Source organism: Electrophorus electricus, chromosome 15 (genome assembly GCF_041902795.1).
Source record: "Electrophorus electricus isolate QZ-2024a chromosome 15, ASM4190279v1, whole genome shotgun sequence".
In the NCBI taxonomy this organism is placed as follows: Eukaryota; Metazoa; Chordata; class Actinopteri; order Gymnotiformes; family Gymnotidae; genus Electrophorus; species Electrophorus electricus.
In genome coordinates, this window is record NC_137511.1 from 12,913,639 (window position 1) to 13,057,817 (window position 144,179).

A 144,179-nucleotide genomic window follows, 5' to 3' on the forward strand; every position below is an offset into this window, starting at 1 on the left:
CGGCGTGATTGCGTCCGTCCGCGACCCTCTCCCCACTCTCCAAACAGCCCATTAACGGGGAAGTCAGGCCGAGGGAGAAATACACACACGCGTGGGGAGTGATGAAGTGCCGAGGCCTACTGGAGTTACACTCACGGACAGGGGCGCGGGACTTGCGGCCGTTGCGGCTCGGCCTGGGCCTTCAACTCTCAGCGCAGAAACTCAATATTTTGTGGAAAGCAGTAGCCAGGAGCAGTTCCGCAGCAGGGAGGGCAGTTGTATAGTGTGGTTACACAGAGAATGCTGGCGCCAGTACAGTTGCACAGAGCACACCCAAGCCGTTACAGTTACAGTTACACCTCTGTGTAAGTCAGTAACACGAACAGTATGGTTACACAGAGAATGCTTGAAAAAGTGCAGCTACAGGGATTGGATGCTTGAACCAAGACAGTTAAAGGGAAAGAATTCTTGAATCAGTACAGCTACACATAGAGAACGCATGAACCAGGGTAGTTAGTGGGAGAACATGCATGAACCTGTGCAGTTACACTGAGAACTGCAGAACAAGTGCAGTTACCCTTGTACAGAGAATGCCTGATCCAGGTGCAGTTACACAGAGAAAGCCTTAACCAGTGTGGTTACAGAGACAGAATGTCTGAACAAGTGTAGTTATACAGAAAACGCCTGAACAGGTGTTGTTGCACAGAAAACATGTGGTGACACACACACACACACAACCCCCCCCCCCCCAAAAAAAAAACCCAACACCAACACCAAATGAACCAGAGCAGTTACACAGGAAACGCTTGAACCAGTGAACACCTCAACAAGTGCAGTTGCACAGAAAATGCCTGAACCAATGCGGTTACACAGAAAACGCCCGATCTAGTGCGATTACACAAAAAATTCCTGAATCAGTGTGCTTACATAAAAATAAACGAAAAACCCAAATGAACCAGAGCAGTTACATAGGAAACGTTTGATAACTTGGTTAAGAGAGGGACAGTGTAAGATCAGTGAACAAGCTGATGACCTCAATTCCTTTCAGAAGAACACTGCCCATCTAGTGACTCCTCTGATGGGTTTCTGGGCTATAACAAATTTTAAGGCTTTCACAATAATGATAATGGCTACAACATTTGAAGAAATCAAACAAATCTATTTTATGGAATATTTTTCTAGGCAGTTGTACAGGTAACGGTGAGTATGAGAAAGTGCTCAGGCCCTGGAAAAGGTTGGATGGGCTAGACGGGTGTATACACATATACACACATATACGGGTGCCAAAGAAAACCACACTTAATATTCCACAGCAGACAAAAGCAGTCCTCTGAGCATACGTGCGTTTATGAAGCATTATGTGATGGCTTTCACGGCTGCTGCATAAGCACATCAACTTCCTTTAACATGAATTGGCCTTTTTCCTCACCTGGAGCGCACTGTCAATACCTGAAGCAATGGCTATTTAAGCAGACTGTGTTTAATTTACGATATTGATTCATATTGCCATAGCCATAAATAAATAAATAAATAAATAAATAAACCAGCACTAAATAAAACAGCACTAAAAGCTGGTGAGTAATGATTCACTGCTTTTAATTCAGAGATGGCCAAGTTGATTTAGCACTTCTTGTTTTCATATAACCAAAACTATACACTTCTCTGCACATTCAAAAAAATATACACCCCTTGTTTGGTAGAAGTAACTGACATACAGTGCTGTAACCTGTGTGTCGAGTTGGTTACAGTCAGCTAGACTTTGTTCTGGCTTTTGCTGCATGGACCATGCTAGACCTTTCAAAGGGTCACAACTTTTATGTCTATGTGGTCAAAACATAAACAAGCCAATACTTCAGAAGTGCTTATCAAAAGCTAAGCATTCATCACTCTGCATAGTGCCTGTTTACTGTTCATGAGGGCCCTGTGCTATAAACCCAAGGCCATAAAGGCCATTTCTGTACTAACCCTTTCATCGGCGCTGTGAAAACATCATTAGATATGACTCAAAATGTTTGCTCTGTAACAAAGAGCATTACAGCACAGCCCTCTCGCAGAGGTAAACCTGCAATTGTGGTGTGTGCGTGTGTTTTAAGCTCCTTGGTGCATGTGCTTTCTTTGGAACACAAAACTGACTGTCAAATACAGATGTTAAAAGAAAGATTTATGAATATATGGATTTATGGAAAACCCAATAATGGTTCTTTCTGACAGTATATATTAGAGGGGTTTTCTCTGTTTGTTTGTTTAGGTGTATTCTTTTTTCCTTAAAATTACTCATTTTTTCTTGCTCAATTCATCTTGCTAAACCAACAGGAACGTTTACCCTATATGCTCGTAGATATGGAAACAGGCCGATGCTGCAGCCACAAGGTCAAGTCATGAATTTGAGAAAATCATATCATTATATTAAACATTTCCAACCATTCAAAGACTACAAAGTCCAAGATATCTACTGAGCTATTTTCACACATTTAACGTTGCCACTTAGCAGAAAAAAGCTATTTCACAGCATCCAAAATGTGATGTGATATGACCAAGTTTTCCAAAATACCAGCCAAATTTGACATCATAAAGACTTAAATAGTTTAGCCTCAAAAAACTGTGTACCCACTATATGTAAAACCACAAAGTGTATATACAAAAGATGTTTGGTGATAGACCAAAGAATGGACCATCACATAATATTAAACACTGTATAAAACAAATGATAATACACTCCTTTCTCTTTCAGTGTACACAGTCCACATCTCTGATTCTCCATGGCCTTAACCCACAATGCATCTGGCTGTATTACCCCAGTGACCAGGCCTCCACTCACGCACTCATCTTTCCTGGTGATAGCCACTGCTTCTAATATTTCAAAGCCATTCAACATGTTTGAGCTAAAACGCAGATCTTAACTCTCTTTCCTCTCCTGTTCCATGTAATTATTATTTTGATCGTATCGCGGGGGGGCCGGTTACAGTCCATGCCACTAACGTGTCAGGGGTTTTAATACAATTTGACTTTTGTTTTATAACCTTTGCAGGCAGATACCACAGGTTTGCTCTCTTGCTCCCTCCCTTTCTTACTGTGGATGAACACATGCAGATGCGTGCGTCTGACTCTATTGGACTTCCATGTGGTGTAGTACTTTTTACTATTACTGGCTTTTACTTTATTCTTGTTTAGAGCTGGTATTCATGACACAGGGCAAATCTAGCTAAAGACTAAACAATATGGGAGTGAAATGTCCCACTAATAGTGTAATTTAGCCTCAAACTAGGTCTAATCTGTGTTCGGAAAAGCTGTCCATTGGGATTGGACTGAACTAAACTAATGGACCACCACTGGCACAAACATGTCTCACAGGACAGAGACAGTTGTGTGTGTGTGTGTGTGTGTGTGTGCGTGCACGCACATTAAACAGAATGAGGAAGGCAGAAGAGGCAAGAGAACTGTGGGAGAAGGGAGAGGGAAGATCTGTAACGGTGATATCAGGCCGTGGCACCATGCAAAAGCACTTAGAGTTACACGAGACATTCCTGCAGTTTTCTGAGATCACAAACACTACAGCCTTCACTAAGAGAAGTGCTGTGTTTAAAGTGGCCCCGTGTCCACACACTCGGCAGCTACTAGCATAGGTTCCTGACCTCTCCACACTTCTGGCTGAAGCAGGGGAACAAGAGCTGGCTGCATGCTCCTCCATTAATGGCAGGACTCACAGGGTGGCCAGCTGAGTTCTCTGGGGCTTGTGGAAGCTCCATCAGCCTGCTGAAGACTGAAGGGAGCCAATGAATTCACAGGGCTTCCTGATAGGCTAGTGTTGAGAACCAAAGTGCAACTGATCCACACCGCACTGAAAGTGTACAGAGAGGCTTTGTTGTGGATTGTGGCTATTGGTATTTGAATTTGGGTCATCATGTACTGCATTTTCTAAGTAACCACAAATGGTTCTAGGGACCCAACTCTCGGCTTCTCAAATACAAGCACCTTTCTTCTAATCTTCTAGTTTGTTCTCTGTACATTCATTGTCCATCACTGAAAATGTCTGGCTAGCATTGGCCATCGTAGCACCTTCCACCCAGTTCTCAAATCTATGGAGCAAGAAGATCGATTCCAACAAAGGTCTCCAATGTCTTCTGCCAGAAGCAAGATCTGTTACACATCTAACCACCAGAATAACAGAACCAGGCCTTCATGTCTAAGAGAAATTCTGAGTAAGTATCTAAATACTGATGATGAGTTGTTTTTTTTTGGTGTGTGGATCCACACTTCTTTGGGACAAATTCCCAGTCATGCTAGGATCTGCATAACACATCTCTAGCTCAGAGTCACTACAGCAGAGGGTATGTTTAACTGTTCACTACGTTAGCTCATAAAGAGACGTGCCCTGCCAGCGTGTCAAACGCACACACTGACACACACACATACACTGTCCTCTTCTCCACCTTACCCACCCCCTCACTTGAGAAGTGTTGGAAAAGTAGACTCTTAAGATTGTGACAGAGCAGGACAAAGAAAAAAAACGGAGCAAAAAGGGAGACAGTGAGGGAAAGATCTGGTACTGCCAGAGGCTTGTATAGTAACAAACTGCCAGTATGTCATAATACACAATCAAGAGAAGGGTTTGTTTCATTATTCTGCGGTGAACCAGTCGGATTATTGCTCTCAGATCACTCTCAGTCTCTGTCTGTCTGTCTCTCACTCACTCTCACACGCCAGCAGAGCAGGCTGACCCGAACACCTCTGTAAAACATGGCACCACCGACTCCTATGAGGCCACAGTGGCCAATTTTGTACAAGTTGTGTGTTTTGTCAAAAATGTGGAAAGTACGAACCGCGTGTGTGCACAGGCTGCTAGCAAGTGCTCAGTGTGTGTGTAAGCTGTGTGAGACTGTTTGTCGGTTGATCATGGTTGACAGTGTGTCATTATTTCCTCTGGTCATGTCAAAGTCTGAGGATATCCAGTCACAGCTAACTAACAGTGTACCTTGTGTATGTGTGTATGTGGGTGTGCGTTACCTCAGTGACCAACTCTGGGAGTCAGCTTTGAGCCATGTCTAGTTTGGGCTGCTCACGTGTGTGTTGTGTGTGTTCGAATATAAAAGAAAGAAAAAAAAAACCCATACAGATGATGACATTATGCTATCCACATACATTTAAAATCAAAGCTGTAATATATTAGCTTACAGATTAGAGAGACAAGAGGCAACTCACTCTTTTTAGAGGACTTGAGAAAAACACTAGAAAAACACCTCATTGTAAAAGAGAACAGGCAAGAGAAAATTCTTCTAAATGCTAACAATGCGAATGCAATTCCCTCAGTGTGGGGGCCAAGTTGCATTAAACATGCTAAGGGCCAACAAATGGGGAAAGCACAACGAGCCACTGATATGCACCGAAACCCCCTAAGAACACCTACAGTCACACACACGAGCCGTTTCCTGACACAAGCACCCCACCGCACGCCCACCCTGCCCGTGTTAGCTGTGTGTGGACTTGTTCTGGCCAGGTAATCAGCATTGCTGATGTGGAGGGTGAAAGGGCTCCTTGGAGAGCAGTGAGGGAAAGTTTAAGAAAACAGGAGGTGGACAGATCTGCCTTCACTTAGACATCCGTAGGGCAGCCGGACATTCCCAAGTCCACCCCCCCCCCCCCCCATTCCTCAAGCTTTGCCAGTGCGTTCCCTAAACGACTTCCGTGATTTCCCTGAACTGTGTGTGCATAGGCAGCCTTGGTCAAGGTGTTCCTCCAACACTGTCAGTGGGCCTGTCTTTACATTTTCAATGCACTCCCCCGTTGCTGACTGTATATTGTCTAAATACTGTCAGTGTGCTGTCAGTGTGCTGTACAGAATTGCTAATCTGTTCTCCCAGGACTGTGCGCGTGTTTTCGTAGTGCGGCCCGTGAACCTGGGTTCAGCCGTATACACTGCATGTCAGAGGGGCCTCCAGATGACCACAGAGGTAAACAGTTGCCGCACAATGAACTTTTAACTTCGGTTGTTTTTCTACTGCTGAGAACTCGCATGCACGCATATGCACACGCAAACGCACACACTAACCACGACGACACATGCAAGGCAGATGTGCGTGAACAAGCCCAGGTCCCTGCCCACCATTTGGAGCGGTGAGGACAGAGGACCGTGCGGCATGCCATCCTCACTCCCCTGTTCCATGCCGGGTTTAATTGGCTGGAGCAGCTCAAGGCAACGCAGGTCTATAGGACTTCATATTACAGGAATGAGCTAATGTAGCGGCCTAATGAACATGAGACGGGTTCTGTTTTTCCACCCTCCTGCTTTCTACCACAGTTCCATTGTTCATTCTTCTCTCCTGTCCATCATTTCTCTCCCTCAGTTCCTTCTCACGTCGTCCTGTCTCCGTGACCTGTCTCTTCGCTTTCCCTCTGGTGCGATGAGAAAAGCAGGGCGAGTTTGTGAACCTAACGCAACCGGCTCTGTAGAGCAACCGTCTGGACGTTGTCGACTCACTTGCAGTCCGGTGCCTCAAGACTGCCTGAGATGACCCATGTTTTACCGTGCATATTAACATGGGATAAAAAGCAAGAAGAATATGGGAGAATCAGCGGCTGAGACAAATGGAGAAGTAAATGAATCTGACTGGGAGATGCAAAACGGACGGAGGGGGGAAAAAAAAAAAAGATCAAAGTTTGGAGAAAGAAAAGGATGTCTGAGCTTACAGTACAAAAGTCTCTTTCTCAGGGGGTCTCTTCTGGGGAAATATCAGAGCTCAGTAGTAAGGAGAACCCCGATGATCACCCACGCACCCACCTCCAGCTCTTCTCTGCAGAACACATCCGCTGCTTCGGACGACTGTGGGACTGATGGCGTCCACGGCAGGGGACACGGGGGTCAAGGGAAGATCACGCCATCCTTTAAATCAGAATGACTGGAGTATATATCAGGACAGAGGCCCAGTTAAGTCGACTCTAACGGCTTCCGATGGGCCGTGGAGGACAAGACACACGAACTCCAGAGAGCGGCTCTGGGCGGTCTCCTGCGCGTTTACCGTCTCGGCTCCGTCCCAGAGCTCAGATTCCGGGCTGCTCATATGCAACGGCGGTTTATCGGGAAGATTTACACAGAGGAAAGAAAACAGGAGCAAGGAGGCAGGGACAGATGTGTAGGCAGACAGAAGAAAGGTTGCGCCCCGTCGACCCATTCAGAGGACGGAAGAACATTAGAGGCGGGATAAAGGAAGCCAGCATCCTGCGGGCTGGCTTCCGAGGTTGCTAAAACCGACTGGAAAAACCTCGCTCTGGTTTCAGCCTGGGTCTCTCTGACCCAGCAGGTCGTTGCTTTAAACTGGGAAGCCGTGATTAGCATCAAGTACCTTGGTGGTGATGTCATACTGCGGACAAGGTACAGACAAAAAGAAACATATTGTATATTATCTTAAATCAGTAACACTGATTTGCAGAACACATTCTTACTCATGTAATCTAGGATGCAAATATAACTAGCTGCAAAAATATGAGAGAGAGAGGGAGAGAAAGAGAGAGAGAGGGAGATGGAACGAGTCTGCTTCAGTCCAAAGGCGGCTGCGTGTGCGGCCCGGGTGATTTGTCCGGGTCCTGTAGATTATTGGTGGCAGTGTGGGAGAAACTGGATCTGGAAACACGCATTCCCATTCTGCCCACTATGGACGAGCACTCCAGAGAGGCTGATGCAACATTCGCTTCTCAGAGTGACATGTCCTTCTGAGTTAACTGCTTAGCAGAACACACACACACACACAAACAAAAGGCTGCATATGAGCCATGCTTCCTTTCTACATTACATACACTGATCAAAACGTACCATCCATATGATCCCAGAATGCTCTCTTTTCTCCCTGCCTGGGTTGCGCTGCCTGCCCAACAGGTCAACCTGCTTAAGAATCCTGTGAATCCCATTAAAACAACAGTGCAAAACAAACAAGAGTAGCTGTGTAAAGGGTGATGGCGTGATCGACCCCTCCCACTCACTCGCAGCGATAAGTGGGCTGACTAAGTGAGAAGGGCGGAGCTTCACGGCCTCCAGCAGAGGGGCTCGGGGGGGGTGGGGCACCTGTATCAGCGCCATTCCATTTCTCTCTCTCACCAGGTCATCCTTCTTTTTTGGGCTTCATTTATGTCCTGTCCCCTGCAGGCTGAGTCCAACGCTGCTTGGAGGAAGAGAGGAAGCAAGACGTACCCAAACTCTCCCTCATTCCACCTGCTTAGCTGCCATCCCTTGTCCGTGGGCTAACAAGTACAAGATGAAAGCAAAGGGAGAAAATGTGACCAAAAGCAGCCCACTAGCTGGACGTGCTAGGTGAACTGCACGCCCCACCGAGCTGCTTTGTCTGGCTGTTGCTCTCTCTACTGCGTTATCCATTCTGATTCTTCTCATCTGCCTCTATCCATAGCAAGTGACTGAGGAACAAATGAATGCGGGATGAAGACACACAGCAGACAGGACAGCGTGGTTACCTCTTCGTGACCTGCGGAACCTCCCTGGAGCTTTTGGGCTGTGAAGGGCTGCCCAAGGGAGATGAAGGTCACGGCATTGGGTTCTGGCTGCTCATCAAACAGGAGTAACCCCCCCGAGTGAAGGAGCAGAGAGAGAATGCTGCCCCACTTTGCCTACTCTGTCAGGACAGCTGCCCCACATCTGAGTTAAAACACGGCAAACCTTTCTTCTGCGTTTGTTAATCGGAGTGGTCTGGATGGATGAGACGCGCGCATGCGCATGCACACGTGCACACCCCTGATTCTTTCTACTTAACCATTTTTCCCCATGCTCAGTGTGTTTTTGCAATGCGAAGCATCTCATAGATTGAGTATGTGTTTGAACACCAGATGAACAGGCACTAGAGGGTCATGATCAATAACGCACGGTCAACTGGCAAAATAACTACAAGAGTATAATCAAAATAGAATGAAACATGAATTACTGCCCGAGGACAACGCACAAGAGTGCAGACTTCCACAGAACGACCTTTGAAGAGATCCGTTTATTCCACACTTATTCGCCGTTGCACTGCACTTCACGGGTGGGAAAGTAAAGGCAGCATGCTCCCATCCACGATGAAGGTCACGGCACAGAGACAATTAAACAGCAAGGTTTCACCCAAAGCATTTATTGAAGACAGGTGCAGCAGACCGACAGAGACAAGACTGCAGCCCAGAGCCTAACCGGGAAATGGATTAAAACACGAGATGAAAAAACAAGTGAAAACAAATACTCCATCATCCACAACAGCGATCATTAAGGCGGAGCCGTTTTGAGACATCACAGGGTATGTTTATATGAGATGTCTCTGCTAATGTGACAAGGTCTCCAGCCATGTAATAAGAAGGGTAAAACCATGCCACCACCCCACCTGAAACCATCCTCACCCAGCGAGAGAGAAGACATCATCTCCTGAGAGCTGGCGATAATGCCTGGGTGATTCTCCAGAGACATTCAGCATTTCATTATGGGCGTCACTGGCCCTCCATTTGCTGCTCTAAGCTGCTTGTAACACACAGACAATTAGGGCATTGTATATGTGTATAAAAAAGTAGACAAACCCCTGAAAATATTAAAATATATTAATTTTCTAATTAAATACAACTACGTAGGAACCCCTGGAAATAATTCATCAAAATTCTGTTTTAAACATTTTGTCGGTGTCGTATCAATACTGATACTGACACTCACAATAACTCTGTAGTATACCAGTGACAGGGGCACTGTGTGTTTAAAAAGGCATCACCCAGTGAGAGCAATTTAAGATGTGAAAGGCAAAAACAATTCAACTTTTCCAAAGCTTCATTACAAAACATGTACACTGATCACAGAAAAATAATCATCACTTTGGTTTCTATAAACTAGCGTTAAAATTACACTGTGGAGTGGCTAGTGCCACCCAACCACTTGACTGGCAGCACACCCATACCCACAGCAGCTGCTAAACAACACCTGACGACATTTGAGTGTAATTAGATAGTCCAGTCCAGCTATGGTGACCAAGTACAAACATAAAACCATAATTCCTCCTTTTAGTTTTGCAGGCAGCCAGAAACCCCTATAGGAGACCCGTTAAAATAGCACAAGCCATCCCCACCAGCATATTTAGGCAGAGCAAAACACTGAGTCAGCAGCCTGAGTCCACAAGGTTCGTCCCCTTTTCCCCAGTTCCTCCTCTTATGTTGAAGCCCTGGGTTTTCCCTGGCCTTCTTGGGGGGCTTGCATCCTTCAGGAGTGGGTCCAGCCCACGGGGACCCACTGTGCCTCCAACTCCACCTTTCGCAGGGTGACCTTGAGTGCACTGAAGGCAGCAGACAGGTCATCGTTGACGATGACCTTGTCAAAGAGGTGGCCGTACTGGTTCTCCATCTGCTGAGCTGTGTTGATCATCTCCATGAAGTCCTCCTCCTGAGAAAAAACAAAAACAGCAAACAAACATTTATAAATGAGTTAAAGAACACAGGATTCTTCACACTAACTCGAGATACACGTAAACAAACAAATAATTAAATACCATTGCTACAGTCTGGAACGGACAGAACCAAGGAATTTTCATGGACTCCCTCAAATCCAGAGTCCATAAAGAGAGCTATACTTTTTCATTTTAAGTAAAACTTGCTTTAAAGGGAGAAATGCAGAAAATATCTACTAGAGATCTATAAAGGATAACAGTGATACTTTATGTTTTAGTGAAGTGGTAGGCAGTCCTGTTATAGTTTGAGGTCTGGATCTGAAGCAGCTCAAATAAGCGGTGCTGAGAAGTGACGGTGCTCACCACAGGTTTACAGAGCCACACATGTGAATGCCTGACAGCCTCAGAACCACATCAGACAAGCGACGACCCACACGCGCATAATATTCCATTCTCTTACACAAGTCAGTCAAAGCCAGAGAGAGAACGCTGGGGAATGCCACTTCACTTGGCGAGGACGAGCCCGATCTGTGCTACACCTACTACATCCGTGCTACACCTACTTTACACACGCGCACACAATACACAGCCCAGTGTGCTGGCTTACAGTGCAATGCGCTGAACATTCACCCAGCGTGTTCTGCGATGAGAAATACTAATGACCTATAGGCACCTTGTACAGGCTGGTCATGGCCATTCTCCCAGAGGCGTGAGAATCTCTGGACCCTCCCTGGGCCTGTGGGCACTGCGTCAGTGCTCATGCTGGAGAGGGCTGGCCGTATCGCTAATCTTAGAGAACGTGGCACGGTTAGTGTGGGTTTACTGATTTAGAACAGGTTTTTACTGGACGAAAACCCAGTAGCCACAGATGAGCAGGAGATACGGGGTGACATTCTGCCAAGCGACTAAAGCGCAGTGGGGAAGGCAGATGGAGGACATTCACACAGACAGTGGCTTGTTTGGACAACGGAGTAGCAAGAAAAAAGCCTGCTGGCTTAACAGGCTGCAAAAACGAAGCAATGGTCTACGCTTGGACTGCAGCTAGCCCTCACTGCTCAACACCACACGTGTAGCCCTCACTGCTCAACACCACACGTGTAGCCCTCACTGCTCAACACCACTCGTGTAGCCCTCACTGCTCAACACCACACGTGTAGCCCTCACTGCTCAACACCACACGTGTAGCCCTCACTGCTCAACACCACACGTGTAGCCCTCACTGCTCAACACCACACGTGTAGCCCTCACTGCTCAACACCACACGTGTAGCTCTCACTGCTCAACATCACACGTGTAGCCCTCACTGCTCAACATCACACGTGTAGCCCTCACTGCTCAACATCACACGTGTAGCCCTCACTCCTCAACACCACACGTGTAGCTCTCACTGCTCAACACCACACGTGTAGCCCTCACTGCTCAACACCACACGTGTAGCCCTCACTGCTCAACACCACACGTGTAGCCCTCACTGCTCAACACCACACGTGTAGCCCTCACTGCTCAACACCACACGTGTAGCCCTCACTGCTCAACACCACACGTGTAGCCCTCACTGCTCAACACCACACGTGTAGCTCTCACTGCTCAACACCACACGTGTAGCCCTCACTGCTCAACACCACACGTGTAGCCCTCACTGCTCAACATCACACGTGTAGCCCTCACTCCTCAACACCACACGTGTAGCCCTCACTGCTCAACACCACACGTGTAGCCCTCACTGCTCAACACCACACGTGTAGCCCTCACTGCTCAACACCACACGTGTAGCCCTCACTGCTCAACACCACACGTGTAGCCCTCACTGCTCAACACCACACGTGTAGCCCTCACTGCTCAACACCACACGTGTAGCCCTCACTGCTCAACACCACACGTGTAGCCCTCACTGCTCAACACCACACGTGTAGCCCTCACTGCTCAACACCACACGTGTAGCCCTCACTGCTCAACACCACACGTGTAGCCCTCACTGCTCAACACCACACGTGTAGCCCTCACTGCTCAACACCACACGTGTAGCCCTCACTGCTCAACACCACACGTGTAGCCCTCACTGCTCAACACCACACGTGTAGCCCTCACTGCTCAACACCACACGTGTAGCCCTCACTGCTCAACACCACACGTGTAGCCCTCACTGCTCAACATCACACGTGTAGCCCTCACTCCTCAACACCACACGTGTAGCCCTCACTGCTCAACACCACACGTGTAGCCCTCACTGCTCAACACCACACGTGTAGCCCTCACTGCTCAACACCACACGTGTAGCCCTCACTGCTCAACACCACACGTGTAGCCCTCACTGCTCAACACCACACGTGTAGCCCTCACTGCTCAACACCACACGTGTAGCCCTCACTGCTCAACACCACACGTGTAGCCCTCACTGCTCAACACCACACGTGTAGCCCTCACTGCTCAACACCACACGTGTAGCCCTCACTGCTCAACACCACACGTGTAGCCCTCACTGCTCAACACCACACGTATAGCCCTCACTGCTCAACACCACACGTGTAGCCCTCACTGCTCAACACCACACGTATAGCCCTCACTGCTCAACACCACACGTGTAGCCCTCACTGCTCAACACCACACGTGTAGCCCTCACTGCTCAACACCACACGTGTAGCCCTCACTGCTCAACACCACACGTGTAGCCCTCACTGCTCAACATCACACGTGTAGCCCTCACTCCTCAACACCACACGTGTAGCCCTCACTGCTCAACACCACACGTGTAGCCCTCACTGCTCAACACCACACGTGTAGCCCTCACTGCTCAACACCACACGTGTAGCCCTCACTGCTCAACACCACACGTGTAGCCCTCACTGCTCAACACCACACGTGTAGCCCTCACTGCTCAACACCACACGTATAGCCCTCACTGCTCAACACCACACGTGTAGCCCTCACTGCTCAACATCACACGTGTAGCCCTCACTGCTCAACATCACACGTGTAGCCCTCACTGCTCAACACCACACGTGTAGCCCTCACTGCTCAACATCACACGTGTAGCCCTCACTCCTCAACACCACACGTGTAGCCCTCACTGCTCAACACCACACGTATAGCCCTCACTGCTCAACACCACACGTGTAGCCCTCACTGCTCAACATCACACGTGTAGCCCTCACTGCTCAACATCACACGTGTAGCCCTCACTGCTCAACACCACACGTGTAGCCCTCACTGCTCAACACCACACGTGTAGCCCTCACTCCTCAACACCACACGTGTAGCTCTCACTGCTCAACACCACACGTGTAGCCCTCACTCCTCAACACCACACGTGTAGCCCTCACTGCTCAACACCACACGTGTAGCCCTCACTCCTCAACATCACACGTGTAGCCCTCACTGCTCAACATCACACGTGTAGCCCTCACTGCTCAACACCACACGTGTAGCCCTCACTGCTCAACACCACACGTGTAGCCCTCACTGCTCAACATCACACGTGTAGCCCTCACTGCTCAACATCACACGTGTAGCCCTCACTGCTCAACACCACACGTGTAGCTCTCACTGCTCAACACCACACGTGTAGCCCTCACTGCTCAACACCACACGTGTAGCCCTCACTGCTCAACACCACACGTGTAGCTCTCACTGCTCAACACCACACGTGTAGCTCTCACTGCTCAACACCACACGTGTAGCCCTCACTCCTCAACACCACACGTGTAGCTCTCACTGCTCAACATCACACGTGTAGCCCTCACTGCTCAACATCACACGTGTAGCTCTCACTGCTCAACACCACACGTGTAGCCCTCACTGCTCAACACCACACGTGTAGCCCTCACTCCTCAACACCACACGTGTAGCCCTCACTGCTCAACATCACACGTGTAGCTCTCACTGCTCAACATCACACGTGTAGCCCTCACTGCTCAACACCACACGTGTAGCCCTCACTGCTCAACATCACACGTGTAGCTCTCACTCCTCAACACCACACGTGTAGCCCTCACTCCTCAACACCACACGTGTAGCCCTCACTCCTCAACACCACACGTGTAGCCCTCACTGCTCAACACCACACGTGTAGCCCTCACTCCTCAACACCACACGTGTAGCTCTCACTCCTCAACACCACACGTGTAGCTCTCACTGCTCAACACCACACGTGTAGCCCTCACTGCTCAACACCACACGTGTAGCCCTCACTGCTCAACATCACACGTGTAGCCCTCACTCCTCAACACCACACGTGTAGCCCTCACTCCAACACTACATCTCTTCGCCTTTTCACTCTCGTCTTCTCTTGGTTCCACTCTCGGTGGAATAAAGGACATTTGTCTTCACTGTTTGGAGGATAAGTCCAGGTCTGGTCAAAGATATTTTCATACATCCTCCCACCCTTTCTTTATCTCTTTCCCTCTCTTTCTCGCTCGCCAGCAAGACTCCCGATTATCCAAGCCTTCTTCGGGCCCTTGACCGTAAATCATTTTTTACCGATTTAAATAAAGTGCACCTGCCCTTTGCATTAAATCCATTTTAAAAAGGACAGATCCTTTATGGCAAAAGGTCCCTGTTTTAATACTAACCAAGTAAAGTGCATGACTGGGGAGACGATAGACATCTCAGGAGAAGGAAACAAAGACTGCTGGTTTTCTGCTTTAAATGCTAAATGATGAAATGGGAGTTTCTGGCTGGCTTTGCCCATCCAAGTCTGGTGACACTTTTATGAAACCTGAGGAATTTTCACCTCTGGTAGTTTCTTATAGAAGAAAAAAAGGAGCAAAAAAAGACAAAGGGAGTGATGAAAAATGACATCAGTAGTACACAAGCGTGATTAAAGAGCCGAGCGAAGGGCCGTTGCAGCTGGAACAGCGCGAGGCCTGTTCTGTGCTCCAGCCGGTATTACTGCAGCACCGCAGCCCAGGACTCCTCGGAGCACGCCGGTGACATTTTCATCAGACAGGCTTCTCTTTCATTCCAGGAACAGAGGAAGCGTGTGCATTTGACGGCGTCAGCAGGATCGTGATGGCTCCGGAAGAGTAGGGAGCACGCCTACGGACAGGGCCTGCCTCTGAAGGCCAGGCGCTCGTCCTGCACAGATGCGCCACGCTAAGGCATCGCCTGTCTGGAAACATGGCGGCGCTTGAGCACCGAGGAGGGGCGCTTCGTATGACCGCAGCCAGTTTGAAGCTGGCTAATCCTGTTAGAAACGCTGCGGCATGGAAAAGCACATTTTTCTTGAGTGGTGCTTTTATCAGCACATTGTAATCCCTTTTGCGAAGTTTGGAATTATGCCTCGGGGGGTAAATGCAAGTGTGCATAAACAAGCCTTCTACTGCAACTGAGCTCTGCAGATGGAGAGATATGCCGGATCTCCACTCGCTGTGGATGGGTGGTAACGTCTGCAATCATTTCTGTTTTGGAAGCTGAAGGAGCAGAGCGAGAGCTAACAGTCAGACCACTAATCATCTTCGCACTGCCTCTTCATTCCAACCAAACATGGGAAAATGGCTGCAGAAAACACTTGGATACAAGTTAACTTGCAAATTTTCCAGAGGCTGAGTGAATGACAGCAGTGTGGGGGGGATGGAGACAGCGACAGCATGAGAGAGAAATGGGGAGACATGTGGAGCAGAAAGGCTGGGTCTTTGGGCTCAACACACAGACACACCTGGTTGATTTACAACACGTAGCAACATTTAACGGTGACCTTCAACACTGGCACGTGGAAGGTCTCCACAGGGACAGCCAGATGTGTGAAGGGGTCAGGCTGCTTGGCTCATGGTATCCCATGGTGACCAGAGCATCAGCCAGGCGTAGCTTTGCTGTAAGATCTACACAATAACTGCACTCTGTGAAAGCTATCAAACTCCCTGCTAATTCACACCTTTATGACTGCACAGACTCTCTCAGCCACACACACACACACACGCACGCACGCACACACACACACACACACGCATACGCACACACACGCACACACGCACAAAAGTAAGGTGTATGTGCTAATTGATTTCATGTGATCTTTCGAGAGGACACACACAGGTGAAGCATGACTTCAGTCACATATCACATTACTGCTCTGGGGAAAGCCAATACAAACAGACATGCTTGCTAGCACACACACACACGCACGCATGCACGAAATAGAAATCTGGCTGGTCCCAGACAAAAATGACAGAAATAAGATATAGAGAGGACCCTTTGGCTGAAAGACTGAACTGCTTGAAGCCTCAGGATGTGTAAGGCAGGCTTCGAAAGCAAAGCAGTGGAACGCATCTGCCGACGCCTCCTCACCGTGAAGGGCTTGGCCGAGCCCTTGTCGTCTTTGCCCGAGAGGAACTTCGCGTTCTTCCTGGTCTCCCGCAAATGCTCAACTGGTGGGGGCTTCAGAAACACCACGTAGGGCTTAAACTCAACTGTGCGGAGGTGCTTCAGTGTCTGCGGAGAGGGGAGGAAGAAAGAAAAAAAAAAAGAAGAAAGTCATCAAAACACCATCAATCACATCATCCTGAACTGGCGTGATACTGATACCGTCATACGCTATTGGAATTACTCACCATTACATTTTCAAACATAACAAAGCAGACCATTCACACTGAGCTGAACTGATGTGACACTGGGAACCGAGGCCTACACTACAGAAAGCCCTAATTACCTTCATGCTGTTTTATCAAACCCGAGTAGCCGAACTCAAAGAACTCAAAGCCGGAGAGAGAGAGAAAATGCAGTGAAGGAGAGAGCCCAGGAGATATAGGGATAAAGTGGAGAATACTGTCTGAAGCGGACGGTGAACAGTACGTTTTGGCACTGTTCCTTTCTTCTTCGGATAGAGACAAGAAGCAGTAATGGACCACCGGAGCGTGGCAGGCTGAGGAAGGGCAGGCCGGGCCGCGGGTCCAGCTACACAACCCCTGGCCTGGTGCACGCTGGCTGCGTGAGCAATTGGACGCCGTTGTGTGGTTTTTGAACGTAAAAACACTGCAGGACAACCCAGCACAGAACGGACTTCCTGCTTCACAGGGAGGTGGCGAGGTGCCACTTGATTCAGTGCTGCTGACTCGTTTTGCGAGCGTGTCTGTGGTACATGCCTGTGAGTGTGTGCCTGCCCAGTTTGAGAGATTATTAGGGCCTCTCCACTGTGAATGAGATCAGCTCCAAGCTGGCAGGAGAGATTTCTGGGAAGTTCTCTTTGATCATTAAATAGAGGCAGAGGTGCCTTCAAAAAGAGAACCTAATTACAGCTGCCTGAACCAGTTTCCTTAACTCTCTGGCCTTAACAGCCAAGCTCAAGTGAAATGGTGGTGAACAGAAACAAACTCTCGGTTAATATTTGGATAATTATGTACCAGACTATTAAATCTGACCCTCTCTGTAATTCTGGCCTGGAAGAGCATGTCCTAAGTCCATGAGGCTGACGGGTTCCGCTCCATGATGTCACGGTGGAACGGAAACCGTCTCCCTGGGGCCAGAAGGCACTCTGTCCAGCAGGCTGGAGGTATACATGTCCAGCAGGCTTGGTATATATGTTTTGTATTCAATTGCTGCACTCTGGCTTTTTGTTTATTGGTGAACAAGCCTATAATCCTGACTTTGAATCAAACATGTCAGGAAGACTCCTGCTCTCAGACACTCAGATGATTTGAGTCTTAGTCAGTGTTAGGTTTATTAGAGACATAGGAAACACTGATACAGGACACACCTGGTACTACTGACCTCAGATGATCTCAGTGATGCCAGTACGTGTGCACACATAAGCTGTGGAGAGTGAGCAACTTTTATATCAACATTATGAACTCAAATGAACACACCAAAGACGGCTACTGAAGATAAGTGCGTTTGTGGGTTAAAGTATGAATCTCTTCTGTTCGGTATGACACTTGACGAATGATATGATACTTAATGAAGGTGACCGAGTGGAGAGGGAGAGAGAAGGTTGGAGGAGAACTGTGAACTGTGAAAAAAATGAGTGAAAATGTGAGAACTCATATACATGCGTGTGAGTGCATGTGAGTTTTATATATATATATATATATATATATATATATATTATATATATTATATACACACACGTATGTGTATGTATGTGTGTATATATATATATATATATATATATATATATATATATATATATATATATATATATATATACACACACACACACACACACACACACACACACACACACACACACACACACACACACATATATATATATATATATACACACACATACACGTACATATATATGTGTGTGTGTGTGTGTGTGTGTGTGTGTGTGTGTGTGTGTGTGTGTGTGTGTGTGTGTGTGTGTTTGGGGGGGTGGGGGGTGTCACTCACATGGGGCTGCACATCCAGAAGGCACACTTTATTTTTGGCTAGAACTGACCGGATCGAGTCCAGGCTCGTCCCATAGTAATTCCCCTTAAACTCGCCATATTCAATAAACCTGAGACATACAGAGGAAAAAAAAAAAAAAAAAAAAAAAAAAAAATTAGAGAGAATTTGGAATTTGGTCCTAGTGCAAAAAGAATGCCCTTTAGACTACAGCCTGCCCTGATCCTGGAAAATAATGGAGATATATAGGACTGGCAGTCAGACCCAAAATTCACTACTCTAGCCCGGTCCTGCGCTGCCCCGTCCTGCGCTGCCCTACGTAACAGCACCGAGGAGAGCATGACAAAGGGGTGATGCACTCCCTGCTCAGAAACCCTCATCAAGCTCACCCTTGCCTGAATTCCTCTCTACCCCACTATTCCAGACGCTCTGGCACATCAGCCATTTATATAATCTTCCATGTTACACTTTAAATCAGTAACACCTGTCTGCCTGAAGCACAGGCAGCCCAAACACCAAGGCCTGTAGTACTACTCACTTCCTAAGAGGGCACAGGCAAACAAAGCCTCCTCCGCCACAGTGTCATTCCCTCTCCCTCGCCCATCAATGTCACCAAACACCGGTGAGTATTTTTAGCAGAAAGGTACAGAGGGGGAAATAGGCTCGGGACAACGAATGTGGAAAGAATTCCTGAATGACAAACCCTTCCGTGGTATGTGGTAGTGGAAGACCAGCAGGGAAATGTGCTAATGTTCAGTTACGCAACGAGAAAAATACCGTCTCTCTTGGCTTTTTTTTTTAAACTAAAATGTGAGCCACAGTTTCACACTGGGAATAGACTAAATGACACTGGGAGTATGCGCGAGCGGGGAGAGGAGTTGGGACCAGACTGCTCAGCCGTCACTGCAAGCTCAAAAACACAGTGCTCTATGGCAGTGGACTGTAACGGCCTGCAACCTGCACGTCTGACTGTTTACTCTGATTCAACTGACTGGACAATAGGCTTTGACCCCTACAAGCTTCTATTCCTGCATCAACCTCATTAGCGTTTTTAGATGATGCATTCCTTTAAATTAAAGATAAAAGAGTTAACATGCAAGTCTAACATTTAATATTTACTGTACATAGTTTTTAAAATATTACTTACAATTAACTGCTACTTCAGGACAAAGCAACATGCTGGTTCTCTGAGTGCTTTCAATCTAAAGCTAAATTTATCAATTCTTTCCAAAATCATGTTTCCTCAAAATCTTTCTTTTAAAATCTATGTATTCTCTTTGAGCCCACAGTAAAACCATGGCAAATGACTCCATTCTGCATTCCTTGCCAGACACCCTACGAGCTCGGTCTGCCGAGTGCTAAGTAGAGGTTCATTACCTTTAATTTGACATTTATGGTAACCGTGAATTTCGAAAGCATCTCTTTTCTTTTCTCTTTTCATTTAATACGATGCCTTCCATATGTTTTGGAGCGCTGTGGTATTTGTTGTCCTGCAGGGTGGCATATAGATAGGATGTCGAGGTGGAATCTGCCCTGCCTCCATCGTTAGGGTGTAATTTGGGGCAATCTGTTTTTAGTCTGGAGCAGGGTTTTCCTTGAGAATACTGATGTCATTTGCACTTCACATGATAAGGAGCATCTTCTACTGGCGCACACACACACGCGCGCGCGCGCGCGCACACACACACACACACACACACACACACACACACACACACACACACACACACTTTTCTGTGTGCCACCCCTCTTGCTCTTCATTTTAATGTTTACTACAAATGACTACAAACCATCGTATGTCATTTTCTACCACAGAACAGCCTAAAAACAGCCCTCAGGGACTTTCTTATGCTCTGATGAAAGGCTGAGGAAGAACATTCATCTGCATGCCATCCATACACACAGAGCTCAGATACCAGAAGACACTGGTAGATCCACGCATACAAATACGCGCTTGAGCACGCGAGCAAATAAACACGCATGCCACATTTCAACAGCCACACAGCAATGATGCAGAGCATGGACACACCCACCCACCCGCACGCACAATGTCTACGGCATATTGCCAAAAGGGTGTTTTATGTTCATTTAGATAAACCAGAGTAAATTATAAATCATTTGGAAACAATCTCCTAAGATACTCTGAAAAGTCCAGTGGTATAACTCACTTGTTGTTCTGAATATCTGCTTCAAACAGGTGTTTAGAGATGAAGTGATACTCCACACCATCACTCTCCTGGTTCCGTTTTTGTCGAGATGTGTCTGTGGAGAGTGTGAGAAAGACAAAATAAGAAACAAATCATGGCTGATGGGAAACACAATCAATTATTCAAAATATAGCCACCCCTCCAAGTTGGTCAGATGGTTCTGCCAGCTAAAACACCACACAGTCAGGTTAAACTGTTCAGCTCTATTAGCACTGCTATAGGGTCTCCAGTGTCAGGTGTTTATATACTGCGCTTCAATCCTGTGAGCACAACCAGTGGCTTTCTTAGCGTTTTAACAGGGCGGTAGGAACAGAGCGGCCAGCCTTGTGGAGCATCAGGGCAGCACAGCATCGGGAGCCTAACAGTTTTTCAGACCCTCTTCCTCCGTCTGCTTGGTGCACACCCCGGTCCCTTTAGTAGGGGTAAAAGGTCACCACACGGAGGCCCGCTGCAGTGTGATTAGTGAAAGCCTGGGGGTCAGGGGTCACGGTAGTACAGCCTTCAGACAAACCGTCTCAATATCGAAGCCAAAGCAAACTCTTAAAAGTTTTATCGCCGTTCCAACAAGGTCCCTGCCAGGATTCTCCTGACTTTCCACCTCCCCATTCCACTTCCTCTTATACTGCTCTGCCTGTCTCTGTGTACGCCACTCTCTCTCCATCCCTCTCTCCCTCTACTACTGTCTTACAGTGCTCCCTCCTGATTCAGTCTCTCCACCTCTCACTGTATCCCAGACCTCGCTACAGTCCTTTCTTTGTTCCCCTCAGTGTACCATCATCTAGTGATTTACGGCATGCTCTAACACGGCAGCTTTCACAGCGGCTGTTTTACTTAGAGAGAGAGAGCGAGCGCGAGAGAGAGCGCGATAGAGCGAGAGAGAGAGAGAGAGCGTGAGAGAGAGAGAGAGAGAGAGAGTGCGAGAGAGAGCACGAGAGAGAGAGAGAGAGCGCGAGAGAGAGCGCGAGAGAGAGAGAGAGAGAGAGAGAGAGAGAGAGAGAGCGCGAGAGAGAGAGCGCGCCAGAGAGAGCGCGAGAGAGAGAGAGAGAGAGAGAGAGAGACAGACAGACAGCATCCTGCTCAGCGACCAGGCCACTCGCTTCTTTATCTGCTCCACATCGTATCGCCTCCCCCTTTCCACGTGGGTCATGGATGAAGGCTCTTGATGGTGAGCGAGTCATTTTTACATATCGTGTTGTTTTTATGAGACATTGGTCAGCAGTGCTCATGGATAAAGAGCTAAATGATTTAATACATCACCAGCCCATTCTAGAAAAGAGACATATCAATAAAACAAAGAAAGAGAAAAAGACACACACACGCACACACGAAGAGAAACAGTCGGAAAAAAGCATTATATGAGATTTAGGTAAATAATCAGCCAAAGGAAAAAAGATGAGGAAAAACTCCATGTGTGATTAGAACAGCAGGGACGCTGTAATTAAGGCCATGGATGCAGCGGGTGGGGTCTTGGCTCACCAGCTCATGCCCATGTGCCCACTCACTATAGGCCATGTGCACCAGTCCAGTAAAAGAAGAAACCACTCCAGTACAAGTAAATGATCTGAAATTCCAGTCATGGAAAATAAGAGTAAGGCTGGAAAGACATTCAAATGTTCGAGCGCGCGACTCATTGATTTCTCGCAGTCTCACCAGTGTCCGTGCACTTGCGTGTTCTGGCACACGGAAGCCTTGATAGATGACAACTGCTTAAAGTAATGCTTTAAAAAAACCCCAAAACAACTTAACATTTAATGTTTCTACGCCAATCTGAGCAAAACAAGGGGTATTGCGTATTTGAACCTGCGCTTGTTGGCTTTTGAAGAAGAAAAAAAAAAAAAAAAAAAAAAGGGGGGGGGGGGGGTTTGCAAAAAAGGAAAAAAGTCACCTTTCCTAAAATCCATCTCCTTAATTAAAATCCATCTCTTTAATTAAAATCCATCTCCTTAATTAAAATCCTCTGTAATTTCTGAATGTGAGCTGGGCCATATAACACGCACATGCCGAGGTCACATTTGTGAACAATTAGGCAGCATTAAAGCAAAAAGCTTTGGATGGGATTTTAATACCAGTGGCATTTCAAAGTGTCAGAGTCAGAATCAGACACATCTATTACAGCCAAACTCAATGTAGCAAACATCCCCCAGTTCTATCAACAGACTTGGGGTTTTTTTGGCCACCTCTTAATACTCCTACCCCTGCCTCTCCCCATCCCAGCTCTCTCTCTTCTTGTCTGTTGCTCTCTCACCCATGTAGTCGCTCTCTCTTCCTGCCTCTAAATATGCAATGCTCCATGCAGGCAGCCTATTTAAACACATAAATCACAGTCCACTTCATTTGTCCCAACATGTCTGCTTTGCTGCGCTATCCTGAAGAATGTGTTCCTGGATGCTGAAACAGAAAAAAAAAAAAAAAGTGAGTGTGCCTAACAGAATGAGAAAGGGGAAAGAGAGAGAGACATACACACAGAAACACACAGCTAGTCAGAGAGAGAGAGGGGGGATTGGATATAATAAAATAAATAAATATTGTACTACTACTACTACTACTACTAATAAATTGGTGGTTGTTGTTGTTGTTGTTGTTATTATCATCATCATCACTAGCTTGCCTGTGTCACTTACATGCACAACACTTCTAAATGCCAATCTAATCAATGTCTACATCCTTGACCTGCATACACAAATCTAAAAGACTTTCAAATCTCCAACTTTTCTTCTACTGCTAGAACGTTTTCCAAAAACACTTTAAGCATTCTGTTTTAGAATATCAGCAGCTGTAAATAACCAGAATATGGTCAGACAGAAAGCCCAACCCTTTAAGAACCTGACCTAGGAGCTCAAAGAGGAGAATCAGCCTAGAACAACTAGAGAAATCATGACCCTGATGCTGTATTTCTTAAAAGAGAAAGCAGAGAGCAGAAACAGTTGGGTTAAACTTTGAACCAAAACCTTGGTATTGCACAGTGTAGGACCCTTCAGTGGAGATCCCCAGAGCATTTAGGATGACAGCTTTTGTATAGATGACTCCATGAAGGAAACAGATTCTTGGAAACAGGAATATAAGCTTTCCATCGGGAGTCACACCTTTCATTGTATGCATTGAAAAAGACAGATTAAAACAGCTCTGGCACAGAGCTCTTTCCCCACGACAGAGAAGGACGGCTCTTGCGGCTCCCTAAAGGACAGCAGCTGCCCTTCCCTGTACTCTGGTCCAGAGACCACTTGGGTAACATACACCTCTGGAAAAGAGACACACATCTGTCCACCAGTGAGTGCATGAGTCACAGACAACATAGCTGGTGGAAAGGAAGACTGTTCTCGTCGACTTAACCCCAATCTTCTCTGCCAAAAGCTGCCAATCTCATGCATTTGAACGAAGAGTCTGTGAGACCCAGACAGATCCAAAGAGTATTGTTTCTTTGAAAAAGCAATCTTTGCGCCATCTGTAATTGCATGGTCTCCACTCTGGCAGAAACCTGGATTAGCCCTGAAACTGCTTCACTAGACTTTCAGGATCATCCAAAACTGTCAGTTGATGGCACACCACATAGGCTGCAAAAGTTCTCAATTATAAGCATAGTATGACAACTGGGTCAGAATCTCTTTCCACCTCTGGCGTCTGCCCAAAAGCTGATCCTTAGTCCATCCCAGATCTTCTGTATATCCTAAATCCTAATCCTAAAGAACACACCCGGTATTCTGAGGCCTTCTAGGTTCAGGCAGATGATGGGGACTCTCCTCCAGTCGCTGCCCAGCAAAGAACACGGTGCTCCTGCTCCAGTTAAGCTACAGATGTAGCTTTGCGAAGGTTATCAAGACCATGGGTTAGACTCTTCATCCCGTCATGAGATCTAATGATAATCAGTAATATATGATTAGGACGTTGGTTGTTAGTTATCACCTCAGCCATTGGGTATCGAACTGACCTCCCCCCACCCCCACGTTGCTTCTGCAGGGCCATCACCAGCGGCTTGATTGCTCAAGTGTACAAAGGGTGGTTTTCCTGCCCATCTTCAGTAAGCCACACACCTCAGTGTACAAGAGTTTAATGAAGGAAACTATTTTTGGACCGAAGGCAATCCAGGTGTGCAGAAAAGAAAAGCATGGCCAAGTCCTTTTCCTGCTACAGTGAATCAAACCCCATATTAAATATTTGCCTTCCAGCACAGGAAAGAGATTTGGAATACAAAACAATTGTTTACCATGAATGATTGTTGTCAAACATTTTTTTTGGCCATTTTGTCAAAGCTTTGCATAACATTTTGTAGTATGTGCTAAGAAATGAAAATTAGATGACCACTGCTGTTTGACAGCTGAGTGAGAGGAGACTAGAGTCTATGCAGTTCAGAAATCCAGTGTAGCTCAAATCTAAGGGATAAAGCACCTACTGGAAGTCAAGAGACCTGGCCTCAGACTGCTTTCCAGTAGAAATTCATTAAAAGTCAGAGAACACTCTAATAAGTGAATTATGCATTTCCATAAGTGGAGTAAGTCCTGAAGAAAGCACTCATCCACTGCCTGATCACAAAGCTCTGCGGGGAGTGGTAGCTCAGTGGTTAAGGTATGTGACTTATAATCCAAAGGTTGCTGGTTGAAGCCTTGCCACTGTTGGACCCTTAACCCTTGATTGCTCAAGTTGTACTCAGTCTTAATTGTAAGTCGCTTTGGATAAAAGTCAGGTAAATGTAAATAAGGCCTTCATAGACCACATGAACTATAATTTCCTGCCATTAGGAAATTTTAAACTGTCTAGAAATTTAAAATTTTTTTTCACCAGCCTTTTCATCCAGTCCAAAGAAGAAAGTGGTAGGAGCATCCATATCATTAAAACAAGTGTACTGTGGCCCGTTTCCTCGAACAGCAGGGCATTCCTCTCAACATCTCCAGCAGTTACTCCCCCATCCATTTGGTTCCCCTTTAGCTCGACTTTAGCTCTCAAAACGTCATCTTGTTCTTTAGCTCTGTACCCGAGGAGAGGAAAGGGGCTCTGAGGTCAACCTGTGGAATCTGTCGTTGTCCTTTAAGGTTTTCAACTACAACGCGTTGATGGATTTGTGTGTGGCTCAGTTTAGAATATTCTATGGGTTGAATGATGTACGAGTATGATCGAATGACACGCTGAATGCCAGTCAATCGCTTATCCATCCTTCAGTTTGATTGTTCTGGGGGAGGGACTTTTAAAGTAGAATGTTTTAAATGAGGCGAGAATGTTCGAGTGAGTGGCAGCTGACAGAGGGAGAGAAAGATGTGTGTGAAAGTAAACAAGAAGCTAAGTAGCACCTTAGAATGTGAAGTTATTAAAAGAGTATTTTTTTAGATTTCACTCGAGTTACAACTTTAGGATAATATGATTATTATACTTCTGTATAGGTTTTTGTTTTGAGTGCGAGTTTCCTCATTTTAGTGATGAGGTTAACCAATTAGCCACACTGCACCGCAACTGACAGGCCTGCACTGGTTTGTGATCGTGTGCCTGTGCGCCCACGTTTTAGCTTTATGAAAATGTTTTGTACTTATTTGTACTTTAAATGTTCATATGTAACTGACATCTTGACAGATTTAAATAATTAAACTATGCTGACAATGTTTTAGTTTGGCGTGAGAATGCACCTCGGAGAGCATACAATGTCTTTGTTGCACTGAGAACATAATGGAAGGTTTTCCCTATTAGTCTGGAACAGGTCATGAGTGATTGAATGTAATTCCAATTTGAAGTTGATTGATTAGTCATTGTCTTTACTTCTCTTTTATGTGATTTTTTTTTTATGTTAAAGCGGCAATAATAAATGTTATACAAATAAATAGTTTATAGTTTATTTAAATGCCTGGGCTTAGTCATTTGAATATAGTTATTAGTAGTCATAATGTTAATCACAGTATCAGGCTACAATTTCTAATACCATGAACCGCATATCCCCATCCAAGCTGCCCTCAGCCCTGGGGAAAGGGTGTGGCTTTCTTTCTCCAAGCCTACCTCTCTCCAGTGGGGGAGGCTCAGAGTGGTGGACCTATACATGTTTACTATTAAAATGTCAGTATAATGGTCTTTCTACAACTGCAGAACAAGAATTAGCTACAGACAGTGTTACAGTGTTACTCTTCTGAACATTAAACCCATCGAGACGGGCTCCAGAGACCTTACAAAATTATTTTTCATCCATGTGTGGGAAAGGTTTCCCTCCGAAGATCAAACACTAAAGGTTTTAGATGACCGAGCCCCGAGCCCTGCAGCAGGAATCCTCTAGAGAACATTTATATGTCACAATACCTCATGCTTTTTCTCATAAAATTAAGCTGTTTCATCCTGGGACATAGACATTAACCACAAGTAAGACAGAGCCCGTGAATCTCCACATTCACTTGCATCATCTGCTACCCCTCAGGTGAGCTCAGCATAGCCACACCAGCAGGGCAGCTTGGACCGTGGCTGAGAAAGCCCCGTGCTTTCCATTCACACAGCCACTGTGCTTCATTTTGGAATTCACAATTTTCTTAATACAACAAACCTTCTTATACATACAATTCACACAGTTCTACCCGCATCCCCCTTCACACCACCACCATTCATCCACTTAATGACATCAAATCTCTACTTTAACACCACATTTGCTTTAATATAAATTAACTCAGTCATATTTCATTCTTTTTTTTTATAGTACATAGATTTTACAAATAATTAACAAATATAGCTAAACAAAGCTAATAATAAATATACATCTCCTAACCCAAACAATCTAGGGGAAAATCCATTTTGTTTATCCAGAATCTCACGTCGAACTTTGCAGATTTACACCTTCACCATTTTGAATGGCAACCAATACATTTGATGTAGAATCTTGAACTGAATAATACATACCTTAACATCCCTTGACCTCATTTCAATATTGTTAAAAATTCCACCCCACATTTGCTCGTCCATCGTCATCTTTAAATCTTCTTCCCATGTTATTTTAAGTGGCAATATAGCTGCATTCTCCAAATTCTGACTCATCATTAAATAATGTTAGATACTTCTCAGCCTTTCCACAATATCTTAATACCATATACAACAACTGTACTACAGCAGCTTGGAAACGGTAGAAGACCTTGACAACATTAAAGTAAGATACAAGGACCTGTTGCTTGAGGAGGTCTGGGACTCCCCAAGATGATGTTTTTATGTAAATAACTTTAAACCACTCAAGATCATGTGCTATTTTATGTCATATGGGTTTAAAATGAACTTTAACCAAATGTTTCAGCTGGAAATAAAAATGCCTAGATATCCAAATCCTTGCTTGGGGCATTAAAATGCCCCCAAATGGAACAGCACAGTAGGGCAAAGTGCTGTTATATGCAATAGGCTTCTGATTTCGACCAATTCACCGCATAACCAGAAAACTGACAGGGTCTAGTTTTATCAGCGTTAGTAGAAATAATAAGATATCATCTGCATAAAGCATAGGTTTATGATCCACTCCACCATGCATTACCCCTGAGAAGTCCTTCGCCAACCCCTTATAGTCTCCGCTAAAGGTTCTAAGGCTAAGCAGAGCAACAATGCAGAGAGGGGGAACCTTGCCTTCTACCCCTCCCAAGTGCAAAATCATCTGAAATCCCTCTCTTAGTTTGTACTGCTGCCTCTGGTTGTTTATATAATAACTTAATCCAATTTATAAACCCTTTGCCAAACCCATATATCTCCAGAACGCTAAATAAATAAATTATACTCAACCATGTCAAATGCTTTTTCAGCATCTAGTGAGATAGCAGTAACAGGGAATTGAGCCTCCTCTACTGACCACATAATATTTATAAAACAACTTTCTTATCTGCAGAGCTTCAACCCTTAATGAAGCCCACCTGGTCCTGTGTATTAGTGACTTCTTTACCTCACTTAACCTTTTTGCTAACAGTTTCAAAATTATTTAACTTCTCTTTGGATTAACAATATTGGACAATAGCTCTTACAATCACTAGGGTCTTTAGCCTGCTTTGGAAACAAAACTAATTAGCATTGGTGGTAATGCTCCCCTTTCTAGTGCCTCTTCATACTCTAAAGCAAAAATGTTTAAAAACTCTGCAATAAAGCCATCTGGCCATGGTGCTTTTCCTACTGGCAGATCCTTAATAACCTCTATAACCTCTATAGTCAAATCAGAATCAAGATATTCTCTCTGCCCCATCATTAATTTGGGAAGCCCTAATGGTTCCCAAAAAAGCATACATTTCCATAGATAAAGTACAAGTTCCATATAAATCCAAATCCATATACATTTTTTAAAAAGGTTTTATTAATAATCTCCTATTTTTGTTAATACCTCCCCCTTTGCACATTTGACTGCCGGAAAAGTAGTCATAACAGCTTTCTGTGTAATACTTCCCTACTTTATATCCTGATTCAAAGTATGTCTGCCTTTTTCTAAACAACTCAAATTCAGTCTCCTGAGATAATAACATTATATTGATATTTTAATTTTTCTCTGCTCTCTTAGACCTTCCTTATACATTAGGTGCCAACCCAGCATTCTTAATTCAATTTTCAAGGCTCAGTTTCTTTTGTATTTTCGCAAAAGAGTTAAATAAAGTATACTGAATAGTATGACCCCTAAATCGCAGCTTTAAGGGCCTCCCATGCCAGACCCCTGGTTGGCATAGAGGACCAGTTCATTTTAGCTGGGTCTGGTAATTCAGCGGAGTTAAAATGTCATCCACCCAAGCACTGTTCCTAGTCATGCAAAAGGTCCAATCCCAGACAAACATGATCAGAAATTAGAATATTAATCATTTCTTGATAATCTCCATGTTAAGCATCCTATAACTGTAGATGTAAATGTTTTAGAAGTTAAAAAGAAATCTATCTTGGAGTAAATCTTACGTACAGCCAAAAAGAATGTATAATCCCTCCCCGTAGGGTTAAGAATCCATCAAATATCCGCCAACCCTAACTTCTTGTGCACTGTTAAGGATGCCCTAGGAGTTCTACAAACCCCCGGATCCACTATGATCCAATAATGAATCCATCAACAAATTAAAATCCCCCCAAATATAATATCATAAATCCCAACGGATTGGAATTTCTTCTCAAGATTCACAAAAAAGTCTGATCATCCCCATTTGGGGCATATGTATTTACCAAAATAAATGTCCGTCCTATCAGTAAAATGAATATCCCTCCTAATTTAACATTATGTCGTTTAACACATTTCCAGTGCAGACATCTACTGAAGAACACAATCACTCGCTTACTCCTACTAGTCCCTCTATTATAAAACATACCTCCAACAAAGTTTCTCTGCTTCCTTAGCTGAAATATGTGCTTCTTAACCATCCATGTAGAGATGCATATAAAACTTAGATTCAATGATAAATCTATTTACTTAAACATAAATCCCCAAAACTATCCATGTACATAATAACAGTGGTGATTTTAAACCACTTATCCCCCCCCCCAACCCACTGTGCTTGATTTGAACATAAGTAGATGTTGCAGAAGGAGCACACCAAATTTTAATATTGCATAACCCAAAAGAGCAGATCTTTTTACAGCACCATGAAAACCAAGGATATTCAAGAGCTAAAGGCTCATGCTAAAGAATGTCATGACGACGAGAAAAAAAAAAAAGAACAATCTTGCTTGTGCTCCAAACCCTGCACAAGGGCATCATTTACGTACACGGTAAAGCAATGGTGCAATCTTCTTGTCACAACACGGCCTCCCAAACGTCTCTGTGCGTGTTTGTCTGTATGGCCTTGCCCTCCTCGCGTTTCACACCTGCTCCTCATTGTGCATCGTTAGTGTGCATGTATAAGTCTTTTTGTCTAAATGTGAAATGCTGTCGATGTTTGAATATGATGCTGTGTGAGCTATGCCTTCGTTGACTCGTGTCCAAATAAACTTGTGTTTCAGTTTTACGTGACTCGTCCCCGTGTCTTGCTCCAACTCCTCAACGTGACAAACATGGACCGCCGAAGGAAGCCTGGCACGTGAAGCAAAAAGAGGAAGAGGAAGAGGAAGGGGAAGGAAGGCCGTAGACGCCCTCCCACGGCCCTTGTAGGGAAACCCTCCACACTCTTGAACATGCTTGAAACAGGGGAGCGTGCCACTGGGAAATTTTGGGGGGCTCTGAGCGTAGTCCAGGGTCGCCCTCAGCGGAGTCCTACGGACCCACGTCGGACTACTGGGATTGGTACGATGTAGTTCCAGAACTCAGAGTCGGACTCCGCAGGGTTCTACTACCCCTCCATGGACTACCGCGAGGGCTATGCGGATAACGAGAGGAATGGGGAGTGCAGCAGCGACGTTAGTCTGCGGACGGACTCGGAGTTCGACCGTGGGGAGGATCCTGTAATGGAGGTGGAGGAAGTCCTCCATAGGGACCCTCCCTCCGTCAGTGACACCGTGACTGCGGACTACAGGAGCGACCAGCCTCTGGAAGATTCCACCCGAGGCTCTGCCCAGGGCACGCTGCTGGCTTTCAGAGAGGCGCCACCTTCATCCGATGAGGACACTCCCTCCCTTAGGGCATGCAGCCTCAGAATGCGTGCGCCCGTACCTAAGCCTCATAGGGCCAAGGACGAGGCGACACCAGTGCCCACCCCAGAGACAGGCAAACCGACACAGGTGCGCAGAAGTCACCGACCCCCCGCAGAGGGGTTGGACTTTAGCCCAGCCGACGAATGGGGGAAAGGCCGGGGCTCTTGCTGGTTTCCCTGGTCTCTTTAGCAAACTACTATGTAGTTTTATACCTGTCCCTGTCCCTATCTGTCTGTGCTTTATCTCCCTTTGTGTCAATGCATCTGTCCCTGTGTCAGTTGTCCTGGTCCCCCCCCCCGTCCTGCTCACTCTGGCCCGTGTTGGGTTGCTTGGTCCTCCGGCCTCGCCATTTGGTGTTGGTTTCGGGGCCGTAGCCCGATAGGCTGGCACGCCGGGAGTCGCACCGTTGGGGAGGGGCTCCGTCATGATACGGCCCCTCCGCCCAAAGGGAGGAGTAGCTCTGGGCCTGCTTTGTACGTCGTGTGCGTGCGTGTTCGTCTATATGGTCTATATGGGGTTTCACACCTGCTCCTAGGTGTGTACCGGTAATGTGCGTTTATAAGTCTTTTGTCCAAATGTGAATGTTGTCGATGTTAGACTATGATAGCATGCGAGCTACGGCTTCGTTGTTTCGTGTCAAAATAAACCCGTGCTTCAGTTTTACGTGACTCGTCCTTGCATCCTTCTGCGACTCCTCAACGTGACGCTTCTCCTTAACTTTTTACCCTTTTGGTTTATCCAGCTCATCAAAATGTCCCATTTGCAACTGAACAAGATGTTTTAGAGCAGGGAAAACAAGATTCATTATAGGGTCTGTTTCCGAGAGCGAACGTAACCCCATGTCCAGAACTGCCTGTGTTCCTGAGGGTTGGGAGCTGAACATAAACACTGGACTTTCCATGTCCCCGGTGTCATTTTCAGGATCATGAGCGAGCGATGTCTGCAGCAGGGCTTCTGCAGGGACATGGGAGCACCACTCCTCCGACAGGCTTGTTTAATATGGCCATGCATACCACATACAAAGCATTTCATGGTTTCGTAAATAAGGACAAATGGTGTAGTTTTTGTTCTCTTTCAATGCTAAACAAATAAATCTAACGAATCATGAAAATGCAGTATCAAATTACATACGTTTCATCTCTGAGTTTTTGAAAGGAATCATTTCGATCAGGCCAAGTCGTTTTCCATAATGTTTGAGGATTCTCTCTAAAAAGTTAGCTTAGTATTTGAGGAGGAATATTAGAGCATTAAGGACAAACTCATTATTGTGTGTAATATTCACAGCCATGTCTAGGAGACGGGCAGATTCCTTCCCCCTTGCATGCCATAAGGGCATGACTACTGACAAAGTCAGCATGGGCAAAACAAAATATGTACATTTAAATGAATAAACAACACACTTAACATGTTGCTAAGTGCAGGAAAAAGTATGCGCTCTCCCACACACACACACACAGAGGACTTACGAGGGACGGTAACACTGAAGTGCTGCGGGTCAGATATTAACAGCTTCTTTTTTAACTCATTCAAGCCCACCCCTGTGGGACCTGCAGAGAGAGAGAGATCACAAGAAATGTTATTAATCAGTTACGATACACAAACACACAACATACAAACACCTTACATCTACAAAAAAGAAAATGAAAATTGAACTTAAAAACAAAAACACTCCCTCACCTTTTACAGAGCACAAAACATCATTGTAACCAATACATTTTCAAAAGTAGTCAGATCATTCATAGCAGAATCAAATGTAAAAACTAGCACTAAGACTCTTCACCAATCTTTTAAATGCATTTAGAATACTGCCATCACTCAAGCAAACACTACCTACTGATCCATACTGCCATCTTAGATTGCCCTAAAATGAAATTCAAAAGTTGACATTGTGCTTTCTCCTTCTGTATGTAATTATACCCACAAATAAAAAGTGATGATGTAAAAACAACACCAAACCTTTAAAAAGAATTACTAAAAGGCTAAACAAAGATGTCAAACTGGGACATTACACTCAAGTGGGCAGCTACTCTGTCCACATCACCGAGCTCAGGATCCGCCAGGGTTATCAACTCCCATGGAGTCCGAAGCCCAATGCCGCACAGAATTCTATCCAATAAAGAGGCCAGCCCACTAGTGATGTCCAGGAGCGCTCTTCCGAACAAAGGTTCTTTCAGCAGCCAACACTTAAAAACTGTACTTTTCTGCTGCTGAATCTTGAAAAACATAAGAACATTAAAAAGTCCAGAATTTAAAAAAAAAGTGATTTTGTAAGGACAATCTTTTAGGTGTCCATTAGGAACAAAGACAGGTCCATGTCCCAGCCCACAAGTCTATGAAGCGCCACACAGGCCAAAAGGTCCACAGCAGGTTTGCTGGCCCAGTGAGAAGTCTCTGCAAAAATTGAAGAGGAAAGGCTGCAGTCATAATGGCAAGGTGTACAAGCCCCTGTGCTCCACCTTCTTTACTAAAAACAACACACTCTGACAGATCTAATGTAGCTTCTCCCAAAAAAAACACTCACTAGCACTGCCTGGATGCTGGACAGTAGACATGAAGGGGGCCAAACAAACCTGTGGCACAAGGAGGAGGCTGCCAGGCTGTTACAAATCAGAACCTTTCCTTTACACGACAGCTGAGGCCGTATTCTATTCCATCTGTCCAGTCAAACTAACTTTCCATCCCAGTTTTTCTGTCCGGCTTGTCTGTCCCCCAGAAAGACTCCCGAATATTTAAAACCCTTCCTAACCCAGCTCAGCCCCCGTGGTAAACACGGTGTCCCGTATGGCAAGCTTCCTACCAGCAACACTTCACTTTTGTTCCAGTTCACCTTACCGGAGGAAATTTGACTAAACTGTTGTGCTGAGTGGGTTATCAACATCAGCTTGGTTTTTAAGCATCCCGTTAACATCAGCATAGGCAGACAATAAAAGCTGTGAGTTAAGATCAGATTGTGGTAAAGCAAAACCAGAGAAAAGCCTCCTTAACCTATATAAGAAGGGTTGTATAGCCAAAGCATAGACACACACACACACACACACACACACACACACACACACACACACACACACGCGCGCGCGCACAAGGAAGGAGAGAAAGAGAAAGAGGGAGAGGAAGAGGCACAGGGAGAAATAAAAAGAGAACCACAGTGAGTGAGTATGAGAAACTGACTGGCCATCATCAAAACAGCATCACTCATGCTGTCATCACTTTATCTCTACATTAACAGTGGGCGTGAGGCCTGGAACTCAACCAGCCATGACATCCAGAGATCAAACAATTCACAAATACTTTTCTACTGGCAACCCCACACAAACATATTCACACACACACAAAAAATAAATATATTACACACATACATGTACAGGTGAAAGGAGACTGTATACACAGCCAACGTGGAGAGACAGACACCTACAGACAGACAGACAGACAGACACACACACACACAAGAACTAGAGAGAAAATGATCTTCCTGCAGCTCTGCTTTCTTGTAAGGTAAAATGCCTGACAAGCTTCCTAAGGCCTTCATGTCTGTCAGCCTCCACCTTCGCCCTGCGGCTCTGTACAGGCTAGAGAGGCGGACAGGCTGTGCTCCCAGCAGACAGCTGGCTTTCCAATCACAGCCCACAGATGGTGTGAGAGCCAGATGGGTGAGACAAGGGATGGATAGAGTGATCAAGTGAGGTTGGAGTGGGATGGAGTGAAGGAGTGAAAGAGTGAGGCAAGAGGGATGGAGTGATTGAGTGAGAAATGAAGGGCCCAGCTGACATTCTATGGTCCAAGTGAAAAATTTTAAATCTCTTGTTCAATTGCTGTTATGCAGAGTGCTGTTATACATTAAAAAGTCTCTAAACCTGAAAAGCCATTAATTCATGTATTTATCATTGAAATCCTTCTCTCTGTCTGAATCTCTCTCTCCCTCTCTCCTCTGCCCTTACTCCTTCTCTTGGTATCAGGATTATGAGTGGGTATCTAAACCCATTTGATGAAAATTAAAAGGCATCTCCAAAACCTTTCTTTAAAAAAAAAAAAAAAAAAAAAAAATTAAATTAATATATATATTTTTCTTTAAGTGCAGGCCAGAATCGGTTCTGGAAGATCAGTCCCGGTGTTCCGCGCCTCCTCTGCTCCCTGCCCGCTCCTCTCCTCCCCTCCCCCCTTTTACACGGCCTCCCTAGAGACGTGGCTCCTTACGTCTCACGTCCGTCTGATGGCACTGGACGTATCCTGCAACTGAGCGTGGTTTTGGGGCCACACCGTCCTGCTTGCGTTTGCCAGCCACCTGCGACACTTTCCGCTCTCTCTCACAAGGCTCCGAGCCTTACAACACAGCAGGCTAGGAAAGGTCACCGGGATTCTTGGAATAATCATATAAATCCAAAGTGTTTAACCCAGGAAAGGCATATTGACCAAACATTCCTCTGCCTCCACTAATCTGGCATCTGCCTTAATTCTAATAAGCGGAGGAAGATAAAAGTTTAGATAGAATATATCAGATAACACTAATGTATAGATGCATGATTAAAGTGAGTCCATTTCACAGTTTTTGAGGGTCATTGAGAAATATCTCAATTGAGACAGATGTTAGCTAATGGACCATGTGTGTATGTGTTTTAGAGAATTCCTGCGCGCGCGCACACACACACACACACACACACACACACACACACACACACACACACACACACACACACACACACACACACACACACACACGTGCTCAAGCCATGTGCGTGCATTCAGCTTCCAATAGCAATAATTGGGAACTGAAAGGGTAGTAAATTCACATCTATTAACCATATCTCAGAGCAACCAGAAGGAAACAGACATGCACATACACACACACCAGGTCTGTGGTTTCCACGAACGTTAATCTCCCACTCCCCACCTTCCAGACCCGGTCCCCCCCCTCCAGGCCCACATCGAGGCCTCGTCACTGGGATAATGGATGGACGCTCTGCGGGTCCTTCCACCCCCTCCCTCACTGGCGTATTAAAAGGGGCCTTGCAGGTTCTCCATCACTCCTCCGCAGAAGCAGAAGCTGACGCAGAAGCCCGCCCTGCCTCTGATCTAAGGCTCGCCGTGCTTCGCTCCCCACCGGGCCCCTGAGGAGATCTCCGAGCTGAAGGCGCATCAGAGGCGGGCGAGTGAGCAGCTGTCAGCTTGCCTAGTGTCCAAACAGCAGGCAGAGCGTCGAGAGAGGGAGCTGCTCTGGTGCACAGAGCTTCTGACAGGCTAATAGATCCCTCTTTGTTTATTGCACAGTTTTATATTGTACTTTTTTTGCTTGTTTTTACTAATAAAAATATATTGTATGCAATATGTTGCATGATGTTTAAAAGAACCCTAAACATTGGCTAGTGTTTATACCATAAAAGCAGGCCTGTGCTTTGCATAGGTAACTTTTATACCATTGTCTTATAACAAGGGTCTGAGGTCTTGCTTGTGTGTGTGTGTGTGTGTGTGTGTGTGTGTGTGCGCGCGCGCATTTTCTGTGTGTATATCTGCGTACACACCGTCTCCCTGGTGGAGGTTGTAGCTACAGTAAAAGTGTCAGTGTAGATTAGAGCCCTCATTAGGAGAGGCCTTTAATTAATAGCAGATGCTTAACTTCCAGGCTAAGCAGAGAGCAGCACACATGCAGGAGCGCGCGCGCGTGTGTGTGTGTGTGTGTGAATGTGTGCGTGTGTGAGAATGTGTGTGTGTGTATGTGTGAGTGTGAGAGAGAGAGAGAGAGAGAGATTCTGCACTGCTGTCAACAAACTTGACCCACGAGGAAGTGCACCACAAATCATCTCCCATCAGGGCAGAATCCTCCTCTCTAAGGTGTTTAAATGACTCCTTATTAATTTGACTGGCTATTCTCAACATCAGTTGAGAGGTAGGGGCTTAAATCCCCCCCCCCACCACTTCAGACCAAATGCACATTTCTATCCAAATATCTCATTCAGAGAGAGTGGCACAGTACGGTATGACAAGCACAGGACTCTTCTCATTTGGGCTATCGTTGCTGACCGAATGAAGCCTTGTACATTTCAACCCGTGTTACTACCACCACTAATAACCACATCAACCCAAATGTCCTCCACCTCAAATCAAACACGTAGAACAAAACAGATCATTTGCTACGTTAAATAATCAGGTTTCAGTTAAAACACTATGGTGGTCGGCCCAAGACTTGCATATGTAAAATTTATTTATATTGGCTCTTTGATTAATATGTGTCCAAACAGATAAGATCTTGATGTGTCTGGAAGGTTGTTTGAAATGGATCCTCTGACCACAGGTCACTCGTGTTCGGGAAAGCTGAGGGAATAAGGCCACTTTCTTCAGGGGTGATTTCATTTAACCCTGTTGTCCACGGCCAGCGCTAAACACCTATCGGGTCTGTGAGCTCTTAATGCAACAGGATATGGTTTAGATAAATGAGCTTCATTCAAACTTTAAAATGAAGCGGGGAAAAGAAACTCTCGGGCCAAGAAAAGCCCAGTCTACATCATGTTGGAAATATATGCCAGAACAAAGAAAGGAGAGAGAGAGAGAGAGAGAGAGAGAGAGAGAGAGAGAGAGAGACAGACACACACACACACACACACACACACACACACACACACACACACACACACACACACACACACACACACAGGGCAGGGGAAGTTGCTTAATTAATGGTTCTGAATTCAAAAATATTATCTTTCAGAGCATAGACAGTGTATGAGTGTGCAACAGAGAGATGTAGTCATAAAATAAAGGGATAGAATGAAATGCAAGTCAGAGGCAGAGAAAGATAGGAACTTACAAAAACAGCAATAAAAAGAGAAAATGAGGGGAAGACAGAAGAGAATACAGAAAAGAAAACGGAGCACAAACACCCGTAGCCTGGCTCTAGCTCTGCTTCAGCAGCGCTGAGACTGTCCATGACGCCCCTAAATTATGAAAGTTAATTGAAAATATTTGCATTAGTCTGACCAAAAAAAACAAAACAAAATCGAGAGGGTTAAGTCCATATGTGGGACATTCAGACTGCGTATCTGGGGTAAGCAGTCCTGAAAAAGACCACCACACACACACACACACACACACACACACACACACACACATACACACACACACACACACACTCTCTGTGATTGAAATGCAGAGCATGGATTCTTTCACCCAACCAAGGTTCAGTGTGTTATACTGAACCATGACCCAGCACCACCTCCCACCACTGAGCTAAATGAAGGCTGAAATGGTCCCATGGATATGGACGTTTTTTTTTTTTTTGGTCAGTGGTGAAAAGTATTTCATGATGTGCACAGTGATGATTTGGAACATTAGCCTGAGAAAAGAGCTTCCATAAACACTTTTCCCCACCTCTTTTCACTGAGTGATCTGATTGGAGGTTGATACAACAGCAGTGCCCAGGGCAGAGGTCTAATTAAACTTAACATTTTTACATCTTTAAAGCCACACACATCTGGTTGATTAACTTATGCATCTATTCTCGCTCAAGCTCATCTTATATGAAACATTTACATTTTAATCTTATATGAAACATTGAGTGTTTAAGTCTTTGTGCTGCATTATTTATTTCTTTATTTACTTACGTACTTATTTATGTGATTAAATTCAGCCCTTTTTTGTCCACTGAGAAACATTCCCCACCCGACTAATTCTTTTTCAAGATATTTGCACGTTGAAGAACTGGCTTCTCTCAGGAGTCTCACCTACGCCACTCCATTGGAATTGCACGTTAACAATTCTTCCGTGAGCCATAAAAACCATCTCTAGTGAGTAAGGATGATTGGGAAGAAGTGGCATCACCAGATCTCTCCAGGGCTCCTGGACGCAAATGCGCACAAAGTCACGACCAGGTGCAGTTCCCAGAGCGAGTCGGCACATTAGGGCCCCTGCATAGTGCCTAGCTAATGACACTGACACAAGATGATGGAAACCAGAGCACTAACTAACCACCTGCTAGACGGGGAGGGACAATTTACGCCTGCGGTTTGCAGGGAACGATGAGAGACCGAGATGCACGCAGGCGCAAGCACGTGTGCGCAGCAGCACTTACCGACTAGGAGGACGAGTCTGTGTTTCTCTGTGGGGGCTCTGCGGTAGGTGGTCACCTCTTCGTAAGTCGCTACGTCGGCCGTGTCGTACCGATCACTCTTCTTGCACTCGTACATCGACTTATTTGTCTTCCTGTCTCTTCTGCTGAGCCGAAAACTCCTCCGAAAAGAAGCTGGAGGGGAAAAGAGGAGAGAGACAATAAGGGAGAAGGAAAGCTGTAGAACGCTCTCTAACGGACCTGCGCGCGATTATTGGGAGCGTGCTGGCCTTCGCAGCTAGAGTGTTGCTCATTTGAGTTAAGCCAAGGTCTAGTTGCAGCAGTGCAAAAATGGTAAAACAAAACATGGAGGCCCTGTGTTTGTCTGGGGCAAAACCCTTCACTGCAAGTTCCTCTCTTTCCCACAGACCTGCAGCTTCGCGCACGTTTAGACTCTCGGTGTCCGAGCGGCGTTCCACATAAGAGCTCCCTTCTGGCCCCACGGCTCCCTCCTCCCCATCCCCCACCAGGAGGAGGTCAGGTCTACGTGACTGCACAGGCAGACGACGCCTGACTTTCCGCCTAGATCGTGCTGCCGGCATCCCTGACGCTAGGCCAGTTGACACCTCGACCTCCGTGTCTGCTTTTCCACCTGAGACCATCCCCCGTGTCTGGGGGTTTTCCCTGTGGGAGGGGCTCGACGGAGGGAGCGCCCTCCGGCCCGGACCCCGTAGGGGGCGGCTGGTCCAAGGCTGCGACGGGCTTTGTCGGCTGCGACGGGCTTTGTGCATTCTGGGAAGGGGAGCATCAGGAACGACGCCACAAAAACTTCCGACAGGATTTTTTTTTTTTTTAGGAAACAGCAGGGATGCATTAGTGACACCAGACAGCACGAAGACCCCAGAATTCACCCTTCATTTAAACGGGCCTGTTTCATATTCATGACAGATGCTAGTTAGACCAGTCCAGCACCAACCCAGAGACATCCAATATCCCGCATCTGCACAAGGCATTTTCCCCCAGCACAAACTCCACCTTTTGTTACCCCTCCGACCCGAGTGATTAATGGTCACATGGATATGATGCAAGATGCCCAAGATTAAGAGAATATGAAAATTATGGACTGAGGAGGGAATGGGGGAAGGGTGCAGAAAAGGATCCTGATCTAATCCCCTTTAATAGTTTCCACAGCACAGCACAGCGAGCCCACGGGCGCTGCGCAGATGTGTTGCCGTGGAGAGATCCGGCATTCTTTATGGCTTGTTCTTTTCCAAACAGTCACTTAATATGGGCTGGTGTGGACCTATGGCAGGATACAAATGAAACACGCCATAACTCAAAACGGTCCCTGTACCAGGACACAGAACAAGTGCGTGTGTGGCGGTGTGTGTGTGTGTGTGTGTGTGTGTGTATATTCAGTCACTCTAGGCAGGCAACACAGACTTCTATTTCACTGTGGGCAGGTTGCACCACAGAATGTGCCATTAGAAACAATTGTTTATTCCCAAATACAATTCTGGATATCCTCTGGAAAAAGAATAACAAATACAAATTTAATTTAATCAAACCTGATTTTTCCCTTATATATTTTCTCTTACATATTCTTTTTTCTTATACAGTTTCCCTTTTATGGATATAGAGCAACATTATGCACAATATGGGTCACCATATAACACAAAAGGTAATTGGTGGCCACAGTGAATGAAATCCATCAGAATTGGAGAATGCTTCAATGAGATCCAGTAAGCAGCAGAAAGATTCATTGGATCGGCGGTCCTGCTGCCTATAGAAGTCGGTGGCACGGGGAGGCGCTCCGTGCGTGCAGCTCGGGGCAGGTGCATAGGCTTTCATTACACAGCTTCGGTACAGCCAGTCAGTACGGACTGCAGCGCCCCAGTTGATGAGGCTTCGGAATTGGGACCTTTCCAAAATCACTCCAAGTCTTCCAGACAGTTCCATCCAAATAGCCAGGGCTCTGCCCTTTGCCTCAGTGTAGATAAATAAATCAAGGCTTGGATAGTGAGTATTCCGCGAGCCCCACCACTGACGAGGGCAAATTTGACGAAAGGGATGGAAATTAATTCATTCCAGAATCAGAGGGGGGAATGGGGAGAGGAATACCATTCAGTTTTTTGGACCCAATTCTGGTTATGGAACTTTAATTCTTTTTCTTTTTCCAAAGAATGTAGCTCTGTAAGACAAGTGTACACGTGGGGTGTAGCAGCTCACTACTATACCTGCTTACAGGGCCGGAGGGGGCAGCACCAGCCGTTACAGCCCACGCACCACTGCAGTTACCCCCTAGTCCCCCACAGCAGGAGTACCAACAGGAGTACATTTATTTCAATTTACTTAAGAATTATTTAAATACTGGGCCAATAAACTTGCATAATTGATCTATATTAACTTCCACCAATGGATATTTTATACATTTAAAACAAACAAAAGACATAAAAGCAGAAGCACTCAGTAGGATCTGTAGAACCTTCTGCTGCCTGAGTAGAAATCCTCCCACAGTGATGAGTGGGATTTCTTTGTTTAAAACACCAGACAGCCTGGAAATAAACCACTTCCTACCATCTCCTTTATTTGCTGCTTCTCACATACATTTATGATTTCCAGAAAGAAAGCAAACTGTCTGCTTGAGTTAATCTACTCATTTCCCTCGTGGGTTCTGCCACTTTCTATGGGTGAAGACGAAAGCGGCCACATTGCAGTTTTTTTTGGGCCAGGTTTAAGCCTTAAGGGCAGATACCTTGGCACATGTCCTTTACCCCACCAGGCACGTTCAGCTTCTGCCCTTCACACGGAGACGAGGCTAAGGGAGGACTCCCCGTCAGAGAGAGGCATGCGTGTCTGCGCAGAGTGCGGGGGTGTGTGGTTAATCTGAGCGGACAGGCAGGCAGCCTTCAGAAATCGCCCCAAAGTCCCCGGCATCTGCAGAATGCCTTAGGCCTAGTGTTCTGCCCCCTAGGGGGAGAGGCCAAGAGACCCCCAGCATCAAACAAAAAAACACCGAAAGCTTCCGGAGCGGATCATAAGCTAGAGTATGTACAGAGACCGCTGGCCCTTAAGTGCGCATGCTAAACGGATTCAGTATCACGTCTCTCTCTCATGAGGGGAAACGAACTTTTATATCTGCCCCTATTTTTTTATTTATTTATTTTTAAACCAACCCCGAAAGCCCCGGCTGGCCCTCAGTGGCTCGTGCACATTAAGCATTTATGGGCTTCCCTTCTTCCTGCTGCAGGACGAGGAAAACGAGAGAGAAAGATGGATCACAATCGCAGGAGACGACACACACACACACACACACACACACACACACACAACTATTTAGCAGTGCTATTTGAAGTATGTATCGAGCACGGCTGGAACCATGCTGTACTCGTTAGGGACCGACGTCTGGGGGAAACAGCCGGTAGGAGCCGTTTCCATCACGGTGCATGTGTGGGAAATGGTGTCGTGCCCAAATGTTACAGGTTCAGCGGCTCGCCACTCCCATGGGCCAGGCAGAGACAACTTGTGTCAAGGAGCGATATTTGTTTTTCCCCCTCGGTCCTATTCCAAAGCTTTTTACTCGAAGGAATGTCCGGCTAAGAACGTTGCCTAATGCATCGGGGGAAAAGACACACACACACAGACACACAAGCTCATCTCCAGCCCAGTATAGTACATTTAGTCTTTAAGGTGCACCGAGTGGAATCATTGATGATGAAGGCCAAAGGGAAGAGGGTGGATGCTCCACTACTGTTTGTTTCATCAATCACCTGCTCAATCCATCAAAACAGCCACTTCATCAGGGGGAGTGATAACACATGCACACTCATTCACATAGGCACACATGTACACCCACAGCCTAACATACTGCCACACCCACACAAACACATACCCAACACACCCACCCACACACCCTCCCTCACTCCCACACTATGCAACACCAGGCCTGTTCTGTGCACTGCTCTGAGGTGCGTAGGCAGCTCCCTTCATGGATTCTGCACATTTTGCCGGGCCCGTCTGACGGTTAGTGTTCAAAACTATCCGAAACCCTTCATCCCACATCCTCCGACACAGACCCCCAGAGCCTGGAGGGCCCCGTTACACGCATGGCCCAATGAGTTCAGGCTTGCCTAGTGCATCCACCTGAGGAGGGTGCGGGCAATAGGAAAATCCGCTCTGCTAAACTCCAGCTGTTTACAGCAGACAGGTCTCAGCCCCTCCCCCCAGCTCCAGGACAAAACCCGTGGACAGATGAGATAAACTCATTTTGGAAATGGAGCGTTTCGCAGTTCAGCCCCAACAAGGCGGGCTCCAGTTTTCCATAACTCCAGTCCTTAATTGGATCCTTGGGGCTGATGGCTTTCCCAGTCTTGCCTTCCTCTCCTCGGCCCGTCGCGTCCGCATCGCTTCCCTGTCTGCGTGGCTGAGGCTCCACGCGGGGTTGAGGTTGGAGCTGGGGGGTGTGTGGGGGTCCCTGGGACGGAGGGTGGGGCAGAGGAAATGCTGCAGCCACAGGGGAAGCCAGCGTGTGGAGGAGTTTGAGGGCTGTGCGTGCCCACTGTGCTGCTGGTTTGTCTCGCTCCACTGCTGTTTAGGGGCCGTCATGCTGATGGACTGCATGAAACGCCTGTCCTGTCAGCACTAGATGAGGGGTATGGCTGAGTTAGAGCAAAACAGAGATGCACACACACACACACACACACACACACACACACACACACACACACACACGATGAATGCATATATAGTCCTGGGAAGAGTGAATGGTTCTTTCCATCATGTCAGTGGTCCTCAATCTAAACTCAGGACTGCCATCAACCAAAGTACTGCCCCTCGTCTCTCACACGTGCACGCTGGCACACAAGCACACACACGGGAACACAGAGGTGCACGTGCACACTGGCCCATACACACGCAGGCTCACAGACTAGCAGCCATGTGCACAATGGCACACGCAATCTCTCAAACACACACACACACACACACCCACACACACACTGGACGCTGAACTAGACTGGTAAAGTGGGAGCTCCACACCCCTGCCAAAAGCAGCTCTCCCGTTACCTGCGGCTTGGGGAACATGGCAGGGAAAGAAAGGGAACATGTACAGGCTGCCTATGAGAGGCTGAGGTCAGGAGGTCAGTCAGGTTGAGGTCATGAGGTCAGAGGGTACATGGGTAAGAGAGGGGACAGTGCTGAAAGGGTTACTGGATGATGGCGTGACACTGAGCCTGGCAGGGTGGAGCCCACAGGTTTATTTAAAAACTGCAGCATGCACTGCATCTCCTGTGAAATCCAATGAGTCTGAATGTCTAAATGGTGTCCAGTGGCACGACCCAGGCATGACCTTCCAGAGGCCCCTCGCCTACACAAACACGCTGGTGTCTGGAAGAGAGGACTGATCGGGTGCAGCGGCACAAAAGAGGAAAAATGGAGAGAGAGAGAGAGAGAGAGAGAGAGAGAAGGGGGGAGGGCAGCAAAAAGACAAGATGATAGTACACATGCATGGTTGTCCTATAAACGGCTCCAAGGGTCTCTCAACAGCACCTGCACATGCCATGTGACTGGCGTGTGCGCAGTGACCAGTGTCATGAAGAAAAGGAAAAAATAAATAAATTCAAAAATCTCTGTGACTCTTGTTTTCCACGATGGAAAGCAGAACATTGCAGAGGCCCGAGGCTGGGCCCTCGACCATCTCAACCAGTCCGGTACCGCCACCACATCAAGAGCATGCCGGTCTGCCACCGCAACAGCACCGAACAGACCCGGTTACTTTAAGTGCAATATGTCTAACTTTTACAAAGGGCTATTTAAACTGAGAACACTGCCAGCATACAGGAAAACCATAAAGTACAGCCGTTTATGACTGGAATATGAGAAATGAGTGCAAAATTGCCAGCTTGGCTTTCACTCGGGCCGCTCTGTACTGAAGCTACATAGAACAGATTTCTCTCATTTCACCAATGTGCACATTTACGCTCAGGGCACAGCTTAGTGTCTTGAGTGAGCCTAAGGAGAGTGGGCTCCAAAACAGCTGTTTACAGTCAGAGAGCAAAAAACATTTACGTTCCAGTGATGGAAATGTTTGGACTTAGACAGAAGCAGCAGGAGGAGAATAAAACAAAGTCTCTGTGATGGGAGCTGCCAGGAGAGACAGACAGACAGAGAGAGACAGACAGACAGACAGAGAGACAGAGCGCTCGCTCGCCCGCGCTGATCTACCACAGCAGAGAGACAGAGATAGACCCATATACAAATATCACCCCAATAATTAGAGGCATTTGTGTTTGCAGTAAATGTCAGAATAAATGACCTTCCTTATGAAGCACTGTTTTAAGAAAATCTCAAATTGTTTTGGTACCAAAATATCACATCAGACTATATATATTCTTTACATTCTCTAACTGGCATAAAAATACCAAATCAAGGAACGTGTCACTTGAATTATTATTATTTTTTTTATTTGGCATGGCGGCTTCCTATTTAAACTTCTTCAAAATGGAATATGTGGGCAAACATTTGACATTATAAAGTCAATATATTCAAAAGAGCAAATGTGTGGTCATCAGAAAATACAGAACAGATTTCTTCTAGAGTCATGGAGTGATGCAGGGATGTAGCTTAAGTCCTACACTATTTAACATCTGCACGCATGACCTAGCAGCAGGACTGGACCAATCCCACATGCCAGGCCAAACTTTACATGACTCTGGAATCACGTGCTTGCTCTGTGCTGACGACCTCGTGCTAAAGTCACTCACTGAACAAGGTTTCCAGCAAAGCCTGTCACTCCTACAGCAGTACTGCCAGTGTCTCAGCAAGACAAGAATCACGACTTTCCAGAAGAGATCCAGATCTCAGGAAAAGAGATATCAGTTTACCTACAGAGGACAAATGTTAAAACTCAACACAAGCTATACTTACCTGGGTACTGAAATGAACTCTTTGGGGAGTTTCGGCTGGGTCTTTACCCCCACAAATGCACATACAACACAGAGCAGAACTGGGCCTTCATATCCTACACATGCACCATAACAGATCAGAACTGGGCCTTCATGTCCTACACACCCCCAGCTGCAGCAGAGAATCTGTTTCTGCCAAATATGCAGTCTCGCCTCCAGAAAGCAGTTTTGTACAACCATAACTGATAGTTTTACATTTCATAAATATGTTTTACATAATCTCTGGTAATATTCAGTTCTACTTTTGCTTGTTAAAAGTATAAACAGCTGCAAACTTTCTGGTCCCAGTGATTCCACTGCTCTGCTTAGGCTAATCAGGCTATTTCCATGGAATCAGGTGGCACATTTTCAAGAGTCACTGAGAATATATCTGAGACTGAACTACTGCTTCTTATTGCATTAAACACATAGTAGGTTGAAAAACAAAAAACAAACATGATATTGTTCATATACACTTTTTACAAAGTAGTGACAATTTTTACTAGTGCAATTGCTCATTTGCTGTTTTTTGTTTAATTAATGTATTTTTAAAAATATATTTATTTAACTGGGATTAAAGTTTGTACAGTGTATGCCTTATTCAGGTTCTATAGCCTGTATCTAGGCTCTCACATGTACCCATAAAATTAAAGGTTCCACTGCTGATCGTCATAAAAAAAAGAGCAATAGAATACTGGCAATCACGCAGTCAGTCAATAAAATACATGATATAGTTTTTCTGGCCAATCACCTCGGTTCAAAGTCCCACCCCCTCTGCCTATTGGACCAGCACCTCACTGGCAAAGATAAAGACTCTTGCACCTCCTCCAGGAACATAATAAAAGACTTTAGCAGGATTTTAACCCTCCAGTATGATGATAAATGGAAAAATGACATAAAACAGCAAGGCAAACTAAAATGCTACTGATCCTTAAAATATACCATCAGTCTGGCGCATTATCTAAATATGAAACATGCACATGAAAGGACCACAGCCTGGAAGTGGAAAGAGGCGGATCTATAACATACCGCATCTACAGCATAAAAAACAAGAGGACAGACTGTGTAGGCAGTGTGATTGAATGGAAATGGAAGATACAGCTGCATTGTTTTGCCTAAAATATAAATTAATAAGAGAAAAAAATCTGAACATTAACAATTTGTTCAGTTCACTTTGTGACTGAAACCTCCTGTTATTCTTGGAGAGGAACCCATTTTTATGGCTTTCTGTTTATTCTTTTATTAATGTAATTTAACATTTTTTCCCCCTTCTTTTTGACACGCCACTTTACTTTTTTTTTTTATGCGGTTTTGGCAAAATTATGTGTAATCTCAGACACGCCAATAAAGAGAGCTGATCTACCACTGCAGGGTGCGCAGGCTGATTTACCACAGTAGATAGATAGATAGATAGAGAGAGAGAGAGAGAGAGAGATAGATAGAGAGAGAGATAGAGAGAGAGAGAGAGAGAGAGAGAACACACACTGATCTACCACAGTAGTAGACAGAGGAGAAAAAGACTCAAAGACTCTGGACCATGTGAAACATTTAAAATGCCCATATGCCCACAGTGGTTGACGAACCCGTCTTCTACATCCACGGCCGTGGCTGAGGTCCAGTTAACACCATTCGGTATTGAGCTCTGGTACATCGCAACACAGAGGGGCCCTCAGCCAATGGGCTCGTGATAGCGTGCTGGCCCGGGGACCGATATGCTGCAGTTACAGGATCCAATAGGTTGACTGGGATGGAAAAAAAAGAAAGAAGGTAAAAAGAGATGGAATAAAAAAGCAGGAGAAAGAGGAGGATGAGAAAAGAGTGAGTTCTGCCACGGCACCATCCACAGGAGAAGCAAGAACAAGAGAAAACCTAAGACCTTCACTCATAAAGCAAAACGTGCAACTGACTTCATCCTGTTTGGGAAAAACGAAAGCTTAGGAGAAATTGCATGTGTTGACGAGCAGTGTGGGTCATAACACCAGGGAGGTGTGTGTGTGGACCTGAATTCTGCTAAGGACAGGGGAACATTTGGAGCCATTCTAAAAGCTTCCTCCCAATCATGTGTTCTCAATTTCACTAAACAGGGATAAATCAAAACACACAAGTACTGAAGAGTGTCTACATGCAAAACACCTCTCCTCTCCTCACACATGCACACGCACGCGCACGCACGCACGCGCACGCACGCACACCCCAACACCAACTGCATGGTACAGGTACAGTTCAGTCATAACAACTGTCTCAAAGAATGCCGCTTCTATACAAAACGGCGGACAATAACTACTGAACTCCCGACATTTTCTCCCAGCCTGCATGTGCGACAGAGCAACTCAAAACTGCAGTCCCCTTGACGGCCACCGCGCTGCGTCACGTGGGACCGCGTGTGGGTTCATAGCAGTGTTCCAACGGACACAGCCGGTGCACGAAAGTGACAGCTTAAAGTGAAACCAGCCTCTCAGACACTCGGGGAGAGAAAGATAATAAAGGAAAGGGGGGGGCTGTGGGGGAGTGCAGCGGAAGGGGAGACGGAAAGAAAACGGCCTGTGGAGCCGAAGCGAGTGGAATGGAGTTGACCCGGACAAAGGACTGAGAAAAAGACCCCACAAGCACCACTACTTGTAACTTTTGTTCCACTGCGTTTACCATAGTAAAGAAAGCACAGAGAAGTGGCACTGAAGGCGTGGAGCTGTGTTCCTCAGGTGCCGGAGGAGCGCACGGCGCATGCTAAGCCTGAAGACGAGCGGCAGAGCAGAGAGATGCCTCGAGTGGGAGAGACGGAGGAGAACGTCAGGAGCAGAGATGAGGGAGCACACCAGCGCGTCCTCCTCCAAACGTCTCTCTGAACTGGAGCACTGCGAAGAGCAAGTCCCCAATCATCACCCTCTTAAATACGGGCTGATGTCACCTCACTGCAAGCCAACAGACATATGGCCTTACTATCATACACACGCACGCACGCACACATGCACGCACACGCATGCGCGCACATCTCTGTGGAAGTTTCCAGAGGAGAGAGTCATGGCTGAATGTCCAGCCCTGGGCACTCTGGATTTGGGCTGGATCTGCCAGAGTTCTGCTCTGCTTCTGGTAACGGCTGACTCCATTAGCTGCTCCTCTCCCTGCAAATTTCACTCTGCTCGGAGTGACTGATATTCGGCATGAGTCGGGAAAATTTTATACACATGTTCTCGTTCTCTCTGTCTCACACACACACACCCCCACACACACACACACACACACACACACCCACCCACCCACCTCTATGCTGTTTGTGCATGTTCAACAGAATGGAGCTGTGATTAGTGTATTAGTTGTGCTTTGAATTGGATGATTGGATGCCAAAGGGCCTGTGAATGGAATGGCGCTCTCAAACACAGCTCATGCTGTTCCCGGAAAAACCACCAATGTGAGTGCAAATGCCTCCATGACATGCATGCCCTCCTGCTCTTTGATTGGATGTAAGGATGCAAATAAAGGACAAGGTGGAGCTGTGGAGGGTAGGCCGGAAGGGAAGAGTGAAGGGGAGCTGGGGTTTCATAGGGACTAGAGCATTTAAGACCATGAGTGTGGTTCAGGGTGACAGCTAGCTCGCTCTCTCTCTCTCTCTAGATAGATGGTCCATTTTATCTCTCTGTATGTGTGTGTGTTTGTGTGTGTGTGTGTGTGTGTATATAGTACTGAAGAAACAATTACAAATGTGTGGTTGAGAAAGAAAACACATGTATAAAGTTGTTCTGTTTACGTGTGTGTGTGTGTGTGTGTGTGTGGGTGTGTGCGCGCGAGTCAGTCACGGTGAGCGGTAAGTGCACCCATGTGTTTGGCAGCTCAAAATACACAAAGAAACAGAGTTCAGACACACGTACACACACACAGCAACAAAAAAGGTCAAATAGCCTAAGATCTGCAGACACGTATGAAAGCATGAGTATGCATGAGAGCAATCAGAGCAAGCACCCCTCCACACTCCCCCACTCCCACACTGGGAAATGCATTTCAGAAATTCTTTTTGCTGAAATACAAAATCAAATCACACAGAAGTGTGAACAGTGAAGAATACAAAGAGACGTTCACTCAGCTGCCCTTCTGTACATGTGACTGGAGTCTAAAATTCCTGAATGTCAGGATCAGGTTATTAATCAGAATGCGCTGCTTCTCAGTGGGCATGCGCATGTGTGCTTGTGTGTGCGCGCATGTGTGTGTGTGTTTATGTGCATGCAATTGTGTGCACTTCCATGTGCGCTCGTTTGTGCAAACATAAGCGTGTGCACACAAATGTGTGTACGTGCGCATGCAGCTCTGGCCACTTACATGGCCGTTTTCTGGGGATCTTCTGTGGGTTGGTTATCGGTTTCCAAAGTGCAAACCTCCTGAAACATAGAAAGAAAGAGGGTAAGAAAGACAGAGAGAGATAGTAAGAGAGTCAGAGAGACAGACAGATAGAAGGGTAGAATAAACCCATCAGGTTTCATAACTGCCTTGGGGTTACTAAACACCTTTAACTACATTTCAGAGTAACCTGCTTAAAAATCCATCAAAATGTAGCGGAGAAAGAGAGTGTTAGAGAGGAACAGACAGAGCAAGAGAGCAAGTGAGAGAGAAACAGCCCTTTCTTGCTACTGTATCTGAAGATCTTTCCATTTTTTTCTCCTTATGTGGATAAAGTTGCCAAAAATGCCCTGAAGCAATCCACACAAACACACACGCACACGTCAAGAGTCCACTTTGTGCAAAGCGTCACTGGTGTGTGATTTTCCATGCATGGAGCTTCCAAAGTGGATGCGGACCAGAGCCATCATTTAATGTCATTACTCATCCTAGGCCAGACAGCACGGAAATCCAAAGTATTTTGGCCGAGTGACCAGACCTTTACACACAAAAGAATGAGAGAGAGAGAGAGAGAGAGAGAGAAATATAAAACAAAAGAGGGGAAAAAAGGAAAGAGCAGTAAAATAATTCCTTTCATAGTCGCGGGTGAAACGGTGAGGTTGTGGAGCCCGCATCCTAACGGAGGAGAGAGCAGGTGTGTGTGTGTGTGTGCGCGTGAGCGCAGCGGTCAGTGCGGATGCCACTGGCTCACCTCTCCTGGAAGTGTTTGGAGGGGATGAGTCCCGCACGGCCACTGGTGTGGCCGTCATGTTTGGCCTGCCACCACGTGACATCATCCTGGCACATGACCTGCAGGATGTCTCCCTTCCTGAAAGCCAGGCCTGCCTCCTTACAGGGAATAGCCTTGTCCTCCTCTGGGTTATAGTCGAACAGAGCCCTCACGTACATCTGCAGAATAATTGTATCATTATACATTAATCCTCTCAATCTCTGTAACCCAACCTTTGGCAATACAAATGCACCATTACTTCTCATGCAAACAGAGCACCTTGAATTGAGCTGCACTGAAGACAGACAGACAGAGAGACAGACAGACAGAAAGCAGCAGGAGTGAGCCCAAAAGCATATAAGCCAGTGGCTTGCGCTGATATAAGGAAGTGTGTGTGTGTACCTGCCATGTAGAGGCATTATGACAGCAGAGTATGGTCTGTCTGGGTCTGATCTATAGCTACATACACACCATACACACATGAAGACATTGCAAACACACTCCTTGTCTCACGCTCTCCATTTAATTACATGCTAACCATGATGTACAAACCAACCACAATATACATAAAAAAGAGGTAAACTTTTGTCAAAGGAGGAGATGCACACACACTTTGGATCATACTCACACAGGGGTCTGTGTACATCAACAGCATTTGACATAAAAAGTCATGGGAAAAACTCAACTCCTAAAGAGCATCACTCTTTATACACTAAGCTCCACTCCATCCATCCTTCATACAGCTGAGACACTCTGCTGTGTCACCACGGCGCAGAGCTGGAGCGCCGACCGCCATGACGTGCGACAGGTCTAGCCGGTCGAGGCTGGGGCATGGTTACCTTGGGCTCTTTGGCTGGGCTTTCCTGCTGCATGCCTGGCACCACTTTAAACGTGATGGCACCCTGGGACTGAGCCTGTCAACCAGTCCCCCCCCCCACCCACACCCACACACACACGCACACACACACACACACACACAAAGACATGGGCATTAATTCACCACATACCTGCCCATAATCAAAACGCTACCAAATTCACACTCCAACCAACATGGTGCACCATTATATACAGAATTATAGAATGCATAGGGTTGAGTTCTCACAGACATACTGTCTATACACACACACACCCACACACACCAGAATGTGAATGATGTCCTCAGGTTGCTTGTCATCCACAGGGATGCCATTGACCTCTTTCAGCTCATCTCCCACGTGTATGAGCCCTGCAGGAATGCACAGGAGAGGAGCGCAAATGCATGTTTAGTTAGAGCAACTACACAACCACTCTAAAGGCTTAGACACACAAATTTTCATTAAGGATTAATTCTGAAAATCATACATGATTGCGAGACCTTTGACCTGATCAGTGCCACATCCAAGTCACAGTACTAACACTGACAGTCTTCTCTTCTCTTAAAAGCTGATTTTGTTCAAGAAATTACAACTCATTTTGTTATTCACTGTTTATGTGTAAGATGACAAACTACTATACTACAGGAATATGCTACACATACTGAAAACAGGCATTACCACTGAACTTACAAATCAATTACACTTCAAAAATATTTGGTCCCATGCTAAAAATACCTGCATGTATTTTTGCACACTGAATCCAAATATGTTTTCAGAATTTATCTATGGGTCACAGTGTTTTTTGTTCCAGTACACATCATTATGTATAGTATGGGAAAGTCCCTCTATGTCGGCAGACTCCCGCTGCACACTGGAGAGGAATGTTTGAGACCAAATATAGGCAATAATCCCAACCCTGTACATATGTTACACATAACAACAGCCTTATTTTAATTTTTAGCTTTTATTTTATCAAGTAATACATTTTAATTGTAAAATGTAATTGATCTCCCACTTGAAGAAATATGCCTGAGAGAAAAATTTAACAAAAATTGAATTCACCATAAAAGGCACTATATAGTCCACCTACTTTTGTTTGTGGGACAGGAAAAATTGTTGACAATACTCTGACAACAATATTCCATTTAATCTGAGATTAACAATAACAATAAAGTCTTGACTGACAGTGAAGCAGCTATATCCCTGCCCCTACACTGGCACCCAGGCTGACGGAGGGAGACCATTCTCACCGCTTCTGTCTGCTGCACCGCCTCTCAGGATGCGGGCTATAGTGACGGCTCCTGTGTGTTCATCCCTTTTGATTGTGGCCCCCTGTTCTCACACACACACACACACACACACACACACACACACACACAGACACACACAGACACACACAGACACACACAGACACACACAGACACACACAGACACACACACACACAGACTTCAGTGAGCAAGACAAATGAAATGAAAAACAAAACCATTGCTTTGCCCAAACCCTATACAAACTCAACCTAAACCTTACCCCAACCCTACACCATTAGCGCGCACACATGCACAGACACACAAGTCATCTGGAGAGGTTGGTATTTGTTATCTTTTTTTCCCCCCTTCATTCCTCTGTTCAGTGCATCAGTATTCTCTGAAGCTGTTTTTGTTTCTAGAGGATGAAGATGAAGAGCTAATGTCATATAAAGGGTGGGAGTGTGAGTATATGTATGTGTGTAATTATGTGTGGGTGAGTTGAAGAAGGATGGAATTATATTTCAGATTTCTGACCAGGACAATCTAGATGAAATGGTGAATTTCATAAACATCCCTCAATTGACCCACCCTTCTGGTGCTCTGAAAACACACACACACAGTTTTCTGTGCCTCTTCAATACCCATTAGCCAGCTGACATCACTATTATGGTGAACTGCTAACCTCTAATGATTTTGTAATGTCATTATTTTGAAGATAAGTGTATTTCTTCAAGGTCTTTTGCTGAGGAGTTAAACGCTGCCTCTCTAAACGAAAGCGCAGCCCCTTGACGCAGTGCACAAGCGAAGTCTTTGCATATTTCCTCCTAATCACACAGAGGATGCAGTTAAGTGGCCCGAGGTCTGCAGCAGGGGGCAGATGATTGGTAGGCAGCCTGAAGAGGTGACAGCTTCAGTGAGGTCAACAGTACGCAGCCAGGAGGAAAAGCAGCCGTATGGGCGGAGATTTGGGGGTGGGAGCACCAGGGAGAGAGGCAGATATTGCCGCTTTGTTAATGTACTGTGCGTGACTACGGTGACCTTTTTTTTTTTTAGAGTGCTCAAAAAAAAGAAATCTTTTCATAGACAGAAAGAAAGCCTATTCATGTAAACAATATGTAAACAAATGCATTCTAGTTCATCTGTAATGCTAGCTCAACATTTGCAGTACCTTTCTAGCCCAGTAGTGGTCGGTACTGTTTGGCAAGAGAGCCCTCCCTTTACCCGAGCCTTCAGTGGTCTTGCATAGGCCTTCAGCTCCAGTGAGCCAGAACCTCTAATAGCCTCCAACAGTCTGCTATACTAACATCCAAAAAGCAGTGCAAAGAGTCAAATAAACAGGGCTCTCCCAAACCCAAACGAACCCATAAGACCCGCCGGGAAAGCCAGAAAATAAACCATCAACAGTGACACCTGCTAATGGCCTCAGAACTACAGAGGGATGTAAGGAACCATGGGACAATGATTATGAGCACTGCATGGTAGCGGAGGGTCTGCCTGCCCATTCCACCACACACATGATGGATGGCCTCCAAACAAAGGCTGCAGCACACGACGCTAAACTAACCAACCAGACTCATCATGCAGGGCAGCATTTAACCACTAAATGGTCAATGTCCTTTATGTGCATGCAGGCACACACCCACACCCACACACACACACCTGCACGCACGCGCACACACCCCCACACACCCGCACCCGCACACACATCCCTTAACCATCAAAAGGTGTGCTCTCATTCTCCTGGAAATGGCGTTTGGGGAGAATGGAGAGAGGCCCTCCGATTTGGCACACAAAACTAGAGTCTTTCCGCTCTCATTATGAAGACATATTTAGCCACTGAGGCAGGCACACTATAAATGACAAGGAATGCACTTATATAAAAGAGACAAAGAGAGAGAACAAGAGGTTAACTAGTGACAAAAAGCAAAGCCAGCACGAGAGGCATGAAGAGAAAGCGCAGAGGCAGAGTGGGAGAATTAAGTGTATTCGGAGGCCAGCGAGGTCCAAATGACTCATCAGTAAGGTGATCCTCCGCGAGCAGTTACCCCGCTGATCAGGTCCACATGCAGACAGCTGCTGTCGCAAGGACGGGCCGAAGCGGAGGGCTTCAAGCGCCTGAGTGGGTGAGGGTCAGGGGAGGGGTCCCACAGCCACCAACCACATACGCGTCACACAACAAGTGGACGTTAATTAGCCATCTTAAGACAATGCGGGGGGATGGATGGAGTGTGCATTTTAAAATACATTCTGCCGTCTCAGACACTTCATATGAGTTATTTAACATGTGCGTGGGCAGATTTGGTTCTTGGTTTTGAGTGAACTGTCTCATCAACTGATCTTTCAATGTGACAATTCCACTCTACCTCTTGTCCCACTAATTTAGCTAAAAGTGGAACCTAACTGACACAAAAACCCTCAGCAATAACACCTCCAGTATTTACAGTGCTGCACACTACCTGCTATTAAATCGGCCATCAAACACAAGGCCAAGCACCATCAACACTATCTGCACGAATGTGCAAATCCATTAAAAAAAAAAAAAAAAAAAAAGCCTCAGAAAACGTAATAAGCCTCCAGTGACTGAGCCTGAGTTTGACATTAGGACTGCTTTTGACCTCCCAATGACCTCTGGCTCCCAGATGGCCCATCGCCATCATTAAACCATCGCTCATAATAAATGATACCACACACACACACACACACACACACACACACACACACACACGTCAGCACTCATTTGATGACTCCATTATTAACAGGTATTATGTTAAAAAAAGAAAATTGCATCTCATTACATGAATAATGGTTGAGGAATTCCTGCTGAAGTGCTGGAAATGGGTCTTAAACAGATGGGAATAAATAAGGATGACTGGAAGCAAATGGGAACGAGGAGGAAAGGGAAGTGGAGACCTGGGATAAAACGCTTCATTTCGGCTCTTATTTCATCCCTTACGTCTCCTGTAGTATAGCCTATAAGGCTAGACACTCATTATGCACTCATTGTGAAAACATAGTTAACTGAGTTTTCTCAGAGCCACAGACAGGCACACGAACGTGCGTGCGTGTGTGCCTGTGCCCCCTCTGGTAACACACACAATGGAACTGGTTATACTTTTTGCATGCAGAGGTCTATACTCTGATTCGACCAGCTTTCATGTTAACGGGTATGTGTATACAGGAATTATCAGTGACTACACCCAGCGGTCCAGTTGTCATATTGCCGCCTATGACTGTTTGTTAAGTCTGTTTTTATTGCAATTATCCCACCAAGAAAACAGCACGTTCACATGTCAGCTCCTGTTCCTGTAACGACATCAGGAAATGCCTTCCCCAGGACACCCCGAGACTTGGCTACACAAAGACCCCAGTGTGCGCGCGCGTCTGCATGCATCATTGCGTGTGTGTGCCCTTGCACATTTCCCAAATTGCCTGTAATTTTATACAGGAGAACATGCAGAAATGCCAAAACATGGGCGGTTAGGCTAGGCAGGGGAAGGACAGGCGTATTAGGACAGCAGGCAGAAGGACGTAGAGAGAGAGGACCTGAGCTCTCCTCTTGAGCAATGACACAAAAGACCAGTGAAACTAGTGACCGACATCCACATATCTGCATAGAAAAGGTCCAGAGCTACGCATTCAGAAATCTCTCCTGCCCAGTGATAATATGCACCATTATCCAGCAGGATACAGGCCTATATAGCCTATAATACAGCCTTTAAAAATAACTGATGGCAGGCTTATCAAAGCCTAGTGTCATCAACAAATGGGTTCAGCAGAAAAATTTGAACACGGTAACATATGCTCTTTCATTTCTGAACTCAGCTGGTGGTTTCCAAGACGCAACGCGAGACCTTTCACTGAAGTGCTCAAAAACAATTTTTTTTTTCTCTGAACTCGTAAGTCCCAAGTTCTGGCTGCAGTGTGTCTGTCGAAACTTGCTCTGTTACCAGAGTACAGAGCTTACTGCCAGAAAGGGCGAGGGACTGGTTGCAAAAGGAAACCGGCGTTCTAGGACGTCTTGCGTCCTTCTAGGACAAGCTTTTGTGATATGGTCTGAAGACGACATCTGCATCTTAAGCGTCTTAAGACGCTTAAGATTAGCTGAACCAGCAGACATGTTCTCTACAAGAATGAACTTTACCATGATCCCAAGGAAGGGCTCTGCTAGCAAAGCTCTCCATAATACAATATGACGTCATGGTAATGGCGACCCCCCCGGTACAAATCCATTACCATTATTTATTATATTTAACGTTATGAATTGCAGTGCCCCACCCGCACTGGAGTGAGCCAAGCGCTGTCCCTTGCCCAGTCACCCAAGCTCACTGCAGCTGCTTTCAACTTTCAGCCATTACGCAGAGCAATCATTCTACTTGACTATTTATTTTGACAACCACTTTCCAAATGGAAAAACAGGATTCCTGCCAGATGGATTCACACCGTCCCCAGATGCACACCGTCCCCAGATCTAAGCAGCAAACTGCTCCGATAAACCGCAGTGTGACGCAACTTTTTTACCAGACTGACAAGCGGAAGACACGGATGAGCATTCGGAGGCTGTCATGCAGAGACGGCCCGCTGGCAGGCTCTCCTCTGCTGGCAGAGCCCAAACAACTGCATCTGAGCTATGGCACAGTGGGTGGCAAAGAAGCCCAGTCACACACTGCATGGAGTAAGAGCCAGGCAGTCGCACACTCGCAGGACTGGCATCATGATAGAGAGCCACTAAAGGATGCTGAGAGATGGCGCAATGATGGAGGGCACAGGCGGTCATGGGTGTCAGTGCTGGTACTGCCAAGCAGTGAGGCACCCTGAGGAAAGCTGTCTACCCTGGCAGGAGAGATGTAAACAAATAACCAAAACTAGATGTTGAGAGAGAAATGGGATGGTGGAATTTCAGGAGGCACTAAACACACACACACACACACACACACACGTCCTGGTAGTGTGGACAGTGACAGGAACAGGGACTCTGCTGGTCAGTGGGTCCACAACATACAGAGATCTTGTAGATGGACACTTTTGTCTTGTTGATTTTTTCACCCTTTTGAGCAAAGGTAATGCTCAGAAGGCATGCAGTCTTACCTGAAGCACTTTCTTTTTCCAAGAGAAACACTAAATGAAGGCACAAAAACTACTGCACAGACGTGTAAATAAGGGATTAAATATGTCTTGGGTGAGATCCATGTGTGCAAAATGCCCAGCCAGAACTTAATGTGTTTGCCAAATGTAAATTTAGTCTAATTGTTTGCTGGCAAACATCTCTAATGTTTATAATTATCCTATAAGTCAGTTTGAAAATCTAGGTAGGACTCCGTATTTTAACTTTTAGCAGTAAACACACACAGACAGACAGACAGACAGACAGACAGACACACACACACACACACACGCACACACACAGACTTTACTTCCATCTAGATCACATTTTTTCACTAAAATCCTTGACTGGGTCCACTTCTGCTGCTGCCCATTGTGTGTGCACTCGTCCAAACTCATTTCTGCGATTCCTGCCATAACTGCTAATAAATCAGAAGACTTAAGTTACCAAGAGAAGTGTGTACATGTTTGTGTGTGTGTGCGTGTGTCTGTGTGTGTGTGTGTGTGTATTTGGGTTCATACCCAATATCCAAGAGCCCAAAACACACTCCCTCCCTTCATTACTCCAAAATACGCCGTGATGTCATGGTCTGAAAAATGATAGCAATTAATCAGCGCTACTGAATCTGATCCACCCGACTAATCACAATTACACAAAAGTCCCAGGCCTGGTAACTCCAGTCCCTTCTGCATTGAAGACTTAGAGAAGGCAATGCGCAGAGACCAGGGGAGGAATAGAAGGAACCTGGAGCAAGTTAAACTGTACAGGCCTCTAGTTATAATGGCTGTTTTTTTGGCTGTCTGAGTCTGATTGTATGAAATTATGAGTTAAAAGTTCACATCAAATTAAATTCAGCAGAGCGGAGACTGGGCGCAGGTTGCGCTAATGTTGCTAATGCTGTTAAGAGCGTCTCTGGCCAATGGTCCATGGTGGCCGGGGTCCACTGCAGGCCCACGGTGGAGACTGTAAATAACAGACAGGCAGACTACGGCAGCGCGGCTCGCGGCTCTAATGCCGGGAACGTCAAGGGGACCGAACTTTGACCTTCTCGGTCAAATTCCTCTCCCCCCCTTCATCTTATTTATGCCGTTGTCCAGAACACCATGAGGAGAAGCGAGCATAAGGAACAAACACACCCAAGACAGAAAAACAGCTCATTTTTGTCATTATGGTTCTGCGAAAACACAAGATAACAGAAGCTATGGGCTGAAAGTGGGGAAAAAGCAACTGAAAATGGGCCTTTCCAGAACAAACTTGGAAAAGTGCCCATTATAGTAATAGAAATCCAAGCCCTGTATTTCCCATAGGTGTTCGTACACCCCTTTAGCTGAGGCCCTGGGCCTGGAGCCTGGGCGCAGTAACCAGTCATAATGACAAGAAAATGGACACAGATCCAGACGGTTCACACAATATCCAGATCAAAGAAGGGCAGGGCCGAGGAACTTCCAAAGAGCAGGCCAACAATCAGAGAGAAGAGTGAATGACAAGCATGAATGCAGGCCAGGGAGGGAAGAAACACACTAATACACACGCAGGTTACATTAGGGGAACTGACCACATGCAAGACATGAGGTCACATGCAAATACGTGTGTGTGTGTGTGTGTGTGTAGTCCAGTGTGTGCTTTCCTACATGTCTGTGTTCAAAGATGGGCATGGAATGCTTTAGTGTTTGAGAGCTGAACTGATTTCAAAATACCTAATAAGTCAGGCCTAGTAAGTATGCTTATATGTGGGATCACGTATAAGTGTGTGAGTGCGGAAACAGGGTAAGGTGTGTAATAGTGCGTCTAATATAGTGTGTGCATACTGAACTATTAGTATTGGGATACATGTGCATACATCTCCGGTTCTTTGTGTGTGTGTCACATATGCACACAAGAATCAGGACTCTCACCAGAGGCTCTTTACTCTTGACGAGTCTGATGATCTTCACTGAATCTTCATCATCATCAATGTCGTCTGGCAGAGGAGGAAGCTGAGGCTCGTAAGTCTTCTGAGCCACAGTGTCATGGACTGACAGCAAACTCTGGAAATGGAGAAAAAGAATCAAACGTACACACACACACACACACACACACACACACACACACACACACACACACACACAGACACTCACAGTAGTGACAAAGTCATTATCTGATTTGGTATTCCTAATCAAAAGTGTCTTGCTACTGCAGGCATCTGTCTGAGTGCTACATGATGAATCCCCCTGCTCAGAAGCCTGCTTCACATTAGTCCCTCCTACTGACAAATAAAGCTCTTTTTAAATGGATTACTCTCACTATTTCATTACAATCTGCTCTGGCATGCTTCTCTGTTCAAAAATACAAGAGTTTAAATTTTCCTTTTGGAACAGAACACCGAGACAGCTATCCATGAGAGGTTTTGTAGTAATAGATCTCAAGGGTATGCCATGTGAATGGTGTGTGCGTGCGCACATATGCGTGCTTTCAAAAGATCCTTCTGTATACAGACAACAGATAATGTAGTTCATAGTCATCTTCAATGTTTCACAAAACCAATCCCAGAGAAATAAGACAAGGTACAAAAAGTGAAGGGATGATGACTTCTAGAGATTTATTAGTCAGACTCTTCAACAAGTCTGAATAACAATGGCCAGAAAGCTGAAACAGCATTCTCTTTCTCTCTCCTCCCCTGAGGTTTTGCCTCTCACTTCTACAATAACAACATCTCCCGGTCATGTGCCACAGATTAAATAAAAGAAAAACAAAAAACAAAAAACAAAACACGATGATGATGTGGGGGCAGGGGGGAGAGAGAGAGAGAGAGAGAGAGAGAGAGAGAGAGAGGGAGAGAGGGAGCGAGAGTCTATTTCATGACATGGGCTCAAGCTCTAGAACACCACTCAAGATGTGGCTAAAGACAAGCAGATGGGAAAGGAGTGGAAGACTCGGGCTCGAACAGAGTGAAAAAGGTGACGTGTTCAGAAAACCCAACACACTGTAGGTGAGTTTAAGAGCTCAAATGCACCGAGAACCTGCCACTGCTGAGCAAACATTAAAGAAAACAAAATCAATTTAGGCTTTAGGTATACCAAATTTAATCAGGTATTTCTATGTATAGGAATCATTTAAAATCTCCAGCTCTACCAATTCTGAACCAAAGCACAAGGGTCTAGCTGTTTTTCCATTAGACTTTTCTCCTTCACCTTAATGGCCTTTTCTTTACATTTTATATTCTATCTTTTTATATTTTTGTTCAACTATTTTAGGTGGCACAGAAAATATGAATAATAAATGGAAAACCAGCTTCATGAACATCATAAATGTTATAAAAGAAATTATAAAATAAACAGAAATTTGGTCCGGGTTTCCGATGGCAGGCCTCTCCTGACGCACATGCTCGAGTACGTGCCTTTGCAGTAGTGCTTTTCTGCGAGTATATCTGCTCCTGCTACAGACTACCTGCTCTGAACTCTACTTCTACAGATCTCTCCTGGATGAGTAGATACTAGCTTACTTTTGACTGGTCCACAGAATTAAAAAAAACGACTGAACCGCTGCTGCACTGCGTTTGAATTCGTGGAGCAAGTATTAACATAAAAAAAAACTTCACTGTTTTTAATTTTTAAAAGCAAAAGCTGGGTGACTGTTCAACACCAACTCAGTCTTCAGTGCATCAGATGTCATCTGCACTGTTAATACTCGGACTGTCTACAACAACCGACAACCTTACAGAATCATCAATCAAATCTTCCCATATTGGACAGTTCCCCAGGTCAAAATAATTTGCACATGATTAATCAGTCTCAGTGAACATGAATGACAATGACACAAATGTGTCTGAAATTGACGATTAAAGTTCTAAAAACATAGATAGTGCTGAAATTTCATGTCATATTTTTAGGAATCTTGGAAACGATTCTGTCCAATTGTGGCAAATGGCATCAGTTGCTAAAATCACACACATACAGAAACACACGAGCTTCCACGCACATTAACCTGTGCGCACGCACGCACGCACACACACACGCACACACACACACACACACACACACACACACACACACACACACACACACACACGATTCCTCCCCAGCACTATAACAGAGCTGCTCATGCAGCAAGTGCAAACACTCAGCAGTAACAGGACCACAGCACATTATACGGAGAAGTGAAGAAATGATCACGGAGCAAATATTCTGGAAGCATCCGGGCACTGAGCCTGTGCAGCCATGCTGCTTTATCTGCCCCACTTCCCTTCCATCTCTGTGGTGTGAAGGAAGAGGTGCCGCACTGGAGCTGGTGGGTAGCTGCAGCAGGCCATGTGTGCAGAAGGACAGGAGAGGGAGGAAGAAAGGTAGAGAAAGGCAGGGAGGGCGCATACACATGCACCGCACCGCCAAGAGATTTCCGGGAACGTTTTCCTATAAAAAATGTCCTATATGTGAGCCCGAGATGAATCTAATCTATACTCTGAAATTTCAGATAAGCAAAAGTGTATTATGATACTACTCTCACGCCAGTGAACAGAAGTGATGCAAAAAATGTTCCTTTGAAGCCTATATTAATTGACAGGATCTTGTGGTGTGAGAAATGGAGTGAGAGCACTCTACAAACCTCAGTCACTTGGTCATGCAGGTCACTGTTTTTGACAGAGAGGTGTGGGTTTTGTTTTTTTTGTTTTTTTTGACAGCAGTTGCTACTGCACTGAAATAAACACCTAAACTTAAAATGTCCATTTGTCTTAACAAAAAAGGCAGAATCTATCACCACCCACATCAAAACCCCCCAGCTTAAAGCCTCCCTCTCAAACAAGGCCATCCATCACTTGACCTCAGCACTTTAGCAAAGCAAAACACGACCATGTTCGGTCTACCTGCTCTGTCCAACCCCAGCTCAACTCTTATCAGTCAATCAATACAGTCCGCTCTCATTATCAACAGCATGGCTTATAAAATGCTTCTCTGTGAGGGCTCGTGTGGTTTTTTTTGTTGTTTTTTTCCTGTGTGTGCACGCGCGTGAGTGCGTGTGAGCATTAATGTGAGTATGCGTGTGCGAGCGTTCATTATCCTTGGTGGGCCTCTTGCAATAACAGATCATCAAGCCTTCTGAAATATAGTCCAAGGATACAGCTCTCATTAGTCAAAGGTTTGGGTGTAGGCAGGTTGTTTAAAAATGAGGGTTCCAACGACAAAGTCCCAAAGCACAGCACCACGTCCTTTAGAGAGGAACGCAGTTCTAAGCACACAAGCTAGAAAAGCATCTGCCTGCCTTGCGCCCCAGGGCATTCTAACATTTTGCACTTTCAGAACCAGGAAGCCATAATGGGTGCTTTCATCACTCTCAATATTGATCTTTACGAGGCTTTGAGTGAAATGTGTTTTTGCATGTGTGAATTATAAAAAGTCTCTTCAAGGGGAAGTGGGGGGTGGGGTTGTTTAAAAGGACTCTGATTTATGCCTGGTCTCAGGGAACAGATGATTTCCGACTTAATTGAAAGTGATACAGTTTAGTATCGCACAGAGATGGTATTCACGCTCACAGCTGCTTGTGTTTTACATACCCGACAAAACGGATCAGGAAGAGGAGAGAGGAAGATAAGCGAGACAGACAGAGACACAGTGAGGTAGAGAGACAGACAGACAGATCTACACGCAGCATGAAGAGGAGGGTTGCACATAGCAAAAGGAAGAGTGTGTTACAGTGAAGAGAGAGTGACTCAGCAAGAGCAAGAGAGTGCTACACACAGGGAAGCGAGAGAATGAGTTACAGTGAGAGAGGGGAGAGAATTAAACAGAGTGAGGTGGAGAGGCAGATTCACACATCAAAAGCAAGAGGGAGAAAGCCTTCTACACAGCAAGGACAGAGAGACAGACAAACAAGGAAAAGGCAACAGCAGCAAATTGTTACTTACCTCCATGTATGGATTTGACAGCAACTTGAGAAGTTCTTTGACCTCCGCATTAAGAGATGTAGCCTGAAGCTCCCGAGACACCTGCGAGGGGACAGAGACAGAAATGCATGGAAGCAGAGAGAGAGTCAGAGGCAGTCAAAAAGAGAGAGACAGAAGAAAAGAGGTAGAGACAGAAGAAAAGCCCACCGTTAGTCACGTCTATACATGAACACCCACACATTATGGCCCATGGGGTAGAAATGGCTCCCTTGTGGCAGGCTGCAGGTGGGAAGAGGCCAGAGGGTTAGTGTGTGTGAGAGATGCACGGCTCCAGTACGCATTGGAGAGGAGCTGAGGGATGAAGCTTTGCTCCTCAGCTGAAACTACGGGACGACCACTGGCCCACAACTGTACTCTACATCGAAGGTGTGGTGGGGGGGGAGTGAGTGTGTGCGTGAAAAAAAAAAAAAAAAAAAAGACACGGTCTAATAGATGTGTTAAAGAATAACCCCCATAGCCTCAGCAGCAGACGTTTTCCAGTGCTACTAAGCAACCCAATGGGAGGTGACAGTGCAGTGAGTAATAGCTACAGTGGCCCACAGAGACATATATAAACACACTCACTCATGCCGCCCCACACACAATGCGACTAAGGGAAAACAGCTTTGACTGCGGGGGCGATGAGCCAGGGCGAGGGGAGGCCACAGGTGCGGAGAGAGTAAACGGCCCCAGGGCCGCCGGCTTTGATAAACTGCTTTTACGCTGGCTGTGTGTGATGTGTGTGTAGTTGGTCTCAGGGTCAAAGTCATGACAGAGCAGCGTCCTTCAAGTATGCATCATGCTCCCAAACAGTTACCGCTCTGAAGACACTTGCTATATCTAACACACACACACACTCTCTCTCACACACACACACACTCTCACACTCACACACACTCTCACACTCACTCACACTCTCACACTCACTCACACTCTCACACTCACTCACACTCTCACACTCACTCACACACACACACATACCATGTGACCCTCTCAGAAATGACACAGGCATGGAGTCTCTGTAATCATAACAACCACTGACGAATGCTGCCATGTCGCAAGAGCCTTCCCATGAAACAGCATTCCTGCTTGATATATAGATGTGCATGTAATAAATATTTCTGAGCTTCTGTCTTCCAAGTGCAAAGATGTTTGCATCTCAACTCCCATGAACCACTACTGTCAACTCACCCCAGAGAATGATTTAGTTCTCAAAGGCTCTTATTCCATGCACAAAACCTTGCTTAAAATCAACAAGTCAAGCTCACCCAAAGACTAGGGTTTCCACTTTGTGTTGGCTTTCTCATCACAAACTCCCACCTGCTTGTGCAGACGTGAACAGGTGTCATACCCCCCAACACTTTCAGTTCTCACTCTGACACTCACACTCCTGTTCATCTTTCATTCACTTCACACAAGCGTGTCTCATTACAGCCACGTTCCAGCCGGAGTTTAGAGCTGTGTGTGAGAGGACACGCCCAAGCTCGCAGTGCCGGGGAACCGGGCACAGGTTATCGTTATCTTAAACTTATGAGCAGAGACTCCTAAATTCTTCAGTCGCTGACTGGCAAAGAGACTCTTTGCTGCCACTCTGTGGCCCAATCAGAAACTAAGCGCACATACCTCAATCGCATGGAAATGAAGACACACCTGAAGAGTGAAAGCGAGTAAATAATAAAGAGAAAAGAGACAGCGGTGAGAGGAAAGAATGTTCATACAAGTGAGTACCCTACCCTAGCAAGAGTGTGTGTGTGTGTGTGAGAGTGTGTGTGTGTGTGTGCGCGCGCGTGTGCGCGAGTGTGTGTGCACGCGCGTGTGCGTGCGAGAGAGAAAGTATAAAATGATCATAACTGAGGTCCCCCCCTGCAGGGGCAGTTCTAGACGGTGTCTCGGGCCAGACTGAGGTTTAAACGTAATTTTATGTTAAACTATAAATTAAGGGTCCATTAGCGAAACGTAACACCCCACTGAGCTGCAGTGGCTAACCAGCCGGAGCGTCCCGAGGAGCAGAGCGCGTCTTGCTACATGCAGGGCAGGACGAAAACGATACGCCTGCAAAAACACTGCCGCCGTTTTAAGTCATTTGGTAGCTTTGGCCATTTTCTTCTTTGATGGGCCGTGTTTGCGCACATGCCCACGCATGCACGCGCACACACATATCAGATTATCCTCTGACTGAGACGTTTAGGGACACGGAGATGAAGCGTAAATCTGAGGGTCGGATCTGAACTGAGAATTTTCCGGAGGGGGGCAGGATTTGCAGAAAACCAAGACGGCTGCCTGCCCCAGTGCTGTGGGATGGAAAACTTCAGGAAGCAGAAATGCGTCAAAGCTAATGGGCCCTCCTCGGCACGGCGCCGGGACCAGCCAGCGGAGGACAAACAGGCATCGGGGAACATGAAGGCCGACGCGCCTCTTCAACACATTATGGGAAAAAGGATCCAGAGGCTTCTGCAGTCAGTCACTAAACACCTGCAGAGCGTTTACCACACAGCAGCTGAGCAGGACGCACCAGCAGGGGAGGGTGGCAGAGACAGCCTCGAAGAGACCGGCGCCAGCCACACACCTCTGCCGACCCGTGCGTGGGCTTCCCCAGGGTGGCTTACTCCATGTTCTGGGTTCTTTACCGCGCTCTGATCAGATCCAGACTAAATTCCCATTATTTATAAAAGATGTGTGTGTGTGCGTGCGCGCGCGTGCGCTCGCACATGCGTGTGTGCATCAGTTGGCATGTTGATGTAGCACTCAGTTTACACTACGCAAAACACAGAGTATAAACGTTAAGTGTTTTATAATACAGATGACTAATGTTTTATACACACACACACACACACACACACACACACACACACACACGTGCTCATGCCTCATCTCGCTCTCTACTTGCTTTCCCTGACCCAGACATATATATCTATCCACTTTGTCCAAGTTCTCCACTGACACACTGATTACCAATGTCTCCCTCAACCTACACATACTGCAGAATGTGTGTTCATACTGGTTCATTTTTGGCTTTGTATACGAGCATCAAGGTTTTAAATCTTATGAGGGCAGCTACTGGAACCAAATGAAGGGAACACAGCAGCAGAGTGACATGTGAACTTCAGAAAACTAGACTAGTTGTGCTGCTGCATTCTGGACAAGTTGTAGAGGTCTGATGGCACAGAGCAAGACCAGCAAATAGTGAGTTGCAGTGGTCTAGCTTTGAAATGACAAGCACACTACACAAGCACCTGAGCAGCTTCCTTGCAGGCAGGCAGGCACGTACGCGCACACACTCTTGCATGCATGTTAGCATTTTCTACTTACACCTTGGGCGAGAGAGGTAGCTCTGTCCAGAACCGGAGTAGGGCAGCACTCCTCATACTGCTGCAACCTCTCGTGGATCTGAGAGAGAGATTCAGACAGAAAGGTGGAATGAGCACATGAATTAACATACATTCAGATTTATAAAAAAAAACAAAAAAATGTCCACGTGTTGCCGTGTTATCAAGAACCTTTCAAGGTATCTCTATAAACTTCTTCCTTTTAGTCCCATGAAACTGTTACCAGGACAACATTCCCTGTGGTATGACGCTACTACCAAATCTACTACTAATTTGTTATGTAAAATAATACGAGGCAGTATAGCAGTGAATCAGATCTGTTCTGCTACCAGGGGGACAAAATATTTACAAGGGGAGCAAGTATTTATTGGTCCTTAGGACAGGATCCACTGGACAACTCCAGAGTACAGGCATGTCAAACTGGACGCAACAGACGTCCATTCTGGGGGTAACAGAATGGAAAAGGATGATGGAGAGAACAAGTACACAGAGGGGGGTCTGCACACACACACACACACACACACACACACATACACACACACACCTCCCCCCCCCCCCCCCCGATCTCCATCTTCAGAAACAACTGTGATGAGGATCTTTTCTGCTAAAAAGCTTCACCTGCTTTTTGGGACTTGAGGACATGACCTCACTGTTTTTGCCTTTCACTATTCACTTTAGAGCTGCTTCCTAAGACAATCATGCTGTCTGCAAGACAGAGTGTGCAGAAGCTGAAACACACACACACACACACACAGCAGAGGAGGTCTGGAATGAGGTGTGCACCGCAGGATGGAACGTAACCGTTGAGTCCCGGTGCATTCCAAGGAGGGCCATCTGTTTAGGTGGTTGTAGCAGTGTTGGCCTACTTTAGGTCAGAATGAGATTAAACTCTTCTTTACAACTCGGGCTGGTCTCCAGCTACTTGCCTGAACCAGCCAACCAACACTTCAAATCTATTGCAAAAGCCTTATACAGGAGGAGGGCAGCGAGAAAGATAGCGTGAGAGGACGAGAGAGTGCGAGCATGAGAGAGCGCGCAAGAGAGAGACAGACAGACAAAGCAGAGACAAAATGAAGTTTATGAGAATTCCTGATGGTGAATAATCCCTTGTTCTTGGGATTCGCTAGGGTAAAAACTGTTGTAGAATACCATCTACATCCACCCAGACTAAAGTGGAGTCTTGGAATAGCCACTAATCCCTGAACCAACAGCCTAGTGGTGAACCCCAGTGAGAAAGGAAAACAGCACCCAGTCTGGCCTGTGCCACAGGGAGAAGAACTGGAATCTCATGGAGAAAGAAGAAGAAAAAAACCCAAGAAAGTAAAATGAGAAAGTACTCAACCAAGAATCTGGCAGGCTAAGAGAGCAACACGAGAAGAAAGATGAATGCAAACCAAAGAGGCCTGAAGAAACAAAAAAGCAAAACAAAGCTATGAAGCGAGAGAGATGAAGCAGAGGCTTGGAAAGGCAGTGGGGCGGACAGCCTTCGGCCCTGCTCCGTATCCATGGGCCGGCTCATAGCCCTGCCCCGTATCCATGCTCTTTTGAACGGCTTCAACCACCCTTCAACTGGGAGCGCCTGGCTGTATGCAGAGCAGCAGTATCGGGTAACTCTGCAGGCCTGAGCACAGAGGAGGCTACATCAGCATCCATCAACACCTCATCACCACAGCTAGAGAGGGCAGCCTCCACTGATCCTGGAACAGCCCTGAGTAAAGGGGCAGGAAGAGGCTGCACAGCTCGACTTTAAACTGACTGCCTGTATTCCTGTTTGCGTGTGGGGAGACACAAAGACAAAAACAAACAGACACACGTACGCATGCGTTTCTTCATTCCAGCTTTTTGATAAAAGAACACTGGTGGTCTGTCGTGGGCCACTTTAAAGAAGTAGTAGTGTTGGTGTGTGTGACAGTGCAACACTGTTAAATAACAGTTTTAGTGCGAGTGATAGTGAATAGTGTTAAGTAATAATATTTTAGAAAGGGCCAGAAACAAAAAAAAAAAAAAATCATCTTTGGTTATGCTGTTAGTTAACCTAAGCACACAATGTGAAATGAGTTTCCCCATCAGTCTCAGTAATATAAATATGAAATACAGTGAAAATGCAAAGACATATGTTGTGACAGAGGATTAGAGGCTGTCTGTTTTAACTGGTGATAAGAGAATGGGAAGGAGGGAAAAAAAAAAAAGTGTATAACCCCCCCCCCCACACACACAGACAGAAGGGGAACACCTTTACTATCAGACTCTGTTTACAACTTCACATTTCTAATATCCATTTTCACAGCTCATGAAGCTCAAGGCACGACAGCCAATTCCTGCACATGGCGCATTTATTAAGCACGCTCATTCACTAGATTTATGGAAGCTACTGGACTGTAAACAACAGCAGACAGAGCAGGGGAGCCAATCATAGCTGACAGGACTACTCTGGAGTCTGAACACTGGGCTGCAAGGATTTGGGGGGGGGTTGTTTGGGGTCTGGCTCGACGCTGTTACAGCTCTGTTCAGACAGCACATCTCCCCAAACAGGCGTAAAGCTGCAGAGGTCATGTGATCTGGAAATATGCTGCTCCTGTCGGGAATCCTAAACTTTTTCAGTACGCGAGAAGAATGTCCAAAACAAGAAGCATGGCCATAATGCTTACACTGCTATCTGCTTGAGGCAAAGCACGGACGGAAGAGAAAGTTTGGTACATCAGTCACACAGTTTGTATGGAGGTACAAATATATCCGTCTCTCATATGTACACTCGCACACAAAAGAAGGGGAGATGGGCAGAGAGCGAGCGAGCGCGTGCATCTGGAGTGCTACGCGCAGACAGGAGAAAGCGAGGAGTACGCCCCGGTGCACTCATGCATGCGTCTTCTAGTGTGCGTTACCTGCTATGACAGTGAATGCAGAGGTGTGGGGTTTCCCACATGACTCAGCATGGCCACAGCACCACTTTCAATAAATGCACAGCATTACACACCTAGCTGTGCTCACATGGGGCTTAGTCACTAATGCAGAGTGCTAAGATGAGACAGCCTAAAGGGGTGAACGCAGAGGAGAAATGTCGAACTGTGGACTGTGATACCACCGAGCTCTCTCTCTCTCTCTCGCTCTCTCTCACACACACACACACACACACACACACACACAGGCCAGCTACTTATACCAGGTCACATTCATTCATCGAACTCTCGTTGAGAAAGCACAATAACACATGCTCAGACATGAATGTAGAGTGGGAAAGAAGGCCTTCCCACTAATGTCAAGAAAATGATCGATCAACATGAAGAAAGTATAATAACTGTACATGACACAACGAGCTACTACATTTAGCCGGAGCACTATAGAAACTGCACAAGACATTGCACATAATAAAAAATAAATAAATCAGTAGCCTGAAACACACACAGGTGGACTGAGGACGACGCTCAGTGAGTGGGATCACACTGAACGATGCAAACTAAACTTGGCGTGCACGCATAAATCACGGGGCGTCCTTCAAGATGTTAATTAGGCTGATGACATAAGTGGCAGTGTTGCCGTCCCGCGCGGAATGCTAAACTAGCAGTGTGGGCACTTCCACACAGGCAGGGGAGCAGGCTGAACAGAATGGCGATCCAGATCCTCCTGATTGGCTCACTGCTGATACCACAATGGCACTGACCTCAGGCATGAGCAGTCGATCTCACAGATGCATCAGGCTTACGAGTAGAGTTTAGCACACAGCAGACATTAAAGGAGAACAGCTTCAGCATGCATAAACAAATGTGGGTACAAACACACTTACACACACAGGCATGTCTGAGTGTGCACCTGTGTTTGAACTCACAGCTCTGGTGAAAGAGCACAACAGTTCAGAGATGCTTCTTCTTTATGTTCCGGAATTAGACTGAAGAATAAGAGCAGAAATAACAGAGAGGACTAGTTGTTAAAATAAACAAAAACAAAACAAACCAAACAACCTCAACACTCGGTAATATGCACACATACACATAATGCATTGGCAACATAGCGTTACATACAGTGACGCCAGTGAAACCTTCTCAACTGTGTGGCGCAGGTAACAGGGGCCAAGAACAACTGCCCGAAACCAGATCACCTTAGATCCTGAAAACTGAGAAGAAATGTAATGAAATGGAAAGAAAAAAAATTGCAAAATAAGAAGCAAATAGAGTGAGAGGCAAAAGGAAGAGACTGCTAATTCCATCTGTGTGGAATGACAAAGTTCCTTTTTTGGGGTCGTTTCTGCATAGTTTCACGGTCAGGAAGACCTTGCCTTCCCCATCATTCCACTGGAACAGGGTCTGTATATTACGCTCGGCAGAGAGACACCAATTAGGCAGCTTGAACTCTATAAGGTGTCCAGATGTTCCAGGAGGGAATGTGCAGATGCTGGAGGGGAGGGCCTGAAAGCAGACCCGCCTGGAGAACCCGGAGAAACAACAGTCCAACAAAAGCAGACATTTTTGACCATTAACAATTAGTTTAAAAATGTATTTAAAATCTGAGATTAGAAGAAGGCAGAAGACCAGGCCTTCCAAACGCTCCCCTGTCCAGGGTGGCCTCTTTAGTGTGGGTACTGCTCCAGGACGGACTCCAAGTGCTCCCTCAGCTGTGTTCATAAACCACTTGGCCAGGCTTTTTATACAGAAAACACGTTAACTTCACAAGCGCCTTAACAGGTCTATTGCTTCTCATACAAGTGAAATATGAATATTTGCCAAAAGATCAGCACACATGTTTCAGCATTCCAAAATGATGCACTCATTTTTGGGACATCCAGGAACCAATCAACTTTTTTTTTTTTTTAAAGCCATAATTATGATAGAATCAATAAGCCTGGAAACTGGAAAACAGATATGATTCTACATGCATTCATTTTGGATGAAACAAGCAGAACCAAATTTCATGTGTGCAGAGAGGAGGTCGAGCTGGCGTTATTGAGCCTCTGTATTGATTGTTAAGCATCAGAATACGAGTGTACTCTGCAAATAAGCTCCATGCAGAACTAATGCAGTCCGACGTGCTGCATTTTGTGGCCTGATGTCAAAGTGATGGTTTTTATAGTGCCAACAGAGCTCTTCATGGCAACACAAGTCTTTACACACTCAGCCAACCCACGAAAACCTGGAACTCCGACACACACACACACACACACACACACACACACACACACACACACGGGAAAGTAAAGCAACCCTATATAATACATACAGCTCTGTCCTTCCAGCCTTATGCTTTACATTTTCCTACACTAGACCTAAAGTGAGCCTAACACAACTGCAGTGCGGTGAATGCAGATGCTATGTTAGTGAGATAGTAAACACTGAGGAACAACCTGAACCAACCTGCTCCAGTGCACCACAGAGCCATCATCATCATCATCACGCCGCTGTAACCGTCTCTCCCGTCCAAGAGGTCTTAGTGCCACACACCCCCCCAACCAACCACACACACAGACAAGCGAGACTCGCACATACTAACCTTGATGAGTGAGTGCAGACTCCTCTCCCTGAACATAGCGTGTAGGAAGGTGCGGTCATCCGCGCTATCCACATGTGTCTGCAGTTGTGACGGCAACACTGACAACAGCTCATATAGGCCTACAAAGGAAAGAGAGGAAGCGCATCACACACACACACACACACACGTGAGGGAAAACACTAGCTCTTACTACGGTTAAAGGTCAGACCCTCAAATGACCAACATCAACATTTACAAGTCATATAAAAATGGCAGTGATTGTAGTAATAATGATAATAAATTAAATTCCTACAGCAGCTCAGGCTAGACTCCGGGTGGGAGCTCAGAAAGTACTGACAGCTACCAGGCTATACCTCACTTCCTGCTTTTGTCTGGATCCTTCCTGTTATGCCAGGGACTCATGGCTGGAATTGTGCTACAATTCCCCGAAGTATCATTAGAGTGGTGTCTGCTGTTTGCAGATAAAAGCAAATGAGTGGTATTCATCAGTCTTCACAGATGGAACTCATCACGCCGAGGACCCGCTAAAGCAGTGCTCAACAAGCCCGTTTCCAAAGATCCTGGAGAGATGTGGTACCCGAGGAAGATACTTGTTTCAGCCAATCAGAGTCCATAGCCTGCACTGATTAGCAGGACAGAGAACTACAGAAAAGATGGCAGGATTGGAGATCTCCAGGATAAAGGCTGCAGTTTGACAAGCTGCAGAACATACAATACTATGATTAATGGCATCTGAAGCCTGATTGTAATCTGAGAAGCTCGACTAATTAGGTCACTATGATTGAGAAATCTGACGACAGCTACCTCATGCCGAAATCTGCAACGGTTTAAATAAAATATTATGACATTTGTTCTCAATATATTGGACCAATTTCAGAATGTTACTGGGATTTAAAAAAAAAATAAATAAATATGAATACCGCGTAGAAACAAGTCAGCATGTTAAAGGAGAAAAGCAAAACATTTTTGAAAGGCATACAATATAACTGATTTGCTGTGCCCTGAATAATGTACTTAAATAGTATTTTCCCAAACAAATTACAGCATGAAATTTCCCCAGTGCTCCCCGGTTCAGTGAGAAGGGCCCAGGACCAAGCAGAGCGAACGACGGCTACACGTTCAAACTTCTGTCAGCTTGATCAACACTACTCGACCTCGAAGCTTGATCCCACCATGTAGACAGAGGGAGTGCAAATGCTGCGTGCGTGCACGCCAACTCGCAGCAGACCGTGGCCGTCGGCAGGCCGCCGCAGACGGCGTGGTGCATTGGTAACCCCCGTGAAACGATCCAAGAAGCGTCAGCGTGGTTTCCAGCCAGGCATGCAAAAGCAGGCAGTGCCAGGGAGCGCATCCCCACCATGCACCCACACTTCCCAAAGGCCTCCAGAAAACAACAATGCTACGCATCACACAGCAGGCTGGGCAGAGGGACCAGGAGTTCACATCCACAGCAGCACGGGGTGGCGGGATGGGTAAGGAGGACGGCTTTAATTACAGGCCCTTCTGGAACCCGCTGGGAGGGCAGAGAGCATAGAAACCTCTGCGGCGTTTACGGAACAAACCAACAGCGCCAGCTGCAAAGACAGAAAGCTTGGCCACAGAGACGCATCCCCTGCGGGCCGGGGCAGGAGGTGGAGGCCGCCCCGTGGGTCGGCGGCGGCTTGCCCTGTTGGCCTAAGACCTCGCTCCCCATCAGCAAACGCGAGACAAGTAGTGAGCAAAGAACACGAGAAAGATTTACAACTCAGCCCACGTTCTTGATCTCTTAAGAACAGTAAAACGCTGCGTTCTAAGTCTCTTGTTTGGACGGCCTGACAGCCACCCCTCCTTCCCCAAAGGGGCAAAAATGAGCTTGTCGCACTGAGCGGTACGGCAGGAAACGAGCGTTCCCGTTCTGCAGGTGCCGAGAGGCTGCCTCTGCTATGCCGTATATCTGCATGACGCGCACACACTTAAGACCACCTCAGGGGTCAGGACTTCAGGTGCTATTCAGGGAGCATGTTTCATGGCTGTCTAAGGCAGAGCACAATATGTGTGTTTGAAGGGGGGGGGGGGGGACTCCACACATTTCCATCCATTTTCTCTTTGATTTACCTCCTGAAAAAACAGTGCAACACCCAGAGAGAGGGGCCACCACAGTCCTTACAAATTAGGCAAAGACCGTGTGAGCACGTGAGCGAGTGAGAGAGGGTGAACCGGACAGCCCTGTTTAGCAGTTTGGGAACCACGGACCCTGCGTCTGTTGTTGTCACGGCAATATTAGCATTCATGTTTTCTTCACCTGGCACATAGGCTAAGTGTACTGCGAAATCTCAGACCACGGCCAGTTAGTTGGAGCTGCATGAGGACAAAATATTATGTGCACGCCCGCACGCACACACACACACACACACACACACACACAGAGCCTGTCTGCCATTGCCATTTCATTGTGGGGTTTTACCCCAGGACCAACCCCACAATTCTCTGTCCTTAACTCCAGCTCGTGAACCACTACACCACATCAGAACGGCAGCTTGGAATATTCCAGAGATACTCATAGGACTTCAGTCTAACCACTCAAATAACACGTGTGTGTATAAATACACGCGCACACACACACACACACACGCACACGAGACCAAAGAGAAAGAAACCATGAGACATACATGGAGCCCGATATCAGATTTAAAAAGTAAAATCCATACCAGTCACTCAATATCTCAATTATTTCAGCTATTAATCTCCAGAGTGCGCTAAACAATAACTGAAGGAAGCAAAAGTGTGGTAAGCAGGGCTCCGGGGCGCTGTGTCAGTCTCTCGGTATGGCCACACCACGGCGTTCACAGAGGCCTGCTCCCACGCTGCACAATAGCCCGTCTGAGTAAACATTCACTCTGCTCCAAAAACACTACTCTGTTGGGGCAGAGATGTTAACATCAAGCAACTGATACAACACAGAGAGGAATATGATATGAAAATGCGACCATGGTCCCAGCGGTTCCTGTCTGAAGGCGCGTGTCTGCCAGGGCAGGCTATGGTGCAGAGGGAGGGCAAGCGGTCCCTGGAAGAGTGGAACTGGATCTCAAAATGGGATGCTGCTTCTGGGCCAGTGAAGCCCATCACAGAGCACTAGATCTGGATGGAGAAAGGGATACTGCTTGTGTTCACATGTAGCCTAGTAATCCATTAGGAATCAAACTTAACCTTCATACCAATAGCTAGTCATCTCTCTGAGCTCGAGCTGAATTAAATTTGTATCTGGTCAAAAAACGTAGTGCACCGTTTCAATAAAAAAAAATAAAATAAATAAAAAATTTAAAAAAATAAAATAATATAAGCCATTGCTAGCCATGTTGACCCTAAATCTGACTACTTTCACTTAGAATCTTTGTGGACTTTCAGTGAATGCCTGCATTGCGCTGAGTAACAGCAAGCGTACTGTTACGTGTGCGTACGGAAAACGGCTTAGAATTCTATGACACAAAAGTTGAAAGGTTTGAAAATGGCCGAATGGTTGGATTTCATTGGTTGGTGCTGACGGGACTTGGAAATTTTCATTGTTACGGTGACTCGGACACCGAGTAAAATTTGAAAGCAAAAAGTCTAAACAGTGTCTGTAAGGTCGTCAGGGGTCGGGGAGTTTAATGATCAGCAGGCTTGGAAGAGGAAAGGAATGTGCCCGTTTTGAAGACCTGTGACTGGAGCACCTCTCAAGGGCCAGTAACTGATACTGCAGCCACATCACCTACACTGAGAAGGTTCCTAACCTGATGGCACTAAACTGAAAGGAAGAAGAGGAGGAGCGGGGAGGGAACAGGCGAGAGGGGAGGGAACAGGCGAGAGGGGAGGGAACAGGCGAGCGGGGAGGGAACAGGCGAGAGGGGAGGGAACAGGCGAGAGGGGAGGGAACAGGCGAGAGGGGAGGGAACAGGCGAGCGGGGAGGGAACAGGCGAGCGGGGAGGGAACAGGCGAGAGGGGAGGGAACAGGCGAGCGGGGAGGGAACAGGCGAGCGGGGAGGGAACAGGCGAGAGGGGAGGGAACAGGTGCTTGACTAATAATTCTGGTGCAAAAGGATTCCAGGTCCAGGAAGCTGACTGCATTGTCTCCCTTACTTCATATTTCTTTCATACATGCCCCCCACACACACGGTATGCATGCTGGATCGTGGCACTGGCAGATATTAGTAGTCCTTTGACATATTAAAATTTATATATAACGCAACCTCTCTCTCGCTAAAACAAAGTGGAAATTTTCATTCTGATGTAACTGGAAACAGGGAGCTTTTCCAGTGGCAACAAATCCTTGTGTTACAGTTCTGTACCCTTGTGGCAGAAGCAGACATAGATACTTAAAGGGAGGACGAGAGAGACAGGCAGAAAGAGAGAGAGAGAGAGAGAGAGAGAGAGAGAGAGAGAGAGAGAGAGAGAGAGAGAGAGAGAGAGATATGCACGCTGCCACCACCAATCCTCCGTCTCTCCCCCCCATTCCATCCTCAGCTCCCAGATGCTCTGCATTCTTGACATCAGAACGGAAAAACTTACTGTTAGCCGAGAAGAAATTTAATATGGCCATTCCTGTCATATCCCTCATTGTAGCCATATTCAGATGGCAGTCTGCTGAATCCATAAGAGAGACAGACGGCACCTGAACGATAAACATTCTGGACCTCAATATGGATCTCATTACAGACAATATCATCATTAAAGCATGCACTTGTTTCATAGCAAAAAGGATGGAAATACAGTACACACACAGCACATCGCATGTCCCAAAGCACAGTTTACTTTTAATAACCACACAAGCACAGCTTTCCTTTCCCTTCCGCCCCTCACACTCATACACAAATTAGCACGTTTATCTGGTAAAGAACTTTTGCCCTGAAAGGTTTCCATGTGTCCACTCACTCACTCACTCACAAAAGCACTTGTGTTTTTAGTGATGCCATGAGGCTGGTTATTGTGATTGGACACACAGGCAAAGCCCAGAACAACACTAACACTTTGGCCAATAAAATCCCAAGAGGAGTTGGAGATGTTCCAATGAGAGGGCAGTTCCACCTGATCAGCCTAACAGACAGCACGGTGCAGGGGCCCAAAGGCTGGGTGGAGTCGCTGCAACCTGCTCAGAGCTTCTCATGTTCACTGCGGTCAGCACTGGATAGTGTGACCTTCAGTACAGCTGGACTTGAAGAGAAAGCAAAAGCCCTGAACAGCTCAAAGAGAGAGCTCCCAATATTCACTACGCAACATTTACATTTACAGGATTTAGCAGATGTAATTTACCCAACTGTCTAGAGCAACTTCCAGAAGGAAGAAATACACTTGAAAAACAACTATAAAAGAAAGAGAAGGCTTATCACACTACTTAAGGTAATAAGATTTATTCCACTAATTTTAATTATTTTTAAAATATACAACTGCTCTTTATCCACTGTCTTAGTCCTTGTGCGTACTAGATGGTTTTTGATTGCTAAAACCTCTCCGCAATCTTCACAAAGATATCTGGAAAATGTCAACACTCAAATACAATATAACAACGTGTACAGAAATGCAAAGCTCGGAACAAGATCAGCTCAAAACCACAGGGAGGAAACACAACTGACTTTACAGCTCACAGCAATCCATCACACAGCAGTAGCACCACACACACACACACACACACACACACACACACACACACACACACGTTAGTGGGTGGATCTGCTAAGGAACCAAAAGGTCTCCAAGGCAGTAAATTTAAATCCCACCAGGAAGCACAAACTCCCACTCACACAATGGGAGGCAGTGAACAAGAGCACCGTGTCTACAGTGCAACTCCAATCACGACCAAGCAGGAAGCCATGCACATCACACATTTCAGCCCCCGTCCTGCACCGTGGCCCCTGAGAGATGGAGGACTCAAAGGAGCACAAACGAAAAAGAAAGAAAAGGACTTAAGGACAGCACTATTTCATCCACCCTTTTAAGTGTGAGGGCACACACACACACACACACACACACACACACACACACACGCCTGCATTTGCTCAAGAGGAAGCCAATCGAAGAACAGCAGCCAACATAAATTAAGAGAAGTTAAATGCCTCAGCTTTCTGAGGGGCACATGCACAGACTCACAGACGCACGCCGAGACAAACCGAACCCCCGCTCACATGCGTGGAGTGCGCTGGGTGCAATCTGTCAGGCTCCTGGTGACGCACTGGGCTTCCAAACCGTTCATTTGAAGCATGTGGCATAAGGAAGGATGGAGCGGGGCGGATGTAACCCAACCAAACAGCATGTCTCCCAGCAACCTAACAGCCATTCGTCAGCCTTTTATACCCCTACGAGGTATTATTCTCTAATAGATCACCTTCACTTATTACATTCTACCAGCAAAAGCAAGGTGAAGCGGGAGAGAGATGGAGTGCGGACCCTGGAAACAAACATCTAGTTTAGTCTCAAAAGACACACACAACATTAAAAGATCAGTGGACAGTCAATCAACAACTTAGTCTCACATTATACTCTTCAAAGTATACAACATGCATGTGTGTTTTTGCTTTTGTATTGCTGTAAGAGAGACTGCACTGGAAAAATGAATGTAATCGCCCGTAGGCTGCCATCCATGTGATGAATCGTCAGTGGGTGAACCATCAGACACGGAGACATGGACGTACAGATCGGACATGTTTAGCTTGGATAGGACATACAGGCCAATAATTGGTTGAAATGACCATAATAGTAATTGATGGTCTGGGTTTTCACTTTGTCTGTATGGATTCCCACAACTGGTACGTAATCGCATGGGCTATGAAGTCTGATTTCAAAAACACACATGCTGCCCCCCCCCCCCCCCCCCACTCTCTTTATTCATTAGAAGTTAAACTCCAAGATGAGTGTACCCTAATGTAGCTGCAATAATCTAGCCCACTTGCATCATAACCAAACACAAACATGGGCAATTACACACACACATGGACAGACACATTCACATGCACGCATTTGTACACACACACACACACACACACACCTACACCCAGAGTGAAGCCTTAATGAAACGACTAAGTAACTGAAATGACTAAATGAGCAAATTCATTTATAGTGCACTGTGTGTAGAATTGCCAGCATCAACAACTCTCTGTACTGTAGCAGTGGTGCAGTTGTAGCACATACAGTTATAACACAGAGAGTTATAACGGAGGCAGGATCATTGCTGAGGAGCAGTTATGATAGACATAGTTATAGCAGGGGTGGGGGTCATCACAGGAGTGGGGTTATACAGTAGATGGGCACTTATTTGCATCTACACCATTTAGTAGACACTTCTTTTCAAAGCAACTTACAATTGTGAATGAGTACTTGAGCAATTGAGGGCCAAGGGTCTCTCTCAGTAGCCTAACAGTGGGAACTTAGCACTGGTGGGGCTTGAACTGGCAACCTTCTGATTACTAAAGTTTCAAGTTTGGTTTATTTGTCACATACATAGTCATACACAGTATAACTCGTAGTGAAATGGTTGAGAGTGCTCTGTCCAAACTGAGGAAAAGAAAACAGGGGTGCACACTACCTTAAAATGCTGAGCTACCCCAACAACGCTTTAAAAAATAGACAGAGTTGTAGTGGCAGTGCACATACTCTAAAATCTTTGCTGCTGCACTAAAAACTGGTCTGCCATTTGTAGTGCGTTCTGACATGATCTTTAGATCAGGACACTGAGAATTAAAGAAGCATCAAGCAGTTTTAGTGACTTGTAGATCTGATACAATACCTGCATCAGGGCCTGTTCCTGTAGAAAGGGCAGGCATGGTAACGCCGACACGACGATAAGCCCACTTCCTGTTGGTATCACGCTGCTGCCACGCTGTTGCCAAGGCAGTCCTGCAGTGTGGCTATAGGGTGGAGTTGGATGGCCACTCCCCCAGGGATAAGCTGCAGAGGTGGAGTTATGCCATTGACTAACCTGAAGGAGACTGCACACACACACACACACACACACACACACACACACAAACACACACACAAACACTTTGTCCCAGTGATTCTTTTAAACATTATACCTAAATCTGATATTTTATTAACATTTCAAGAGTTCAAAAAGGTGTGTCCATGATGGGTAAGGAGAGAGAGCGCGCGAGAGCCACACACACACACACACACACACACACACACACACACAAACACACACACAAACACTTTGTCCCAGTGATTCTTTTAAACATTATACCTAAATCTGATATTTTATTAACATTTCAAGAGTTCAAAAAGGTGTGTCCATGATGGGTAAGGAGAGAGAGCGCGCGAGAGCCACACACACACACACACACACACACACACACACACACACACACACACACACACACACACTCACTCACTCACTCACTCACTCACTCACTCACTCACTCACTCACTCACTCACTCACTCACTCACTCACTCACTCATTAGCCCCTAAACATTCCCAAATCAAATTCCTATTTCTACTTTTCCGTTCGGGGCTTTTGGTGCGCCAGGACCTGTGCCACAGCATCCAAAATGCCTGAACCATTTATGTCACCCTAAAGACCTGTAACCAGTGGCCTGAAAGAACAAATGAAAAATTGAGGGATGAAGAGGAGGACAAATGGAGACAGGGGGAGGTGAAGAGGGAGGGGTTGCCTGTGCTCCATGCTCAGCCTCTCAGCATCACACAGGATCAGGTTAGTGGAATAACCAGCCATGTGCAGAGAAGAGAGGGGGAAAACAAAACACCTGACTAGTCAAAGATATGCTGGAGTTTCAATTACGCTGCATTAGACCACAGCTAAACAGCACACTGCTGCCACCTAGTGGTGTAGTCATACACTGGTCCAAAGACCGGTTTTTGTTTGTTTTTTCCCATGGCCCCGTTATGTCTGTGTAGATATCAGTACAGTAGTCGTGTCAGTGGCTAGATGGCCATATCTAAAAGTGTCCCTGATTTAGGTCGTCTTTGCATAGCCAAGAAATCGATTTCTAAGACACAGTGTTTTCAGGCCTTGACGGCTTAGTGCATCAACAGTCAAACGGCTCATTAGTGGAGACAGAAACTGGCTGAGCCCCCTGAAATTTACTGCTCCTCCACCCCATGACCCTGCTCCTGCCCCCTCCTAGACGCCTCCACATTCTGTAGCACCAGAATGGTGTGCAAAAAGCTTCTCCACAAGGGGGAGCTAGTGGACCTCATGGAGTCTGTTCTCGGGGCAACCTGGTAGTATTTTACATCGGTAAAGCTGTGCATTTTTGTTACTTAAGCAAAACCATTGCACGAGTTCACTGAACAAAACTGCTTAGTTACATTCATTGTAGGAATCATGTTTACATCATCACAGACTTCAAATCAATTTGCACAGAGGTCAGTCCTGGACCGTTACCTCATCAACTGTCTTGTCATTTTTCTCTAGTCTACCTGCCTGTCTGTCTGTCTGTCTCTCTCTGCCCATCTGTCTGTCTGGTTTGGCAGTTCTTGTGTGTGCTTTAACTGGAACTGTGGCTTTGGGTAGCATGCCATGTCTCTGATGTGTGCATGCTGTTTCGAAAATGCAAACAAAAAACACTGCCAATTATTTGTTCTGAGATACACAAGCACACAAATGCACAAAAAACATACGCAAACGTGGACGTGTTTTGCTTTCAGACAAATTTTTGATCATGATGCAGGAAACAAATCAACTGTTGATCTCACTAAACCAGCCGAGCCAATGAAAACACAAAGTTCTGATAAAGGCCATTCATCTTATGATCAAGCATGTATATACACCGCATTAGAGGACACTTACATTTTTAAAGGCATCAATAAGACTTTACATTAAAATTGACATTTTACAGCATTTAGCTGAAGCATTTATTTCAAACAAACAAAAACACAAACAAACTTACAACTTAAGGTACTGAAGGTTAACAGCCTTGCTCAGGTTCCTAGGAGCAGCAGCTTTGCAGTGGTGGGGCTTGACCGGATAACCTTAACCACTGGGACCTCCATTTTGTGCACCAAGCACAACGTTATGACGTGTAGTGTTGGTACATGGGGCAATGTGCGGGGGGGGGGGAGAGTGAGAATTAGAATATACAAAAATTTATATGGAAGCATAAAATGCGTCTCAAATTTATACAACAGAGCTGCTTGCCAATCATAAAACAGCAATGGATACTGGATATTGGGGTGCGTGTGTCCATGCATTCCCTGAGCTGCTCTTCAGTCCTCTGTAGGGCTCTGTTTGCTGAGTATTGCAACTGTATGTTACATCTGTGGTAAATGCAAACTGTGACTAATGGACAAGCCATGCAAGCCCATAAAGATGAGGAAGCGCACACATACAGCTCCAGCAAAAGCACAGAAAACCAGATCTGCAAATACAGCTCCATACCAAAACAAATCTGCAAATACATTTTTTATTCAAAAACTCTAATGAACATTATTAGTAATATCTGAGGAAGTTGACAGTACAAGGATAATAGCATGAAGAGCTGCATGTGATTACAATGTTTTGCCACTAGGTGGGGCCATCAGCATTGGGGTACTTAGAAAACGGAGCCCATGATCCAGATTAGAGAGCATTATGCATAAAAAAAAAGGAAAAACATCTTTATTGTTAATCAGGTGACTTCAGTGTTACCCCCCAGAATGCAACAGATAGCCTTTACTGCCAAACAGGCAACACTGAGCTGCAAGACGGTCCTTGTCTCCTTAAAAGTAATAGTTATGTATTAAGAAATTATAGCCATCTTACTGAAAATTGTCAGAAGGAGGTTATACGTTATGGAGGAAAGACAGCCCACTGTCTGAATACAGTAAATTGGTCTTGGCTGAAAAGCATTCCACATGGGTGTGCTCAGAACGTGGGTTTTCCTAGGTGGGACCCAAAGCCCAGCATTGTAGAGTTCCCAGGTAAAGTGTCTGGTTCAGGATGACGGGGTGTGTTCTGGACAAAAGCCCTATTGTACAAATAGTGACAGCACTGAAATAAATGTTAACGTCCTCTGAAAAGGAACGTGCTTTGAGGGATGCGTTTCTCCCGAGTGTTGTGGTAATGTCTGCTGGTGCTCTATGGCAGCTATAGCAGGAAGAGATGGCTCATCTATAAAAGGTACTGGCTGAGGGTTGAAATCCCATTGCCTGACTGCAACACACTCACATAGACGAAAACATTGGGGCTACGTGTCTAAAGAAAAACATAAAAACTAAAAATTATACGACCTCTGATACACATATGCGCATACACACACTGTAAAGTGAGAAAGTACAGCTGTAGGGCTAGACTGGAACATCACAGAAACCAGACACATGTGCTGACCACTCAGAATGTCACTGGTGCAACATTTGTGCTATAAAGCATGCCATGACCAAGCAATTTTACACGGGGCCTCAGCGTGCACACCACTGTGTTCAGCTCCATAACCCAGTGCCATAACCGCACGCTACATAACCTAGCTGCTTTGTGTCTCTGGCCTCACCTGGAAGGCCTGGGTTTTATGTGGAATTTGCACGTATAAATGGGAGAAGTTGACCATTTCTGCATTGGTTCGTCTGTGTTTCTGCACAGTGCACTACCGAACACTCAAGCCAAAGATAGCTCGAAACACACCAACACACTTAGGCCGGCGACAATTGGCCATGTGCGTAATACACAGGAGATGTTAAACCCTAAAATAGGATCAGTAATTTTACATAGCCACGTCTCAAAATGACATTTTCTAACCTTTTTTCCAGCATTGAGTACTATTCTATGCCTTGAACCAGAACGATAGCCTATAGCTGGAAAGCCCCAGAAAAAGAAAAAAGACCACAAATCTACAGTCAGCAGCATCAGATACGCTGCTTAATGAGTAAACAGAAATAAATAAATAAAACCATGCATCATTAAATCTGAAGTGAAAATTATTCCAATACACAGGTTGTACTTTACAAAAGGAAACAAAGCATCTCTATTAGCATTTTTCTTTTAACTGTAATAATATACAATTGAGGCCCAAATTAAAAACAAACATGGACCTAAAAAAAAGGCTACTGATTATCAAATGTAGATACAGTGAGGGTCTCCAACAGGCAAATTAATGCCTACATGCACTCGAAAGGGGTCTTCTCTCCATGCCAAGCTCATTTAATACGTTTAGGGTGTTCAAATGTTAGTTCCCTTACGCTAATTCACATGCTAAGCTTCTTCAAACATTAGTGCCCTAACGCTGATTCACATTCTAAGCTTCTTAGCTCAGAAAACAAACAAAGCAACTGGTGCACTAACCCAGTTTTGGGCATCAGGACAGAACATGTTTGCCCTCCCAGTGGACAAACCACCGCAGGCTAATCTTACTGGGATGAAAACCACTGCATGCTCCAAACATGCAAACAAATAAATAAGCATCTCGTGTCACAAGCACATTCTGACAAATGCATGCTCTTGGATCTCACTTCAGAAACAATGCGAACCTGGAGAAAGATTGCCACAAGCACTCTGGACTGAAGCAGGCTGTCATAACACAAGCCCCAGCGCTGATCACCCAACAAACAATGAGCCTCAAACAAGTCAAGACAGCCATGCAAGGAAATCTAAGCAAAGGGGGGAAAAAAAATATAAATGAATTACTAAAACTAAATAAAGATAAAAATTTCAAGAGACACAGAAAAATCACCACATCCTTCTGAAAGCAAGGGGAGATGAGGCCCGACATAAATCATTGCGAGGAGGGAGAGAGAGATAGCTGGGACACGTTCGGTTGGCCTTTATTGGAATCTGGCATGCATTCAGACGCAGGACCATTGAAGCCTGTTCTGCAGTGGCCTGAGTAAGAGACTACAGTAAAGTGTTTGGGCATGAACAGACTCATTGTTCGTGTCAGATAGAAGGAGAAAAGGCATTATTTATCGACAGTGTTGCTATTTTGTCAATGGAGGAGTTGGGGTTTGTGTGGGATCACTCCATACTCTGTGCAGTCTGTTGTCATGGAAGGGGGAGAAAGTCTCACAAGTAGCACAATCCTTGCGTGAGCCTACATTGCCTCGACTGCGTGAGCCTTCATTGCCTCGACAACAAACAACCACAATGGAATTGAAAACAACACAGTTTAACTCTCCTAATTTGGAGGGGAAAGAAAGTATTTTTCAACCAAAACCTTTGCTTACATTCTCATTTCACTGAGTAATCATATTCCACTGAATAAGAAATAAAAACATTCCACTTACAATGCAAATGCTTTTATTTTATATCTTAACATTTATAGTCTTTAAAAAAATATTTAAAATACTTCTCAATTGCAAAGCACATTAAAATCAACTTGTGTGTGATTATATAGTCCTAAATAATCCTTCCCTGTCTTCATGATATACATACCACAACTGAGCTATTGTCTTTATTACATAAAGACAGGATGATTCTGGAGATTCTGCAGCTCAGGTACTGCACTGGGCCTAAGAGCCAACTTCACCACCTCTGTGTAAGGCACACAGTCCGCTTGAGGAGCTGAGCTCGCTGTGCAAGCAGACTCCTTCAGGGGCCAGCTTCTGTGGCCACCAGGGAACGAAACATGAACCGAAACAGAAAAAAAAATAAATGGAGGGAGGGAGGAGGAGATAAGGTTTGAGACGGGTAGGCCACGCAGTGAGGGTGGAGGTTTGAGACGGGTAGGCCACGCAGTGAGGGTGGAGGTTTGAGACGGGTAGGCCACGCAAAGAGGGTGGAGGTTTGAGACGGGTAGGCCACGCAAAGAGGGTGGAGGTTTGAGACGGGTAGGCCACGCAAAGAGGGTGGAGGTTTGAGACGGGTAGGCCACGCAGTGAGGGTGGAGGTTTGAGACGGGTAGGCCACGCAAAGAGGGTGGAGGTTTGAGACGGGTAGGCCACGCAAAGAGGGTGGAGGTTTGAGACGGGTAGGCCACGCAAAGAGGGTGGAGGTTTGAGACGGGTAGGCCACGCAAAGAGGGTGGAGGCTTGAGACGGGTAGGCCACGCAAAGAGGGTGGAGGTTTGAGACGGGTAGGCCACGCAGTGAGGGTGGAGGTTTGAGACGGGTAGGCCACGTAGAGGGTGGAGGTTAATGATAGCCTACCTATGTGATTAGGGTGAGACAATGGCTAGCCTGATGCAGCAGGTACCCAGAACTGAGCCACTGTTTTTGTCTCAGGATGAGAAAGAGTGTGTGTGTGTGTGTATGTGTGAGAGAGCTGATCCCAGGCCAGTACATGATTGGAAGCAGTGAAAAGCAAAACATCAATAGATGTTAGTGTGGACTATTAAAGAAGAGAGTTATGAGCTTTTAACAATGCAAATGTTAAATCCAACATTATTAGCCTAAAGTCAATAAATGTTCAAAAATCACGACTAATCCCAGCCAAGTGACATGTTATATCAGAAATTAAAATCTAAAAATAAAGCTTATAAACCCACCTCAGGCTTTAAAGCTGCCTTGCCCTACTGTCAGACTATTTAACGACCATATGTGCACACAAACACGCACCTTTACCACAGACTTTGTGAGCACATGCATAGAAATACCTGTCCCAGGGAGAGTGAATTTCTCCAGGATCAGAATACTTCCCACATGACCAAGTGCTTTAAAGAGAGAGAAAACTGGCACTCCATTTATGTAAATGACATGGTAATTGCTTGAACATTGTGAGGAAGCACATTCACACATTGATCAGTGGAGGAGTTCAGTGGGACCCGTTTCTGTATGTCGATGGAACAAAATATGGATATAGATATAGGAAAAACAGAACCGCAGAACTGATGTCAATGGACATTTATAGAATCGGATTTGAAAAGGACTCAATGCAACATTCGTTCGTGTGTGTGTGTGTGTGTGTCTGTGTTGTAAACTCAGGAAAGGAGTGAGGAATTTGTGTAATCTAGGTGTAAGCTCCCACATAATAATAAAAAATATTACATGACAGAGGATGCAGGTATTGGATCACATTATTAATCTACATAGAAATGCAATTAGATGGCTCCATCTTAAAATTTGTTGCATTTTAACAGATCTAGCAGGTATACATAGACGTGTATATAAAATATTTAAAAAATTTAAATTATCAGCTTTAAACCTCAGGGTTCATGAGCATGCACAAGATGAGAATACAGTAAACACTCAGGCATGCCTAGTTGATCACAGACTTCATCATCGCTGCCCACAGCAGTCTCAAGCTGTCCCAGTCAAAGTGACGCAAGCAGGAATGCTCCAGTCACATGCTACGGGAATTCCCCACTTTACAAGCCTTCCAGGAACAGCAGCAGAATTCAGGGCCACTCATCCCATGTGCAAAATGACAAAAGACTTAAGTTGAACTTAAAATGGGTGGAATACCCAGTACCCACATAAATATCTCAGTGTCTGTACAACTGCCTGGGTTTGTGTTTGTGTGAGAGAGTCACAGAGACAGGGGCACAATCAGAGAGAGAGTCGTCTGGGTCATAATCGAACAGAGCCCTCACATACATCTGAACAGAGACACACACAGAAGGAGAATGAGAATATTTGTCACTCACTATAACAGCATCCACTGTGTGGAAAAATGCAGTGCCCATTATGAGAATCCCAGCATTTCTCTTGTTTCCATTTGGCTCAGTCATCAGTGCTGCTAAAACACATTCTTCATTCCACTTCCTCATAAACCGCCTGCATGCTCCCAAAAGACACGTCTCCAAGTGTCTCTTTAGACCCATCCTCTGTCTCAATCCACACGCCTTTTCTTTTACATGACCCACGGCTCGTCACGAAAGCCGCTGCTTACGGTTTGTTTTATTGCAACCACCGCTTCATGAAAATAAGCTTGGCGTGTGTAAGGCCAACCTTCTCAAAGCGCCTTAAAATAAGAGAACTGGCACAGTGAAATTTCATCTTTCAACACAGATGGTAAAGACGTCGACGAGTAAAACCGACCAAAAATGTTTGTGTCGTGTTAATGCCTTCTAACAGAAAGGTGTGAAAGTATTCCATCGAGAACCTACACAATCATGTTTGATGATGAGCTAAAGTGTTCATGTTCAGTAATTAGCATCAGTACTGGCTCCAAGAACATACTACTGATGTTTGCCACATCCTTTGCCATATATTCCTGAATTCCCATCTGGCCTACTACTAGCGGATTTTAAAAATAAATATGTAGAAACAGCTACTGTTAAGCCTGTTAGTAAGACGATGCAAGAAATGCAGCAGATTTTTTTTTTAAATAAAAATATTTATTTATAAACTATAGATAGCAATATTTATCGCTGATAATACAGCAAATTCACATTTACTATTTAGCCTGGAACCATATTTTAAATCCCTATATAGGGGACCAGCCATCACATTTTTGGGTTAACCAGCATTATAAAAGCCAGTGCTTGGTCTTTAGACAGTGTGATATGCAGTCACAGGACCATCATCAGGAATTCGGCAGTGCAGTACCCTTAACCGACCCTGGTCTGAATGTCATTCTGAAACATTTCATAAATAAAAGTGCAGAGATATGGGTTTATTGCATGGGCTTAACACTGAACTACTGAACTACCAATTATACTGGGAAAGAGAAGCATACTACATCACATTAAAAGGTAGAGTTAGTAAATGTTAAACAAAACCAGAAGATTTAACTGCACAAGGACATCCACTGTTGGAAATAAGGGCACTGCACAGCTCATGTGAATGCTGAGTCAAACAAAAACAAATGACTACCACTGCCACACCTTTACACACACGTGCGTGTGCACACACACACACACACACAAATATGCAAACTGCATACACAAAGAAAAAGAATGCAAAGTACTTTCTGCCCTACACACAGTGCTATCTTTCCCCAAAATGAGTTATGTTATGTTACAAATAACTGAGTTATGTTACACCTAACCCAACGACCCAGGAGGCAGGTTTATAAAGATTCAAGAGCTAGACTTTCAGTGACTGCGGTCTACTCCGCGAGCTTCATCTCCAGGGTGTGGATATCGCACCAGGGAAGCTCTGCACTGGGCTGCCTGTCCTGCCAGGTTCCAGCAGTGGTTTATAAGGAGCTGCTTCCAGCAGGAACCTACAGCCAGAACACAAAGAAAATGACTTTTGACAGATGAGATCCATTAAAAGATTAGGCTAATTTGAATATACTAGCTTTGAAGGATTACAGACAAATTCACGGACCCACTGTGAGGAAGTGTTATTTTCGGACTGCAAGACAAAAATATACACATTATAAAAGCTGACATTAAAATGGGTCTTGACTTGACATGAGTATAACCAAATAGATATGTCCCATGAGCACACATCAAAATATGATAAAATGTAATGCTGGCTTTAAGGGAAGGCATATTTGGTCTTTGGAAATCAGACTGGAATTTCTGTCGCTCTCCTTCTTGCCATTAGGATGTCACACCAGCACATGTGCTCACCCTTCCCATCCTCCGTCTGGATCAACTCTGGTCCATTAGAGGACGGCCTTACAGTTCTGCCAAGGAAACGATGTCAGTGAAAACGCTGTTTGGCAGATGAGGAGACAGTTTAAGGTCACAGTATCGCTTAGGCAGCTTTGTGGATTAACCATGCACACGCATGCAGTACAGAGAAGCCATTCATCAGGTCCCTCAACACAGAGTCCCTCTCATTACCACGACAGCAGAAGACACGAAGGCAGACCACCACGGCCTATTTTGACTCCATATCACTCACTAGGCTCTCAACATTCCTCCTCTTTCTTGGTGCCCAAATACCAACCGTTTCTCCAGCATGGACGCTTCAGCTTGACAAGGGTAACCATTAGTGGCGATGCTAAAGCCAACAAGCCAACGCTACCCTACGCAGCATCCTTTTGATGCAGCACACGAGGCATCCAGTGGGTTACCATACCCCAGAGGCACTGGGATTATGTGGAGGTTTTTGGCCAGCATGCCACAGAGCAACCATAAACTACAGCACGGTAGTGGGCCAAAGCTAGATTCAAATTACATTGGGCTCTTCATTTGTAGCACTGTACGTCTTTGACTTCTCCTTAAAAGGACATGCATATTAAATAAACTAGTAGGTTGACCTTTGTTTCTTGGAAAGTAAAAATGGAAAATGGATTTAAGTGAAATGATCAGATTTTTTTTTTTCATACAAATGTTAAGTACACAGGCTTTTAGCCTGGTTTAACCACACAAGCATAACATACAGGCCCTCACATGTAATGTTAGATTTAAAGTGACTTACTACCCCTCCTTCACTTCAAGCTTTTCTCAGCAATTTGTGGCAACACTGACAATGGTTGAAAGAAAAATCACGCCCTCTCCCTCACACACACACAAAATTGTAGTAAAGTACAGATTTTCCAGAAAAAAAATCTTCAGACAGAAGCCCTTCATCTGCATGTCTCACACACACAAAAAAAACTTTACATATAAAATCTCCAAAGAAGATTCCCAGTTAGTAACTGAAGTGTACTGCAGTAAAAGATGTAGTGATATTCAAAACTATAGTGAAGTTGAAGTACACAAGGTTTCCAAAGAAACAGGACATTCTGGAAAAGGTCCTTCATCAGCTGTGCAAGCAAAGTGCTTCTGACATTCTAGGAGGAGGAAGCAGTTTATATTAGAAAAAAGCAGATTTAAAAGCAGTTTAAAATCGTACCATTCAATTCATGGGGTTCTGAAGTTCTCAGCGTACAGGAGTCCATTTTCTTTGAGATTACTAGTTTCATTGCTGCCATAGCAACAACTGGCAATGCAAACAGATGTCATTACTTCAAGGTCCATTAGCATTAAAATGGCTCGTCACTAAACAACAAATCCTTAATTCTGATGGCCCGAAGGTGTTAAAAAAAAACAAAAACTATCATCTCTCAGAAATAATAAAGTAGACCTCGCCCACAGTAACGCATGAGGAGGAACTGGTGATAATTTATCCTTTGTGCTAGCTATTTTAGTGGCTGCGTTAATAAATGCAGAAGTATCACATCAAGAGCGGTTGCAGGCCACAGTGCCACGATCAGTGTGTGTGTGAGCAGGTTCTCTCTTGCTCCAAGACTGCTCCAATGAAACACTCGAGAACAGCTCATAATGAACTTGCACTGCACATTTTTACAAACTTGATGCTTTCTAGGTATTATTTTCACAAAGACCAAAGTTATCAAAATTACAAGTCCAATTAAAACTCCTAATGGTGAACACAAGTACGGTGAGGCAATCGCTACCACAAAGGATCCATTGTGGAGTCTAAAGACAAGACTCTCAGATGTGACAGATTAACATCTGAGGGATGTGTCCCAGCACGATGTACAGCAGGCTAAACAATATGATCGTTTTGTGGTTAAAATAAATTTAAATGAGTTTCTGCAACCTTTGCTGTTTGCTTCAATTCAATAAAATGCAACACCTCTCTTAATAGGTTTTTTTTATATTTTCATTTTGTTAAGCCAAGAAGTCTTTTTTTAAATGCATATTAAAACAGAAGCAGTTTTTTTTCTAACTTGAGACATCAGAGCAGAGTTGCAGAGGAGGGACTGCAGCATGCTCCGAGTCAGGAGCGGGACTAAGAAAATCTGGAGTGGAGTTAGAACAGAGGAGCGAGTCAGGAGGGGGACTAAGAAAATCTGGAATGGTACTGGAGCAGAGTGATTACAGACCACTCTGAGCAAGGAGTGCAATTTTCTGGCACTCCGCTCACATACTCTGATCACAGTTTCATCTGAACGGTCATTTCTCTCACTCTTGATGAGCATGTCTTTGATGTTTTTGTCTTGTCTGTGGGAGATTAGTGGAGGATCCTTAAAAAAAGGGATGTGGTCTCTGCATCATCCTGGTGGATTCTGAAGTGTTTCAGCATAGTATTAGTGACTGTTTTATTTGTCAGATAACTGAGTACCAAAGGAATTCTTGTTGGTTGTCTACCCTCAGAACAGGTAAAACACTAGCAAAGGCATTACCTAGGATTTCCTAAGGGATCGAGTTTTTTTTACCAGGCTTTGAGATATGAAGAGTTGTTGGACTGGAAATAGGGAGGTGGTGTTATTTTAACAAGAATTACCAGATTAACTGAATAGATGTTTAACTGAAAATGTTTACCCTCATGCCAGGATGTGCTATATTCTATTCTAGATACATTCAAGAGCTGGGTGGAAGAAACAAGAAATAAACCACTGGAGCTGTTCAAATGTACTAGCAGTACCAAAAATGGATCAAAATGCATCAGTGCATCTCAGAAATACTAAGGGTTCTGACATTATTCTAAGAGAATAATGCAGTTACTCATCTGGAACCTTCCACACACACACACACACACACACACACACTTTGGTAAACAAATATGCAGCTAAAATTTAAAGTGGGGGGGGACGGGACCTTTAGGAAAAGTAGAACTAAAGTAAGACAACATTCCATTCAATCTGTAGTGTCTTTAAACGCGCAATAGGGTACAAATCCCCAAAACGCTGGTTTAAGGTGAAGCTACGCACAAGGATTTGTAGGTTCCATCACAGTGGCCTAAACAGTAACCCACTAGTTATGCTTGTATTCAGGAGAATCAAATTCTCACAGTTGAGATGAATGTGTGCGTTAATGGTTAAGGCAGAGTCACAAGACTGACAGTGTATACCCACGCTCTCTCTATACAATACAGTTAGCGCGCACGCACACACACACACACACACACACAACAGTATGTCTAAACTGAAGTAACCTGCCAGCCTGAGGATCAGGCTTATCTGGGTCACTCAGGTTTGGGGGCAGTCTGAAGGGGAGGCCAATATTTGGAGCCAGAGCAAGTCACACAGCAGGCACTAGCCAAGGGCCACTTCAGACAGCTGCCCGGAAAGAAGGGATTACCGGCTGGCACACAAACATAACGGTGCTCTACACCAACCGTTCACCAACGGCCCGAACAGGACGAGCAGAGCACAGAAAAACGAGGACAGAAGGAAACGTTAGGCCTCAGCAAATAACTCAGCCAACTACCAGGCGGAGAGAGAGTGGCCACAAAGGAGCAGTGTGTCAACTACCCCCTGCCCTTTTCTATTTCTCCTCTCCCTCACACCAATATTACTGTTGCCAAAAAGAGACAGGAAGTGAGCCAAGGTAAGGGCGGAGTTTAAGGTAGAGATAATTGCGCTGTTCCCGATCGTATTTGTGTGCAACATCTGTTCAGTGAGACCCAGGGGCGAGAGGAGTGTTCAGAAGTGTGTGTCTCATGAATCATCTTGGACTATGGGTCTCACCCATAAATCTATTCTTTTAAATAAATGATCGCAGTATTGGCTTTTGCATAACTGATAACCGCAGGAGTTTGCCGTATGCAAACTAGCCTTCTAGCAAATCACAGGCTGCATCACTGTGTGCCGTATGCATCATGACTGCTCTTCAGCATTACAGGTGAATTCACAGCACCCACAGAGCAGAGTCTAATTTGTGTGTAAATAATGCAGGCCAGTCTTTAAGCACATCACAACTACAGTTCACCGATGCGTTTTAATATTTGGCCAAGGTATAACAATCATGTGTAGCAATATTATAATATTTTTTTTTTTGTATACTGTGAAGCCTTAGTGCATTAGGGTCAGATTTTGGTGGTCAATTTGTGTTACAATATCAGTCATCACACATGCCACAATAAGCTAATTACATCACCTACAACACCAGTATAAGATGTTGGCATATACTGATATTTTGAGCATGTACCTAAACAGTGGGTCTACATATCGTCAGATTTCACGTTAACAAGTAGCGCTGCTAATACTACAAGTTTCCTCATTCATAAATGGGAATTCCCAGCGTATTTTACCAATTGTGCAATATATGGTGCTACTGTATTGTGTATGACACTAGTATAATATAATGGAAACCCAAGATGCAAACAACAAAAAACCAAAAAACCAGAACCTGTCCAATTGCGAAGCCGACATGAATTTTATTTCCCCCTCCCGCCGGGAAACATGCCTGGTTACACATGCAAATTATCTGTGCATGCACACATTTATCTAATTTTGTTTTGCTTGGGATACACATGATGGCAAACTTAGCAGGAGGAAGAGTCTACATAAAAAAGATGGTGATTTGCTTGAACAAGATCTCAAAATGCCACGAATCTTTGTCACAAAAATGCCAAAGTTGCATCAGAGGAATAATAAACAGCTATAGACTGAGGAAATGTGCCATTTTGCTTCTCTGCCATGATTTAGAAGACCTGGAGTCATCAGCTTGGTTCCTGGCTTGGTGATGTTCCAAATGCTTACATTTTTAAACGCAGCTTCCAGTTTTCAGTGTACCACTGGTCTCACATCAAGCGTTCACCAGTCAGCCTCTTGATGTAGTTCTTTAATATGTATAGCCTCATTTACATGTCAGTTTTGATAATCAGATTCACCTTGGGCACAGATGAATTTATCACAACAGTAAACTGCGCTGGTGCGCTAACTTCATAAACAGGGATTAAATACTGTGTTGTACATTTTGCATAGTCCAGGTCATGGTTTATGAATCTGGCCAGTGTGCTGTTATCCACCCACTAACATCTCTCCAACATCTCTGCAGGATTAAACATGACATAGTTGCGAAGGAAGAAACTGCCGTTATCCAGGTACATACAAAAGGGTTTATTATGAGCTTACTTTCTCCATTTTCCTACATAGCTGAATTATTAAGAGCCAAGCCACGAAAATAGGTGGCTACAATACACTGGGTGGTCCATGGAAATTTCTCATCAATTAACCAAGAGGAACAGTACACAAGTGGAGCCTTGATTTCTGGACAGCAGCTGTAACAGAAACGACAGTTTATCTAACACCGAGTCACCCCAACACGCTCGCATCAGACACCCCATTGCGCTTTGCTTGACTACTGCTTGTTCCCAGTCCTGATGACCCTATGCACTGCACGATTTTGGTCATCCCTGCAATGAACGCACTTCACCTTCATAATCACAGATATGAAAGCCTTTGGGTGCCGTTATCAGGTGTGTTGGAGCTGGGCATGGATGCCATTGTGCAGAGTAACGGGTCTAGGACAAGGCTGCTCAGACCACAAAATCAGCGCCATCCTGGCCCCAGTGTCATAACAGACGAGTACGTCCTTCTCGAGCCAAGTCATGAGCAGTCAGGTGTGATTAAAATGCTTAGTCATAATGTAAGAATACTTTGATTAGCTGCTAAATTTTATTAACTAAATGGGGTTTCATGCTTAAACTGACAAGCTTCTCAAATTGTGAAATGGATTGGGGCAGTAGAAGATTCTGGAACACTGCTGAGAGAGATGCGCCTCACAAATTCCTCCTGGTGTGAGAAACCAGCCAGTCACTGTCACTGTCCCTCTCCCTAAACTTTCAGAAGCATAGAAGAGCTAACCTATCAATCAATCAATCTGATTGATCTCTCCCTCACTGTCCCCAGTGTGCGTGAGCATTGGGGGGAGGGGGTGCAAACAGATGAGCTGTCAATTATTTCACGATGTGTGTGCACACTGCTGTACCACAGTACTGTTTTCTGTTGAGATGTGTGAGAGTTGGTCTTATTCAATGTGCTGAAATTGTTTGTGTTTAGAAGCTGGTCCTCTTTCCAATCATTCATTCACTGGCCTTTGACTCAATACTTGTGCCGCCCTGGTCCATAATGAGAATACAGAGTCAAGTGTAGTGGCGCAAGTGGTGTGAAACCTAACCAGTGGCTGCAGATCACAGATTAAAAATAGCTTCATAAAGCTGCATTACACCTGAGGGTCACATGTATCAAGCTTCACATGGAGACCACACCATTGCAGAGTCAGTTCTTGTTTCTGACAGCCTAATCAGCTGAACAAGGATCAGTTATTGTTAATGATGGTTCAGAAACAAGAACTGATTATTAGGCCGTCACTCCCAACATTCCCAGCATACAGGCTTTGAATATTTACTTCCTCATAATATTTAATATTTAGTGTAATATTCCCATACTGTTAACTGAAGCTGCCTCTTTGCCATAGGTTACATCATAACTGAACTGAACTTTTTCCACACATGATTCATGTGTCAAAGTCTGAACCAGAGTTTGTTCATTAATGTGAACTCAAAGTAAACGATGTATGGTGTGTTTAGGTTCCACTGTGCTTCACTGAAAGTGCACTGAAGGTAATCTTCGGGTATGAAGATTACGTGACGCCATGGAAGCACGGTGAATCCAGCCAGCTGGGCACCTAGCAGCAGACGTGGAGAAGGCAGCCGACGTCAGCTCAGCTGAACCTCTCCTGCTGTGTCTGCAGACTACATGCGCTCTACACCTGAACTGCCACTGTGCACTCTGTATCGAGAACAAACACAATGCAATGTTCTTCAGAACTTCACCTGCACACAAGCCTGTGTCATCAGGACTGTACCATTCACCTGCTGTTCAGCAAAGCCAAAGAATTTGCGAAGTAGCTCGGTTTTAAACATTATTTTCCTAATCATGATGGGCCAGCTCCTTGAACATGGATTAAATCTATTCTTAGACTAAAATTGCAGTTCTGATGGTAAATCAGTAAATTCTATTGCAACTTCTTTTTAATTAGTTGTCAAGTCAAACCATCACACGTTGCAAAGATACATTGAATACACTGACTTTAGTAATCCTGATTGATAATTACAAGTCATACCAAAAAGTGCAAGACAAAAGAGAAAAAACTACTGACAGACCCTATATAATTCACATCAAAACACCAAATAACTAATAGTACACTAGATGGGATGTCTTCATAGTCTAAGTGAGTATCTCTTAATCAGCAACAGAGAATGAGATACCTACACTAGCCTGACATTTCAGATATTCTCAATCGTCTTGCCTTCACCATCGTTCTCTGCAAGTCAGGACTTCTGCAAACCAGGACCTCGGTGGCCCAAGTTGAATCTTCCCACAACGTCCTCCCAGACACACAAACGTGAAGTATCCAGACTGCTATTTGAGGAAATGAGTCCAACAGAACATGTCAGCATCCAGGATTATCCACCAAGTCTTAACTTCGCGCTTCTCAATTTGGATATTTGTTGATGCCAAGCATGAACATCAGATCCATCTCGTGAAGGGATGTTTAACAGATAAATGAGCCAAATCAGGAACGTTCAATTGGAGAAAGCACGGTTTCTGTCACTAATCCTGCTTACACATGCTTAGCTCCTCCCCACTCTCTCATTTCCCGAAACGGAACGTTGCCGATAGCCTGATATTTCAGCCTTGTTATCCGCTGCGGGCAATAACTCCAAACAGCACTTCCAATGAAGAGATCAGGGGAACGATCTGCCCTTTATAGCCATGCACTCTTCTGGTGCTCAGCTGACAAATTCAGATGTTTGCTTCCTAATGTGGCAAAACACCACATCTAAATGACACCACCATCTTAAGTAAGTCTATTTGTGTTTGTACGTTTTTACTGATTGAGAGTCATTCACAGAGTAACTCAGACGGTTTTATTTTAAAACAATTGCTTATTGCCTTTGGTGTGTTTCTTCCTGACACCCAGAGACAAAGTAAACGTTTGCTGATGACGTAAAGTATGGCCCTACAGGGCACACACACACACCTTGGACTACATTTGCCCCTGTGATTTTGAGCACGGCTTGCATGTATCACCATTTCAGATGCTCAGATGACCTAAGAGGACTGGGTATACTGAACCTGCTGTTGACTCCTAGCCTGTTTAACACATCTTCTTACTAACTTACTAAACTGAGACCTCTACTAATCTCGCTGGAATTCCAAAGTAAACACACTCCCCAGACGCCCATCCACTAGGCATATCAGACCCAGTATGCGTGGGACATCTTGCAATCCTGCACATTTAAAGGCCAGCAGTGAAGGAATGGAATGCAAACAGAAGTGAAACAGCCTGACTGGTGGGCCAGCTCAACTCATTACGAGTTCAGCTGCAGGCATACACCACGCATCTCCTTTCTCTTCTTCCTTCGCCAGTGCCCGGTTACACAGTGGAGCAGAAGGTTAAAGCTGTCTGACCAGAAGCAGAGTGGAAGAGACGGTCAACTGACACCTCATGCAAAGGCGTGTGAGGAGGCAAGGCAGAGAAAAGGGGGAGTGGGAGTGTGGAATGGAGAGAGAGAAAGGGAGAGGGAGAAAGAAAAAGATCGCTCTGCCTAACAACTTTGAGGGATATCTGACACAGCAACCTGCAAGGGACAGAAGTAAATCCAGACCTTGCAAGTCTCCCACAGTACTGATGGTAGAACATGGTCTTGAACAGAATTCACAGCCCTAACTGAACTGAGCTGAACTGGGGGTGGCAGAACACTGAACAACCTCTGGAGTGTTGCTGCCCACATGAATCTGATGAAATTATACCGCACATTTAGGAAACAATCCTAGATATGGCCTACAATTAGACATTTAGTCTGCCCCTGCCATACATGTAGACTATTAATAAGGCAGAGCCCATTACTTCAAGCAAGAAGAAGAAGAAGAAATAAATGTTATTATAGGTTACATTATAATAAGCAAGCGCCAGTAAGATATAAATTGACAGCGGTTTGCGCGAAGAATCATCGATGATGTCCGTGTTAAACTTCAGTCGACGGTTCCATTATTTAAAAAACAAAAACAACTTTTTTTCCTCGACAAAGCAAGCGTTCAAGGTAAAGTAACACTCCGGCACATCGTAGTTGAGACAAGATCACTTGGAACAACGAAAGGAAAGTTAAGGTCCAGGAGACAAACCCGGACGGACACGTACAAAGCAAGTGCGCACGCTTGCTAATCCAGAACAGAACGCAAAACAAACAAACGCCGAGGGGTTGAGACACGGAGCTTCCGTTTACAAACACAGCGCTGCAAACTCCACTTCAGACTTTTAAGTTTTCAACCGACAGTTTCAACCGTGCCGTAGAAAAGACTTGTTTCGAAACAAATGAGTTAACGTTAGCGAGCTACTCACTCGGAATTATGTGGTTACAGCGGGTCAAGTCAAGACGTCTTGCAGTTTTTTGGACAGAGTTTGAGCACTGGCTTGCAAAACACACTCGCTCCCACCCGTGCCTTCAAAAAACAAACATACAAACAACTAAATACTGCAAAGCTTCAGAGGAGCACGCTTACTTGGAATACGGCTACGCTTCTACAATACTTCCACATGAGAAACCTTGCTCAATCCGCATCCAGCGAAGCAAGCGGGAGGAACTAATTCTTTCATTGATTGGGCTTTGTCTGCAAATAGGGCGGGACCGAAGCATAATTGTGAAATCTTATTGGCTACTAAATAGTCAATCACTTGCCACACCTGTCCTAATCTAAACAAGAAAGACCAATTATTAATAAACAGGAGTTTACTTAGACGCGATTTCTTGAAATAATTTGGACATACGGACATAAGGAAAAAATAGACCTACAGACTGAGTTTTGATAATCTTATCTATCTTAATAAAAAACACTTTCCATAGTTAAACATTATCGACACAACGATACCCTGCTTTTTAAGTGTCGTAGATCATAACCTGTCTCAAGACTGTCATATGTTGCTCGGATCAGCCCTGACATGCTAAACTTCTTTACTGGTGGCGGCGTGGAATTGTACAGGTCAGACTGGTTTTACGAGTTCAAAATAAAACAAATGGTTTTATGCTTCTTTCTTGCATCTGAAAAGCCATCCAAAGGAACGACTATTGACAATATCTGTTTTTTCAAAAGAACCTATTGATAAAAAATGGGTTTTTGCTAAAAATATTTTTTTTTAATTTTGTTTATTTTATTTTTTCTGAGTTTATTTTGTAGTGAAATAAGCATACAACAACAAAGACTTTTTCTTCTTCTCCTTCTTCTTCTTCTTCTTCTTCTTCTTCTTCTTCTTCTTCTTCTTCTTCTTCTTCTAATTATTAGTATTATAATTCTAATACGGTCATGTTGCATCATTTCCCACCTTGTTTATGAGGAAGTAAAAGACAAAAACTGATTCCAGATCAGCACTTTTCAACACATCTATTACACATGACGGATTGCTTGTTGACTTGTAATGGCCCACCTCTGTAATAATTCTCTACGGTTATGGTTCTAAACAAATAAAATAAACAAATAATACAAAAAAACAACCAAACTAAAAAACTGCTACATGTACATACACCTAACAACACAACAGACTCACTATAATTAAACCTCCTTGCAGAAACGTGAAAGAAATAATGAATTACCAAACAGGGATGATTAATTCTATAATTAATAAATAATTAATGGCCAATACATTATATTGGAAGCTAAATATCACTCATGGTTTCTTATAATGCACCTGCAGTTTATCGTTACAGTGCAACCCTACCCACTTGAGCGCAACTGTTTCATGTAGAGCAGATTAGCGCCCCCTTGTGTCTGAGTTATGTCTGGGTTATTACATAGTAAATACATAGTTCGTTTTCCCCTTGCAAAAGATAGGGCCCGAGATTCTAAAGATTACTTACACTAACTGCTAATTACTTATGTAGTTTACAATTATAACTGAACACAATTTGAGGGTTAAGGGCCTTGCTCAGGGTCCCAATAGTAACAGCTATTCAATGGTGGGGCTTGAACCAGCAACCTTCTGATTAATAGTCAAGTACCTTAAATGATGTAGATGTGAAATATAGTATTGTAATATGGTATATATTCAAGCAGGTAATTTTACACTCACACAGTCACAGGTTATTACCTCTGTACAAGCCTTATACCTTCAGAATAATAATTAACTTTCTCTAGGGTGAAGTACATTTCACACTACCCCTACCTGACCCATATGAAAACCATGTGATATGTAAACTGTGATTTCTGCACTGCCATGTATCAGTATCTCACCATTCACTAGTCTAATTAACATTACATTACAGTATTACATTAACATTACTATTAAAGTACGTAGCACTTGAAAATAAATACATGTCCTGCATTGAAGGACATTGACCTATTTATGGTATTGCTTTAGAAAATTGTGCAAGACAGGAAAATAAAGTGAAATTTAAGCTTAGCAAACAATGAACAGAAATAGATGTAAACTGCATCTGTATTTTGTAAAACCCTGACCAATGGGATTAATGACCAAGCAGACATTTGAAGCCATATATCTGTTTATTTCAACATATACATACCTATTTTACCCTTTAGGGTAAATCATTTAGGTTTGTTTGTTTTTTTTGCAATCAGCCAAGATTTAGATTTAGATTTAGGTGGAAAACCCTTTGATTCGCTCAGTGTTCAATATGTTATGACTGTAAAGAAATTTGACATCACGGTCCTGAAATGGAAAGGCGAAAACTGACTACCAGATGCAGTGATTATGTGATATCAGACCCTGGAACAAGTATTAAAGTATATTATCATTAAAACTATTCTCGCCATCATCACCGTCTCATTCACTGAGCTTTACTAATGCAAGACATAAAAGCAACAAGTGAGCAACAGAAGAGGCCAGCAGTAGCTTCAGTGCTGAACTGACGTGTTCACCAGAACTCTGTCAAAGAGCTCACGGTGGTTATGGCCTCTTCGATCCTTTGAAAATGCAACCAAATGAAGAGCAATATCAATGATCAGCCTCAAAATAAAAAATCAAAATAGGTGTGCATGATTTTACTGGCAAAGACGATGAACAGCTCTCGTATCATTTTAGGTCAAAGTTAACTTTTTTTTTTTTTCATCTAAATGGGTTACACTGAAAATGACTGAAAATTGCAGTTTCACGTTACATTTCCTGACTGACCTGGCAATGTCCACCCCAGACTCACAGAGATTCACAAACACATGCATGTGTAAAAGCCCAAAATCAGCAAGCTACACATGAAGACAGAAAGAGAAATGTTTGTTAGCATTTGTGCAGAAAGAGCAACCAAATAACCTTAAGCCTGAATACACAGATTTAAAAAAAAAAAAAAACCACATCCCAACTCTGAGGTTATGACTGTTAATATGAAGTATAAGAAAGCCATAGTTCACCTGGTCCTGACTCCAGCCACTGAAGGTACGGCTGAAGTGCTCTACTAGGGCTTTCATATCAGCCAGTCGAGTGAGTGGACGCCTGTCAGCCATGACTCTGGCTGCCTCCTCAGGACAGGCACGCTTAGCAATGGCATGCACAGCTTTCTTGACAGCATTTCTTGTCTTAGAAAAATTTTAAAAAGGAATCTGTAATAATGCAATTTAACTACAGAGATGAATCATAAAAAACCAAACCATATGTGTTTGTATTAGGATTACAAACTCAGCAAATGTTTCTGAGTTTGTTGAGAGTTCACAGAGTGCAATCTTGGAAAACTACTGAGAGGCTTTTCTGGCAGGCGGTACTGTAAATGATGCAAAATCAGACTAAATAATACATTAGTTCTGAGAGATACGCATCTGTTGATTTTGACCTGCAGAAGTTTATCAAGGTCTCTCTGGAGAGCCTCCTTTTTCACGGGGTTGGATTCTCTTTGAATTCTGCGCCTTTGAATTATCAGTGGAACTTCGGAAGATGGTGTGAGATGGGTTAGTTGGAAGGTCTCAGCCCCTCTGAAACGTGATGCCCGAGTTCTGGGGTCAGAATTACCCAAAACGTCACTGATGGTCAGGCTGCTCAGCTCCTGGAAAACAGTGTGAAACAGCTGAAACGTTTCTGCTTTGCATTTAGATGTGTCAGACTGCAGAAACCTGCCTTCTATGTTTAAGTTCAACAAAATAAACTCTGGAGGGGATGGCGGTAAGGTGAGAGGAATTTCACAGAGGTAGTGACAAAACGTCTCCAAGGATGAATATCTAAATACATACAAGTTTAACTGAGTGAAATGAGTATTCAGTTTAACACACTAAAGAAACTAGAATGTTAGCATTTTATTGTATATTTATACGTACATTGTTACCATACTGACAAGGAGTAGATTGGGTGATCTTTTGTTGCAAAAACACAAACTGATCCTGGAAGGTTGTCTGTGTGAGATCAGACTTTTTGAAAAGGAAACATATGCTGTTAATACCATTTAAAAGCATGATCTCCCTGAAACATATGTGTTTATTTTTTCAGTTTACTGAGAACATGTTTTAACTGCATTGAGATTGAGGGAAAAGAAATTGAACTGACTGTCTGACTGTGGAAGAGCCAACATGATGTGAATTCACCAGCAAGAAATGTAAGCCTGTCTTCATCATAGAAACAGGCACAGTGTGATTCATAGGGCAGGGAGGCTGCTACTCCATATGCTAGAACCCCGAGGAGAAAAAGGAAAGAGAGCCAATCACATCTCCACCCAACTAAAATATGCAAGATCACAAAAAATCTGATTCATCTCTAACCACTATTGCATAAGTAAAACTACAAATTCAGGTCCATTCCCACAGGGAACAAGGGGACAAACTATCATTGTTTGGGTAAAAAAATAAAAATAAAATAACTTAGCAAGATCAGATTAAATATACCTTGGGCATTTTTGGGGAGATGGAGCATCATTGATCCAGAGCAGCAGCTTTCCATGTAAATCACCATCTACAATGTTATTAAAAGAAACAAGTGGGGGAAAAAATGCAGGAAACCTGTCAGTGGATTGCTAACCTTTGCAAACTGCTGGTATGTTAGTTAATTGCTAACCTGTGAAAACTTCTGGCATCTTGCCATCTCATTTATAGTGTCCACAAGGTCAGACGCATGAAGCTGAAATGCAAGAAAATATGTTTAATGCCAGTGTTTGCAAAAATGCATCAAACAAGGATAGTTTTGAAAGCAGAGCTTACAAATTCCCTGGGGAAGGCAAACACCCCGGTACTGCCGTGGTCTGCCAGATAGATGAAAACTGTGTCGCGTTCATCACTGCTCAGAAAAGGCATGGGACAGGTAGTTAATGCAACAGCACTTCTCTGAAAATCAGGGCTTTTTTCTTTATATTGTATCAACCATGTAGACCATGGGCAGATAACCTTCTCAAGACCTTGACCGGGCCCCCTGTCTGTTTATTGACACCTGCTTCATCCCCCCTAAGCACTGCCAGGAAGTTGGCCACTGATACATCCTGTAAAAAAATAAAAACATTAATTAATTAATTAATTCATTCATTCATTCATCCATTCCGTGATCCACCATACACTCCCAATGCCAGGCATGCACAGTGCACATGCTGCCTCATCCTCACAGCTTCTGGTCTGATTCTGCTCATGGACTCTTCAGTCAACAGGTGCTGAGCTGTACTGTCAGGCAGTGCACTCTGCATCAGAGCATAAGCTGGAGCATACATACTACTCCAGTGTAGTCCTTCAAAACCCCCGGGTAAACATTTGGACCACCGGGCTCGTTGATAATTTCTCCTGGGTGTGGGTTCCTGTTGGGAAAGTTAAAAACAAAAAACTTTCTGCCTCAGAAACCCAGCTCCGAAAATGTCAATTCAGTTCACATAAAATCCTTATTCCAGCCAAACAGTCATTATACTGCAATCTCTGTAGTTTGGCTCACATATCTTGCTTTGTAGGAGAGACAATGATAAACAAAGAATTAAACAGATACTTACTGCTCACTGTAAGCTATATCATCATACATCATCACAACCACTTGATCATTGGGAATGCCATTGCTCTGAACCATTTGATAGGCATGACAGACATTTGCCTAATGAAGAGAGACAAAACATTATGTTTTACTCAGGTAACACTAAATTCTGCATTGCATTTTAATCAAAGCCAGTGCAGAGATATTTCAAGCATCTAGAGATTCACGAGAGCTACGTCACCCTGTCTCTTTACTTGAACAGCGATCGTTAATTCTCCTGACAGCATTGGGCAGGGGCGGGACCAACATTGTACAGTGTTGATCTTCATAAAAACCACACCGTTACTGAAAGCCGTCGTAAGCCCATGAAAACACCAAAACATTTTGCTTCCATTTTGAAGATGGTTTGAAAGAGAAATGAATAATAAATAAATAAATAAAAATGTGTTACACATTGGATGTTTCTGAAGCAGATAAAGTAGGTGGGACTGAGTGCTGGTGGGACTGCACTAGTCATACCTGGTGTCTGTAATTTGTCCAACCTTTGGAGCCTGCCACTAGCAGAACCCATTGCTTCCGTTCACTTCCGCTCATCTCACAGGGAAACAAGAACAAGTGACAAGTCAAACCATAAACCTTTGCATGTAGGATTATTTAGCATTTTTAAGAAATATTAGCAAATCTCACACTGGAGAATTTTCAAATATTGTTGGCTTTTTTTTTTTTTTTTTACCTTTATGTTTTTTTTCTTTTTCTTGATGACGCTTTTTCAGTTTTGCTATTTATTGATGATACTCTTTCAGTAACTTTTCCAGTGGATACCCTCGGGAGCTGGTATAGCCACCTTGAATGAGATTTGCTATTACAAATTACAAAACTCACCATGTAACACGCATAATGTTCAGTGAATCAATGTTTTGGAGGGGCTCAGCTTTTCACACAATGAAACTTTTTCCTGCGGTTGAGTATAACTGGCTACCACGCCCTCTGGTGGCACTGATATGCAAAGACAGATAGGGCAACGTGCTGATGAATACAGCACTCTGACACGGCGTCGTTGGCGCCCTCTGACTTGCTTTCAACTCCCTTTAAGAAAATGCAAAACGTTTGTGACTGATAACACATACAGTTATGGCGGTAAGAATACTGCCACGGTGTTAGGTGTCTCTTCATTTAGAAGTCCAAAATAAGAAAGTATTTAAGTAAATAAGGAAGTAAGAAAGATGCACTGAATATGATCAATAAAGAATTATCAAACTGCATCTGCTGTTAAATTACTGTTAACACTTTATGAAGGATGAAATCGATAGTAACCTATAGGAGTCTGATATGACACAATACAGTTATTCCAACAAAAAATGTATCAGAACAATTATAAAACTGTTTGGTTCCTTACCAGGTCCCTTGTGTCTGCTTCAGCTGCGGATGACTGACTGAACACCTTTTACTCTCGCTTTCCCTCATAAAAGAGGCGTCCAGCAGAGTCAGTTTCATCCTGTATCAAATTCTCCTATAGTAGCAGTTTTTGTGTTTTAAACTAAGTGAATTCATGCACAATCGAAAACCAAATCCCCAATCAAACGTCAAATTTAAGCAAACAAAATATGTATTAGTGACTAACACAGATATATTATGCATGGATCCATAAGAGAAAAGATGAAGAGAAATGATCAGGGAACCTTTAAAGGCAATTACATTCTGGCATCCACCACTGGGTTAGAAAGACAGAGATCCCCTTCCAAATACTTTAACATTTAGTGTTCAAACCGTTGATTTGTGCGCTTGTGTTTATTTATTTAGTCGCGTCTTTTCTAGGTTGTTGTTGTTAGTTACAGTTTCTGTTGCCGTTATTGTAGAGTGCATGTATTTTAGTCAATCAGGATTATTTTTGTTAATCACGATTATTCTCTGTGAAGATTAAAGAGTTAACTTTAATCAAATCTAAAAAAATGGTTTTTTTTACATAAAAAATGAGCTGTACCCTCAAAAAAAACAAACAAACAAACAAAAAAAAACCCCAATTAAACACGGCATATGGTAAGCAATCATTAATATTTATTTTATCTTTACTGCTTCTTCAAATAGCCAAACATAAGTTTTTATTATTATCGCGTTGAGTGAAGTGACTTCATTCCCATTCATTGTCCCATCTTCTAATCTTGCTCTCCCTCTCTGAGCTGTAAGAGGAGCTCAGGGAATTTGTCTCTCTCCTCCTCTTCCTGGAGCTACTTTGCTCCGTCTGGCTTCTGAAGCTCTAGCCTATGGCAGGAGCTGTGCTGAGCTTGGACGTTCTGCGCCGTCACCGAGACCCTAGCGTTAGGTGTCCTGGAGGCATCAGTAGACGGTGGCGTATTGTATTTTGGATACCATCCAGGTGTGTAACTATCCCCTGCCATCCCAAAGCTGACACCCCATGCATCTGCCTTTCCAAGCCTTCATGCCAAGCAGAGGGTGGTCCCTGCCATATTCTGGCACCATGCAGTCACAGGGCCAGGGAGACCTCGGGTGCTTCTTGAGCCACTTTGCTTAGGCACTGCAAATGGTGGAAATGAGCCTCATTTCTTCATCTTCCTCAATAGCATTTGCCACTGAGGCTGTGGCCTGTGCAGGAAGTGTCAGTTGATTTCCCCAGAGGTAATGTGTAATTTTGGCAAATCTGACAAACATGGTACGAACACAAACATACTTCGATCATGTTAAATGTTTTCTTCCAACTTAGGGTTTTATTTTAAAAATACAGTAAGTAAAATATTTTGTGTGTATCTACCTTTGCAGTCGACCCGATGCAGGTTAATGACCGGGAACATTTTTTAAGTCTGGTATTTTAAAGTTACTTTTGCTTGAAAACATCAACAAGTAAAACTGTTGTTACTTTCACCTTCCTGTGGAGGTTGTTCCAACTGAATTATTTGCAATTTACATTAGAATTTAGAAACTATCAGTGTTCCAGAATAAGTGTAGCATTTTGGAATGACACAAAAGGACTCTATGACATAGTGCTTCTGATATAGTATTTCAGGTATTATTATTATTATTATTATTAAGGGACTAATAAAGTATAACAATACTCATATAACTAGAAATTGACGTATTGTTATATGAAGAGAAGTCCAAATATTGTGAGGTTTAGGAAATTCATGATTTGATTTACTTCCAGGTACACTTGTATGGGCATCAGGGACATGTGCTCTGCTCTCCTCTCATTTGAACCTCTCGACTTCTCCTCTCCTCTCCAGCCTTCTCTCCTGCTCTGCTCGGGTCCTATATTTGAACCTCCCTTCTGTTGCTCCTCTCTTCTGTCCTTTCTAGGTCTCTCCTCTCCCCTGTTCTCTGCTTTCATACTTCTTCTCTTCTTCTCTCCGGTCATCTCTTCTCCTCTCATTTTTTTAGTTATGTATTTAATTGTTTTATTAATCACCACACTCCCCACACTACTTCATTAGTCGTAATGTTTTTTTGATTGTTTTTTTTTTTAAATTAGGGCTTTTCTTTATTATTTATATTTATTTGTAATCTATTATTATTATTATTATTATTATTATTTCATATTAGAGGAATATCTTAAATTTAAATATCTTAAATTAACATTAGGATGAGGCGATTGAATTACTTGAGCATAACCATCAATACTTGCTCCTTTTCTCACTCACCTGCAAGTCTCCCTCAACTGTCAGTATCGTACTCTCCCCCTCTCTCTCTACTTTGAATGAAGCAGAGTGAACAAAAATATTATCAGTAAACAACTGGCATTTCTTACCATGATGCTCAGGAATGGATTATTGACAATTACATATCTGACTGGTACTTATTTTGTCAGCAAACACTGACTAAATTCTTGCACAACTCTCTTCTGTAATTATATCATCTGACTAGTACTCATTCTCTCATAGGTTACTTTAATTTTTTTCTGAGGTTGCCAAAAAAAACCAAAACAAAACAAAACTGCTGAATCTCATTGCCACCCTTCCTCTTACTCATGACTTACTGTGAATGAAAGCTCATAAAAGCTGACTAATAAGAATCTGCTTTCACTTTTTCAAACTAGTACCAATAATGTCATTTATCATAAGCTGGTACAGCTACACAGGATATTATATGAACGTACAATAAATCCAAGCTACTATTCTCTTCACATGCATCACTACAATGACTGACACATTACTGAGACTTCACATGGGATTTCTAACAAATATAATGAAATATAAAAACATTAACTTTAGTTGAATATACCATTGTTGGATGCTGCATGAATGTGTGACTAATTAACTTTCTAGGTAACTATGATAGCTAACGCCAGTAGTCATGGTTGATTGATTTAGCATTTGCAAATTGGCCCATTCTCACCAAAAATGAACGATTCTACTACATACAATTACTGACACTTTTTAGTAAAATATTATTTATTTCTACAATTACAGTTTGAGCATAAAATGATGTATTGAGATTAATGTTACCTTTCCCCACAGGTCAGAGACATTAGTTGGTCAGCAGTGCTGATATGGTGGTATGGTGTTACAATAATAAGGGTCCCATCACCAACAGATGGGAACATTGACAGCTCCTGACATTGCGCAAAGCTAGTGAGTGGAACAGAAATGATCAGAATACTGGGGGAATATTTTGAGCATATCTGAATATTAGGGGGGAGATGTGTGTACACCCCCCCCCCCAAATATGTATTGTGACTACGGCCTTGTTTTGAGAGGTCTGTGGCTAAGCAAGGTTCGCTATCACCAAGGACAGGGTGTTTGGTGGTGTACGTTAAGATCAACTTTGTTCAGAAAAAAAGGAAAATCTTGTCAAAATGTTGTCAAACTTCAACTTTCATAATAAATAGCTAACTTGTACATTTTGGATCTCAATTTGCATATACTGAATAATGTATGGTTTGCATATAATGGTGGAGATGTCAAACACTAGTATGTAAGCATCACCCTGTCCTTGGTGATTAGAAAACGAACCCTGCTTAGCCACAAAACTCTCAAAGAGGCTTTCAAGTCTTTTAAAAACAATGATCTTTCCCAACACTAATGAAGTTGTTTCTCTTGGGAGCAGTCCAGAGTGATCTAACTTAGACTTGTACGGAGGCCTTGAAACCACCTGCATCAAAGCCTCTGCTCTGCATGCAGAGACCCTCAAAGGCCTCTGTTCTATGTTTTAGTTCCTAGGCTTTTCCTTAGAGCTTCTTATTCAATACCCAGACCTACAAATATCATTTTTAATGACCTCATTTCCATCTTTTCATGACTTTACATCACGAACCAATCCACAGCTAATCCATTCAAACTTCTGTACAATTAAATTTGTGATTATACTTCAGTTATGCTACTCTGATTGTATTAGCTGTGGCTATACTTGATAAATGTCCAAGTGTTACAATTCCTTGCAATTGCTAATATACTTTGGTGCGAAAGCTGACTATATGTGTGTAATATTTTTAGAATCTTGATGTTAAATTCATTTGTGATAAATAGTTCATAACTGCACAACACAAACATATTTATTCATGAAATGCATTGGCCTTACTTTGGAGAGTTACATATGTCATCTTACAATTGATAAGACTGATTTGTGATCCTGTTCCAGTAGCACTGGAATATTTTTTGGGGAAAAACCTAGAATGCGGTGAGTGCCGACATGTGCCCTAAGATATAGATAACTACCTTTAATTAAATCATCTACTGTCTGCTTGCTTAGCTGTGCTCCATGTGTCATGCTGAGACAGACTCAGCACCAGCTCAGCAGCCTCTTTTATGCTTTTTGAGTGAGACCTTACCCACTGTATTGTGCTCACAGCCACACATCAGTGGTAGCTCTTTTACACTGGCATTATGACAATAAAATTATATTATGTCTTCTTCACGTGAGTGACTTTTTTAAGAAGCGCACTCCGATGTTAAAACCTTAAGCAGCTATTTTGTGATGATGTTTAAATGATCTTAATGTCCATGTCTTTGGTAGTAATGGAAAGCATAAGTAAAGCCAGAAAAAGTCTTGATGATGAATAAAGTTCTAATATTGGACCGTTATATTGCCAGTGCCATTGGATGTCCTGACATTGTAATGATAGCATTTCAGTACAAATTCCTGATCCAAATTACACAAACTGACATGATCCAAAACAAGCCTTTTTACGTGAAGTGTAACTGCATTAAAAGAGGGGTAGAATTATTACTGAAGATAAGGAGCTGTTTTTTCAAAGAATTCGTGATGTTGGCCGATGAATGTTAAAGAATTCAGTATATTGTGTAATGAACACTGTTAAAGATTAATGGACTCAGGTTTAATAAAGATCAATTTGCTTAAATGAGTTACATAAAGGAGTCATCTGTTTCATCATATCATGTATTTCTGATATCATAAATAAATTGCTAATCTCCAGATTCCATCATGAATTGATATTGACTGAGGTGCGGAATATATTAAACTTCTAATATACACTGTACCACCATACACACATACCAGCCCATTTCCTTGCAGAAACTGTTTACTTATTAATCAATATGATTTTGCATTGAGGTCAGCATCTTCATGTATAATACACAACCACATTACTGAAAGATGCACTATAATAATGTTAACTAAGACCTGTCAATCAGTCTGCTGTAAAACGAATCAAATCAGTTTTCACATACTTTGGGTTTCAATCAGTCTGGTGTAAAACGAGTCAAATCAGTTTTCACATACTTTGGGTGTCAATCAGTCTGGTGTAAAACGAGTCAAATCAGTTTTCACATACTTTGGGTGTCAATCAGTCTGTTCTGCATCATCAGTATTTGCCCTCTAATATTAATGATCGTATAATGGATCACAGAACATGAGCTTCAGATGACTACAGGAAAACCCCACCCGTGACTGCCCTTGATTGGACAGATGAAAAGTCATGTCCCAGATCTCACCACAAATTGGTCAATCCTAACTCGTGGCAGAAGTATGGCGTTGATTAAAGGGAATGCTTCCTGCTTATAAAGATAATATGAACTGACCATGTGAGGGTTGGGAATAAATGGTCTCTTACATATCCTGCAAATAAGACCACAGAAACCGCTCTTTGGCTTTAACAGGTGTAAAACTACCCACTTGAAGTCACAGAAACCAGCTTTGATAACCTAGTCTTTTCAGAAGCTCATTGGCACTCTAAGTGATCACTATAATAGGTACATATAGCTAGCATGTTCTATAGCTGCCATACATTGGAATGTGTCACTTCTGACAGCACTGTTATATTCTGTAGATGGTTGTCCCTGCCATAGTCCTGTACCCTCTTTACATGTCAACCTTTACTGGCATCTTTCATTAGTGACCTAGTTTTTGTAGTGGGAAGGTGTTTAGCTGGGTGCTCACATTTACACTGTAAACAAACTTGCAACATTGCTCAATTTGTCCTGACTGTGCAAAATTCCACACAAACCTTATTAATCCGAGTGATGTGACGCTCTTTGTTGTTGCTGTCATGTTTCAGAGGTAGGCAAAACAGAGGAGTCTTGGCCAAGAATTTTTACTGGCATTAAGTAATGTTTTTACACTTGCCAGGTCCAGGGATCAGTCCCAGTCTGCTGTGGGAATACTGTCACAAGAATGCGAGTGAGTATGAAATAAAATAATACATTATTACAAACCACTTAAAAGGTAAGGGTAAGACTCTTATATATAGGTTTATTGTATGTATATATATATATATTCTTTTTTCTTTTTTTTTCACTCAAGCCTGGGAGGTTTAGAGTGCAGCACAGCATTTTCATTGCTCCTAGGACTGCAACATTCTAGACTGAGATCAATGTTGTTATTCCTGGGATCTGTTGGAGCCACTCCTCCAGCTTAGGGGTCACAGCCCCAAGTGCCCTCATCAGTACAGTTTATTTACTTTTTCTCATATTCTTTCCCCAACACTGTTTTTTGCATCTTATATTATCACAATGTCTGGTTGGTCTGCCATTTGTTTGCCTGTCCCAGAATCTTCAAATGCATGCATTCATTATATATATATATCTGTGTGTGTGTGTGTGTGTGTGTGTGTGTGTGGGTGTGTGAGTGTGTGTGTGTGTGTGTGTGTGTGAGTGTGTGTGTGTGTGTGTGTGTGTGTGTGAGTGTGTGTGTGTGTGTGAGTGTGTGTGAGTGTGTGTGTGTGTGTGTGTGTGTGAGTGTGTGTGTGTGTGTGTGTGTGTGAGTGTGTGTGTGTGTGTGAGTGTGTGTGTGTGTGTGTGTGTGTGGGTGTGTGTGTGTGTGTGTGTGTGTGAGTGTGTGTGTGTGTGTGTGTGTGTGTGTGTGAGTGTGTGTGTGTGTGTGTGTGTGTGTGTGTGTGTGTGAGTGTGTGTGTGTGTGTGTGTGTGTGTGAGTGTGTGTGTGTGTGTGTGTGTGTGTGTGTGTGAGTGTGTGTGTGTGTGTGTGTGTGTGGGTGTGTGTGTGTGTGTGTGTGTGTGTGAGTGTGTGTGTGTGTGTGTGTGTGTGTGTGTGGGTGTGTGTGTGTGTGTGTGTGAGTGTGTGTGTGTGTGTGTGTGTGTGTGTGTGTGTGGGTGTGTGTGTGTGTGTGTGTGTGTGTGTGTGTGTGTGTGTGTGTATAATGAATGCATGTATTTGAAGATTCTGGGAAGATGTAATTAAAGATTCTGGGAAGCAACCGTGGTGTAATGTACCTCTGAATATATGTATATTTAATACAAATTTCTTTTTTGTGTGCATGAGAAAGATAAAGAAAGAAGTGGCAGGACTGTAGAGAAGGAAACAACCCCTAGAGGGCAGCAGAACACTGCATTTGATTTCCTGGCCTTATTATTATTATTATTATTATTATTATTATTATTATTATTATTATTATTATTATTATATAATTATAGTAATTGTATAAGTACTAAAGATGCAGTATTTTTGTAATTCAGGGCTTCTGTGCCCATGAAGTCATATTGTAGAATTATGGTGAGCAGAAAATGCTAAAATGTTTACAATATTTAAGTTTTATAGGTATAAGGTAATGAAATAAAGATCAATAAACAAATGTTATTAAGAAATTGATGCTTGCAGAAAGGAGAACTTTCAGATAAATAGAAAAACAATTTTCATTATATAATCATTAATAAAATTCAAAACCTTTTTATACCTGTAAAAGACCAGTATTGTCTTACATAATGCCAGTTATTCTTTTGTGAAATTGTAGCTACATTGGCTTCTAACATTGAAAATCTGTCTAAAAATGGCATCTAAATATTAAGAGTTTCTTTTATGCTGGAGATGAGAGTGTTGTTACTCCTACTCCACTATGACCGGAGCTCACAAAAGTTCCTGCCTAAGCATTCCAACTGGTTCAGCTTGTTTTACACTTAAACAGCAACTTACTTCATTGCAAAGGATAACTTACAAGTAAACACATCCTTCAGGTAATTGTTACAGTATTGGCAACTCCATCGAACGGCCTCAATCCAGAGGAGGCTTATTTTTACGATCTTTAAAGTTATGTAAGCATTTTACTTTTAAACACTTTGACTAAACTGTCTTTACATTACAAGTATAATTGAAATAGTTATTCTGGGGAAAAGATTTCAGTGACTGTCCTGGGTTCTGGCATCAGCAACTAAACATTTCACCAAGGTCCAGGTGTAGGCTGTGGATTCATGGTTATATGTTTTTGATAGGGTTTAATCGACTGGCTGGCAAGCTTTCCTACTACCATTTGAAATCATGACACAAATCTCAAAGCAAACTTCAGTCATCACGCAATAATCACTTCCCGAAAGCAGTGAGGGACGAGCAGGACTGCAGACATCTTTTCTGGTCCACCAAAAGCCAATTTCTGTTAAAGTAAATCCACCTGCTTTGATTTGATTGGCTGTCTCAAAAACAAACGTTGACAAGCATCACTGGGCATTTTTTAAAAAAGCTGAACTATTTTTAACTTCATTGGCATCTGACTGATGTGTTTGACTGACTGAAACTGAGAAGGAGCAAAAAAGTTTTTCTGTTCTTTTCTTATGTTTAAATTATGTCTGAATTGTGCTCTGCATTATTGTACTACACACACACACATACATACACACACACACATATATATATATATCTCAACTTTCAGAAATTGGTGGAGAGACCAAAACAAATCAGTAGCTAAAAACAACTCCCCTCCCCCCCCCCCCAAAAAACAAACAAACTCTGAAATAAATACCATAAATAAATACATAAAAAGCTGGCTGCATAAAAGTTCTGATTTGAATTAGCATATATTCCACAAGTATCTACTGCAATAAAAAAATTGTCCACATTAAATGAAAAGCATACACATAAAACTACACATTACACTCTCCTTATTGTCAGTCAAGAACTGATAATAGAACAGTCTCAAGTAACGTGCTCTTCATCTCATTAATTATATATTCGATACTGAGCCCTTGTAAACAAACAACATATAACGTATTGATATAAACCCAAGCCTAGGTCATTTGATGTTGCTCCCAAAAGCCATACACACAGTATGCATAAAATAACAAGTATACAATATGAAATGGAAGACCTTTGAAGAGCTACATCCAGACTACTTGCAAAAGTGTTTTATTTACTACAAACCTAAGCTGTCTGAGCAAAATATGGTGCATAAAAAAAATATAAACTGGGAAAAATGAGTAAACAGAGAATAGGCTTTCCATGAAACATTTCTCACAGGTGCAGAAGTGAACAGTGTGCCTGGGCCTACTTATTATGTTTCAATTTGATCTTCTTCTTCTGCAAACTTGAAAGTATCTTTCAGTGTGTTAAATTGATCAGTACTTTTGATGTTTAAGGTGACATTCCTCACCTCCAAGGTGGAATCTTCTTCTTACTGTGTTTTGTGAGTTGGCATCTCATAGGATATGGCTGACTCCCATTACTCATTTGCTTTAGCAAGTCACAGGATTTTCTATTAGGCTCAATAATGATGTCAATGGGTGTAAACAGATCTTGTGGTTCATTTGATGCAGGGGTCGAGCTCAGTGTGTGGTAGTGAGGAGGTTCAGGAGAAAGGGTCTGTGCTTAGGACTCTGCCAGCTGTTCGGCAGGGAACATAACAGGATCACGGCACTTGCTTCTCTCCTTCTGTTGAATTCCATGAATGTCGTTTCAACTGATGTAGTTCTCCGAGTGGTCTATCTTCTTGCAGTTGTTTAACGAGTTGTTTAACGAGTTGTTTAACGAGTTGGACATGTCTGCTCACTATGTCCTTCATATGGCAAAAACGGCACAGAGGTTCCATTCCCATTGTAAGTCTCTTTAAATGGAATGCAGATCATCAGTGGAGGTTTAAAGTTCAACTACCCTCAAATCCGTTCCAGATGAAAGAGTTTGCTGCCTTCCCTAAGAGCTGCGAGCAGCTGGAAGCTCTATACCTGGACCATTGTCTGTTTGTCAGTTTTCTTAGGATCCATTTTTAGCTGCTTTGCTGACAACCGGTTGGACATGTTTCTGGACACATTTTTGACTGGAGAGTCATTACTCAGTGTTTAAGATTTGAGAAATAGCTGGGAGCAATTAAGGGTATTACCTTTTTTTGTTAATGAATTAATTAAGAGGGTAAACCAAAGAGCTTCAATGTTTGTATCTGTTCAGACAGCATCACATGATTTTGCCTTAAATGACCACCTTAATAACAACAACAAAAAAAAGAATCATAACTAGGAGGATTGTTTTTAGTTGAGATTACAGATAAACAAACAGAACATCATTCACTGCATATTAGGGACAGCGCATGAGGAATCATCTCCTCCATGTCTGATTGGTTGGAACTGTAACACTTTTGCAGCACTGCGCCAAGCTAAATAAGTGCACAGGCAAAGCTGTGAGCCAAACACAATTTGAGCCAAACACCAAACACAATGATTGTGATGAGTGTGACAGTGACAGCCTTTGATACCAAACACAATGATTGTGATGAGTGTGACAGTGACAGCCTTTGATACCAAACACAATGATTATGATGACTGTGACAGTGACAGCCTTTGATACCAAACACAATGATTGTGATGAGTGTGACAGTGATAGCCTTTGATACCAAACACAATGATTGTGATGACTGTGACAGTGATAGCCTTTGATACCAAACACAATGATTATGATGACTGTGACAGTGACAGCCTTTGATACCAAACACAATGATTGTGATGACTGTGACAGTGACAGCCTTTGATACCAAACACAATGATTGTGATGACTGTGACAGTGACAGCCTTTGATACCAAACACAATGATTATGATGAGTGTGACAGTGATAGCCTTTGTGAGCTGTAAAATAATAAAAGGCAGAGCAGCACAACAGCAGTCTAATACTGTCATACGGCAGAGCAGCACTCTGATGCTGTTCCAGACAATGCAAAACATGACCAGAAAACATATAGTGATAGCTGGTGAAAATCCCTTTTGAAAACAAGTAATGCTCAATAATATATTGCCTATTATGGCCTTTAAGTTCTATTGGTTTTATCAGTCTAATAGTAGCCTGCAGGTCATCCATTAAGTCAAGCAATTTAGATATCTTTGCACGTAGGCTATATGACACAGAATTGTGACAAAATTGCTACACATGCTTCAAACTGTGATATGCTTTGGGATATGTTAAAATGCAATGGTGAATATTTAATGTGACATGGTTAATATTTGCCCTGCATTAGTTTTTTGTTACAAAAATTATGTTATGCTATATGATCCCAGCTCATGCAAAATATTAAGTAAGGATTACACTTAGCCGGATGAAAGCAGCTGAGAAACATTTCAGACTGAAATTAAACTAAAGCATCACAAGAGTGTATTACCTCCTGCAGCCAGAGCAGCTGAGTCATATATAAATAAAGAAGAAGAAATTGTTGCAAATAAAAAGTGAATCATTTATCCACTGCGAACCTGACCAATTTAGTAGTCAGTATTTGATACAGGGCTTCAGTTTGGCATTTCTTCAAGCTGTGCAGGCCCTCATACGTCTCCTCGGTGGTGAAGAGCACAATTCTGTGCCTTGCCTTCAGTGAGGATCAAAGGTACCTGGAGTGTGTTATGACATATGGCTATGGGTATTTTCCCTGACACTGAATTCCATTAGTCTCCATAGTTAACACACTCTTAGTTTTGAACAATGCCTTAGCTTGAGTTTCCCCTGTAGAGACAAGAGAATGATTCAACAAACCCTAAGGCCCCCCCCCCCCTCCCTTTAATACTAGTAATTATCTGTAGCTGGGGGAGGTGGTAAATTGGATTAGCATGGTGACGATACAGCTGAGTGATCATCTCCCATCGCGCTGTGAGGTGACCCCTGGACTGCTAAAGAAAGAGGTGTCATGTTTTTGGAGTGTAGGTGGCCTGTGAAGCTCATGGCTTCCTTACGGGAACCAAATTTGTGTAACCGGCAGAAGGTCAGATTATGCCAGCGGTACCTGTCCACAGTCTTTTACTTTTCCTGTGCTGTTCCAGATACAGGTTAACAGGGGTTCCACTTTTCCTGCTGATAAAAGAATGGTGGTTTTGATCCCAGCTGTATAAGTTCCTCACTGACGTCTGGATCCAGTGCAATGTCACTCTGGAAATTGAAGCAGAATCTGGAATCTGTAGAGTGGACTCGAGGAGAGGAATCTCTTTCATGGAGAGTGGAATCTGAAAACTTGCTGTGCAATTGCTATATCTTGTGCATCTTTTATTCAAGTCTAGATTACATGCATACAAGTATACAAGTATAACAAGTTGTAAACATGAAATTAAATTAGTAGCAAAAATAGATTAGTAGATTATTACTAAAATAAGAAATTAATTTGTTAATTAACTAATTAAAATAGCAGTAATTTATTAATGAACTTTTTGCATAAGTTTACAAAAAAGCGAACAAACTACCTCAAATTCTATTCAAAACACTATGGAGGACACTGTGCTGTAAATATTAAACGAAAGCCTACAGAGTGAATGAGTCCTTCAGGGGAAGGAAATGAGCTGCTTTCTTGCTGCTGGTTCTTTATTTCAACAGGAGTTTAAAAAGGCCTTTAATCCTCCCCTTCCAACTGGGCCATCCACAGAAGGAGATCAAACAGTAGACTCACAGTCCCCGCATCCCACTGCTCACACATTACTACTCCCCCACTTCCTCGGAGAGGGAGGCAAAAAGAAAGAGAATTACATTCAAGGAGATGAGCAGCTCTATAAACAGAATGAAAGCTGGACACAAAGTGGCTTGGCTAACCCTAATGTCTAATATTTAGATAGTTTAATAGACAGCCCATGCTGAATACATCTCCTGAAAGACTAGAAAGGCTAGTCGGATGCCAGATATTTTGACGTGTGAGCACTGTAAGAACTGTTTCATCTTTAAGTCAGAGTACCTGCTGTTGGTGTAATTAATTAAAGAACCGTCTATGTCTGGATTCCAGTCATTCACTGCAGTATGAAGGATGCTAAGACACATGCAGGATTATGCTGGTTAAGAGATATGTGCTATTCGTGGCTGTCCACAAGAACGCCAAAGCACATGATCATAACACCAGAGGCACACCATAGCACATAATCATACACTAGACTTGACTGATTATTATTTTCTTCTAAGTAATTTAAGAAACTAAACAGTAATGCAACCAAAAGCATGAAAAGTCTTTTGTGAGGTTGTATTTCTCAGCTAATAAAAGATGTAGATACTGTCCTACTTTTCCTAAAATGTTGTTTTGACACTCTTGAAAAAATGTTGATTTGAGACCCTTGCATGTATCAGTGAATAGAGTGTACACTCACAAATTTATAATGATGTGGACCTATTGTCTTAGCACTACAAATGTGTTATTTTCAAGTAATAGGCAAATTTGAGGGTATATATATATATATATATATATATATATATATATATATATATATATATATATATATATATATAGTAATGAAGTACATAAAGTTCACTACTACTACAAGTGTACTTCACTACAATCTCTTACTACAGTACACTGCAGATATATATCTGAATAAGATCCCAGGTGAGTAACTGCAGTGTACTGTAGTAAGAGTATCTTCTTCATATATATATATATATATATATATATATATATATATATATATATATATGAAAAATATATTACTCCCATCTGATTGGCTAAAATTTAGATGGTCATAGGTCATTATCAGTTACATGTGATTTGATTTGATTGGTTGTCACCAAGGCCCGGCCGAGCACTGAGGGGAGATCAGTGGGTGTAATCTCACAGTGCCACACTTGCACCTCAGTTATTTAGGCTCAGATTTAATATTCATTACTTTTGCAGCTTGGCTGAGTTTTAAGATGCTCTCGCCTCTTTCCTCTAACCCCTCCTCTTTCACACACCTACTGGGTGTACGTGTGCACCAGCAACCACTGCCTGGCCTGGGGTAAACAGGATACATGCAGATGGCACTCTGCACCCTTAAAGTCATTTACATTCCCTCTCCATCACAGTGCCTTCATCTGCACTGTAGACTCCAGCCCCTAATGGGGGGGGTCTGAACAGCTGTTTTGTCTTTACAGATAAAAAAAAAACAAAAAAGGTTATTGCTGGTAGGGATTGCTGGCTGGGGAATAAGTGCTAAATGTTTGATGGACACTATCCTGTGGTACAATGTACAGTTCTTTTATTTCAGTCTAAAGCACACATATCTATCAGTTAATACAATGTGGTAAAACACACCCCAGATATTAGAGCTCTCTGTATGAGGCTAAAACATTAAACATGGGTCTAACAGTAACAGTGACAGTGTCTCAAGAGCTTATCTAATTGATGTTTATGACAGGTTACAGTCTTACAGTTTAGAGTGAAGTAATCACAAGGGTTTATAACCAAGTCTTGAAGTCCTTATGGATTAATTAAAAAGTAGATTTCATTTAATACTATTACTATTTTGATCCATTAAAGTTCTTTAAAATCCTCTCATGCCAGCTGAAGGCTCGTGGCTTCCCGAAGCAGTGTCAGATGATTTGGGTAGCCTTTGCAGACACAGCTGGTAGGAAGAGAAGTCCCAGCCTTACATAGAGCTTATATGTGAATATTATACTGACCTTTCTCACCCAGTCATTATGTGTTAAACACAATAAGTAAGTAAGAAAGTAAGTAAGTAAGTAAATAAATAAATGCGTGGGAGGTGAACTTTTTTTCTCTTCCAAATGGATAGCAATTTCCTTCCATTTAGCCGCTGAGTGTAATTAGCTAGAAGAGATTGCGGAGTGAGCAACATATTCATGGGACATTAACTCTCCCACGTCCTCCAGTTGCAGGGAATTGATAGGAAAGATTAAAGTTTAAAAAGAGCAAATTCCATTATGGCTCAGAAGTTGGCTCTACATGGCCCTGGAGTAACCAGGTTGCAGTGCTTAGTTTGTAGCCATTTTGATTTTACCTGTCAAGGCAGCGTGCAAATGACCATTGAAATAAAAACCTCGTCTGGGTACTCAGATGAGTAACACAGCAGTGATGAGCAGCAGAAAGGATGAAGTACACACACATGGGTTAGCCATATAAACAACCTGATCTGAAAAGCATGCTGTGCACATACATATGCAGCGTGCAATTTATAGTTGCCTAAATGGCAAATCATTTTACATATCACAGATTGCTTAATTACAGCATTGCTTCACACCAAGAACCTTCAGCTGGAAGGAGACAAATGTATACACCCTCTGTGTGAAACCAACTTGTTTTTTTTTGTGTTTTTTTTTCAATGATTACAATGGATAATGTTAAGATAAGAGTCTAGTTAACATGTCCAGAAAGTCATTTTAAAATATTTCCTTCACTCAATGTTGAGGTCTATGGATCCTAGCTTGTGGACTACACCTAAAGAATTTTCCGTATTAATAGTTATTAAACTGAGACACTGAAGAATTTAATCGTGCATCACATTTTATCCCAGCAGCCGATTTAAAATCCTCATTCTTAGCTCTGGCAAATCTATTTGCCATCTTTCATCACCTGACGTTAGAGAGCTTGTGATTCATTTGAGACTGTTAAGCACAGTTTTATTAGATCTGAGACAAATTTTGGTGCAGATCCCATAGATCATTAAGCATGGGCTAATTTTATCCTTGTTTCTCTAATGATGCCGTAATGGAGAGTGAATGTCTTAAGTAAAGAGCACAGAACGCTCTGAAGGTCGTCTTCATCTGCAAACTCCTTCAAGCGCTTCTCTCCGAGATTGGAAAAGTGGGGAGATTTCTGAGCGAGTCATTAATAACAGTAAAGCTCAAAGCCTATTTGCATCTCACTTTCTACCATTCAGGGTGTCTGTTTGCCCTTTAGTTATGTTCTTGTTCTCTGTTCTGTTGTCTCTCGCTGTCCGTGGTGCTGAGAGACAGGAGCACTCTTGACAGACATGCAATGCTGTTTGACTGAAATTTTATGTCTTTGTTAATGCTTTCAGCATTTCACTTATTCATCATTAATAAAGTATGATAGAGTGTGTGTGTGTGTGTGTGTGTGTGTGTGTGTGTGTGTGTGTGTGTGTGTGTGTGTGTGTGTGTGTGTGTGTGAGAGAGAGAGTGAGAGAGTTTGTGTGTGTGTGTGAGTGTGAGAGAGAGAGAGAGAGAGAGAGAGAGAGAGAGAGAGAGAGAACACAAGAGAAGCAAAGAGGCAGAGAGAGAAAAAGAAAGACTATAAGATTAAATGCCAGGAGAATAATATTCATTTGGGCTATGGGTCAAAGCCTAATTGGTGTTAGAATTCTGCTGAGGACTGAAATAGAGAGTCCTTTATCCTTATCACTTTAGATACTGTCCCCAGTCAATCATTTGTCATGGTGATGCATGGTATGTAGAAGCCATCTAATCACCTGTGTCTTTTTGGAGGGTTCTGTGACTACAATTATCTCTGTATGAAGTGAGTTGGATTATGGGTAGGACAGTAGACCACTCAGAAGAGGATATTACACCCCATCATCAAGAAGACATCTGTATACTACAATGACCTATCCAAAATCACAGCGTCAATGAACAGTACCCTGCAATGTTTGTAAAGTGACTTAAATATATAAAGTCAGCTTGTTTCACACTCCTTAGATTCTCTGAATGTTAGAAAATAATCAGCAATAAGTTATTCATGTGTGTGTGCATGCATGTGTGTATGTGCATAGAGGTGGTTACAGTGCATTCAAAGGTTTATAGCTGCTAGCAGTGAAGTGCAAAAATAAACACACTAGTAAATGTTTTTATATTTGTTCATTTGTGATACATGACGAGAGACTGATTTGTCAGACACCATGTGACTCCAACAGATTCCCAATTTTCTTTCCTTCATTCACAGCTCCTTACATTCATAGTATACTATTTAAAGCTCTCTACTTTTAAACTACAAGAGGAAACAGAAACAATTAAACAAGTGAAAGATAATTCAATGCCAAATGGTTTAACTATATCTTTTACTCATCTGTATTGATCCAAAGAAAAACGCTGACAATAATGAAATAATCATAGTAAAATTAATCGTTTATTTTAACAATGATCCGATTTTATTTTAACAGTGATCCTAGCAAAAGTCATGATCCTTTCCTCTAAGGCTTTATGTTGCACATGCACAACTTGAACATGTAGAGCTATTACAAATAAGCCACTTCAGTGAGTGTCCTCATCTGAATGTCACCTACCTCAGAGTGGTCCAGTCCAAACTTAATCGCCAATCTCAGAATAGCCTTAACACTATTTATACCCAGGGACCCCTCGCTGAAAACCAAGGGAAATCACCAGGCAAAGAGAGAGAGAGAGAAAAAGTTGAACATGGCAAAATGCAGCTTTAATGGCCAAGGACATTTTCCTTTCTATCTCACACATCAAGTTTAATTGGAAAAGAGTCAGAATTCACTTCAAAGGGTTCAGGAAGAAACCGAAAAAGGGAAGAAATAAGGCTGACAAGATGATCGATTACCTGTAAGTCTACCTGACACAAAAATTAGAGTTTTTTAATGATGGGCTGCTTCTTCCTGGACATGAAATTCAAATGCTGTGAGCGAGGATCTCTGGAAGCCGTCAGGCATGGAGCAGGCGGGAACACTCTCTGAACACTCACTCTGTCTCTGTCACTGCAAAGAGGGACATGGTTATTACCAACATGCATTAACCGCCTTTGCAGCAAGTGGAACACACACTCACACACACACACACACACACACACACACACACACACACACACACACACACACACACACACACACACACACACACACACACACCTAGTCACACACCTCATTCAGGCAGCTGGAGTAGAGCTGGACTCTCCACACACTGCAAGAGCAAGTGAATGGTGAGTCCAGGGGCTTAGTTTTAGTGCAGAGTGTGACTAAAAACAGACATATAGACATGGAGACATATGGTGGATCTGGAAATCAGAGCTCTTCAGTTTTCAGGTTAGGTGACCTTTGTGAAAATTCTTTTGAGGTAATTGTTTGCAAATATTCTGATATTGCATCTGAGGAACACTAACTTTCAAACTCAGGGAAACTCAAATCAAAATCATTTAGCTTTAATCAACAGCAGTCTGATGACACATGAATGCCAAGCTCCGATTCACCACGAGGAGAGTGTTAGGCACCGGGCGATCAGGAAAACCTCCAAGCATGAAGCTCACAGGGAAGAACATATCATTAGTCAAGCCTTTTACCTCAACCCAATTTAATTTATCACAGAGCTAAAATAACCAGCCATGAAGAAACGGCCATTTGCGGTTGATTAAAGGAAGATGTCTCTTACAACCATGAAATCACTTACTGAGCCTGATTTTACTGAAGAATAAGGAATTATGGGTTTGTATTATTAAAAGGTTCCTACCTAACACCAGTGCCATAAAGCCAAGCCACATCAGCAATGTAAAACAGTTCGGAACAACTTGCCTGAAAGTTTGTGCATCTTGTAGTATTTCCGCTATAAAAGCAGCAAGTGCTGCTCTGTGTGAAACGGTACTGCTGGAATCCTTAAATGTAAGCCAGTACAAATGGACATGCATATTTACATATAGAACATTGTATACGTTAGGGACTGTGACCCCTAAGCTGGACAGATCCCAGAATGACAGCATCTATCTCAGTCCAGAGGAGTGCAATCCTAAGAAATTTCTGTGCTGCACTTTCAAACTCCCAGGCATGTAGTAAAAGGCATGAGTGTGAACAGCAAAGACCACCTGCTGGAAGAAAGAGACAGAGCTACTGAGAAATAGAATGAGCTTCTTAAGTGCTTTGTCTCATATATATATATATATATGAACAGCCTATTTTGTCTTTTGTTAAGTGCATGCCATGAGTTTGCATGCAATAAGAATATATGTAATTCAGTGCAGTTTTCGTTCTTTTGTTCTTTCGTTCCTTGCATGCTTTTCTCTGTTTGTTCTTATATCAAACTGTAAGGGAAAACACAATGTAAAAAGTAGCTTTCCTGTCTTTGAGATAAAGGTTGTGAGGGAGGCTATCATCTTTTAAGAGATTCCTAACTGGGAAGTACGCGGTTTCCTTTCTCTAGTCCTGTAGGTGCAGGGACTCATAACACTACTCATAGGAATTAGAATTTCATAATAATAAAAGAATCAGCAGCCATTCAGAAATCAAGCAAAGTAAATGTAGCACAACAGAATAACAAAAGCAGATTTATTGGAGTTTCTGCCTAATTATGGTCCATTGATGTTACAGCCACCCTTCTGGGTACAGTGACAGAGAAGAGAGGAAGAGACACTGGCATGCACCAGTGCATTTAAATCTATACAAACGGGGTGGGTTTGACATTGATGAATGGAAGTGCATAGAAGATGCTACATTTAATGTATTGCTCGACCCTGCTAAGTTACAGTATTATGTTCTCTGCTCTCCTGGAAAACAACCTAAAAGTTTGGATACAACAGCAGAATATGCACTATACATGTAAGAGCATTTAAGCTGTGGAACATGTGATGAAGATTTGGGTCTCTTTAGTTTGTTTTTTTTTTAGTCTATTTTTTCAGTTCCTCACAGTTTCTTTTATTCACTGCCTGACTGCTGACATACTCATATTAAAAAGCTTATATATGACAACTACAAAATGCATTAAAAGAGAAAATTATCAGTGTGTGTGTGTCTGTGTGTGTGTGTGTATGTGTGTGCGCGCGTGCGTGCATGTGTGTGTGTGTGTGTGTGTGTGTGTGTGTGTGCATGCACATGTTTGTGCATGTGCATGCATGTTTTTATAAAAAATGGAATAAAGAGATTGAGGAATAAAGAGTAAATAAAGAGATCAGTCAGCTTGAGTGTTTCCACACTGAAATGTTGTCTTTGCATCCACTGTAATATCCGCTATCCTTGTTCATGAAGAAAAACATGATTATCTGGTGTGGAGAGAACACTGCTGTGTGTCTCTTTGACATTTTTACTCTACCTCACAAGACCAATGGGGCAAAACCAAAACGTGGAGTAAACAATTGAATGAGTAAGCAAAAGTGTGTTATCTGTTCACATGAAACCATGAGCAAGTAAATGTGTTATATGTGCATACAAAACTATGAGTAAGTAAAAGTGTGTTATCTGTTCATATAAATCCATAAGTAAAAGTATGTTATCTACCCATACAAAACTATGAGTACATAAAAGTGTGCTATCTGTCCCTACAAAACCATGAGTAAGTAAATGTGTTATCTGTCCCTACAAAACCATGAGTAAGTGTGTTATCTGTCCATACAAAACCATGAGTAAGTGTGTTATCTGTCCATACAAAACCATGAGTAAGTGTGTTATCTGTCCATACAAAACCTTGCTTCCACAGTTTGTGAGATTCAGTTCTGCATTGTAATTAGGAAATCTGCAGATGTTCATAAACATCTTCCTTAAACTCCAGCTCTGCGTTTATATTATTCAGGCCAATGGTCTTTTTAAACCCCATAAAAGCAAAGGGGAATTAAGGCTAAAATAGTTACAAGTATGTCTGGTTCTTGATCAAGAAAATCAATCAGATGTATCTTATATATTAAAACTGGCTGGGTGGCAAATGCAGAATATTAAGTAAGCCATGCTCCAATCACCTCAGTTTAGGAATTTTACACACCTCACACCAATGAAAATGATCCTTTCTAATTAAATAAATACCACCCATCTAAGGACAGGTACTGCTGATCATGTGGTAGCGTTTTTATAACTATGGTCAGCAGTCCTGAAGAGATATGAACCCAATGATATTCTAACCCAAAAACAACAACATTTTATTGTGCCAGTCAGAAGTAATTACCTTTGTGAATAAACTATACTCATTAAAAACAGTTCTTTAACCAGCTGTTAATGATCTATAAAAGTTTGTTTTACTTTGGTCACAATGTTTTGTGAAATCAAGAGATTATAGGTTAATTTATCACCACATCCTTAAAAAGTATATTATTTAACAATATTAATGCAACATCCCTGCTTATGTGTATGTGGCACTTCACCATGCTGTGTATGGTCATAACACACCTTCACTGCACTGTGTATAGTCATAACACTCCTTCACCACGCTGTGCGTGGTAATAACACACCTTCACCATGCTGTGTATTGTCATACCTGGGAACTTTTCCTAGTACATTTGATTTAGCTAATTTTAATATTTTTGTTGCTGTCTGTTATATTAATTTTTATATTTTTGTTTTTTGCTTTTTGATAGAGCACAGCCAAAAACATCAGACACAAATGGCCCCGATGGTGGGGGGTCTGTGTGAAAGAAAGAGCTTAAATCCCCAGGCCTGTTGATGCTGTGCAGAGCGCTGGTGCATCTGTGTGCAGCTGCAGAAGGAGATTGTGGGAGGAGGTAATTAAGGGTTCCATCTCACAGAGCAGTGTTTTAATACCGCTCCTCCACTATCTATCTCAGGTAACGGGGTGTGGCACTCACACACACACACACACACACACACACACACACACACACACATATACTCTTATCTGAGGTACCCAACTGTGTGCTTAAAATACAGTATATATATATATATATATATATATATATATATATATATATATATATATATATATATATATATATATACACACACACACACACACACACACACACACACACACACACACACACAATTTTTTATCAACCAAAGATAATCCCAACTACTGCTTAAGGAGTAAATGAACTATAGTCTACCATGAAAAAGATATTTACCTGAAAATACTTCCGTATTATACCGTATGTGCAACCACCATGTCTCTTCTTGCACTAGTAATTTCTTGATCTCAGTCCCATTTTTGGAGAAAGAGAAGAGTTTTTAAGTCAGTCAGTGAGTGATCGGGAAGAGTTTTTAAGTCAGTCAGTGAGTGATCAGTAAATCAGATTCTAGCAGAGCTGCAAGAAGAAGAGCTTTACTGAGGTTAGTGGACACAATCATACACATATTGTACAAAAACTGTACATAGATACACTTTCCCAACTATGTAATTCTACATACATATGTGCATGCAGTAAACGTATTTGAACAGTCTGATCACTGAGAAGTAAGATAAATAAACATTGGTATAGGAGTCATTAAGAATCATGATATTAGACATCTCATTCTGTGATTGTGTTTGGTATAAAAAGTGGACTATATCAGACCCGTTTGTGAAATAAAACATGACATGAAGTCTCTCTTGACATGCATATTAAATTTAACCATCAGTTCTACATGTTGGACAGGGAATTTTCATACCTGTGACAACGGTTTTAGATAGTAATTATACTCTAAACATAAGCAACATAACAATGACCGTGAACTATCTGTTCACAATTTTAAATATCAATCTTGTTTTAAATCCAAAGGAATTAAACAATCAATAATGTTCAAAAACTCTATGTTGAGTTGTGGGTTGTAAAATGTTTCATATGTTGATGTTAATTCTTGATTGTATGTTCCAAGGTGGGTAGTGCCACAGAGACTATGGGTAGTTCACCATTTCTCAGCATTGTGGGGTAAAATCAATCCTGACAGGTAAATTCGTACAGTACAGAACAGAAACTCTTGGTCATTATAGCTAATATCATGTTCCTCAGCCAATTTCTCATCATTTTTGGGGCCTTGCTGGCTATTTTTCTTTATAAGGTATTAAGCATTCAAACTTCATTTACATCCTTATTTTTCAATTTGCTGCTGCTGTAGTTTAATTTATTCCATATAATTTCTTTCTCTGCGAAGGACATTAATCATTCCCTGTTTCTTTTACTGCCAAGGGACTTGTCTTCCTTTTTTAATCAATATCATGAATGCTCTTCTTTTACTGTGTATGAGAAAACATTTTGCCAAAAGCTATCTACTCTCTCTGTGCCATAATACAGAGAACACCTCCTGTTTGTCTCTCTTCATCTTATGGATTTATTTACATACATATTGTAGCTGGGTTCTTATGGACACCTAAAATGTTATCACTATGTTTGGTCTATCGATCATTCTAAGAAAGTTTGAGAGTAACGGATGCTATGTATGTGGACGAGGGAGTTTGTTGCAGGCATTTATTTAATTTTCCTAAAATAATTTACATTGGAGTGGTAAAGTGGCTCTAGGTAAAGTAAGAACAGTGTTTAATCTGACCACCTTTGTGTCTCTACACTTGTGGGTCCATTCTACCTGACATTCAGTACAAAAGATGCTACCATCAATTTCCAGGCCTTTCAATTTTCCTGGCATAAACAGTGTGACCTACATTATCCACAGTTACCGGGGGGGGCACTTATAACGATCAAGAGCATGTGCTGTCAGACTCTAAAAGGGTACACCTGTAAAACCATACCCTGCTTCCCTCACCTCCAGCCCGCTGCTCAGGTGCCGTGACTGCTGCGCCATGGCATCGGTTCTCAGGCACCATGATGGGGATATTCACACATGCAGAGAAGCGGTGACAAGCGGGAGGACAGACCTGGCTCAGTGTGAAGGTGTGGAGAGCATCGCAACATTAAGGAGCCCCGCAGGTGTGAAACTGATGCCTGCAAAAAACTGCACAACATTTATTTTGTATGTTATTGTTAAACAACACCATTGCTCTAGATAACTGCTTCCATAGCAACACCTTCCCAAATTAAAACTTTGGAAAAGTTGATCTGAGTAATGGCTTATATTTAGCCATCAGTTTTTCTCTATTGTGCTCATAGGTTTGTGCACTTAATCTACTTGGTCTCTGCATCTAACCATTAACTTTTAACCTGAAGACTGCATTCAAGCCTCTGGTAGAAACAGGCCCCTTGAAGGCAATCTATTCATTAGGATGATATGATGGCTTAATGAAAGTGCTATTAAGATATTCTCCAGAAAGAGTGCTGGTCAGCGCTTTTTCCTGACTTGGCCCCCTTAATTACACCATTCTTCTGCTGTCATTAAGGGTATTAAAAATTCATTAACGAGGAAAGCACTGCTGAGCAGCTGCAAATCAGAGGAAGAAAGGCCCTCAATGCACTTTTAAAGGCCATCACTGTCATTACGAGACTCTTAACAGCATTGGCAGACACCCCATCACCCTGGTATTAATTACATGGGAATCTGAAAAGGACAAATTATAGTCAAAGTATATGGTTCATATTTTTAGAAAGGAAAAGCACTGAGCATTATGCACATACATTTAAAATATTGACTTTGTTCAAGCCTATATACCAGCTATAACGGTTTTCTGTAATTGATATCTTAACGGAAGGTTATTCTCAGCTAAGATATCATCATAGTTGAAAATAAGACAAGTAAAAGTAAATCAAAATATTACAATTGGACCATTATCACACACTTTGAGTCCTTCCGTGAACTTTTACATTTCGTAGCATCATCTTGTGGGGTCAGCTATGATACTGGTGTTGTTTTTTGTTCGTAAGGGTCATAGGCTAACACCCACCTCTAATGTCTTCATTCTTTACATCTTGCTATACTTAACATTTGCAACCCATTTTGTCAGTCTGGGCCCAGTGATTTTGTACAGCAATTTCACGGGAGCCGAGGGGCCTCGGCAGAGTGGTCGGGCTTTCTCAACCGAGTGACCAGCAGAGTTTTATTGATGTGAGTGTGGGCCTCACTGTCTCATGCTCCCCCTCCTCTCTCTGCTTATGTCCCTCGCTCTGTCCGCAATAAAGCACCGCAGGTGATCCGACACAGATCAATGTATGTGAGCGCGAGCAGCAGGCCATGGAGGAATGAAATAAATAAATACATTACTGAGAGAGAGAAGAGGCCATCAAGCGCTTTATTTGTACGGTAAACATGGCCAGCACTTCTTGTTACTTATTATTGTAAATGAGTAACCTTGCACCTGAATGTGAAATTATTTTGTTTCATCTGAATGCTTTGATTATCTTTGGTCTTCATTTACATGCTGCTTAGTCTTGCTCTGTCTCTTTCATAGAACTGCTATCACATGCAGTCCATAAACAGCTTGTAAGAAATATTCTTTGTGAACACCTTTCAAAAGTTTAACAGTTACTAACTTTTTTCTATTTCTGAATAAGGTACATTCAAATGGACAGACTGTATTAATCAAAACCCGAATCATCCATTTGACTTCATTCTGTTTCACAAAATGGAGGTGAACTTAAAATGAAAGCATACGCATAAACGCACAATAAAAGAACTGCTGCACCATCGGCTGGTTCAGCCTGGCCCCTCATTATGCGAGGAGGGTAAGTGGAGCAGTGAAGGGAGGGTCGATGAGAGATCCCTGAGCTGTGGGACGCTGGCGGGCAGCGGCGGAGACGCTGCCGAAAAGTGAGCATAATCGTGCTGATGAGAGAGGCCCTTAGCTGTGGGACGCTGCGGAAAAGTGAGCCTAATCGTGTTGATGTGGCCCTGCCAGGGAGGGGGGGACCTTTTTATTCAGATGTGAATTTATGCTGACGACTGGACTCACACAGTGAAGATACTTAGGCCAATCTCTGTCATCTAACGCACACTTAGAGCTAATGTCCCCCCGCCCTGGGATCCATGCTGTTAAATAGCCCGAATGGCAGGACTTATTTTTGGACTATTATTATTGTTATCCGACCACGACGAGAGTTCATGTGGTTAATGGGAACTGTGCAAAAGTGGAGTTTATTATGAAGATTTCTGTGGTTTTACATTTGGAGTGTTTACAGAGAGAGAGGAGGTCCAACCTCCAAGTGTCTGAGCCATCAGAGCCTGCGTCTTCTTCTTATCGTTTTTTTGCAAATTTGTAGACATTAAATACATTTTATTTAGGAACTTAACTTTCATACTTTTTTTTTTTCTTCTGGAACTACAGTTTTCCTAGTTTTGTTTACATTTGCTGTCAGTACCGAGTATCCATGGTTTATGCCATCCAGACCTATTAACGAAATGAGACAACCTAGAATGCTTTGATGAAGTTGTGTTTTATGTCTGTTTTATATTTTATACAAAGCATAGTTCAGCTGAGCGCACCCGGAGTAAAATGACACATGTCAAAGAAACTAATTCTTTTTTTTTGAAAAATAATTTCTCCTGGCATGAATAATACAAGACAATCGGATTACACCTTTGCATATGCATTGATAGTGAGCAGTCTCTGAGGGTATTTGTCACAAAAGGTCCCTGCATGTCAGATTTGAATGGGGGAGGAACAGAACTCAAACGTCCCCACAGGACAGCAGCCTCCAGCGCAGTTTCACTGAATGTGTTTAACCCCTAAATCTCCAGTGTGTCTCATCTGGTGTAGTAGAGACAGCCTGCTTAAACACAAGAATCATTCAGATGATTTCGCAACTTGGTGTGTGTGTGTGTGTGTGTGTGTGTGTGTGTGTGTGTGTGTGTGTGTGTGTGTGTGTGTGTGTGTGTGTGTGTGTGTGTGTGTATCCCCAGTGGCTCTTTCTCTGCCTCAGGCTTTCTTTCCCAGTAGGACTGGCTGCAGTATGGCGAACATATTGGCTATGACATAAAGGCTGGATATGTTAATACACGGGAGAGCATGTGCGCACCTGCATGTGCTCGGAACAGTGTTATGGCAAAATCTCTTAGTTCTCAAAATATCATTTGCAATAACAAATACATCTCAGCAATATTTTTGGCTAGTTCTTTCATACATTACATACATGTTAAAGTCTTTATCATAAGTAAATTCTACTGGTTTCAGAATGTCCAAGGCATATTGAAACATATTACATCAGCCATTTGAAAACCCCCATTTTTAAAACTCTCTTTGCAGTTTTGGACAAAAGCCACTGTCTCTACTATTCTGGCACACCATTCCATAATCAGCCAAGCATGGCCCTCCCTAAAAGAAGAGAAAGATATTATTCAGCCTCTGTCCTTGTGGTCTGGGGCTCTCAGAACCATGGCTGAGCAGTTAAAGGAACTGAGTTAGACCGCAATACCCCATTGGTACACAGAACAGGTTTTTATGGAGCTCCTAGCGCACAGGGTCCATACTGGGCCATCAGAGCCATGCGAGCCATCAGCCAAAGAATCCCTCAAATCTGTTTGTCATTAATTTGACCTATTACTGACAACTTGATTTTTCTCCCATATACATGATTACTTCTGTTTACAATCATCCTAGTAGTCAGTCTCCTGAAGTTCTCATGTAGAAACATTCAATTTCTTCTCTATTTGTTCATTATGTGTGATACCATATATATCATTAATCTGCCCCACTTCTCTGTTTCTTTGACACTGAATACACTGTAGCAATGAAACAGCTCCTGTGGAGTATTTTAAAAGACCCCAAAGATCTATAAATGGACAGGAGCTAAAGTGTATCTCTAGGGCAAAGACCACAGTGGTACAAATTGAACGGCTTGTAAACTGTCTGTGCATTTGATGGAATAACATTTAATGATGGTCCAGAGGGAATACGATCTTTTGGAGGTTTGTGTCCCTGTTGGCAAATCCTCTGGCCCTGGGGCAACTGCAGGGTCACTAAGACACTGTGCCAGTTTTCCCAGTGTGCCAGGCTGCAAAGTCCCACGCTCTGTGATGCTTTTTGGCCTTCTTAAAAATGTTTGTCAGAAAGAACCAAATGAACTTAATGTCATCACTGCACTAATTTTTCTCTTAAGAACCAGGAATTAAAACCACAGGTGTTACAAGTGTTGGATATATTCTGTAGTATAAGGCTCAGTAAAGATAATCAAGATTATTTGTTAAAAGTCAAAATGTTACGAACAAACAAGCAATCTATTAGTTTATTAAGATCTGATATTTCTTTCCTCATGAAAAAACAATGCAAATCCAAGAACTGGATCACAATTACAGCTGTAATTACAACTGATGACTGTCTTTTGTCTAGTAGAGAGTTACATAAGCCACTGACCATGAAGCACAAATGTTAAACATGGTATTTAAAACTATTCAGCTTCAGTTTGACTGGTGTCACTATATTTAATTGCAGCACATTACTTAGTTGCAAATGCATTTAGAAGCATTGCGATGATTCATTGGATTATAATTCTCGTGTCAGAGTTTTTAGGGAATGCATAAAAAAATGCTCAAATCATGCAACCAACCAAATGGAATCAGTGCTCCATTTGGCTAATCAGAGAGTGTGAGAGGGAATAGTTGAGGTTTAATGAGCTGGACAAACATTATATTATCATATCATTATAGAGTCTAATGTGTGTAGTTCTGAATAGGGGGAGACGAAGTGTGCAACAAAAGATTCAACCTCATAAGAGACTCTAATCAGCTGCATGGTTGGGTATGGGATAAATGTGAATCTGCACAGATTTTCTGCTTTGGTTTATTGTTATGTCAGGAGTATCTTTTTTCCTATCACGTGAAAGCTTGCCTTTCACCTTGCCTGAGTGAATTTACATATTCACTCCATTCCAGAGCTAATTTCAAAGGTTTATTTTCCAAAATGAACCACCTTCATCAAACTCATTGATCCTCAGACGTCCAGAGCAATATCGTTGTTTGTATAATAAATTGATTTATGATTCAGCTTATAGTTCAGAGTAGACAGGGGGAGGGGCAGGTGAGTGTAGGAGCAAGAAAAATGTCTGTTTAGATCATGACGTGCAAGTTGGTGTGGTTCATTTAAAATGTTTAAGGTTGGGAATGAGCGTCTCCATCAAATCGCCCTGCTTTCATTTGCATTCCTTGCATATGAGTCAATTTACGGCTGACCCAGGCCATAAATCACTGGCAGACTCAGGCTGAGTCTGGGCCTCCAGACATTAGCCTCCTGCTCACTGCTTTAAAGAGCCAATTTAAAAGGCAATTTTCACACACACACACACACACACACACACACACACACACACACACACACACACACGCACACACAATAAAAAAAACCCAAAAAAACAAGGTACAATGTTTGCTTACAGCTGAGCCTTTGCTGGTTCAGCAAAATCAGAACTAACCTGTAGTACTATTAGGAGTTTAACATATTAAAAGCTTTTGTTTATTTAAAGTACACTTATAATACTTTACTGTATAAAGTGTTTATCAATTAGCCCATTTGCTCATTAGGAAATTTTGCCATGCGCAATGTAGCCTTTGTATCCTACCTAAATGATATGGAATACTATGTTTACCCCAATTTATACATTTATGGTTATAAATGGCAACTTCTCTTAACAGTAATGGAAACATATTTCTGTGCCTTGTTGAGTTTTGTAGCTGAGAATGCCTGTGCATGTCACATGATCGTCAGCAGTTCGTGAGTCATTTGAATTTGAATGGAATTTGAATGGAATTTGAATATAAATAAGCCTAAAAATGAAAACACTGTTTAAATGTTTGTCTCTTGTTTATAAATCAACATAAAAATGTATATTTTATAATTATGCATATCTGAAGATATTTTTAAACCATGTGTCACCTTTAGCTTTACAAATTCATGATTTATTGCAAAACATGATTTATTGCTATTAATATTGTTGATAAATGTAGGATGTCGTTTTGTGCATCACAGGCATCCTATGCACTAATGTTTGTAGAGTGTGTTTATGTGGCATGATTAGGAGGAGTAAAATCGTCATGGCACCTCTTTGGGTGTGCTACAAAACAAATGATTTCACATCTTCTGAACAGGCACTTACTGAGGGACACACATGAAAAAACAAACAAAAGAAAACAAAAATCAAACACACAAACAAACAAACAAACAAAAAACTCAACATCTGAAAAATAAGACAGCGCCTTCAGACGTTAGGACTCTGATTGCTCCGGCCTGCTTCCCCATCAGTAGCAGGCATGTAGGGGAGCGGGCCAGGGGCCACTCAGGCAGAAACCTGTGCTCACTACAGACAGCCTCGGCACGCCGGCACTGGGCAGGAAATAATTGATGAGCCCTTTCACAGGATCCACAGACGGCGTGCGGGGAAATCATTTTCAATCTTTGGCTTAGCAGAGGAAACAAATGCTCCTGGCTTGCTTTGTCAATTCTCACTCCTTAGGGTCAAACAAAGTGGCTTTCCAGGGGACGGCTGCGAGGTGGGTGTGCAGGCAGCCATGCTGAAAATGTCCCTTGTCCTCCACAAAAATGGTGCAATGTAGCATTTCATTTAGCAACACTTTGTTATTTGCCTTTGACAGAGTTGTAATAGGAAGAGCCTTCATATTCATTGACCAGGTGACCTCGAACCGCTGCGGGATTTCTGGAGTGGAGAGGCACGGGACCTGAGACAGCTCTGAACTATTTCAAGTGTGCACTGTGGACACAATAAAGAGACCGACAATCCAGGAGGACACAGAGAGAGAGAGAGAGAGAGAGAGAGAGAGCGAGAGAGAGAGAGAGAGAGAGAGAGAGAGAGAGAGAGAGAGAGAGAGACTGTGCTGGGGAGGGAATCTGGGAGGCACAAAAAATTGCGTGGAGAGAGACAGAGAGGGGAAAAACAAGAAAAAAAAACAACAAGAAAACGTGTACATTAAACGGGGGGCTGAGGTAAACAGTAGCAGTGTGTGTGTCTGTGTGTGTGTGTTTGTGTGCGTGCGCACGTTTGCATGTGTGTGTGAAGCACATACTTTTAAGGACACATCATGTGTTTCAGATGGTGAAAGGGTTGTCCACTCAGTATTGTAAACAAATAAGTTGTGTAATTTTAATGCTCAGTGTGTCAGTTCAAATGTTCCAAGTATAAACAATTAAAAACATCAGCAACATTATTATCCCTTTAGCTTGGAGGCTCTTCCTGGACTCACAGACAAAGCTAAAAGGAGCAAATAAAGTCTCTACGGAAAGTAAGTTACCATGTAGGTTCCTGTGCATGTATACGAAGGCTTTTAGAGGGGGCATTACTCAGCCCCTTGCTGATGGGCCTCCTTACTTTAATATGTTTGTGTGCATGCATGCGTGTGTGTGTGTGTGTGTGTGTGTGTGTGTGATAGATAGATAGATAGATAGAGAGAGAGAGAGAGAGAGAGAGAGAGAGAGAGAGAATGTGTGGAAGGGTGTGGGTGTGTGAACTAAAGCAGCCGCATATTCTGTAGCAGTGAGGCCAGAAGCGTGCTGCATTACCAAGACAATACATCCATATGGAGAACAGAAGGCAGTTCGCCTGTCCCATTCAGCTAGCGCCAGACCCTGCCAGACCCTGCCAGACCCCATTACACCCAGGCCTGAGCTGCACACTGCGGTCACTCTGGGGTTAGCGCTTTAGCATAACAACTGGTGAAAAGGAAAAAGTCATTTTATTCCCATTTAGGGCAATTATTCCTGTGAACACTGGGGGAAGGGGTGGGGCAGCTTCCCCACAGTCATTCAGATTCAGCAACATGGCAGAGTCCGGAGACTGGTCTCACAAGGAGAGGAGATAATGAAAAGATCATTTGAGGCTTCTTTGCCTTTCTCTCCTCAGAAGATAAATGCTCAACCTCACCATCTGTATATGAGCAGCTTCACCAGTTGCACACTGAGGGCATCGGGAAAATGAAATAGTGCTTTTATTACTACTTTGTATGATTGTTTGTTTGTTAATTTTTTGTTGTCATTTTATCTCGAATAAACAAACAGTGGACACAGTTCATGGTGAAAAAAGAAGACAAAAAGTCATTTAGTGGTCTTAATCAATAACAAAGGAACATTCCCATTTAAAGCTTAAATTACTTTCTTTTACCTTACAAGAGTATCCCGGCAACACCTAAGGTAGAGTAATTATAGTTTTGAATTGTGTGGATGATTGTTATTCCATCTGCATGTCATAAATTATGACCAGGTCATAATCTCTCTCTAATGGCATAAGGACACAGTAGGCTTCTTTAAATAAGGAATCAAGCTTATCGATCCCTTTCGTAACTGCTCTTTCAGTGTTAATGGCCTAATTTGCACTAATGCTTTGGCCCAGTGTTTTCTTATCCAAGGACGTGATAATGTACACCTAAACCTGGGGTCTCAGGCTCCAGCCACTGGGAACAGAGGCTCCTGCACGAAAATGTGGGGCATTCTGTGGAAATTGATGATCACCCTGAGCATTAGTTCGTCTTGATTTGCTCTCTCTGGGGTAATTACCAGGGATTAATGTGACTTTTCAGGGACGGGAGAGCTAACATCAGCCATATCTGTTCCCCAAATGGAATGTCTTTGGCTAATAAAGTGGCTAATAACACTCAAAGGCTCTGATGAGGGTAACATGTGGTGTATCAATACTGTTTTGTTCCTGACCTCCTATAAGTCCTCTATGTGTGTTAATGGCTGCATTTTGTATAGATTATTAGGCTGATGTGCATTCGCTTCATGTGAAGCCACTGAATGGTTATGTGAGTTATATGGGCGATAGAGCTACATCTTACAAATCAACTTACCCAACTTGTTTATAGTCACAGTATCACTGATTACAGTTGTGTGAATATGGATTATAGTTAATACATACAATGCTTTCAAAATTAAAAACTCTGTTCCCAATGAGATTATAAAACATTGTTTGGTTAAAGTAACAGGATAGGGTTAAATTTCACTTTTATTCCCATTCATGAGTCTATCACAATAGTGTTCCACTTCTACTGCTGACTCCAACAGAATTTGTGGAAACTTGTGTGAAAAGTTAAAAGCATGAAAAATCTCTTTAGTGTTCATAAATTTAATGTTCAGCAAACCCAATGATTTTGGTAACAAAACACATTCATTATGGTAACAAAAACCATAGAATTGCTAATTTTGGAGTAAAGCAGTGTGGTGCAATTGCTATTGTGCCATGGTATAGGGCACAGAGTTTATAGGACAGACAGTTTAAAACAGCATCTATGCACTGACACTCAGTTGTGGAGGTGACAACCACTATTAACCTTATACCAGCCCATTTGCTAAATCAATGTCACTCACAGTTAATAACAGGTGTAATCAAATACATTATGCAAATCTAATTTGATGTCTCTTGCATTATGCAAATTGACTCTAAATATAATGAGTCATGACATCTAACCAGATAAGGATACAGAGTTCCCTCTATCTCTCCTCTCTCTCTGTCACACACACACACACACACACACACACACACACACACACACACACACACACACACTTCTTTCTGTCTCTCTCACTCTCACATACACATACAGCTTTCTCTCTCTTTCTCTTTTGCTCTCCTTCTCTCTCACACACACACACACACACACACACACACACACACACAGACACACACACACACACACACACACACACACACACACACACACACACACACACACACACACACACAGAGTTACACAAGCAGAGGTAATGCTGCTCTCCTAATAATTTTAACTAGTGATTAAAGCAATTATAACACCAGCAGATGCATTTGTTAATAAAGATGTCAAATGCTCTGAATGCTTTAAAAGAGATTATGTTTATATAGTTAAACAAGGCTCTGCCCTTTCCATTGATACTAGCATCTTAAAAACCTTTAACTTGGGTTAGCAAATATCAGAAGTGCCTTACCATTTTTAAACTGAGACTGAAACCCATCTTTTCAGTTCAGCTTGCAGTCAGGCTTAAGACACTCAGGGAAAATACAGCTACTGTCTTTTATTGTATAGCCTTTACTTGATTATAAGCATATTAATTTTTTTATTTAATTGAATTTCTACTTTTGTATTTTTAAAATTACCATTATCATTTCTATTTGAATTTATTGTTTTTTGCGTTTCTCTTACATTTACTCATTTGGCAAAGCAACATGTACAGAGCAACTTATAATTTCTACCAATTCACAGTGGTAGGTGAATGTAGTGTTAGAAGTCTTGCCTAAGGACTCTCACTGGTATAAGATGGTGCACTTGCCTGGATGGGGGACTGAACACCAGTCCGCCATGGGAGAGACCACTATATTTCATGCACTTCATGCATTTTGAAATCATAAACAAATTTCTGTTTTGTATGTACATTCTTGCAAAATAATTGCTGATTGGTTCATGGAAACATGCATCCAAAGAATGAATTTCCCATTTCCATCCGTAACCACAATGGAATAATAATAAAGGTACCTTGTTAAACTCTTTTTGTCAGCATGTATGTCACCAGCAGGGGGAGATATGAGGATCCGGAAGACCTTGAAAATAATGATATAATAATAAAGGTTGTTGAAGATGTTGGAGTCTGTAATAATAGTAAAACTTGTCATCATTGAAATGTTAAACTCTTTAAAGTTTCTGCCAGATCTGCAAACCTGTGCTGTCTGAACTGAGCATGTGCACAATGTCACATGTGCAAAACGTCACATCAAAGGGAAACAATATTTGGCACTGACCAAATCTGCAGGATGTGTGATTAAATCATTTACATATATTCATACATAATGACTGTATTTGTGGTTTCTACACAAACACATGTGAAAACACAGGCTCCTAAGAGTTTAAATGTCAGTAAATGTTAAAAACATTTGTGTACATATTTAGTGAAGAAAGTATAAATCGCTAAAGGTTCTAATAATGCATTACGCAGTTAACTAAAACATCATGATGGCTTTCTTTTCACATACGAGTCTTTTTTATAATAAATAGCATTTTGTAGCTGCCATACAATGAACAAACTGGATTTAGTAGGTTCATGATATAATTTGACTTTTCTGACAAACCTGTTGTTATCGGTTCATTCTCATACCATGGACGTGCAAACCTCAGGGTAATAACAGATGAATCTAAGGTTTATTTTTAATAACTTCAAATTCTGTTTCTAAACCATTTTCACAAATGCAAAATAAGAAATTTTTCTTTCTATATTCAGAAGTGGATTGAGTGAAAGTGAGTGATTACAGTTTGTTTGTTTGTTTGTTTTAGGCATGCTTTTTCTGTACTCATGGTGTTCCTAACAGAATCTCTACTATTATCATTGCTCCTGCTGTGGTAAATTTTGAAAATGTTTTATGATAGCAGGATAAGCTTCTGTGACTTGAGCTTGTGTGATAAGCTCTAACTGTGATCAGCAAAAGTACAACTTTTATACATAGTTCCTTGAATATGTACAGTTCAACATCAACCTAAAATTTTGATAAATACTGTTCCTACCAACAACTCTTTTTGATATGAACTCTGCATGTTATAGGTTGCAATGGATCATTGAAGCATACGTCATTTTAATGGCATGTTTTGTAGTGATGATCAGCAGATAAGAGTATAAAGAGCAGTACTGCCCCTGTCTACAGTATTAAAATAAACATTGATCTTAATTAGGAAGATATTGGGGAGGGGCTAGAGGTGTTGGTGGATTTGATCAAGACCTTTCACTGAGTGACAGTGCCAAAATCAATGTTAATTATGCTGCCATCTGCAAGGTGGCCTTTCCATACATTCACCTGTTCCCTCAGACAAGGGTCAGACACTGGCACAAATCTTCATTTATCCATCAGTGTATGGTATGAACATTCAATAAAGGAACTAATAAAAAGGAAAGAACATTTACTATACATGAAGTCTGGAAAATTAAGAGTGCAAACTTCAAAGATAGCACGGTTAATGATCTAGCCAACTTGTCACCTTGGCAAGCTTTCAACAAACTCTTCATCTAAGATATTAGAAAATATCTGTGATGGAGGAGACTGACTCCTTGGTTCTAAACAGTCCACCTGGATGATAAACAGTAACCTTGCTCTGAACAAATAGAAGCAATTAAGCGGTTAAAAATCCAGTGAATGCCGATAAAACCTGCAGGGGCTTTCATTTACCAGCACGCTGTGCCTGTCAATGCTTTGCCCTGCACATGAGATCTGCCATTATGGGAGCAGGGCAAACAAACGAGGGGCATCCCAGCTCCGACAGGTCACCTGATACTGTCAATAGCCAGCAGGATCCAGAGAGCCCCCTCTCCCCCAGACAAACCCAGAAAAATCCTGTCTAATTCTGTGCTAATAGCACAATCACTCACGCTACAGTAGAAAAGCAGGATGCAGATATACTGAAAAATGAAAAAGCTGGGCCAACTTAAAAAAAAAATGAAATAAAGATGTCGGCCCAAATTTGTAATGAGCAAATTTAAAGACCTAAATCTGTGCTTTAGTTATAATTAGGTTCATATTTCTCTTCTGGGCACACAATGTGCATATGCAAAGTGTATCCTCATCTAATTCTCTAAATTCTAAAATATTTCCAAATTCCAGTTTATGATAAATTTGCTTTGACGGAAGTCCTCACATTCTGATGTAAAATGGGTCGTTCATATTTTACATAAAGCTTACATAAGCTTTGTTCTCAGTGATCAGAAAACCGATGCCCCTCCCACGCACACTGTGGCCCCTCCCACACAATCAGCATTTCTGCTCTCGCCCTCTTCCAGTCTGAGCAACCTAGCTGGTGTGCGTAAGCCATCCAGTAGAAAGCCTTATAGCTAAATGTAAAGTGTTATTTGCGCCTTTGAGATCCTTCTAAGGACGTATGTGTAGTTGTGCTGTCAGACTTGAACATCAATTGTAACATTTGTACTGTGGTTATTTCAGAGTAACAGATTCTATGCTTGCCTAAGTTTTTAATATATCACACACATGACGTCAATTTGCTGACACCAATATTGCATCTTGTAGAGTTACAATTTAATTGTCAGTGTGCCACAGTCTGCATTAGATCAAGTTACACTAACATTAGTTACAACTAACATTAGTGAATGCTTTTGCAACACCAACAGAGATAAGCCTATAGGTTTGTTTTCACTGTGATGGAAAATATTACGTCAGCAACAAGCTGTTGCCAGAATATCATATTTTTTGTGCTGATAACTGAATGAACTACTGCTCCCTCCTTGTGGTATTAGATTTAGCTCTGCATTAGTAGTGTAGCATGCTGTGAGTTTGTAATAGTAGTCTATAAGTCAAGTGCTCAGTGGAATATTAGGACCATGCCCAGACTATTCTCAACTCGGACAGATACACCAATTTTTTTTAAATTTTTTTTTTGAGCAGTATTTTACAATATATATGTTTTATTTTAATGTAAATATGTTTGAATGTTGCACTCTAATGTTGACACACATTTTTACAGTTTTTTTTGATTGCCAAGACACATTTCTTGAAATGATGCTCCATTTCCCAAAACTCTCAACAGAAAAGCATAACTGCACACTCATCTCCACAAACTTCAAACTTCCATGTCAAAACCAAACTCTCCACGCAAAACCACGTAATCTTAAATCCAAGCCATACCAAAACCAAACTTTGCCTTCAGTTAGCACACAGAAGCCATTAAATACGCATACACTGCAAAATAGCCATTTCACATT

The 144,179-nt window shown here is 43.3% G+C and overlaps 2 protein-coding genes across 10 annotated transcripts; both read right to left on the minus strand.

Moving 5' to 3' along the window:
- Positions 1–9,070: 9,070 nt before the first annotated feature.
- mpp7a (MAGUK p55 scaffold protein 7a) lies at positions 9,071–100,813 on the minus strand. Of its 6 annotated transcripts, none has more exons than XM_027021540.3 (18): positions 100,175–100,813; positions 83,240–83,336; positions 81,116–81,317; positions 73,383–73,501; positions 67,888–67,965; positions 64,561–64,641; positions 60,578–60,709; positions 53,584–53,665; positions 52,619–52,704; positions 52,319–52,393; positions 51,462–51,658; positions 50,693–50,751; positions 39,468–39,638; positions 32,878–32,958; positions 20,858–20,951; positions 18,693–18,801; positions 16,650–16,793; positions 9,071–10,366 (listed from the first exon to the last, which is right to left on the minus strand). In XM_027021540.3, exons 3-18 carry the CDS (start codon positions 81,150–81,152, stop codon positions 10,187–10,189), a joined length of 1,725 nt encoding a protein of 574 aa, XP_026877341.2. In that variant the 5' UTR covers positions 81,153–81,317; positions 83,240–83,336; positions 100,175–100,813; the 3' UTR covers positions 9,071–10,186. The 6 variants fall into 6 exon arrangements, with proteins under 6 accessions (XP_026877341.2, XP_035389407.1, XP_026877342.2 ...); XM_035533514.2 differs by having other exon boundaries at positions 100,336–100,407; XM_027021541.3 differs by lacking the exon at positions 83,240–83,336 and having other exon boundaries at positions 100,336–100,813.
- A 1,507-nt stretch (positions 100,814–102,320) lies between these two features.
- LOC113584551 (legumain) lies at positions 102,321–106,861 on the minus strand. Of its 4 annotated transcripts, XM_027021544.3 has the most exons (14): positions 106,434–106,861; positions 106,220–106,294; positions 105,723–105,820; positions 105,455–105,536; positions 105,139–105,230; positions 104,956–105,031; positions 104,813–104,875; positions 104,644–104,710; positions 104,309–104,427; positions 104,083–104,172; positions 103,605–103,814; positions 103,189–103,353; positions 102,956–103,026; positions 102,321–102,747 (listed from the first exon to the last, which is right to left on the minus strand). In XM_027021544.3, the coding sequence occupies exons 2-14, from the start codon at positions 106,292–106,294 to the stop codon at positions 102,699–102,701; spliced, it is 1,257 nt and encodes a 418-aa protein (XP_026877345.1). In that variant the 5' UTR covers positions 106,434–106,861; the 3' UTR covers positions 102,321–102,698. The 4 variants fall into 4 exon arrangements, with proteins under 4 accessions (XP_026877345.1, XP_081554009.1, XP_026877344.2 ...); XM_081697883.1 differs by lacking the exon at positions 102,321–102,747 and having other exon boundaries at positions 102,802–103,026; XM_027021543.3 differs by lacking the exons at positions 102,321–102,747; positions 106,220–106,294; positions 106,434–106,861 and adding an exon at positions 105,955–106,043 and having other exon boundaries at positions 102,802–103,026.
- Positions 106,862–144,179: the final 37,318 nt, after the last annotated feature.

Coding starts and splice junctions, on each gene's coding strand:
- LOC113584551 (XM_081697883.1), bottom strand. CDS start 106,294: ATGAGCGGAAGTGAACGGAAGCAATGGGTTCTGCTAGTGGCAGGCTCC. Junction 105,032..105,138: donor CCGGTCAAGGTCTTGAGAAG/GTTATCTGCCCA, acceptor TTTTCTGAGCAG/TGATGAACGCGACACAGTTT. Junction 104,173..104,308: donor GGCTCTTCCACAGTCAGACA/GTCAGTTCAATT, acceptor CTTTTCAAAAAG/TCTGATCTCACACAGACAAC.
- mpp7a (XM_027021541.3), bottom strand. CDS start 81,152: ATGCCTGCCCTTTCTACAGGAACAGGCCCTGATGCAG. Junction 50,752..51,461: donor TCCAAACACTTCCAGGAGAG/GTGAGCCAGTGG, acceptor TCTATGTTTCAG/GAGGTTTGCACTTTGGAAAC. Junction 18,802..20,857: donor GCAGATATTCAGAACAACAA/GTGAGTTATACC, acceptor TGTATGTCTCAG/GTTTATTGAATATGGCGAGT.